This window comes from Chlorocebus sabaeus, chromosome 16, assembly GCF_047675955.1.
Source record: "Chlorocebus sabaeus isolate Y175 chromosome 16, mChlSab1.0.hap1, whole genome shotgun sequence".
In the NCBI taxonomy this organism is placed as follows: Eukaryota; Metazoa; Chordata; class Mammalia; order Primates; family Cercopithecidae; genus Chlorocebus; species Chlorocebus sabaeus.
Window position 1 is genome coordinate 49,608,616 of NC_132919.1, and position 144,179 is coordinate 49,752,794.

The 144,179-nt window shown below is 47.0% G+C and overlaps 1 protein-coding gene, 1 non-coding gene and 2 pseudogenes across 2 annotated transcripts; 2 read left to right on the top strand and 2 right to left on the bottom strand.

Annotated features, from left to right (window-relative positions):
- Positions 1-4,134: 4,134 nt before the first annotated feature.
- Positions 4,135-80,706, bottom strand: SEC14L1 (SEC14 like lipid binding 1). Its single transcript, XM_008011607.3, has 17 exons — positions 80,568-80,706; positions 78,973-79,077; positions 78,112-78,204; positions 30,142-30,291; positions 29,882-30,013; positions 27,244-27,372; positions 25,886-26,120; positions 24,482-24,591; positions 20,199-20,388; positions 16,838-16,926; positions 15,186-15,256; positions 14,108-14,279; positions 13,652-13,786; positions 11,037-11,171; positions 8,291-8,542; positions 6,991-7,169; positions 4,135-6,585 (listed from the first exon to the last, which is right to left on the bottom strand). The coding sequence occupies exons 3-17, from the start codon at positions 78,172-78,174 to the stop codon at positions 6,480-6,482; spliced, it is 2,148 nt and encodes a 715-aa protein (XP_008009798.1). The 5' UTR covers positions 78,175-78,204; positions 78,973-79,077; positions 80,568-80,706; the 3' UTR covers positions 4,135-6,479.
- LOC119622251 (U4 spliceosomal RNA) lies at positions 68,877-69,009 on the top strand (annotated as a pseudogene).
- LOC103242980 (protein S100-A11 pseudogene) lies at positions 101,059-101,636 on the top strand (annotated as a pseudogene).
- LOC119622223 (small Cajal body-specific RNA 16) lies at positions 132,829-133,015 on the bottom strand. Its single transcript, XR_005238894.1, has one exon.
- Between the last annotated feature and the right edge of the window lie 11,164 nt (positions 133,016-144,179).

A 144,179-nucleotide genomic window follows, 5' to 3' on the forward strand; every position in this document is an offset into this window, starting at 1 on the left:
GCATTGTGGCTCACCTGTAATCCTAACACTTTGGGAGGCCAAGGCAGGTGGATTGCTTGACCCAGGAGTTCGAGATCAACTTGGGCAACATGGTGAAATCCCCTCTCTACCAAAAATACAATAATCAGCTGGGTGCAGTGGTGCATGCCTGTAGTCCCAGTTACTCAGGAGGCTAAGGCTGGAGGATTGCTGGAGCTTAGGATGTTGAGATCACAGTGAGCCATGATTGGTCTACGGCACTCCAGCCTGAGCGAGAGCAAGACCCTGTCTCAAAACAAACAAAAACTTTTGTGTGATCAATACATTGTTGGAGCCACTACACACTGTCCCCTTGCCCTCATTAGTCTTGGCTGCACAGATGAGCAGGACCCTGAGCCCGCCGCCAGATCTCATCATGGCTCTCCCTGACACTACCTGAAGTCCAGTTGCTGGACAGCTCAGGAAGGAAAGGTGGCAGGCCCAAGCTGCTGCACACTGATAGCTTTATCAGCGCCTTTTTTTTTTTTTTTTTTTTTTTGAGATGGAGTTTCGTTCTTGCCGCCCAGGTTGGAGTGCAATGGCGCAACCTCAGCTCATCACAACCTCAGCCTCCCGGCTTCAAGCAATTCTCCTGCCTCAGCCTCCCGAATAGCTGGGATTACAGGCCAGCTGCCCACTACCACTCTGGGATAATTTTTGTAGTTTTAGTAGAGATGGGGGTTTCACCACATTGGCCAGGCTGGTCTCAAACTCCTGATCTCAGGTGATGCGCCCGCCTCGGCCTCCTAAAGTGCTGGGATTACAGGCGGGAGTCAACGTGCCTGGCCTCTATCAGTGCCCTTTATACTTGGAAGTCAGTTTTGCTGGATATAAAATTTTTGGCTTACTCTTTCCTTGAAAAGTCTTAATTAATCCATTTTCTTCTGGCAGAAAGCTCAGTCCTCAAAAAACTTGATTCCCAGGATGCCCCAAAGATTTTTTTTTTTTTTAAGTCCAGCACTTTTCCTAAAATATTCTTGGTGTTGGTCCTTCTCAGGCCCTCGCTCTTTCAATGGCACCCATGTTTGCTTATTTTCAACAGCATCCCTTTTGAAGGCTTTCCATCCTTTTATTTTGATTTATAAAATCATCCTCATTTTTCACTTGGCATCGTTTTTTCACTTTGCGTTCCCTCTAATTTGTCTCAATTTCTGAAAGGATTCCTGCATTTCTAATCTTTCTTGAGTCCTGTCACTTCATTTCTGAGTTTTTCTGACTCTGATTATGCTTTTCACATTTCATCTCATTTTATGCTTTTTAGTTCATTTTAAAAATTATTTTTGGGCTGGGTGTGTTGGATCACGCCTTTAATCTCAGCACACTGGGAGGCCATGGCAAGAGGATTGCTTGAGCCCAGGAGTTTGAGACCAGTCTGGGCAACATAGCAAGCCTTGTGTTTAAAACAAAATAAAAAATGGGCCAGCACGGTGGCTCACGCCTGTAATCCCAGCACTTTGGGAGGCTGAGGTGGGTGATTATGTGAGGCCAGGAGTTCGAGACAAGCCTGGCCAACATGGTGAAACCCCAACTGTACTAAAAATACAAAAATTAGCCAGGAGTGGTGGTGCAAGCCTGTAGTCCCAGCTACTAGGGTGGCTGAGGCAGGAGAACTGCTTGAACCCAGGAGGCAGTGGCTGTAGTGAGTGGAGATCACGCCACTGCATCCAGCCTGGGCGACACAGCAAGACTCCGTCTCAAAAAATAAAATAAAATACAAAATAAAAATGAAACAAAAATAGTTTTTAAATGTGTTTTCTTTGGTCTGTTTTGCAGGCACACCTTTCTGGCTTGCTTTCATTGTTGGTGGGAGTATTACTCCACTCCCCAGTCTGAGCCTTCTATAGGTTTGACTCTGCTACTTTCCTGATGCTCAGTTTTATGGAAAAGTATTTCATAAACATTCAGAATGAAGTATGCTTCAAGAAAGCTGCTCTAATTTTGCAGTGCTCCCTCTCTGTTGTTTTGTGAAACGTTTAAAACACCACGTCCCGTCTGCTTTCATGGCTGCCCTCATGACCCTCCCAGGTACTTGCACAGACTTGGTCCCCATCCTGCTTGACTTGATTCACTCCAAGTGGTGGAATATGCTTTATTTCCTCACTGTGAGGTTCCTTCCAGAAGTGAGACTTGGCACGTCAGTCCAGGGAGTCCAGAGGCAGGGCCTGGTCTGCTCCCCTCAACCCTATCTTCTCCCCAACGGCCTCCATGTCCCCAGGCTCCAGGTACAGCCCAGTTGGTCCGTGTCACCTGCTGAGCACACACTGGCCTTCCCCTGGGGTTCATGTGCCTCCCACTGGGGTTCATGGGGCCTCGCAGCTTTTCCTGCTCTCCCATCCATCAGACATTGTGCGTGTATCCTGTGTTCTCCTCCAGACACAGATAACCTATGGGTCTGGTAGGTTTGGCAACTATTGGTGGTTTACTCCAACACATCTCTAGTTTGGGGTTTATGGGGATACTTTATCACCTAGTTTTGCTGTAAATGATGTCCACAGGTTTCTCTATTATTGGCTACAAAACATGTAACAAACGCTGCCATTTCAACCATTTTAAAGTGACAATTCACTTGTCTGCAGGTTTTGGGTTTGGCAGTCTAGTTGTGCTACCATCTTCCCAGAATCCCTGGCTTTCCAAGGCCTTCGCTTTTCAAGCAAAACTTGATTCCAACTGGTTTGTTTCATGATGACATTAATAAGAACGCCTCCACCACAACTTAAGAACTGGAAGACAACCTACGGTTTGGGCTCTGCCAAAGTTCTGCAGAGATGGAGTATTAAAGGAAACATGATATATTTTAAGAATCATCACATTGGCCAGGTGCAGTGGCTCACGCCTGAAATCCCAGCACTTTAGGAGGCCGAGGCGGGTGGATCATTTGAGGTCAGGAGTTCGAGACCAGCCTGGCCAACATAGCAAAAACCCATCTCTACTAAAAATACAAAAATTAGCCAGGCATGGTGGTGGATGCCTGTAGCCCCAGCTACTCAGGAGGCTGAGGCAGGAGAATCACTTGAACTTGAGAGATGGAGGTTACAGTGAGCCGAGACTGTACCACTGCACTCCATCCTGGGTGACAGCAAGACTCTGTTTCAAACAAACAAACAAAAAACCACACCACCACAAAAGAACAAACGCATTACTAATGGTCTGGTGGCCCAGTATAAACACACTGCCGTCCGAGATGCTCCATTTCAGCGTGGCCCTTTCTGAAGGTGGTCAGGAGACGGGCTGCAGGTTATCATCCTACGACCCTCGCTGACTTTCCAAGCTGCCTCTGGCTTCCACCCTGAGAACTGGATCGCCAAGCCAAAAGCTTGGTAACAGCAGGTCCAACTTGACAACAGACACAGAAATAGGAGGACATAAAGGGAATCCAGGTAAAAAGCCTCTTCCTTCCTTTCATCGCAGGTTGGCTAAGTCATCAAACTTCAGCACAGCTAAGGTCCTGACTGCCTGTGGATACATTCACAGCCCAGGCCCAGTATGGACGTGCAGGGCACCCTTGGTCTCCCCTGCTTCCCACCCAGGTGCCAGCTAGACCCCTTGGCTGTGTCCTACCAAGGACTGACTACTAGGAAAGTCAACGATCCTGCAGTTCCCAGTTGCGGAGGAACTGGCTTCTACACGCTGGCATGCTGCCCTGAGCTGCCTTCTGGTCTGCCCTGAGCTTCACCAAGCCAGCAGCCTGCTCTGCCCGCTGAGTTATGACCGGAAGACCCACTGACTGGCAGGGGAGTAGAGATAAGGTAACCCAGGCTTCTAAAGGTCCACACCTGCCTATTTTATTTTCTTGGAGGTGCCTGATGAAAGCAATCCTTTTTATCACGACAGAAACATCACAGCAGGGATCGCCCCATCACAGTGATGTCTGATCTGGCTGCGTTTAAGAAAAACCATGTCATGTCTTCTTACAGAAGCGAGGATTTCAAACACTGGGTTCGCTTCTGCATCAGCAAACATACGGCTGTGACCTGAGGACGGCCCACTCACCTGTGAAACAATCCCACACAAGCTCTGGCTTCAGAAGCTCTCTTCTTTCTTCAATCTCTAAAATTCTCCTAAGAATTTCAAACTATTCAAGGGAAACTGGTGTTTCACAATAAGAAAAAGACATTCTTTTCTTTAAACAGTTCACATTTATTATTGATAACAATAAAAAAATCTTTTAAAGACTATCAGTATTGTATTACCAAGTGAGGTAATATGTTTACAAAACATTTACAGAATTTGATATGCAAATAACAAATTTAGGAAGGAAAGTGAATTAAGACATAAGTAATAGAGGGAAAATCAAAGAATCATTGGTACTAAGAAACGGGAAATGACAGCAGCGTTTTAAAAGAGTAGCAAGGTACTAAAAGTAGAGACATGATGCCAACTGCATCCTCAAACCATAGCTGCCCCAGAATTCCCTTACAAGGGGAGTGAGCCTGGATTACTCGGGAGGAAACCCTGTAAGCATTTGTGCCGTCATGTGCTTTGAGCTCTTCACGATGCACTAAACTCTTTGGGGAGAAAAGAATGCCACTCCCGAATCAACTTAAAAAGAACAGATCTTCAGCCTGGGAGGGGGCAGGGGATGGCTGCAATTCAAACAGTTCTATAAACATCTCTGGGCACATGAGGACTGTTCAGTGAAGCATTTTCTTGGCAGCTGTCAGCAAAATCGCCATCTGAGACACAGAGAAAGAGAGAAAGAGAGAGAAAGCAGGGACCATCTTCAGGTCCTTGTGATTTGGGAATAGGAAGCACCGGGTGGAAGGAGCACAGATGCACTACTAACCCTACCTACTAACCCTACCTACTAACCCTACTGCGCTTTCCGGAAGCAAGGCTTCGGGTACCACTGAGGAGCTCAATCTCTAAGAGCAAACACACAAATGTGGTCCAAACGCAGGCGATCACAGCAGAGACCCCAGGACATCTACAGCATGCAGGCAGCCACTAGGGCAGACCTGGCCGGGCCAGAGGGCTGCTTGGTCCCTCCCCCGCCCTCCTGATCCCTGCACGGGGCGCACACAGCCTCCACACAGCTCTCCAGTCACGCAGCACCCACCCAGTGCCTTCAGAGCGGAGCGGAGACGGCACAACCAGGATTTCCATGCCTACCACGCACACAGGTGGCAGCCGCGTGGGGTTTGGCATGACAAACACGTCCTCTGCTGCACACAGAAACACACGTTCCATGTCCTCATTGTGAAGGCCATCCCCTATGCAACTTCCGGACAGATTCTCAAATAACCTGCTTTTCCCATAAAAAGCTGAAAAAATAAGGGCCTGTACCAGCTAGAGCAGGCTTTAAAATCAGGAATTAAACAGAAAATGTAAAAGGCAAACAAATCCCATATTCTGATTTGCTTCTAGGAAGACTCCTTCATTACTCAAACTAAGTTTCTACTCACCCCGTCCCCCCAGCACCCCCACCGTCATGCACACATGCACACACACAGTACATGCACGCACACACACGCATGAGTCCGCAATTCCCATGTACACAGAAGCAAGGCTCCTACACACCACAAGCCACCCTGAAGTGGATGCGGGAGATGCTGCTTAGCTATTAATAAAACCCCGTGGACAGTGTCAAGCGGCAAATACGACTTGCTGGTTCCAAGACGGCCTCCTAGCGGCTGGAACTGTCTGGGCTCTGAGGACAACGAGCCACCAGAGGGCACAGAGGAGATGGGCTACACCGGGCTGGGAACTGACTGCAGGTGAGAAGGGCGGAGCGGAAGGAAACAGGGAAAGAACCCCCCACCCAAGTTCACATACAGAAAAATCCTGCTCTAAAAAGTATCAAAGAGATTTGAAAAGGACGAAAGAGAAAGTCACGTTTAACGATGGCAGCATTTTCCTAGTCACCAGGAGTCCCCGAGAGCCCACTTCAGGACAGTGGGTGGTGTGGGTGGGTCTGGCCCTGGGGCAGGGTGCTCCGCAGGTGGCCTCTGAATCCTCAGAGGAAAAGGGCCTCAAGGGCTGGCCCTAAGTCCACAGACCATCTCGACTGTGGCGGGAGGCGTGGGGGCCGCAAGGCAGCTTAGGGGCAGCGAGCTGGCAGCTTCCGTCCCAGGTGAGGAGGGGCCACCTCTGGACGGTGTCACAGGAATTCATTCACTAATGGACAATGTGGAGTTCTTTGGAAAACTTTTTTGCATCAACATCTGAGACCACGTCAATCCTTTAATTGGTATAGAAACTACTTTTCTTTCAAGAGAGCCCTTGTGCTCTGGTTTGATTTTGTGCACAACGTATACAAAATCTATGGCTATTGAGTTAAGTTAGGATCAGAGTTAAAACTACCTGCCAAGGTAGTTTTGGGATCAAATGACTACATTTACCATCTGAGAGCTATCTGCTATCTAGAGGTTGGAGGAGTCTGTACAACGTCGCCCTGGGCGGGCGGGCGCAGCTGGCTGTCCGAGGAGGGGCGGCCGTCACACACTAGGTGCAGGCAGCGTGCACTACCTGGAGATCATGGAGCTGGAGTGGGACTGGCTGGAGGAGGTGGTGGCGGCACTCAGCTGGGAAAAGCCGCTGTGGCTGGACTCCAGGCTCGTCATGGAACCTCTGTAATGGCACAGGGAGGGGCGAGGCGTGAGGACCACCCTGCCAACCACCCGTCTGCCCACACTGCCTGCTGGACTTCGTGGCCCACCCTGCTCTCTGCTCACTTCTCAACCCCATCAGTGCTTGCAAACGCGGGATGGACCTGAGTAACCCACCCAGGGGGCCCGGCTTCCCACAGCCTGCACACAGACGGCAGCGTGAGCGGAAGCAAAGGCAAAGTCGGCTCTGTCTCTGACACTCTCCCTCTGCAGACATGCAGGGAGTCACAGTGCCACTCCCTCCTGGTCCCCCGAGCATCCCCAAAACCCAACGCCACTGCTGATCCTGCACACGGCGTGGGACTGCAGCCTCCCTCCAACCATGCCCAGCTGTCCGCAGCACCTGCTGTGGGGAGAGCGGCCGCACCTGAAATCCTCCGAGCCGATCACCTCGGTGTAGTACATCACTTTACACTTGTGTGAAGAGACCTGCAGGGATGCGAGCACGTCGTCCACCCGGGGCAGGCTGCTGGCAGCGCACGCGGGCATGCTGTGGAATTTCCACTGCAGGATGTAGAAGCCCGGCCACCTGGTCACATGGGAACCCTAGAACAAGCAGAGCAGTGGCAGCTGAGGGCAACTCGCTTCCGACCCCTGGCCCGCCACAGGCTGTGACAAGCACCAAGGGGGACTGTCTTTAGGATTTCATGTAGCTACAGGAACTATCTCAACGGGATTCAGAACCTATTTTGCTTCACTAGTAGGTTTGACAATGTCCTTCCCTCTACTGAGTGTAGTCACTCCCGGGTGCTGGGAAGCCCAGAGGGACAAGCTCCGCGTCCGTGGCCCTCACGAGGCCACCCAGCCCACCCCACCTATGGAGGCAGGAGCATGGTGGGCTGGTGGCGCTCATGCTGGAGGGAGGGCTCAGCACAGCCTCCCTGGACCCGGCCTCACTTTCTCTGACATGCTGCCAATCATCCAGCATGTTCGGGGCTGAAGGTGCGGCACCCTAGAGAGACGGCAATCCGCGGAACGCTCCTCCTCCATTCTCTCTGAAATTCGTGACTGTGGTAACACAGCTTAGCTGTTGATTGTTTTCAAAATGGACAAAGGATTCTTTTACTCTGCCTCTAAGACCACTGAAACACTGACAAGGGTTACCCCTGAAAACTGTAAAGGCAGCAAAATGATGCATCTATTATGAAGGCCAGAAGCAACCCCCGCCCCCGCCCCAAGGCTACTGTGAGCACAGGCACCCAAAATAACCAGCCACAATGTGAAAAGGGAACTGAAAGCATTTGAAACAAATTAGGAGGTTTGGTAATGAGAGTTAATAGTTCTCTAAATACTTGTCCCTCTTACTTCTATTTAGGGTGATTTTCCTTTGAAAAAGACAAATGCAACCCAGTGATATGAGGCTGGGGGGAAAATCCTCTGAAGCCCAGCTGGGGCTGTGCGTGCGATGCCTTCCCTTCCTGTCACATGCTGCTTTCGGGAAAAGTCACAGATTCTGTCCAAAACCACTGCGAGGCCTGAACTCTTTCCTGTGAGGCCCACTTGGCTTCCCGAGTCCCTCTGCTCCCCCAGGCGAGCTGCTCCTCCACAGGCAGTGCCTCAAAAGCTACACAGGGCTGCTCAGGGAGCGAAGCAAAGACTCCTACTCAAGACAGAATCACCAGCCACACGGAGTCACAGATGTGCGATCTGCTCGTGTGAGGTTTTACCTGCACGCTTTCTCCTTCTTTGCAGATCAGCGGCGACTCCACCATGCTGTAGTCGCGGCCCAGCTGCCAGACTTTGTCTATGAGCTGCACGTTGTTCCCACCTGGAGAGGTGATGCTGTGGGCTCCCAGGGAGTCCTTTTTGGCTGGCTGTGGCGACCTCTTGGAGTGATAGATGTTAAAGACAATGTCCCCTTTGCACACGTCGAAATCCCAAGTGATAACTGACGACGCATCCACGATCTGAATGAGAATCTGAAAAAGAGGCAGCGTCAGGCGGCCACGATCCACGAGCACCAGGCCCACGCGCTGCCAGCGCACCGTCCCCTCCAGGGGCTCCGGGGTGCAGGTCCTGAAGCTGGGGAGGAAAAGGCTGAATGTGTACGGGCAGATCTCTTTCCCCAGAGTCACACGCCACCATCCATTCAACCGCTGGATCCCGCTACGTGTCATGCATCAAACTCTGTGCTCTTTCTGACCTGCACCTACAGGCCCAAGATCTCCCGTACACCATCTTCAGACACACTCTCAGAGGCCAGGTCTTAGTAACACCAAACACTATGAGCTCACACATCAGTGGTTCGGAGGATTGCCCTGGGCTGGAGAGAACAGAAGGCCCTGGAGAAGGTGAAAGCTAAAGAAACAGCAGGCGGGGGAGCCTGAGGGCAGCGTTCCCAGCGAGCGGGAAGCAGGGGCACGGAACCGGGCGTCCCGTGTGAGGCTCGCACGGGAGAACAGTGGCGAGGCTGGGTGCGTGGGATGAGCCCCTGGCATGGCAGGGGTGGGGTTAGGGCGGTCAACCCCCTGGGTGCTGAGAACCAATCAAAAACTGAACTTAAACACAGCGCCGACAGAGCTTCCCCACAGGGAATGATCAAAGTTAGTTTCAAAGATTAGTGAGGGAGGGAAGTGAGAATTAAAATCAGCTGTGCAGAGTTCCGCCCTCACTGAAAACTCCACCTAAGGAAGCAGCAGAGCCAGGCCCGCAGCCCCGCTCGTCAGCCCACTGCACACCGCCTGCTGTGCCCTTCGGCAAGTGGCTGCTCTACAAGCCGGGCTCCCTTTCAATCCCGCCACTGCCACCTCACCACTGAAATGCCACTTCGGAATGTCCTTCCACAGCAGATTCAGTGAGGTCCAAGAGTCCTGTCTAAGAACAGCAGGCAGCACTATGTGGCACGGCCTGCTCTTCTGCAAAGCGGCTCCCCAGGCAGCTCCATCCTGAGGCCTTGACCCCCTGTGCTGACGGCACCTCTTTCCTGCATTCACAGTGCGGCCTCTGCTTCAGCCTGCCTTTAGATTTGTTGCCATCTCGGATCTGTGCTTTATTTAATAGCCAAAGCAGAAGTGAGGTTTTTACCATGTGGATGTTTACGATGCCCCCGATTCACATGAAACACACTGCAGCCCAAGTTCTTGAAACATGGACAAGAGCGATCGTGCCTAACAAACAAAGAACAAGGACTCGGCCCCTGGAGCCTGCCCTCCTGGTAAGAAACGAATACAGATAATCCTCAAGACGTTATGAAATCTGAGATTCCCCTGCGTGTGTATCTACAAGTAAGGCACACCAAATCTGTCTCTGCTCATTCAAACCATGGCAACAGCATTCCCTTATCCACCTGCCCTGCAAGCACCAGGTGAGCTGCTCAGGAAGACACCCCAGCAGAAGCCACTGGCAGATGGTTGACCCAGGCGCCACCACGGCAGGCAGCAGGCCGCAGTCAGCTCCTGGCCAGCACCATTGCCCAAGCCAGCACCACATCCTCACCGAACACCTGCTCTGCACAGAGCGTCACCGTCCGCTCCAACAACTCTGGGCCACGAACCTTGCCCTAGCTGAGAAGGGAGATTCCCGTGCAGGCCCCTCCTGCTTCAGGTCACTCGTGATGCCACAGGACAGACACATGGTGTGCACAGGAACGCGGAATGCCCCTGCTTCTCTACCAAAAGTGACAGCAAGAAAGGAACACAGGAACATGCTCCTTGCCCCATTAGACTTACAGAAACAGGAAAATTCCCAAAATATCTATAAACAACCAAAACCCAGTCAAGAAAAAGTAGCAAATGGGCCAGGCACAGTGGCTCACACCTGTAATCCCAGCACTTTGGGAGACGGAAGTGGGTGGATTACCTGAGGTCAGGCGTTCGAGACCAGCCTGGCCAACATGGTGAAACCTCTCCTCTACTAAAAATACAAAAATTAGCTGGGCGTGGTGGTGGGTGTCTGTAATCCCACCTACTTGGGAGGCTGAGGCAGGAGAATTGCTTGAACCCGGGAAGCGGGGGTTGCAGTGAGCCAAGATCGAGCCACTGCACTTCAGCCTGGACAACAGAGCAAAACTCTGTCTTAAGAAAAAAAAAAAAAAGAAAGAAAAGAAAAAGTAGCAAATGAAGCCTCTTCAATATAACCATGAAATAAACTAAATTCAGGAGTTAAGTGCTCCAACAAGGAAAGATTAGCTATTCCTATCTCTGTGTTTGGTGGCTTTAGTAAAATGGAGGTCAAGAGATCCAATTTCCTTTCCAGGCACTCTGCTCAAGCACTGCTAGTTTCTATTCTGAGACAGACGGCTCTTCGATGTTGACATTTACTGAAACTAAGTATCGAGTGTCAACAAAAGCCTAAAGACAAAGAGCAGGAAAACAAGTGGACTTTTCTGAAAGAAAGGCTGCCAGGAAGCCCTGCCAGCGCCAGGCTCTCTGCTGAGGAAGGGCCCGCCCAGGTGCAGGAAGGCGGAGGACCTACCTCATGTGGGGCTCCTTTGAAGACACTTGCAGACTGGTAGATGGTCTCAGTCCAGAGCTTGAGGTCTTCGTTCTCCAGCTCCTCCGCAGTCCGGTACAGAGATTTGGGGACCAGTCCGCCCTCTGGCACTTCGCACTGGAAGCAGAAACACAGTGGTGAAACCTGTGCAAACACAAACCAACCCCACGAAACCCCGACACGCCAGCCAGCACCATCCTCCTGCGCTTAACTCCTGGAAGTTGCTGAGAAAATGGAGAACACTGGCAGGGTCGTAAAATACTCTGCACTGCTGAGCAATATGTTTTTAAAAACCACTTAAATACATGTGTTTTACTTTGTCTAAACAGGAACAAGTTGAAGCTGAAGTAGCATAGAATTCCCACTAACACGCGTGAGGCACTGCCCCCAGTTACTGAAGCTGGCTCACAGAAGCACTAGCGTCTTTATAATGTGCTACAAAGGAAGCGTATTACTTTAAGAAAAGAGTTTTGCTCTCAATAGCCACAGGCATCATTTTTATGGTAGGAAATTATAGTCAAGATATAGAATCAATGAATAATGTTTTGTGTCTCAAGTCAAATGGTCTATAACACCAGCCAAAAACTAATGAAGAACTTCTTTTGAATTTGCCTGAAACAAGTTGAATTAGAATTTGTACATATCATAAATCTCCTAATTGACCTTTATACAATGACTCCACAGTAAAGTTCATAAAATCGAAGTCCTCCTTTCTATTAGCCTTGGGAAGCAACTACATAGAAAAGAAACACTTCAGTCTTCAGCCTGCAAAGTGTCAAAGCAGCGATGTCGTGTTGGAAAAATACCAGACTGACCCCTGGTTAGTAACCTCTAGCCACCAGAGAGCAGAAGTGAACAACCTCCTTTCAACTACCAGCCTAAACAGCAGCTCAGGAGGGTGGTGAAGAAGTCTTAGAAGGCCCGAGTTTTTGGACAGCTCAATGAACCACAGAGACGCTCAGCATTACAAACACACTACGGAGGTCGGCATGTGACAAACAGGTGCGACTGGCGGTGAGGCAGGTCTCCTTGCGCTCCGGCTCAATTCTTTGCGTCATAATTGGAAACAGCAACAACATGGGACGGCTAGCTCATATGAAAGGAGTTCAGAGGTTTCTACAAACCTGAGCCTGCAGTTTAACCTCACAGGCACTTGCTAAATTCTGGTCCTGTAACTTTTACTGTAACTTACTTGCTCTTTGCATTGCACTGTGATGATGCCCGTAATTTCCTTAAAGTGGAACTGATGAAGTGAAGCTAAATTCGTTTTCTAAATTTCTCTAACCATTCAGAAAGTCCAAAGTCCCTTGAATGTCCAATTCATTAGCTAAATACCTGAGTCAAACCCAGCAGGTACACATCTCTAATGGGTAACTTTATATGAAGGATGACTAGAGAGCCCTTCTGATAAGAAGCTTCACCCCCTGTGCGTTCAGCCGCCACAGTGTGCCATGGAACAAGTCACTGGGACTTCTACAGGCTTTGGCTTCCGCAATGCTCCCATGGCACAACTGTGCGCCATGGGCTAGAAGCCTACAAGGACCCCAAGGTTCTGAGCTTCTCTGAATACAGGGTAAAGAAGAGGAGGCCTCTGCTTCGTTACCCAGCAACTCAGTGTATTAAAAACCCCAAACATATGTTGAGAACCACTTCCCTTCGTTTTTTTACTTTAAAGATGTTATCCTGGCCAGGCGCGGTGGCTCATGCCTGTAATCCCAGCACTTTGGGAGGTCGAGGTGGGTGGATTACTTGAGGTCAGCAGTTTGAGACCAGCCTGGCTGACATGGTGAAACCCGGTCTCTACTAAAAATAAAAAAATTAGCTGTGGGTAGTGGCACATGTCTGTAATCCCAGCTACTCCAGAGGCTGAGGCTGAAGAATCGCTTGAATCTGGGAGGTAGAGGCTGCAGTGAGCTGAGATCGCGCCACTGCACTCCAGCCTGTGCAACAGAGCGAGACCCCCATCTCAAAAAAAAAAAAACAAAAAAAAAAAACAACAAAACCAAAAAATGTCATCCAGCCTGGGGCAATATAGTGAGACTCTGTCTCTACAAAAAATTAGCTAGGTATGGTGGTGCACGCCTATAGTCCCAGCTACTTGGGTGACTGAGCTGGGAGGATCACCTGAGCCCACGAAGTCAGGCTGCAGTGAGCTGTGATCGTGCCACTGCACTCCAGCCTGGGTGACAGAGCCGGACCCCGTCTCCATAAAAAAACAAGGAGGGGGAGGGGCAGGTGGGACATTTTGAGAACATTCAATTTTTTAATAGCATTTTTAAAAATACGACAGCTCCTCTAAAATGGTTTAAAGATCTGATTCACACAAAGCCGTGTGAATGAAGCAAGCTACAATTGTATTATATTCTACAACAAATTCTCATTTTTATTTAACAATGAAGAAATGTACAGTATCAACAATTACTTAAATGGTTCTCTTTAACTTAACCCTGGATCAGAGAAATGGCGGCCAAAAGAAACAAAACAAAAACAAAACATCCAAATGACTGGAAGTTCTGAAAATCATTTGTGCAAATCAACACCGACGTCTCCCACCTGCAAAAGGGGCCAAATGTGCAGTTCCTCGCCTCAAGACATACCATGCACTCTCCACTCAGGAAATCTGGAATAATCTCTTTGTCGATGTAGTCCAGCAGGCCTCCAGGACCCTGGTAGTCATTTCCGGCATAAATGAGGAATTTCCTTCTGGTGTTGTCATCAATGAACGGACTAACCTGTGAGGAGGAGAAGACCACGCAGTCACATTTCTCTGCTGCCTGAGTGTCCAAGATTAAAATGACTATGTGGTATTCTGAGTGGGAGGGTGGGGGGAGGAAATTCAAGTTTATATACTTCTTCTGTAAAGTCTAGTTGCATGGCATTAGGACACTCAAATTTTGTTTCTCCCCTCTCTTAAACAATTTGAGAAATCTTACAGCTTTGCATGCTTTTTTCCTAAGTAGTTAGGACTTTAGGTCACAGACACACATATATGAATGCATGCGTGTCTGCTTTCCAAATGGCTCACAGTTACTGCAAAAAACATCTCAACGCACCAGCGTCCAGAGCACAGGAAACACCCTGGGCGCCCGCAGGATGAGCAGGCGGCCCAGTGTCTCCGGGTAGTTGGCCTCCACCACCTCGATGATCCGCAGCAGAGCTTTCACACCAGGTCTCCACAGGTGGCGCATGTTCAGCCCTTCCAAGTCCACCAGGCAGGTCCACGAGCTGCGGTTGTGCAGAGATGTGTTTCATTCGACAGACAGCACACTGAGCAAACTACGTCTTCTTACTTTTTTTCTTTTTTGGCCATTTATAGCTATTTCCAAATACATCATACTCAGTTTTTTAAAATTATAGTGCTACGAACTCTGTTTATATCTACTTGTACAAAACACACAGGATCAGTGTGGTAGGACCAAGGCCTGAAACTGCAATTAAGGCTGATTGATAATGCATGAAAAGCTCTCTCAGATACGCTCAGTGAGCCGGCAAGCAAAGCCACACTGTGCTGTCCTTGACGTGCTAAACCGCCCCACTAACCTGCCATCAACAGGACACACAGCTGGTATTTTAACACATATTGTGTCTGAACTGCAGTGGGCTATGCTTCAACAGAGAGAGAGAGAGAGAGACAGAGAGAGAGAGAGAGAGAGAGAGAAGCGCTGTCTCAGGAGCTGAAAATACAGCAGTCAGCAAAAGGCCCTCAAAATCCCTGTTCTCATGGAACTTATATCCCAGTGAACCATCTACACCCTTATCAATGTCAACCTTTGAATCACTAAACAGTTTCAGAACTCTTTACTATAACTTAAAGCTTGGTTTAAGAACACAGAGTCATCTGAGTGGGGAGGGGAGGCAAAAACAAGCAAACGACCTGCAGCCCTGGGCTCCCACAGCCCGCGCAGACTAAGCAGACAGGCCAACCCACTCAGGCTGACGTGACAGCAACGCCTGGGGTCAAAAAACCCTAACTGTTCTGTCCCTTGTCACTAGCATATTACATGTTCACCTCTTTTCTACCTTTTAGAGCACCCTGGAAAATAATAAGCAGATTTTAATTCCAAAAATCAACTAGAAATATTTAATGCGTTTTCTCAGTAAGTTGAAAGGAAAACAAAATCCCACATCTACCTGATAGGCCGCCCGAAGACTTTTGTATTCTCTTCGCATCGCCTTAGCCCTTCTTCATTTATGGAGAGAACCTACATATAAAAGGGCATGAAAATTGTCCATGATTAGTCTAAGGCTAAAACTACCCCATCCAGCTATGGAAGAGGGACACTAACAGCGTATTACAGATAAGTGTGTAAACCAAAAAAGTGACCTGTGCAGGTTTTCTTACACATTCACATGCGCTAACTAAACACATCACCACCAACAAAAATATTTTACTCTTGACAGAGAACAAACACTGTCGTCAAATCAAAGGTAACGACTATCCAAAGTGAGGCGCAGAGGAATCCCCAGATGAGCAGGGGCCTGGCTCTGGGGCTCTGTCTTCAGAACAAGCGCAGGGGAACAGCAGATGAGCGTCTGTGAGCGTGGGAACACTGATACCACATGTGCCAGCCAAGAGAAAAGGCAGCCTTAGAACAGACGTAAGGCATGGCTCAAGCGATCCTTTGCTTTAGGTTAACAAACCCTTCCTCTGTAGATAAAGACCATCCCCATTTTTATGTGTGATCGTGTGCACGTGGGGATATATAAACACACATGGCGGTGGGGGCAGACTAACACAATACACAAGGGAATATCAACAGTGAGCCAGGCTCAGTGATAGTGTTTGTAGTCCCAGCTACTAAGGAGGCCGAGGTAGGAGGACCGCTTGAGGACAGGAGTTTGAAGCTGCAGTGAGTCGTGATTACACCCAGGAATAGACACTGCAACTCAGCCTTGGCAACAGAGTCAGACCACGTCTCTTTAAAAAAAAAAAAAAAAACAGCCGGCCAGGCAGGGGGAGCTCATGCCTGTAATCCTAGCACTTTGGGAGGCCGAGGCGGGAGGATCACCTAAGGTCAGGAGTTCAAGACCAGCCTGGCCAACATGGTGAAACCCTGTCTCCACTAAAAATACAAAAAAAATTAGCTGGGCATGGTGGCGGGCACCTGAAATCCCAGCTACTTAGGAGGCTGAGACAGGAGAATCACTTGAACCCGGGAGGCGGAGGTTGCAGTGAGCCAAGATCACACCATTGCACTCCAGCCTGGGTAACAAGAGTGAAACTCCATCTCAACATAATAAAAAATAAAGTCAAAAGTGCATATTTCAGGATAATGGGGTTATAAATGTGCCTTTTTAGTTTCTGTTTGTTTTCAAGTTGAAGGACCATCTTCTTCTCTGCGAGGGGGACGCACCGCTGCCAATGGCGGCGGCAGCGGAGCGGGGCCTGGCTGGAGTCAGCAGGCATTCAGGACGGTCTAGAGAAAGATGCCAAGAGCTCGCGTTAAGGGCCAGTGGAAAGATAGCTATCAAGAGGTCTGCTGTGAGTGGCGTCCCAGGAGAGGGCAATTCCATGTGGCAGTGAATGGAAAGACTCAGAACCGCTGCTACACAGGCATCTCGGGGGAGACCTGACTGCCGCGCTGATGCTTCCACTGTGAGAGACACTGTTATAACTTCTGCGTCTTCTTTGGAAATTTTAAGATGATATTAATGTATTTTCAGTTCTAACTACAAAAGCAATTCATGTTTGTTTTAACAGGTTGGTTAACACCCCAATCCTACTGGCAGAGAAAGAAAGTGACGCCACAGTGAGGCCTGGAGTCTCGCAGCCACGCACTTACGTATCTCAACAGGGCTTCCTCCCCGAGCGCTCTCACCAAGCCTTTGGTGTCCATCTGCCCCAGCCTGAGCACGTAGAGGGGCCGCCCATCTGCAGAGGAGGGGAGGAATGAGTTATCGGCACCATCCCAGTTGAAACTGAGGATACAACTCTAAGACCCTTAACAGGGAAATGTGTTCGCCTGTGTTCTAGGAGTACTTGAAGATCTTTCTGATTCTTAGAAGCAGCAACTGATTTATGTGTGTGATGGGGGGTGTGTGTCCAATATTTACCCCAAAAAGTTGTAAATGAGAAAAACAAAAACCAACTGACAGAGTAGTTGTGCAGGGTCCTGGAAATAGAAGGCTGTGCTGGGATGAGGGGAATCCAGCTGGAGCTCAGCTCGGGCTGCCTATATGCTGGGCTCAGTCTGAACCACTGCCCATAAGCTGGGTTCACCTTGAACAACTGGGGCTGCCCAAGAGCTCTGATTTTCAACAGCAAGGGAACATCAAACTATCCAGACACTTCTATGACTACAGAGTACTTTTAAATTTTTCTTTTTTAGAAAATCATTTTTTTTCATATCACAGATTACTAAAAACTGAATGCAAGATTTTTAAAAGCCAGCTTCCTTCAATTCCCACTCTAAGGACCAAGATAAATGAGAACATTCTAAAAATCCTTAAAACCCCACCAGGCAGCCTGTGTTGGCTTGACTGTTTTTTTTTTTTTTTTTTTTTTTGGAGACGGAGTCTCTCTCTGTTGCCCAAGCTGGAGGGCAGTGGCGTGATCTTGGCTCACTGCAACCTCTGCCTCCGGGTTCAAGCGATTCTCCTGCCTCAGCCTCCCAAGTAGCTAGAACTACAGGTGCACACTGCCACGCCCAGCTAATTTTTGGTATTTTACTAGAGATGGGGTTTCACCGTGTTGCCCAGGCTGGTCTCAAACTCCTGAGCTTGGGCAATCCACCTGCCCCGGCCTCCCAAAGTGCTAGGATTACAGCCATGAGCCACCGTGCTGGGCCTCCTTTTTTTTTTTTTTTGAGACGAAGTCTTGCTCTGTTGCCAGACTGGAGTGCATTGGCACGATCTCGGCTCACTGCAACCTCCACCTCCCAGGTTCAAGCAATTATCCTGCCTCAGCCTCCGGAGTAGCTGGGACTACAGGCGTGTGCCACCACGCCCAGCTAATTTTTGTATCTTTAGTACAGACGGGGTTTCACCATGCTGGCCAGGATGGTCTTAAACTCCTGACCTCAGGTGATCTACCCGCTTCGGCCTCCCAAAGTGCTGGGATTACAGATGTGAGCCACCACACCCAGCCTCCTTTTTTTTTAAGTAGAGACAATATCTCACTGTTGCCCAGACTGGTCTGGAGGTCCTGGGCCCAAGTCATCCTCCTGCCTTGGCCTCCCAAAATGCTGGGATTACAGGAGTGAGCTATCGCACCGGGCCTGACTCTACTTCTTTATAGCCTGGAGGTCTAATGGGTGCCGCCTGAGAGGAGCCTAACTCATCCCATACTGCCCTATCATCATGGGCCATCCACACAAAGGGAAACAGATCTTGGTGGCCACAGTGTATCCCTGGAGTCAGCACTACCCAGCCTCCTGCCGCACCGTCCCAAAAGGGGCAGCAGAAGGAATGCAGACGGATCGTGCTCCTGAAAAGGAACCAAGACTTGTCTTCTGTGGTTAACAGAGGACCAGCAGTGCCATGCTGACATGGGACGGAGGATTGGAGGATAACATTTATCTTGTATTTGTCAACTAGTGAACTTCATCTCCCAGGAGAATCTAGCTCTAGACCTGGTCTACTTAAAGCAAAACATTTTTTTTTTTTTTTTTTTTGAGACGGAGTCTCGCTCTGTCGCCCAGGCTGGAGTGCAGTGGCCGGATCTCAGCTCACTGCAAGCTCCGCCTCCTGGGTTCACGCCATTCTCCTGCCTCAGCCTCCCGAGTAGCTGGGACTACAGGCGCCCGCCACCTCGCCCAGCTAGTTTTTTGTATTTTTTTAGTAGAGACGGGGTTTCACCGGGTTAGCCACGATGGTCTCGATCTCCTGACCTCGTGATCTGCCCGTCTCGGCCTCCCAAAGTGTTGGGATTACAGGCTTGAGCCACTGCGCCCGGCCAGCAAAACATTTTATGTGCTCCAAAATCTTATGGAAAGGTCTATTTACAGAAAGTTTCTCCCAACGTTTAATAAGACACATTTGTTGAGGCCAGGCGCAGTGGCTCACGCCTGTAATCCCTGCACTTTGGGAGGTCGAGGCGGGCAGATCATGAGGTCAGGAGTTCAAGACCAGCCTGGCCAATACGGTGAAACCCCATCTCTACTAAAAATACAAAAAGTAGCCGGGCATGGTGGCACATGCCTGTAGTCCCAGTTACTCAGGAGGCTGAGGCGGGAGAACTGCTTGAACCTGGAAGGTGGAGCTTGCAGTGAGCTGAGACCTTGCCAATGGATTCCAGCCTGGGCAACAGAGCGAGACTCTGTTTCAAAAAAAAAAAAAAAAAGGCACATTTGTCAATGACTACAAACTTTTTAACCTTTTACGGGCAGGCCTATAACAAAGTGGAATAATATAAATATATATATTACGTTTCCAGTAAAAATTAATAAAGTTACAATTAACCTGGAGAAATACAAAACATGAATTGGTAATTCCAGACAAAGCAGAGCTTTGAGCAAGTCCCCTGAAAGGACTTGCTTAGCGGGAAAAAGCCAGTTCTACGGTGCTTCCCTCCCGCCGATGCTTCCAATTCCACCCTGCCCAGCTCTCAAACTTTGGCTCAGGAAAGAGCGTAGTTTTGACAGTGAGGTCCTCCTGCAAGGCAGGGCATGGAAGGCATTTGGGGAACTGTGGTTCACGGTTCTCATTTAAACCACTCTTCATTTTAGGTGCATCACCACCCTTCATCCAGGCCTTACTCCCAAAGCAGAACTGAAGTGCTCACGGCTGTGATGTAGAAAACCTGGCTGAACCTTTTTAAGCTCTCATAGGGTTTAGGTCATTGAAAAGTCCTTTTGTTAACACTGCGCTACTGAAAACACTCTGCCATAGGCACTGCTGCCTTTTTAATAGGTCAAAACAAATTGTACTGCACCGAGGAAATCAAGTCATTTGCCCAAGGATGACAAGTGTCCATGAGGAAAGAGCAGTCCCAGGCCCTTCCTGCCTGCCCAGGGCGGGATGGGAGTGTGCCCGCAGGGAAGCGTATCAGTCTGTTCAACTTGGGGAAGGTGCCAAATTCTCAGAGTGAGGAGAAACAATGCACTCAAGGGGCCCCACTCAACTCCAGGGAAGGAGGCCTTGGAAGATATCTTCAACCACACATCAAGACAATGACAGAAACACAGTTCCAACTCCATCCGGTACCTTTGTCGTGATGATGCCAGCCTCCCGCGTAGTAATCCTGAAGGACCTGAGGAGGGGTCCAGGTTTCAAGAATGTAGTCTACCTGGTGCTGCTTTCTCCACGTCAAAGACTGACACATGATCTCTCTGGCTTTGTCAATATTAAAATCCCGCGCACGGAGGAACCGAAGAATATGCTCATCTTTTGGAATCTATTGAGAGAAAAAGACGTTTCTAAGCAACGTTAACAGATGTGAAGGGAACTTTGGGAGGCCGAGGTGGGTGGATCACTTGAGCTCAGGAGTTCGAGACCAGCCTGGCCAATATGGTAAAACCCCATCTCTACCAAAACTACAAAAATCAACCAGGCATGGTGGTGCATGCCTGTAATCCCAGCTACTCGGAGGCTGAGGCAGGAGGATCACTTGAATCTGGGAGGTGGAGGCTGTAGTGAGCTGAGATCACATTAACTGCACTAAAAAAAGTTGCTAAGAGAATAAGACCCTAAAATTTCCACTTTTCTTTTGCAGACAGGGTCTCTCATTCTGTCACCCAGACTGGAGTGTTGTGGCACGATCTCAGCTCACTGCAGCCACCAACTCCTGGGCTTAGGCAATCCTCCCACCTCAGCCTCCTGAGTAGCTGGGACCACAGGCACACGCCACCACACCCAGCTAAGTTTTGTATTTGTAGAGATGTGGTTTCCCCACGTTGCCCAGGCTGGTCTCAAACTTCTGAGCTCAAGCGCTCCTCCTGCCTTGGCCTCCCAAAGTGTTGGGATTACAGGCGTGAGCCACCAGGTCTGGCCTAAAACTCCCACTTTTAATCAACAGTGCGCTGCATTATTATACTATTTAAAATGAGCTGGTACCAGAAAAATCTCCCTTACTGCTCTAGAGAAAATCAGCATTATCAGTTTGAATAATCATTATGGTATTTCATTTTAGTTTCTGCAAAGTAGAGCGAAGGCATAAATAATTCCCTAAACATCAAATGCTTCAATTCTATGAACGGATCTATGAATGACTATGATCTGTGCACTTTTCTATATACATACTGCATTTAAATAAAAAGTCAGAATAAAGAGAGAGCAGGACACCTGGCTTCTGAATGGAAACCTTCATAGTGCCAGCAACAAAAGAGAATTAAACATGGATGATGTTGAGAAACGCAAGATTTTTGTTCCGAAGGGTGCCCAGTGCCACACCACGGAAAAGGGAAGCAAGCACAAGACTGGGCCACATCTCCACAGTCTCTCTGGGCAGAAGACAGGCCAGACTGCTGGATTCTCTTATATATAGATGCCAATAAGAACAAAGGCATCACCTGGAGTGAGGACACACTGATGGGGTATTTGGAGAATCCCTGGAACAAAAATGGTCTTCACTGGCCGGGTGTGGTGGCTCATGCCTGTAATCCCAGCACTTTGGGAGGCCAAGGCAGGCGGATCACTTGAGGTCAGGAGTTCAAGACCAGCCTGACCAACATGGAGAAACCCTGTCTCTACTAAAAGAACAAAATTAGCCGGGTGTGGTGGTGCACACCTGTAGTCCCAGCTACTTGGGAGGTTGAAGCAGGAGAATCGTTTGAACCCGGGAGGCAGAGGATGCAGTGAGATGAGATCGCACCATTGCACTTCAGCCTGGGGAACAAGAGCGAAAGGATCACGAGGTCAGGAGATCGAGACCATCCTGGCTAACACGGTGAAACCCCATCTCTACTAAAAAAATACAAAAAGCTAGCCGGGCGAGGTGGCGGGCGCCTGTAGTCCCAGCTACTCGGGAGGCTGAGACAGGAGAATGGCGTAAACCCAGGAGGCGGAGCTTGCAGTGAGCTGAGATCCGGCCACTGCACTCCAGCCTGGGCAACAGAGCGAGACTCCGTCTCAAAAAAAAAAAAAAAAAAAAAAAGAAAGAAGACAGAAAGGGCAGACTTGAAAGTTTATCTCAAAAAAGCTACTAATGAGTAGTAATTGGTCACTGCCTTATTAGGAAACAGAAATGTCATGACTTTTTAATGTGTATCATAATTTAATAGATCTCATACACCAGAATTCAGATCATGAACGATCATCAGAATATTTCTGTTGGGCAATCCTGATTTAACTAAGGCTGGCTTGTGGTTAAAGGACTATGTTCGGTTTTTTGAATTTTAATAATTCTGATTCAGTAATGCTACACTGCTTTCCCCTTCTAAAGACATGATTAGACTTCACTAGTAATGTTCAACTTTTACAAAGATCGTAAATGCCATCTTAAAACCTATTGGAGATTGGTTTTATATCTGGGTTTACATAACTGGCTATATGACTCTATTTAAATACCGAGGAAATCCCTTCACTGTCTCAGAATCAAGCAAGACTCACCTGTATTTTCTATTTATTTGCCTCTTAAAGGCAAAGGCTGAAGATAAAGCAGCAATATTCACTTTATATTTCTGGCCTTAACTATGCCAATCTAATTAGAATTTCCTGTATCTAAAATGGTTCTCTTTACTTATTAAAAGGCATTTTAGTGTAGTTTATGTGTAATATCAAATAAGGAATATTTAACACTTCTCACACTTTATAGATAATCTATAAGGTCAGATGCTTTTAAAAGTCAGTATGACAAGAAATAGTAGCAAGTTAAACTTCACTTTTGAATTCTTTACTACTTAAGTCAGACTAAGTCATAATTTAGCATTGTCTTTAAAAAGTCATTCGAGGCTGGGCCCAGTGGCTCACACCTGTAATCCCAGCACTTTGGAAGGTTAAGGCAGGTGGATCACTTGAGGTCAGGAGTTCGAGACCAGCCTGGCCAATATGGTGAAACCCTGTTCTCTACTAAAAATACAAAACTTAGCCAGGAATGGTGGCAGAGCTAATCCCAGCTCTCAAGAGGCTGAGCCTCAGCAGGAGAATAGCCTGAACCTGGGAGGCAGAGGTTGTAGTGACCCAAGACTGCACCAGCCTGGGTGATGGAGCAAGACTCTGTATAAAAAAAAAAAAAATTCAAAAACATAAAACTGTAGAACTACCATGTGTCTATGTGATTGGCAATGGTGCTTTTGCCAACTTATTAGAAAGATTAAAGTAGAGGAGATATACACAAAGTTAAAAATTATGACTGATCATAAGACTTAAGACTTTTAAGATAATTAAAAACAAAAACCACAGAAAAAGTCAGAATACAAAAAAGCATGTTGGGTTTTCATGGTGTGGCGGTATTGCTGACTAACATATAGGAATCTTCTCCAGATTCCATTACTGTCAATCAACAGGTTGGCCTCCCTGAATGAAGAACAAGACCAAGGCCGTGTTCTGAGTGTCACGTGGACTAAGTGTCTTCCTCCGTGGCCATGTGCTTACCAACTCAGAGGCTGGTCCATCAGGAGAACAAGAAGGGGGTGGGAACATGAGCTACTCATGACCCCAACTCCTGGGAAATAACTCAAAAGCATGTGGCCTACTGATGTGGCATCATCTTCATTCAGAAAGGACCACACTTACGTGGAAGTGGTTAAGAATGTAGGTTCTGGAACAAAATGGCCTGGGCTTAAAATCTGACCCCACCACTCGCTGGCTGTGAGACTTCAGGCAGGTTACTTCACTTCTCTCTGCCCCCGTTTCCTCACGTGTAAAACCAGTAAAAAAAACACCACCAGAGAGAGCTGCTGGAAGGACGGAATAAAGGCCTGAAAACAGTGTCTAATACACAGTAAGTAGACAACAAATGGTGGCCATCATTACTGCAGTGGTTTTCTTGATGACTGGTATTCAACGGTACTCAGTTATTTGTTCTGTAGTAACCAGGCTGATAGAATTAGAGATCAGGCCGACTACAAGTCACGCCTAGTTTTCCTTTACTAAATAATGCCAATAACTTGCTAGATACATACCAGGCTCTGCTCACTACAAAAGGCTTACCATAAAAATCTACACTCTTATGAGGCTAAAATTGCACCAAAAACCTGAAAATTAAAGCTCAAACATTTCTAATCTCTGATAAATCTCTGAACTCTTTTTACACCTTCTGAAAATTTGAACGTATGAATACTTGGAACACATGCTGCTTTGTGATGTGACACTGTCTGTAGCCAGACCTTGCTCTGTAAAGTCTAGAAAAATGTAGTTAGTCATGAATCATCACTTGCTATGAAGGACTCAGATTCCACAGAGACACAGATTCAATGACTCCTAAACTGGAAGAAACCTTCCCAGCTGTGGAAGTTGGGAATATTACTCTTGGTGACCATGAGTAGGAAGAGATTCCATGATTTCACGTAGCTCTGGCCCTGCACACTGGGCATGGTACCGACACTCACTTTGCCCTTGTGGGTCTCCTGGAGCCACTGGCGAAGTCTAATGAGGCAGCTCTCCTGCAGCGGAGTCAAATCGCCCAGGTATCTCTTGATGTAGTCGGCATCTAGTTTGTCTGGAATGAAAGTGACATTTATTTACAACAAAAACACTGGAGCTTTAGGCTCCCAAAGTCTTCCTGCTCAGTGGAGTTAACGTGTGGTCCTAGAGTCTTAGAGGTAAATGAAACCACAGAGATGGCAGATGTAAACCAGATACCCTAGAGGACTCTAGGGACAGGCTTTGAGATCAATCACTGACTAAACCACAGGTCAACTTTCTGACTCAATTATCTTTCCCTGATCACCACTGAGTTACCTCTATTGCCAAATCACAATACTATTTGTGACTATAGGAGATATTAATGACTGTTTTAATTTCAAGAGGAACATAACACAAAAAGGACTCACAAGATATAAAATTTATGAAAAAAAAATCCAGGAAATCTAAATCTATTTTGAATAGAGCTACTGTGTTCAAGAATGTAAGAAATCTGGTGGCTCACGCCTGTAATCCCAGCTACTCAGGAGGCTGAGGTGGGCAGATCACCTGAGATCAGGAGTTCAAGACCAGCCTGGCCAACATGGTGAAACCCCATCTCTACTAGGAATATAAAAATTAGCCAGGCATGGTGGTGCATGCCTAAAATGCCAGCTACTCAAGAGGCTGAGGCAGGCGAATCACTTGGACCCGGGAGGCGAAAGTTGCACTGAGCTCAGATCGCACCACTGCAGTACAGCCTGGGTGACAGAGCAAGACTCCACCTCAAAAAAAAAACAAAACACAAAAATTAGTCGGGCATGGTGGCACACGCCTGTGGTCCCAGCTACTCGGGAGGCTGAGGCAGGAGAATCACTTGAACCTGGGAGGTGGAGGTTGCAGTGAGCCAAGATCACACCACTGCACTCCAACCTGAGCAACAGAGTAAGACTCCGTCTCAAAAATAAATAAATAATAAACAAACAAACAAACAAATTCCTTCCTTAGGCCAGGCATGGTGGCTCACACCTATAATCCCAGCACTTTGGGAGGCCGAGGCAGAAGGACTGATTGAGCCCAGGAGTTCAAGCCCATCCTGGGCAACACAGTGAGACCCCATTTCTTAAACAAACAAACACCTTCCAGTATCTATAAAAGAATAAAAATAACTTGATATAACTCTTCCAACCTATTAACAAAACATCTAATGGAAAGTAAAATGAATGTGTTACATACGTTAGAGGACAAGGGCCAGAAATGAGAGATGGGTCTTTTCTTTATGAGTTATCTGATGTTCCAAGGAAGCGGGAACAGGCAGAGCAAACAGAGAGAAAACGGCCATGCTGACTTCCCTAGCCTTGCTCTCGGGATGAAGTCCCTGCCAGACCCACCGTCAGGGGTGCCCACCACGGGCTCAGGTGCACTGGGGCTGCTGAGGGCATCACCACTCAGCCCCTCCTTGAGGGCAGCATCTGGGATGACGACGGCCATGGACGCTGCTTGTTTCTTGCAGGATGACAAAGATGTCTCTGAACAGGGCGTGATGGAAGGCGGAGTCCAACGGGGCACAAAGGTTATGCCTTCTTCTTCTAACTGGCGAAGGTAGTATTCAATGATTTCCTTTCCCTTTAAAACAAAGGCAATTTAAAGGTGAATATATATTCAATATTCAAATCATTCATCCCTCCCAAGATTTTTCTTTTTTTCTAGCCAACAGAAGATGGTGAGCCTCAAAAGCTTTTTCTTGAGACAGGGTCTCGCTTTGTGGCCCAGGCTGGAGCGCAGTGGCATGATCACAGCTCACTGTACTCTTGACCTCCTAGACTCAAGCCATCCTCCTACCTCAGCCTCCCCAGTAGCTGGGATTACAGGTATGTGCCACCACATCTGGCTAATTTTTGTATTCTTTGTAAATATGGGGTTTCGAAAAGTTGTCCAGGCTGGTCTCGAACTCCTGGGCTCAAGCAATCTGCCCACCTCAGCCTCCCAAAGTGCTGGGACTACAGGCACGAGCCAGTGCGCCCAGTCCCTCACAAGCTTTTTAAACACCAATAAAACTGAATTGCTACAAAACAAATAGAAAAAAAAAAAAAGGTCAAATGGTTTTGTGTGTTTATTTTACTTGTTCTTTTCCAAGGTTTAGGAACTAATATCTAAAGAGATGGAATTTTTATGTGACTATTTTAAAATGCTGATTTATGGTACTTGTACTCAATATATGATTTTTGCCTCAATTTCAATTCTTTCCAACGCAGTACCCTGAAAATGAGCCTTCAAAAACCACTCCATAATCCCACATGGATAGATTTCCAAAACCACAATTCCATAACAACTGATGAGCAACAACACAAAAACGAGAAAGGAAGGTCTTCCGTGGAAGAACTGACAATCCAAGGGCGGCAGCCTGCCTGGCAAGCACCTCCCCAGGCCCCCAGGCCTCCTCCCGATCCTGCTGCAAGGCCTGGGTGCTGTGTGCCAGCTGCTGCTGCCTCTCCCCAACTTCCACCTCTCTCAGCAACTCCAGGCAGACAGTGTCATAGCGGGAGCGACAGGCACCTCCTTCCCCCATCAGCAACCGGCACCACCTCAACCCCTATACCTAAAGATGAGGCGGGGGTAGGGATCACAGCGTCTTCCACCCAAGAAATGCTGCAAATCCTTCGCTAACCCATCCCCAGCCTTCCAAAAACACGGGTCACTTCAGAGACTCCTGCCCACCCTCTGCCACAGAATCCCAAGATACACTCACCTTTTTAATGTTGCTGGTATATTGTTTCATTGCAATTTTTTCCACAGTACTTTCAAAACCAAAGAAAGATTTAATATCTAAACTTGCAGACTGTTCAAAACAGGTCCAATCTTCATTTTCAGGGTGAACCTGCAGATAAAGAGAAAGCACTCTCACTGACTGAACTGACAACAGAACATCATTTGTCTGCTCCTCAGTTTAACCAGGAACCAGACGAAACACTTACTTTACTAATAATGCTACTATCACAAAGACAGCAGATGGATAAAATGCCAAAATCATGTTCAAAATCAGGACCAAAATCACATTCTAAATCATGAAGAGATCCAAATAATTGTTCAAAAACATTTCAAAGATGACTATAAAAGGAGAGCTTCAGCCGGGTGCGGTGGCTCACACCTATAATCCCAGCACTTTGGGAGGCCGAGGTGGGCGGATCACGAGGTCAGGAGATCGAGACCATCCTGGCTAACACAGTGAAATCCTACCTCTACTAAAAATACAAAAAATTAGCCAGGCGCGGTGGTGGGTGCCTGTAGTCCAGCTACTCGGGAGGCTGAGGCAGGAGAATGGTGTGAACCCAGGAGGCGGAGCTTGCAGTGAACCGAGATCGCGTCACTGCACTCCAGCCTGGGCGACAGAGCGAGACTCTGTCTCAAAAAAAAAAAAAAAAAAAAAAAAAAAAAAAAGGAGAGCTTCATTTTCATTCTTGCTTCATTCATTCAACATACTCACTCAACAGTCTTCTCCATCATGAACAAAAAGGTACTGGCCTTGGAAGCTTTCAACAGAGTCTAACAGAGGACACAATCAGCCAGAAACACAGTATGTAAGAAAATTAAAGATAAGTAAGTGCTATGGAAAAAAGAAACCTTGAAGCAGGCTGAAAGAACCAGGGATAGGGGTCAGGCATGATGGCTCACACCTGTAATCCCAACACTTTGGGAGGCCAAGGTGGGAGGATGGCTTCAGTCCAGGAGTTTGAGCCCAGCCTGGGCAACAGGGCAAGACCTCATCTCTACAAAGAAATTTAAAAATCAGCCAGGTGTGGTGGCATGTGCCTATAGTCCCAGCTACTTGGAAGGCTGAGGTAGGAAGGATCACTTGAGTCTGGAAGGTGGAGGCTGCAGTGAACTGTGATTGTGCCACTGTACTTCAGCCTGAGTGACAGGGCAAGATCCCATCTCTGAAGAAAAAAAATAAAGACTGGGGGTTGGGGTGTCAGGCTGCAGAATTAAATGGGTGGCTGGGGCTGGCCAAGAAGGGGTAACCTGAGCCGAGATGGGAGGAGGTGAGACTAGAGACGTAGGGAGGAATAGCACAGCATGGCGGCGAGCACCTTGGAGCCAAAGCCCCTGAGGGATGCCCACTGCATGGCAAGGAAGACAGGAAAGGTGTGACCAGGAGAGAACTCAGGCCCTTGTAAGCCACCATAAGGACTCTGGGCTCTTCCCCTGGGTGAACTGCGGAGACACTCCAGGGTTTTGAGCCCAGAGAAGTGACTTGATCTGACACACTTTAAATAGATCACTTTGAATTTAGTGTTAAGGATACACTGCAGGGGAGAAGGGCAGAAATACAGCAGTCTGGCAGGAGAGTATTCTAAAATTCTGATAAAAGAAGTTCTTGACACAGGGTGGTAAGCAGTGAAGATACTAAGACAGATAAACACTCGCAGCACTAATTTTAAAGGCACACATCTTAGTACTTCATTAGATATTTCTAACATATTACAGTGAGACTAGAAAAGAAGTGGCATATGAAAATAATATTTAAGGCTGGGCATGGTGGCTCATGCCTGTAATCCTAGCACTTTGGGAGGCTGAGGCAGACGGATCACAAGGTCAGGAGATGGAGACACACCTGGCCAACACGGTGAAACCCTGTCTCTACTAAAAATACAAAAATTAGCCAGGCGTGGTGGCAAGCACCTGTAATTCCAGCTACTTGGGAGGCTGACGAATGAGAATCACTTGAACCTGTGGAGGTTAAAGTGACCTGAGACTGTGCCACTGCATTTCAGCCTGGCTGACAAGAGTGAAACTCCATCTAAAAAAGAAAAAAAGAAAGGAAAGAAAGAGAAGAAAGAGAAGAAAGAAAAGAAAGAAAAGAAAGAAAGAAAGTAGGCCAAGGGGTGGATCATGTGAGGTCAGAAGTTCCAGACCAGCCTGGCCAACACGGTGAAACCCCTTCTCTGCTAAAAATACAAAAATCAGCCTGGCGTGATGGCGCGTGCCTGTAATCCCAGCTACTAGGGAGGCTGAGACAGGAGAATCCCTTGAACTTGGGAGGCGGAGGTTGCAGTGAGCCAAGATCATGCCACTGCACTCCAGCCTGGGCGACAGAGGGAGACTGTGTCTCAAAAAACAAACCAAACCAAAACAAAACAAAACAAAAAAAACAAAAGCAAAACCAAATCAAGGCATCACTTAGCTATCTTAACTGCCAAAACAACATAATCCACTCTGCAGGAGACCATACCTGGTACCCTTCCTCCTACACACGAGAAATAAGTGACAACATCTAATGAAGAACCACCCTCTAAGACAAAAAGATGCACTGTTTAAAATGGTGATCAAACAATCCTCAGAAGCCACATGTCAGCAGAACGTCTTCCACGGAGTGACAGATTACTCACGGTGTAGCAGCAATGCTCGTTAATGATGACCCGATTTGAAAATGTTTCATTATGAGCCTCAATGTGCAAAGTACGTTCCCGAGAATTCAGTGAGTTTTTCTGGACAAAATAAACATAATCAACTCCTGCAATCTTAAAAAAAAAAAAAAGAAATAAAGAGAAAAAGTGTTAACTAGTAACATCCAATTGCACAGAAGCTGTAGTGTAACTTCATGTTGTCTTCGGGGGGTGCCCTCCAAGACGCCCTTTCCGCCCGTTACCTTCTTCAGCAGTCTGGGTGCATCGACATCCAGCTTGCAGCGCCTTTCAATGACATGAATAGCCCCATCTTCACTCTTGAATTCATTCACAGTGTCACTGCCCACGAACATCGGAATCAAAGGACACGTAGGGAACCTCCTTTCATAGGCCTATAAATTTAAAAACAAAAAAAGCGGAAGTGAGCAAAAGACACATCCTGATGTCCTGCCGCTGAACGTGTTCTCCCTGGAACAGCACCTCTCGGTGCACGGCAACGGGCAGCGCCACAACTGTCTGTCTTCACATCTGAAGCTTTCATTAAAGAAGAAAAAGACACTCGATGTCCATGGATTGGAAGATTCAACCTAGTAAAGATCTCAATTCTCCCCATAACTAACATCATTCCTAACAAAACCCCAGCAAGATGTTTTGGTAACTATAGACGAGATTGTTTTAAAATTTATATAGAAAGACAAAGGAACTAGAATAACTAAAACAACTTTGAAAAAGATGAATAAATTGGGAGGAATCAGTCACCCCAGTATTAAGGCTTACTATACAACTACAGTAATCAAGACCGTCTAGTATTAGGAGAGGGGTAACTGACATACAGATCAATGGGACAAAATACAGAACCCAGAAACAGACTCAAACAAATACACCCAACTGATTTATTTTTTAATATCTGCACCTTTGTCAGGAAACATAATTGATTTTCAACAGAGATGTAAAAGCAATGGGGGAAAGAAAGGAGGCCAGTCTTTTCAACACGTTACTGGAGCAATTACACATCCATAGGCAAAAACAATAACAACAATGAATCTTGACCTAAACCTCACACCTTGTATAAAAAGTAACTCAAAGATCAGGGACTTAAATGTAAAACACAAAACTAAAACTTTTAGGAAAAAAGATAGAAAATCTTTGGGATCCTGGGCTAGGCAAAGAATTCTTGGATGTGACACCAAAATCACAATCCATAGGAGAAAAAATAGATAAAATGAACTTCATCAAAGTTAAAAACATTTGATCAGCTAAAAGACCCTGTTAAGGCCAGGGGCAGTAGCTCACGCTTGTAATCCCGGCACTTTGGGAAGCTGAGGCGGGCAGATCACAAGGTCAGGAGATCGAGACCATCCTGGCTATAGACACGGTGAAACCCTGTCTCTACTAAAAATACAAAAACATAAACTGGGAGTGGTGGTGGGCACCTGTAGTCCCAGCTACTCGGGAGGCCGAGGCAGGAGAATGGCGTGAACCCGGGAGGTGGAGCTTGTAGTTAGCCAAGATGGTGCCACTGCACTCCAGCCTGGGCGACAAAGCGAGACTCCTTCTCAAAACAAAACAAAACAAAACAAAACAAAACCCGTTAAGAGGATGAGAAAACAAACTACAAAATGGGAGGAGGTATTTACAAACCACGTATCTGACAAAGGACTAGTGCCTAGAATACATAAAAAATTCTCAAAACTCAACATAAGTACAGTGAACCAGGAGAACACTGGTTTGGACTGAGCTCCTGCACCGGGCCCAGCAGACCAAACCAAAATGGAGTCCCTCTTGGTAACCTCCACACTACCAAGCCAAAAGTAAGCTGTTGATCTGACTTTCCAAGAAATCAGGAGAGAGAGAACAGCGAATCCCCCAAACGGGCCAGTTTGGGCCAGCGTGATAAGGAAGTCTCCTCTGCGTTAACCTTTGCAAGGAAAGTCACTCTGAAACCACCCATCTGCTCGCTGTTCTCTGTGCCTGTTTCCCTCACCCCTTCTCTGTCTACAAAGCCACCTTCCTCTGCTGGGCTCATGAGAACACTCATTCTATTTTACAGAATTCTATTTTATAGAAGGAGGTGTTGCCTGATTCTGGAACCAAAAAAGCCAATTAAGATCCATACACTAACATACACTAAATTTGTTGTAATTTTGTCTTTTGACACACAATTGAAACTTAAAAATGGTTAAGATGGTAAATTTCATGTGCTTTTACCATGATCAAAAAAAAACAAAAAACAAAAAAACTCAAGAGTTTACAAAAGTCCAATTAGAAAACGGGCAAGAGACAGAAAGTGATATCTCACCTGAGAGGATACACAGATGGCAAATAAGCACACGAGAGATGTTCATTAGAGAAAAGGGCCATTAGGGAAATGCAAATTAAAATCACAAAGGAGTATCACTATACGACTATCAGAATGGCTAAAATAAAACACAGTGACACCACCAAATGTTGGTTAGGATGTGGAAGAACTGAATCCCTTACACATCACTGGCAGGAATGTAAAATGGTGCAACCACTCCAGAAAACAGGTATCTTCTTAAAACCTAAACATGCAACGGTACACAACCCAACAACTGCGCTCCTGGGCATTTATCCCAGAGAAATGAGAGCTTATGTTCACACAAAACCCTACACAGAAACATTCACAGCAGCGTTCCTCATAATAGAAACTGGGAACAACTCAGAGACATCCTTCCTGAGCGAGGCTAAACGAACTGCACCGTGGCCACACCACAGAACACTGCTCTGCAAAAAAGAGAATGAACTATTGACACATGCGAGGAACTGGATGGATCGTGGGAGAATTACGCTAAACTAAAAAAAAAAAAAAGCCTCGGCAGTTACGTACTGTATGATTCCACGTCCAAAACATTCTTCAAAAGACAAAACTTTAGAAACTGAAAACAGATGAGTGGTTGCCAGGGGCTAAGGAAGGGGTGGGGGCAGGAGGGAAGCAGGCGTGGTTGTAAAAGGGCCACAAGAGAGACGCCTGGGAAACACGCTGCGCCTTAACTGTACGCACGGCAGCATCCTGTGACAGTGCACGCAGTTCTGCGAGATGTTATCACCGGGGGAAGATGAGTAAAGAACACATGAGATCTTTCAAGATTATTCCTTGTGAATAATTAAATTATTCAATATTATTCCTTGCGAATAATTTACTCTGTAGCAATCCACAAAGATTACCAAACTAAAGATGTTGCAGAATTCATATTAAAACCTAATCGATCCAGAGGCCCAGGTGTGCAGATCACTTGAGCCCAGGAGTTTGAGACCAGCCTAGACAACATAGCATAACCCTGTCTCTACAAAAAACATAAAAATTAGCCAGGTGTGGTGGTACATGCCTGTAGTTCCAGCTACTCAGGAGGCTGACATGGGAGGACCACCTGAGCCCAGGAGGTGCAGGCTGCAGTGACCTGTGACTACACCACTGCACTCTCCAGCCTGGGCAACAGAGTAAGAATAAGACCCTGTCTCAAAAAAAAAAAAAAAAAAAAAAAAAGGAATCCAGTAGCTCACGGTGCATGTGAACAGGAAACCATAGGATATAGGGTAATAAGGCCGGGTGCGGTGGCTCACGCCTGTAATCCCAACACTTAGGGAGGCCAAGGCAGGCAGATCATTTGATGCCAGGAGTTTGAGACCAGCCTGACCAATGTATCAAAACCCCATTTCTACCAAAAATAAAAAAATTAGCAGGGCATGGTGGCACACACCTGTAATCCCAGCTACCAGGGACGCTGAGGTGGGAAAATCACTAAAACCTGGGAGGCAGAGGCTGCAGTGAGCCAAAATGGTGCCACTGCACTCCAGCCTAGGCGGCAGAGCAAGACTCCGTCTCAAAAAAAAGGGGTGAGGGGGGCATAGGGTAGTAAAAATCTAGGCTGTAAGAAGGAACCTGAAAAAGGAAACCCAGTGCCTGGCGCTACGGTCAGCCTCATTATAAAGGAAGGTACTGGAGGATGACTCTTGCTTGACTGATAGATGCCACCCCTCTGTAAGATTGTATGGGTTGAGCATCCCGTCTCCAAGATGCCTGGGACCAGAAAGGGCTTCTGATTTCAGATTTTTTTCGGATCTTGGGAATAGCTCTATTATACTTACTGGTCGAGCATCTCAAATCCACAGATCCGAAATCCAAAATGCTCCAATGAGAATTTCCTTTGAGCATCGCGTCAGTGCTCAAAAAGTTTCTCATCTGGAGCATTTCGGACTTCGGACTTTTATATTTGAGATGCTCAACATGTACTAAAAAATGAGGTGGGGTAAAAACTGTGAATTCCCATCTTAAATTAATCACAACCAAAAACAGAGTTAAGGAAGAAACCTCTGGTGTTAAAAAATATTAACGAAAATGGCACAAACGGCTTTGATTTTACTTCTGACAAGTTTCAAGTAGCTTCAGAGCATTATCATACTAAAAACACTCCCTTTCTGGCAGCAATTCCCTGATGTTTACCTTCAACAGGACTGCCCTTCTGAGGAGAAGTAATACACAGATCACAAACATTGCCGCCAAGATCCCAGAAGGACTAGAGAATCACAGGAATTCCTCCGCCTGGGTTTTGACTACAATTCCTTCAAAGTCACCCTCAGTTTTCTTGCGTGTATCTCACTTTCTCTCCACAACGTTACAAGGTTAAATCAATGTGAAAAGCACACGCTACACTCCAGCTGCCTACGTACAAGGGACCAAGTTAGTCAGTAGAGGAGAGAGGGAAGGGAGTCAACAGCATCCATGAGGGTGAGAAGGATAAGCAGCTGCCAGGAGGCAGAAGAGGGAGAACATGCTCTGCATGGAGGGGTGGGGTGGGGAAAGCCTTGAAAGAGAGGAGGCACACGTGCTGGGCCTCGAAGCGTGCCAGGGTCTGTTCACAGTCAGCGAGGTGGAGAGCGTTTCCAGGAAAGAACTCAGGAGTGCGACTGCAAGGCGACCTCCAGTGGGGGCAGGGGCCCAAAGCCCCCAGGGGAGGGAAGTGGTGGGAGGTGAGGCCGGGGGTCTCTGTGGTGCATGACGATGAGGCACAGACCATGCCTTGCCGGGCGCAGATAGAAGGCCCTGGCCTTCCTCTCCAGGAGCTGGGATGGAGGGAGCGTGAACAGGTGGCCAGAGTCACATTTTCAGAAAATAAATATCAGAGTCAGGCGCAGGATGGTCTGGAAAGGATGCAAAACCCATATGTGTTTCTTAAGTGTTCTTACTTTGGAAGTTAAAAATATATTCTTTTTTTATACATATACTACTCCCCTCTTCTACTCAATATATCTACTCCCCTCTTCTACTCAAACGTATTCTGAATCCTGCCAGAATCTTGAAAAATCACTCAGTATCTGTCTCTTCATGCACTTTATGTAAACAACACTTAAGAAGTTTAATCACCTGCTCAGATCCCACCACAGATAAGTCCCAATCAAAGGCCTAAGAATTTATTAAGTACCAAACACATGAACAATCCAGGAAAACAGGTTGGCTACCATTTGTTCTACACGGACACTGAAAACCATCTAAACTGACTTCCACTGCACTCTACTTAAAAAAAAAAAAAAAAAAAAAAAAAATTGGCTTCGTACATTCCAGTACTATGACGTACCAAGAAACAGACTTACAAAGGTTTCAAACAAAATGAATCTTTGTAAGTGACATAAAGGGCAGAGTAAAAGCACTTACTAAGATGTAGCCTTAGCTAGGGTCTCTCCCATTTAAGCACGTGAACTAGGCCATTTTCAAAATACACACACCATCCTTCCAATTCTTGAAACAGAGTGGTCAGCAGAAGGTGTCACCCACGCAGCCTCACCTTGAATTTCAACCACACTAAAAAGTTCCCTTCCCTGTAAAATTATCCATCCATGTAGACTCATATTTGCATAGACATTCACTCTACCTTGGCATGACCAACCAGATGGCATTTGAGGTATCCGGGCTAAGGAGCAGCTAACTCAGAAGCTGCGCTGACCTCTCCAGAGCTCTGTCAGTGTCAGGGGTAGTTAGCAAGCACCTCCCTCACTCCCTCCACATTCTCTTCCCAGCCTGTCACTCTGCCACCAAATGCACTGCCAGGCTGCAGGGCAGACACTTTTTATCCTCAGCAGAACGAGGACTCCAATGCCTAAAACAAAGTCATTGCTCAATAAACATGTTTTGAAGCATAGAATACAAGCTTACTCAATAAAAAGATAAGTCCCGCCTTTTGTTTCTACACTCTTTTACCCTGACGTCTTTCAGAGATATGTTAAGGTCAGTGAATTCTGCATACTGTCAGCATATACAATTCTAACTGTGGAGGGTTCTGGAAATGAAAAGACTGCAAAAAGTAGATGTAACTTTCATCTCTGGGGTGGCTTAGGTACCAGAACCAGAGTTTTTCAGCATGAGCTACAAGCCACGCAAGTTTCTACTAAGTGTGTAAGCAGGTCCTGAAAAACAGAAGCATTCTAATTTGATTAAAAACATCAATCTACGTCCTAGCTCCTAGCTCCTTCCACTGGAAGGGGCGAAAAGCAATGACATCTGAGTTCCTGATGAGCACACTTGGCAACCAGATCTGGATTTCCAAATAACATTCCCTATGACAAAGGAATCCGTGCTGCTTGGAGAAATGGTTGATACGCGTCTGGAGCACGGGAAGGTCAAGGTGAGGTAGAAACGTTTCCCACCAGGAGGCAAGGGAGTGCCCAGTGACAGACGGGGATACGCCTAAGGGACAGAGGAACCAGCCTGAAGGGGCTCCACTCACCAAGGGTGGGATAATTTGAATACCAGAAAGAAAAAACATGGCAAAGCATTATAAACCACACAGTGACACTCAACAGGGGAGAAAACTTTACAGGTAAAAAGACATCTAACAAACACAGAGGGCGTGTTTAGGAAATCACCATTTTCCAGCCACCAACGTATAATAACTGATTCAGACAAGGATCATCAATGAATGCTAATGAAAGGGGTTCAGAAGAGATAGACTCAAATTATCATCTTGCAGATTACAGATGAATTTAACACAGGAACAAAGGTGGGTGCCTTTACAATGGAAAGATCTCATGGGCACCACCTTCACCAAATGACTGAACTGAGCCCCAGCGACAGGACAGCCGGACAGCCTAGCGTGATGCAGACACAACTACCTTTAAAGCAGACACAAACACCACAGGCTTCTGCAGCCCTCAGGACAAAGATGGTTGACCCTTAGCTAATAACCATGAGGACATCAGGCCGGGTGCAGTGGCTCATGCCAGCACTTTGGGAGGCTGAGGCGGGCGGATCACCTGAGGTCAGGAGTTTGAGACCAGCCTGGCCAACATGGTGAAGCCCTGTCTCTATTAAAAATACAAAAATTAGCCAGGCATGGTGGCACATGCCTATAATCCCAGCTACTTGGGAGAAAATCATCAGACAAACCCAAATTATGGCACATTCTACACAACCACCCTAGACGCTTAAACAAATAAACAAACAAAAATGTCAGTGTCTTAAAAGATAAACAGAAAAAAGCAAGGAGAATAAAGGCATCTAAAGAGAGAACAACCAAATGCAATGCTGCATTAGCTCCTGGATTAAAGTAAAAATAGCTGTTGAAACATCTGGGGAACAACCGAGGAAATGCAACCATGCGTTTCATATAATAACATTTTTTATTTTGTATTTGTATTCTTCTGAGACAGGGTCTCACTCTGGTCACCCAGGCACAATCTTGGCTCACTGCATCTTCCGCCTCCTGGCTCAAGCGATCCTCCCACCTCAGCCTCCCAAGTAGCTGGGACCACAGGTGCACAATTCTTTGCCTGTGATAAAAATCACAGCTAGACAGAAGAATATCTATTCTTAGGCGATACATGTTTTAGTATTTAGGGGTAAAGTGTCATGATATAAAGCAACTTACTTTCAAATGTTTCTACAAAATGTATGTGCACATGTGTTTGTGAAAGAGAGAGAGAGAAAGCAAACGTGCTAATCTACCTAGGGGACATGCATACAGGTGTTCACAGTACTTCTCTATCAACTTTTAAAAAGATGAGCATTACTCATAATAAAAAGTCTGGAAAGACATTACTAGTATGAAAAAGGTAGCTTTAGGGGAGAAAGTCCACATATAAAATAAAACCTGCTTTTATTACACAAAGTCAGAGCCTACACAGATTGGTACAAACCAAGAAACCAACCTACAGTTTTTACTGTCTTCTGCAATAACTGATTAAATACACCACCACAACGTTTTAGATGTGAAAACGTGTACAAATTTTAGGTCTGCCCGAAGCTCTGGCCGAGGTGGTGGCAGGCCTGGTGAGCAGCACAGTGGGACAGGGCCTTCTCCCGGGGCCTCAGCACTGGCTCCAGCTCCTTGGGGTTCGGAGGAGCAGCAGCCTGGGGAGCTCATGCTTTTCAAGCACAGTCGGCAACCTGGACTTTTCTGGAAAGCTTCTCTATTTTTAAAACCCCGTTTGAGCTACAGAGCCCACATCAGCAGGCCTTCACGTTTTATCTCCGCACTAAAAGAATGTGGGAAGAACCCCTTTTTCAACTCTCACCAGGTTCAAATCACTGTGCCGGAAGAGCAGCAGCAATTTCCAGGTATCCAGAGTGTCATCCAGCCATTTCCTAATCCCGCCCAACATTTACCAAACACACAATCAAGAAGGGCTGAACAAAATGAACTCTCCCAGAAGTAAGTTCTTCAGAGAGCGAGAAAGGCTCTTTGAGGTATCCTTTTTAAAGGAAAAATTACTTCTGTAAGACAAATAGCTACTGTAGGCATTTGCTCACTCATTTTTACACAGCAATTGTTTCAACAATAAAAACAAAACTAGGGCCTCATCAACCTGATCCTGAGAGGATGCTCCTCCCGGGTAACTGCTTCCTCCCACCTTCCTACACCCACTCTCTTCCTCTTTCAAAAGGATTTCTGAGCCTGCAATTCGGAAGGCTGGCAACAGCACTTTCAGCTTTTAACCAACCTTTGAATGCAATTTTGACATATTAAAAGCTAGTACTGTGCTAAAGAAAGTCATATTTTTGTGAAGACATTTCAACTTGAAAATTAATGAGCTGGATGCTGCACTCCACCGGAAAAACCCTTTTAAAAGAAATTCAACCTAAAGAGCCTACCTTGAATGTGGACTATATTCATACCCAATTTAGCCAACACACCAAGCCAGCTGTCTTCCACGCAACAACTGGGATATTCTATAGCATCAGACCTGACCCTCAAACTCATTTATACACAGATCTGGTTTTACCCTGGAAACAATCAGTAAGTAAAACAACTAACTATGGCCTAAGTCTCTATTACAAGCTGCCGGTGCTCAAAGAAACAAATATTCAACCTATCAAGAAAATATGTCCAACTTTGTAGGCTGCATTTAAAAAAAAAAAAAAAAAAAAAGGAAGAAAGAAAAGAAAGAAAGAAAACGTGGCAAACTGACCAAAGCCCCTCAGAGTTCTAATTCTGTAATTCTCACACTATCAAAGTAACAGCTGTTTACAGAGGGCCTACCACATGCAGGCCCTAAACTAAAAATTCTAAGGAATATAAAAGTGGAAGGCACAGGATCATGGCTTATTTAAAGAGGCAAGACATAAAAACTCATAACTAGCTGCGTGGGGTGGCTCACGCCTGCAATCCCAGCACTTTGGGAGGCTGGGGTGGGTAGATTACCTCACCTGAGGTCAGGAGTTTCAGACCAGCCTGGCCAACATGGTGAGACCCCATCTCTACTAAAAATACAAAAGTAGCTGGGCGTGGTGGTGCACGACTATAATCCCAGCTACTCAGGAGGCTGAGGCTGGAGAACCACTTGAATCCAGGAGGTAGAGGATGCAGTGGGCTGAGACTGTGCCATTGCACTCCAGCCTGGGCAACAAGAGCGAAACTCTGTCTCAAAAACAAAAACAAATGTATAACTATATACAACAATAGGGAAAAAAAGACTGAGAAAGGAGGTGACTGACACCAAATGGACTGTATTAACAAAAAACCTGCTTAAGCTACTCAGGGGGACCCACTTCAGGCTGGGGGTTACAGAGGGCCTTGCTGGGGAGGGGACGTCTGCAGAGGGCTCTAAAGAGAAACCCAGAGACAGACAGCAACATTCCTGGCAGGGAGAGCAGCAGCAAGAGGGAGCAAGGCAGGGGCCGACCGCAGAGAAGCCTCTCAGACCCACTCACAGAACATCAGTTTCCTCAGACGCTGGCTCAGACACAAGCGGTCACTCCATGAACAGCTTCAAGCACCACGGTCTGCCGCTGCAACTCCACGCAAATAAACATCGAAGCTACTTCTAGACTGTAAGAGTGACAAGGACCCAGGAAGACTACATGTAATCACCATTCAGCCCTCTGTAGGCTCCTGTATCCCACCTCGTTTCCTCATCGGAAGGCTACCAAGAGAAACGACTTGTTTAGTCCACTGGTAAATCGAGGTTTCAAATTGCATGCTATTTGTGAGTATGTGTTCATACCTAAAAAGGTATTTATAAAAACTAAAATTCATAAAAACTTGAGCCCTTTCAAAGAAAAGTCAGGATCCCAGTAGTTTCAGCATACCCATCCACTTCTCCAAATACTGACGGCCCAGAGCATCCACAGCTAGATCAAAGGCTGCTTTGGCAAACGCACAACGGTACATGGCATGCACATTACACTACGGAAAGAAGTGCCACATCTCAACCAAAGTCATCTGCCTCAGGTACCAGTCTTCAGTGAGACAAACGCATCAAGTCACAACAGCAGACTGGTAATCTGCACTGAGATCAAACCAGAAAATAAGGCTGAGGCGGGAGGATCACAGGAGCCTAGGAGATGGAGGCTACAGTGAGCCATGATCACACCACTGCACTCCCAGCTAGGTGACAGAGCCAGACCTTATCTCAAACAAAAACAAGAAAATACAATGACTATACTAAAATTAAAAACAGGCTGGGCACGGTGGCTCACTCCTATAATCCCAGCACTTTGGGAGGCCAACGCGGGCAGATCACCTGAGGTCAGGAGTTAAGAGCCCAGCCTGGCCAACATCTCTACCAAAAATACAAAAATTAGCTAGGAATGGTGGCAGGCGCCTGTAGTTCCAGCTACTTGAGAGGCTGAGGCAGGAGAACCGCTTGAAACTAGGAGGCAGGGGTTGCAGTGAACCAAGATTACGCCACTGCACTCTGACCTGGGTGACCAAGTGAGAATCCGTCTCAATATAACAATAAAAAAATAAAATAAATAAAAAAATAAAATAAAATAAAATAAAATAAATAAAATAAAATAAAATGAAACAAAACAAAAACCTAAAAACAAATATATAGGCCAGGCGTGGTGGCTCATACCTATAATCCCAGTACTTTGGGAACCCGAGGCAGGTGGATCACAAGGTCAGGAGATCAAGACCATGCTGGCTAACAAAGTGAAACCCCGTCTCTACTAAAAATACAAAAAAAATTAGCCAGGTGTGGTGGCGGGCACCTGTAGTCCCAGCTACTCAGGAGGCTGAGGCAGGAGAATGGCGTGAACCCGGGAGGCAGAGCGTGCAGTGAGCCGAGATCGCACCACTACACTCCAGCCTGGGCAACAGAGCGAGACTCCATCTCAAAAAAAAAAAAAAAAAAGTAAAAATTTGACATAATCCAAGACATTTCTGAGATCAAACACATACGAAGCTTAAATTATGAACTTCATCTTAGAAAACCTCAAACTCCATGGTTCTGATGATACCTTTCTCCAAAGCTAACATTTAGTATGGAAAAGTAAGTTCACTGTAAAGTGCTATAAATCCAAGGAAAAAGCATCATGATAGATGTGAAGTAACCCAATAAAACAGGCTGGGTTTCTTTTCTAGGGCCTTCTCATCAAGGTATGATGATGATGAGTATCATGGAAGGCATTAATTATCGCTGAAAGAACAGACGGTAAACATGCTGCTGACATACTACGCACCAAAACATTTGCACTTCCAAGTATTTCAGCATTTTTGACCAGGAATAGGTTCTTTTTACCATCTTTCTCTCAATGCCTGCCCTCACAGTTTACCACGCAATGGTATAAAGCAGCTATGCTTACTTTTGATCAAGGAGCCATTTCAACACACATCATACTACACAACTGACAGGAATGGGCCAACACCAGGAGGGCTGTGAGATATTCTGTATCAACCCATCAGAGCTTCTTCCATTCGTACACCCACTCCTTTGCTCCAAGAGTTCCAGACATGATATATATTTTTGCTAGAGGACAGGAGAAAGAAACTTCAAAATCTCTTCCAAATTCCACGTTTTCTCTTAGGAAACAGCGTGGCTCTTTGAGGTATCCGTGCCACCTGGGGTGTTAAGCCTGTGTTAAGGAAAGGTCACTACATCCAGTGACTATTTGTGTGTTCCACCCTCCAGCCTACGCTGAACTTCACCTGGACTACCTTCATTTAACAGACAGAGGTCCCCAACTCCTGCTGGTCCGTGGACTGCTGAGAGCCTGGCCACACTGCCGGCGCACCGGCATCACTGCCTGAGCTCCACCTCCTGTGGCATCAGTGGCAGCATCAGACTCTCAAAGGAGTGAGAGCCCTGTTGTGAACTGCACATGCGAGGGATCGAGGCTGCACACTCTGTAAGCTGCACGCTCCGTAAGAGAATCTAATGCCTGATGATCTGAGGTGGAAGAGTTTCATCCCGAAACCATCCCCTCCACCCCACAATCCATGGAACAACTGTCTTCCACAAAACCAGTCACTGGGGCCAAAAAGGTTGGGGACCACTGCTTTAACAGAGACCTTCAGATGACTTTATTAGCAGGCAACAGTGACACAATTCTAAAGGACCTGGGAAAAACTACCCACAAAATTAAAAACTTCACACATAAAAAGTTTTAATTCCACAGACAGGTCGCTCATCTGATTTATCCACATTATGATATTTTAAAACAGTGTCCAAAAAAAACACAGTAGTAGGGTTTTTCTTCTGACCTCTTAAAATAATTCAAGTTAGTGACACCCACGCTGTGTTTCACTCTATTCTGGAAGGCCGTGTTCTTGCAGATCTGAGTGGCAGGTGGGATGCAAGTGCTATGAACCAAAATTACTGACGACAGACTCCTCCTCAAGAGCAAGAGAAGCTGCTACTAAATACAGCTCCATCCGCTTTAAGATTTTCTGCCATAAATTTCCGTAAACCTCTGGGTCCTAGAAACAAGTGCTAGTGCATGAACACTGCACTCAAAAAAAAAAAAAAAAAGGAGGCGGGGAACAAAGGGGAAAAGCCACAGGTACAAAGGAGCAGGCAAGCAAACCTTAGCAAAGAACTAGGGCATTACCTACCAAACCTAATCTGACAGTTCTGTGACACCCCCAACTCTGTCCCCCAATGATAGTGGCTGTGATCTTATACTGTTCATATGACAGCCATGTGTCCTGTCAAAATTGTTCCTGGTCCACACAAAAGAACTAGGTGTATGTCAATATTTCACAGTATCCAGCAGAGGATTACAGCTCCTAAGTTTTGAACCACTGCTATAAACACAGAACAAGCACAAAAACAAAAAATTACGCTCAAAAGAAAAATAATCATCTGCTAAAACACTAGCATGTCTACATTTGGCTAAAGCAAGACTACTATTCAGATCTAGCTTTAGATATAATGTTTTAGGAGGAGGACAGTTTCAGATTGTTCTAGTTAAAGACAAACACTATTCCTTCTCTCCTTGCTGAAACTAAAATATATGCAACTAACCATAGCTAAAACTGGTTTAACAAGGTCTTCTGGAATACTTTCTCTTAAAGTACTTTTAATGTATTCTTCTTCAAGAATTTCCAGCCAAGACTACCTGGAAACTTTTGTTAACACTATTTAATAGGCTGACATAGAGTTACTGAGCTTTCAAATGAAATTCAAAGTATAATCTAGTATGCCTGATTAACTGTATCTTTTGCATTTTAATTTAAATTAGAAAAATAAGGCCCATTATTGTTCTACTGTCTGTTACATTTCTGGAAGATCTCAAGATGGACATCTCAGACGTTAGCCTGGGGGCTCTATGTTTTAAATGTGCTCACTGTCCTGAACATAATCATCTCAGACATTTCTGACCAGCTCGTCTGGGTACATTTGTCCTTCAGCACGGTCACATGTGTTCCTTGATGTCTCAGTAACTTCCATGGTGCCTCAAGGCCAAAAAAATTTGCCATTTATTATTAGGTCCAAACAATTTAAAAAGCATTTATGTCCTAATAACTTAGTAACCATTTGAAAACCTAATAAACTTAAGTTGAAGAAAAAATGTCTTTGCTTCATTCTTAAATAACCAGAAGTATTTCTAAGGACGTGTAATGGTGTATATTGTCAAAATCCAAAGACATGTACAACACAGAGTGAACCTAGATATAAACTACAGATTCTAGTTTAAAATAACATAATTGGCCAGGCACGGGGGCTCACGCCTGGAATCCCAGCACTCTGGGAGGCCGAGGTGGGCGGATCACCTGAGGTCAGGAGTTTGAGACCACCCTGACCAACATGGAGAAACTCCGTCTCTACTAAAAATACAAAAATTAGCCGGGCATGGTGGCAGGCGCCTGTAATCTCAGCTACTCAGAAGGCTGAGGCAGGAGAATCGCTTGAACCTGGGAGGCAGAGCGATGCAGTGAGCCAAGACTGCACCACTGCACTCCAGCCTGGACAACAGAGCAAGACTCTGTCTCAAAAACAAATGAACAAACAAACAAACAAAAAACCACAATTACTGTGTAAGAGACATCCAGTGGGGAAAAAATAATGTTATCAATATTAGTTCATCAACTTTAACAAACACACTGATAGAGGCACGAGGCAGACAAATGCCTAGGCAGACAGAAGCAGGTCCCCAGTGAAATCCAACCTTCAGTCTGGAGACAGTCTTGGGTAAATCCTCAGATGCGACTGAGAACCCACCTTCTCGTTTGGCACAGTTTCCTCTGATTGATCCCAATCCTTCACCTATTTTACATATACCTACCCTTTCCCTAATTGGTTTTCTTTCTTTCTTTCCTTTCTTTTCTTTCTTTTTTCTTTTTTTTCTCTCTCTCTCTCTCTCTCTCTCTCTCTCTCTCTCTCTCTCTCTCTCTTTTCAAGACTGAGTTTTGCTCTTGTTGCCCAGGCTGGAGTGCAATGGCACAATCTTGGCTCACTGCAACCTCTGCCTCCTGGTTTCGAGTGATTCTCCCGCCTCAGCCTCCTGAGTAGCTGGGATGACAGGTGTGCACCACCACGCCCAGCTAATTTTTGCCTTTTTAGTAGAGACAGGGTTTCACCATGTTGATCAGGCTGGTCTCAAACTCCTGATCTCAAGTGATCCACCTACCTTGGCCTCCCAAAGTGCTGGGATTACAGGCGTGAGCCACCACGCCCAGCCTCCTAATTGGTTTTCTACACTATCATGCCCACCTTTGAGTGATGTCTTCTCTTTAACCTTTTATGCATACTCACAAACCAATCAGCACACACTCCTTATTCTGAGCCCATAAAAAGCTCTGGGCTCACCTATACTGAGGTGGGAAATTAAAGAAAAATAAAATCTAAAAGAAAGAGAAATAACTTTTCCTGTATTAGGCTGACTTGTCCCAGAAGCAGCAACAGGCACAGCCCAGACCCAGGAAAAGTCTTGATAATATTATCTTTATGTGCTCTGGAGACTTTTCCAGCACTCCCCCAACACAGGGAGAAGAAGAAAAAACTTTTTCTTTGTTTTATAGAATGAGTTTATGGATTCCTGTTCTCTGTAACTAGTGACTTCAAGTATTCTGTTTTATCTAAGAAATACAATGAAGGTCATGAGAAGCCTGAGTAGGCCTGAATTACAGCTGCCCGGGCACCACAATGAAGGTTATATGATAAGCCCATGCCCAGGCAAATGCAGGTAACAGACATCTGGGTTGCATAGCAACAGGGATGTGCAATCCTGAGTTATGAACCTGTTACAATTGAATTAATTGTCTTTATCCTGCCCTCGGTATCCCTGCTTTCACACCACTATGCACTTGCTTCGACCTAGCCCACCCCCTTTTGTGAAGTGTGTATAAAAGTCAAGTGCTGTCTTTGTTCCAAGCCCAATCTTTGGATGTGAATCCGCTGGGCCTGAGTGCACTCAATAAAAGATCCTCCCATTTTAACCCGAGGTCTCTCTCTCATCCTCCTGAATCCGGCAACAATACTAATGCCAGAGATGATTAATTCCTCTTCAAAGGGTTTAACTGTGTAATGTCCTTGTTCTTTGTTCAGAAGCCCAACCTCCTTATACTCCCTTGTTTCTGGCCTGTAAACAACCCTCCTGCTCCTGTTGTGCCTTGACATGCTCAGACACACTCAGACAAGTCTGGACATGCCTTGTACTGTAACAGACAAGACTACTCCTACCCCCTCCTTCTCTTACAAATCACGTGTTTATCCTATTCAAAAAAGTTTAAGTCTCAGCCAACTGGGATCAGTTTAGATTGTACGGTCCAACCCTAGCCAACAGGGGAAGGATACAAGGACAGGAACTGCGTTAGGGATAAAAACCCCTTCCCTACTTTGTTCGGTGTGCTCTTGCGGTCGTAAAAGACGCAGGCAGCATCCTTCTGCAGAAGTAAATTGCCTTGCTGAGAAATCCTTTGTCTCAGTGCTAGTTTTTCTCTTCAGCACCGCTTACTTGTTCCCAACAATCTGGGGGCCTGTCCACGATTCCCATTCTCCTCTGGGGAAGGGTCTTCTGTCCCCACTCATGAGGAGACGTGTCCCACTGCCTTGCTGTGGTGGCCTCAAGGGTTAGGGATTGAGACGCACCTGGTGTGACAAATAAACCCAGACTCTCGGCAACGCGGGAGAAAAAGGCCTACAAATACCACGGCGACCAGGTAACTCTGCGCGTAAACAAAGGTAAGAAGAACCACAAGGGCAGTAAGTATTTCCTTGGTGGTTGGGACATCCTGAAGGTTGAAAAAGTGTGTGAATGAGACACACAACTGAGTGCAAAGCGAGTGTGGAGTCTGGATCTGCGGTTCCATGGTCACCTCATATGGCTCAGGGCGGCTTGCCTGTCTTGCCTGTCAGGGGATTATACTGACCTGCCAATGCTAAGAGGGACCTGAAAATTCCCTCAAAGGAAGCAACCAGAGAAGGAATAAGTGGAAGCAAAAGAGTGCAAGAAATCTCAAGTAAAGGGGGTTGAGCCCCTAAAGAAAGAGTGCAAGAGGCCGGGCGCAGTGGCTCACACCTGTAATCTTAGCACTTTGGGAGGCTGAGATGGGCAGATCACAAGGTCAGGAGCTCAAGACCAGCCTGGCCAACATGGTGAAACCCCGACTCCACTACCAAAAAAAAAAAAAATTTGCTGGGTGAGCAGAGATTGTGCCATTGCACTCCAGCCTGGGCAACAAAGCAAGACTCCATCTTTAAAAAAAAAAAAAAGAAAGAAAGAAAGAAAGAAAGAAAGAAAGAAAGAAAGGGTGCAAGAAATCTCTAGTAAGAGAGGTTGAGCCCTGCAAATTCAAGAAAACACCTTCTCCAGTATGGGAAATACCCCAGGCAAGACAACAGAATTCCCCGATAGTCCCTTAGGTCTCGTGCTAAAATACTGTAAAGATAATGAAAGGACTAAAGATAAGAAGCAACAAATGATAAAATATTGTTTTATTTGAACTAAGGAAACTATCCTCAAACCATCAGTTTTCCGGCCACAGTTTGGGTCAAACGAGGACTGGATTTGTCAGCTTTTAATAGAGTATGTAAATAACAAGAGTCTGTCTCTCAGGAGGAGACACACTACGCCCTGTGCTGACAGCAGGGGCCTGTCCTCCTCTACCCCTTCAAAGCCAGTAAGAATAAGCCAGAAACTACTTCCCCTATAGAAACTAAGGCCCCTACCCCTAAGCAACCCGCATGGGATCCTTCAGACCATCTACCTCAGCCAGATACCTCTCACCTCCCTCTCCCTCAGGCAGCCGCCCTGGACCCTTCTCCCGACTCACATTGTGCCCCTTCTTTATAATCCTAACTCTTGGAATCATTCCCAGCCTGAGGGCCCTCCCCCAGGAAGGCTTCCACGTGAGATAGAACAATGTAGAAAGGATATTCAAAACTTCCCTTTCCCCACCACTTCTAAAGAGTCAGCTCCAACTCTCTTCCCCTTAAGGGAAGTGCCCCTCAGAGGAGGCTGCGCTGGCTTTGTAAATGCTCCGTTAACTAGCTCAGACTTCCGAAACCTAAAAAGGGAACTCAAACCACTCTAAGTGACCCTTATAGAGTGGCTGACCAGATTAATCAATTTCTTGGACTCCCAGATATATACTTAGGCTGAGCTAATGTCTATCCTATGTATTCTCTTTTCAGGAGAAGACAGGAGCATGATTCACAGGGCTGCTATGACAATTTGGGAATGTCAGCATCCCTCAGGTCAGAATGTCCCAGCAGCTGAACAAAAATTTGCAGCCACAGATCCTCAATGGGATAATAACAATGCAGCCCACTGAAGAAATACGTAAGACCTTAGAGAACTGATAATTAAAGGAATTCAAAAATCTGTACTCCATACCCAAAGCATTACCAAAGCTTTTTATATACAACAAGGGAAGGATGAAGGACCTACAGAGTTGTTAGAAAGGCTCAAGGAGCAAATGAGGAAATATTCAAGTCTAGACTTAGAAAACCCTCTTGGGCAGGGGATGTTAAAGCTCCATTTTTGTTACCAATAGTTGGCCAGACATCACCAAAAAAAGTTATAGAAAACAGAGAACTAGAAAGATAAAGCTATAGACCAGCTTTTGAGATAAGCTCAAAAGGTGTACGTACGAAGAGACAAGGAAAAGGAAGAGCAAAAGGCAAGGATCATGCTATCCACCCCACAACAGAACACTCAGGGGCCAAAACCTATAAAGAAATTAAGCCCCCACTTTCCAGGCCATATAAAGGCTACGAAACAGCACAGCCAAAAGTAGAACCCAAAAGTAGAAGGGAAAAAAGGGCAAAACGAATGTTTCAAGTGTGGAAAAATAGGCCACTTTAAAAAGGAACGTCCCAAATGGGAAAAAAGAGAAAGAAATTCCACTCATGACCTTCAGGGAAGAACGGGAGGTCAGGGGCTCTACTCTTTTGACCTCAAGTCCCACCAAGAGCCCTTGATAAATTTAGAGGTGGGACCCAAACCTGAGCTTATCACCTTTTTCCTTGATTCAGGAGCTGCTCACTCTTCAGTTTGTTATCTTCCCTGATGTAACTTGTTCATGGGAAAAACTTTTTATTTCGGGAGTAAAAGAAGAGGGGTTTAAAGTAAAAATCTTAGAAGAAACAGAAATTAAATATAAGGACCACACAGTAAATATTACACTTCTGTTAATCCTGGAGGCAGGAACAAACCTATTAGGGAAGAGATTTAAAGCTAAAATTAAATCTAGGCCTCTATGTTAATCAAGAAAAATTCCTCCCCTCCCTAAATTTGCTCACTACCCTCCATAAAGGGTACAACCATCCAGATGTATGGTCAAAAGAAGGAAATCGAGGCAAGTAATAAAAGAAAAAAGGCGTAACGGGTACTCAGTAGTAAATGAAGATACCCCCACAGAAATAAAATTAGGAAGATTACCTAATAACTGGTCTGCACAAAAATGTGAGTTGTGTGCATTAAATCAAGTCTTGAAATTTCTGCAAAACCAGGAAGGAACTATTTATACAGACTCCAAGTATGCTTTTGGAGTGGTCCACACCTTTGCAAAAATTTTAACAGAGCAAGGCCTCATTAACAGTAAAGGCCAAAACTTAGTCCATAGGGACATAAGAATTCAAGTATTAGAAAATCTACAGTTGCCAGAAGAAATAGCTGTTGTTCATGTCCCAGGGCATCAAAGAAATCTTTCCTTTGGAAGCCGAGGGAATAATCTTGCTGACCAAATAGCCGAGCAAGCTGCCTCTTCCCCAACGGGAACCCATTTTCCATTTAACTCCTTGTCTCCCTCCCCCAGCCGCGGTCCCCATCCTTTCCCATAATGAACAAGAAAAGTTAAAGGAAATAGGAGCCAAAGAAAGCTCAGAAGAAAAATAAATATTACCAGATGGGAGGGAAATGTTGTCTAAACCTCTCACAAGAGAGATGTTGTCTCAACTCCATCAAGGAACTCACTGGGGTCCCCAGGCTGTGTGATGCCACTCTCAGAGTTTATGGGTATATAGAAATCTATACCCTTGCTAGGCAAATGGTGGATAGCTGTATAATATACAAAAAAAAAAAAAAAAGTAATAAATCAACAAATAAGAGGCATCCCCTTGGGGGAAAAAACCCAGAGTTAAGGCCATTCCAAAAAATTCAAATTCATTATACTGAAATGCCCCCAGTAGGCCATCTTAACTATTTATTAGTAATAGCAGATCATCTCACCCACTGGGTAGAGGCCATCCCTTTCCCAAACATAACAGCTAAAAATGTAGTTAAAACTTATTAAAACAAATTATACCAAGGTTTGGAATTACAGAAAACACTGATTCAGACAATAGAACCCATTTTACTGCCCTCATTACTAAAGGACTCACTCAAACACTAGGAATAAAACGGGAATATCATACACCAAGGCATCCAACCTCATCAGGAAAAGTAGAAAGAATGAACCAAACTTTAAAAAATCATTTAACCCAACTAATTTTAAAAACTCAGCTACCTTGGACAAAATGTCTTCCTATTGCCCTGTTCAGAGTCCAAACAGCCCCCCAAAAGGGCACTGGCCTCTCCCCTTATGAAATGCATTATGGACTGCCTTACTTAAACTCTAATATTGACATTCCCACTTTTGAAACAAAGGATCAGTTTCTCAAAAACTATGTATCAGGTTTGTCTTCCACCTTTTCCTCTTAGGACTTAAGGCCTTTTAGCACAACTCCACCCCTTGAATTTCCAGTCCATCATCACCAGCCCAGGGATTACGTCCTCGTCAGAAGTTGGAAAGGAGAAAAACTGGAACCTACTCAGGAAGGACCTTATTTAGTACTTCTAACATCTGAAACGGCAGTCAGGACCACCAAAAAAGGTTGGACTCATCACACCCAAGTCAAAAGAGCACCATCCTCTCCAGAGTCATGGACTACCGTTCCAGGACCCACCCCAAACAGAGTAACATTAAAAAAGAAAGTTTAATCTGTCTCTTCCTCCTTATCTTCCTTTCCCCAGCTACCTCACATCTTATTATTAATATAACCAGATCTAGCTCCCCTCAAACCATTACTTTTAACACTTGTCTTGTTATGCCTTGCGGGGATCTCCAAAGCCAAACACAGCTGGCCTCTTCAGAAAAGTACCTTTGCCCTTCCAGGATAAATAAAACTGCCTGTAGAACTGACTTTTGCACAGACTGAGCCTGATCCTATAACTGGTGGTTCTGTGATACTTGGGGAGATGTAATGTGGACCACCAAGTATCGAGGCTGGACCTCTTCAATAGGTTGTACCTCTCTAAAACCTTATATTCACTTTACCAAAGGTACAACCCCCTCCACTTGTCAACTCCAACAGTGTAATCCTGTGCAAATCTCTATTAATGTCCCCACTTCTACTGACGCCAACCCCACTCTAGGTCACTTCTATGGCCTAGGAGCTAATATTCCTGGAAAGGACCCCACAGGATTCTTTGAAATGTGCTTCATTACTCCTCCACCCCCTTCACCTTCTTCTCCTTCTAAACCCTTTTCCAATCAAACAGCTGTTCTTTCTGTACCCCATGATGAAACTGGGGCAATGAGGCATACAAGACTCTCTCACTGCCAAGTTAAAGGCCCTGCAGGTCAGCCCCCAAGAGCCATCCGGCCTCCAGCTTCTGATGTTAATTTTACCTCATGTCTCTCACGGCAGGGGAAAGATTAACGTCCCTCAGAGACCTAAAAGGGTGCAGTGAAACCAAGCCTTCCCAAGAGCTTACCAGTCAAGCTGCCTCTTGTCCATTCTCGAGCAAATGTATAGTGGTACTGTGGTAAACTACTGTTAGGCACTCTGCCTAGAAACTGGAGCAGCACTTGAGCCCTAGTCCAATCGGCCATCCCTTTCACTCTGGCATTCTAGAAACATAACAGGACAGAGGATCAAAAAAAAAAAAAAAAAAAAAAAAAAAAATAGACAAAAAAGTGGGGGTTGCCCCTCATGGGTCTTTTAACCCTCACATTTATATAGATGCTATTGGGATCCCAGGAGGGGTACCAGATAAATTTAAAGCCCGAAACCAAATAGCTGCAGGATTCAGATTCAAATCTTCACTGTTCTGGTGGTCAACTATAAACAAAAATGTAGACTGGATAAATTACATTTACTATAATCAACAGCGGTTTGTCAATTACACAAAAGATGCCATTAAAGGGACAGCTGAACAATTAGGCCCCACCAGCCAAATGGCCTGGGAAAACAGAATAGCCCTTAACACAATGTTAGCAAAAAAAAGGCGAAGCCTGTGTCATGATTGGAGTCCAACGCTGTACTTTCATCCTTAACAACACAGCTCCCGATGGAACAATTACGAAGGCTTTACAAGACCTTACCTCTCTATCAGATAAGTTAGCCAAAAATTCCAGAATAAATGACCCCTTCACAAGTCTCATGGAAAAGTGGTTTGGTAAACAAAAAGGGCTTATGACTTCAGTATTAACCTCTCTTGCAATTGTTACAGGTGTACTAGTTCTTGCAGGATGCTGCATCATGCCCTGTATCCGTGGGTTAATGCAAAGACTTATAGGAACAGCTCTCACAGGCCGGGCGCAGTGGCTCATGTCTGTAATCGCAGCACTTTGGGAGGCCGAGGCGGGCAGATCACGAGGTCAGGAGATCGAGACCATCCTGGTTAACACAGTGAAACCCCGTTTCTACTAAAAATACAAAAAATTAGCTGAGAGCAGTGGCAGGCGCCTGTAGTCCCAGCTACTCGGGAGGCTGAGGCAGAAGAATGGTGTGAACCCAGGAGGTGGAGCTAGGAGTGAGCCGATATCGCACCACTGCACTCCAGCCTGGGCAAAAGAGTGAGACTCTGTCTCAAAAAAAAAAAAAAGACAAGACAAGACACAGCTCTCACAAAACCTCCCCACCTCTCCTCCTCTATACTCAGATAGGCTCTTGTTCCTAGGTGATCCAGAAGAACAGCAGAGCCAAATCATGTTAGAAAAAATTTGAAGAGAAAGAATTATCAAAAGACAAAGGGGGAAACTGCCAGAGATGATGAATTCCTCTTCAAAGGGTTTAATTGTGTAATGTCCTTGTTCTTTGTTCAGAAGCCCAACCTCCTTATACTCCCTTGTTTCTGGTCTCCAAACAATCCTCCTGCTCTTGTTGTGCCATGACACACTCAGACATATCCAGACATGCCTTGTACTGTAACGGACAGACCACTCCTACCCCCGCTTCTCTTACAAATCATGCATTTACCTATTAGAAAAAGTTTAAGTCTTAGCCAACTGGGATCAGTTTAGACTGTACAGTCCAACCCTAGCCAATAGGGGAAGGACATAAGGACAGGAACTGCGTTAGGGATAAAAACCCTTTCCCTCCTTTGTTTGGTGTGCTCTTGCGGTCGTTAACAGGTGGCACCTTTCTGCAGAAGTAAATTGCCCTGCTGAGAAATCCTTTGTCTCAATGCTGGTTTTTCTCTCCAGCATGCTTACTTGTTCCCAACACAAGGAACACTCTTGCCTTTGGGTAAGGGGACTACCCCGTGTCCCCTCCCCACTAAAAACTGTTTCATCACTCAATAAAACTTCCCGCCTTGTTCACTCGAGTGTCCACGTGCCTACTTCTCCCTGGTCATGAGACAAGAACCCAGACCTAGCTAAGGAGGAAAAAATCCTGCATCAATACCACACAAGATGTTAATAATAGGGAAATGTGTAAGGCAGAAGGAGAAAGTATATGGAAATTCTCTGTACTAGTTGCTCAATTTTCTGTATACCTGTAATTGCTCTAAAAAATAAACTCTATTAAATATGATAAAAAGAAACAAAAGCAATCAAGTAACACATTGGCGAAAGGTAAAAACCTATTGTGCTCATGGTGTAAGAAAACTGGCCAGGCACAGTGGCTCACGCCTGTAATTCTAGCATTTCGAGAGGCCAAGGTGAGTGGATCACTTGAGGCCAGGAGTTTGAGACCCGCCTGGCCAACATGGCGAATCCCCTTCTCTGCGAAAAATACAAAAATTAGCTGGGTGTGGTACTGCGTGCTCGTAATCCCAGCTACTCAAGTGGCTGAGGCAGGAGAATCGCCTCAACCTGGGAGGTGGAGATTGCAGCAGTCGCACCACTGTCCTCTGGCCTGGGTAACAGAGGGAAACTCTGTCTCAAAAAAGAAAAGGAAAAAGAAAAGAAAGCAGAAAGACAAGCTTCTTTTAAGAACCTAGAAAAGTTTCTAACATTACTGATTCAATATTCACTCCCTTCTCCAACAGGCACAGTGCTGAGGACACACGAACACAAGACAAAGGCCCTATCCGGGAAGAGCTTTCATCTGGGGAGACACATCAGAGAGATGATCAAACCAACGTGTGTACATGGAGAGCCTAGTCACGCATGCACCCTAATCAGCTTCACAAAGATTACTGCATTTAATAGGTATAATCTTCATTTTTTTGTTTTTTGTTTTAGAGACCAAGTCTTGTTCTGTCATCCAGGCTGCGATGCAATGGCACTATCTTCGCTCACTGCAACCTCCACCTCCCGGGTTCAAGCCATGCTCCTGCCTCAGTCTCTCAAGTAGCTGGGACTACAGGTGCTTGCCACCCAGCCTGGCTAATTTTTGTATTTTTAGTAGAGATGGGTATTCACCATGTTGGCGAGACTGACCTCAAGTGATCCACCTGCCTCAGCCTCCCAAAGTGCTGGGATTACAGGCATGAGCCACCGCACCCAACCCTTAATAGGTATCATCTTTCCATGAAATAAGTATTTCTCCCATTTTAAAATGAGAAATCAGAGGCTGAGAGGATTTGAACCCAGGTCTACCCCACTCCAGTTACCATTCTATTTCAGAGCACAGGCTTTAGAAGAGGCAGATCTGGCTTCAAATTCCAGTTCCACCATTAAAAGTGGTCCTTGGGGAGGCTATTTAATTTCATTAAGCTTTAATTTCTTCATCTTCTTCAACTTACAGCATTGTTGAAAGATTAAATAAGAAAACATAAAGTGTTTGGCAGGCCCTGACACAGAGTAAGTATGGGGACGGGCACGATGGCTCAGGCCTGTAATCCCAGCAATTTGGGAGGCCAAGGTGGGAGGATCACTTGAGCCCAGGAGTTCAAGACCAGCCTGGGCAACATAGCAAGATCTCATCTCAAAAACAAACAAACAAAAGAGTAAGTACAATACTCAGTAAGTATGGCTACTGTTCCATGCGGCACACGGACCTCTCAAGGAGGAAGACACTACTGGCAACGAAGCAAAGCCGCTGTTAGGCCCACAGTCCAGGAACCAGCTGAGCTCTGCACAAGATGAGGAGGGGGACCTTCTGAATGCAAACAGCTTAAAACACTAAATATTTCCACTGGACATTTATCTTTTCTACTAAACTTTGAAATGCACCAAATAAAACCCATGTGTTCACCACACTAAAATAATTATCTCACTCGAGACCCTAAAAATACAAGATGTAAATCTCACAAGACTTTGTTAGAAACCAGTTATTTTAAGTACATAATTAGCTGACTAAAAGAAGGAACTAGGTATAAATAACAGCATATTAGGTCTCCTGCCTTCTACAGAGAAAAGAAAAGGCCAAAGGAAGATAATGGCAAAAAAATGATCATACTTCAGTTCAGGCACTGAGAATAACACGCTCCCTTTATAATATAAATTGTGAAAGGAAAATAAATCTTGGGGCCCCCAAATCACTATCCGCTTCCACTCCACTCAAAGCCACCCCTCTACTCACTGAGAAAAATGCTAAATGCTTCTGGCTGCCTCTCTTACCTACCTGCCACCTGGAGACCCCTCCCTGCTTCGAGTTGTCCCGCCTTTCTGGACAGAACCAATGTACATCTTACATATATTGATTGAGGTCTCACGTCTCCCTACGATATATAAAACCAAGCTGTGCCCTGACCACCTTTGGACACATGTTGTCAGGACCTCCTGAGGCTGCAGCGTAAAAGGTGCACGTCCTCAACCTTGGCAAAATAAACTTTCTAAATTAATGAAGACCTGTCTCAGATATTCGGGGTTCACAGAATAGAGAAAATATAGAGGAAATATATGGATTTAGTTATCTAATTCACTGATTAGCACGTATACTATATTCGGTTGACAGGAGAAAACATGGCCCTGAAGATAAATATCAGTCAAGTGGAAAGGGAACTTTCATAAAACAAATGAAGGAGAAGGGGTACTGAGTAACAGCATGTTCTCTGCAGAGGTTTCCGGTTACAGGTAGCCCTGAATCTGGCTTCTAATGGCATTTACGTTTTCCACAGAATAAGGAAACCCGATCTACTTGGAAAAGAAAGATTGCATGTCAGGAAGCGAATTGCTCAGCTCCATTGTGGCCTGAATAAATGTAAACATGAGACTGTTATTCCCACAGTTCTGGGAGGTCATCTACTATCCTCAGGACAAAAGCTTTCTCTGCCACACAATTATCTGCCAGACTCCACACTGCACCAGTATCTGTGGCCTTCAGCTATTTTAAGCTCAGCTTTCCTAGCAACTTCCTCCCACTCCCCACCACCACCCTCACCCACACCCACCCAATTATCATGTCTGCAACTCGGCTATCCAAGTGTCCTTTCCCTCCACTCCTCCAGCACTGTCGTTCTAGGACTAAGACACAAACCAGGGAGGCATATGGCAGAGCAAATTAGAGCCTGGGCTCTCGTGTCAATGGACCTTGATTTGGATCCCAGCTGAACACCCAGGAAACAAAGGCCTCCCGTCCAAGCAAACAGAATGAAAGCCACCAACAAAGATGGAGCGCTGGGAAAAAGGGTTACTGCCCAGCAGGGAGACGGATCAGACCAGACAGAGCAAAAGGGAAAAGAGGTGGTGGGAAATAGGGAGGTTTTTCAAAAATTGAGTTTAATTGACCAAATTGGGCAGTTCCCCCTCAAACCAGAATTGGTTCAGAGTGACTCCCAGAGAGGTCTTTTAAAGCAAAGACTGCAAACTGGCCCCATTGGGAATTACGAAAGCCAAGTTCCTGAGCGCTGTGGGCCGATGGCCTCCAGATAGGCACAGGCGCCCTGCCTGCTCAGGGGCACGGCACCCGGTCAGCCCATACCGTTGTCAGAAGGTGAGGCAGCCAGGTCAGGGCAATCACTTGGTAACCAATTTCAACCTGTTTCTTCACTTGTAAAGTGGGATAAAAGAGCCTACCCACAAAGTAAGTGTGGGCAATAAATGAGATACTGCCACACAAGCACTCTCTAAATGTTGTTCCTAGACCTCTTACATGTTAAGTATTTTCCAAATTGCGGTTCAGTGGCAAGATCCCTGGCTGCCACCCAGGAGCCCAGGCTCCTCTGCAGGCCAAGCAGTATCATCTTCACCCTGGGCTTGTCAAGGTCAAATAAAAATAAAGAGCTGAATCTCTAAAACAGTTTCATTTGGGAAAAGAGAATTGCGGCCGGGCGCGGTGGCTCAAGCCTGTAATCCCAGCACTTTGGGAGGCCGAGATGGGTGGATCACGAGGTCAGGAGATCGAGACCATCCTGGCTAACACGGTGAAACCCCATCTCTACTAAAAATACAAAAAAATTAGCCGGGCGAGGTGGCGGGCGCCTGTAGTCCCTGCTACTCGGGAGGCTGAGGCAGGAGAATGGCGTGAACCCAGGAGGCGGAGCTTGCAGTGAGCCGAGATAGTGCCACTGCACTCCAGCCAGGGCGACAGAGCAAGACTCCGCCTCAAAAAAAAAAAAAAAAAAAAAAAAAGAGAATTGCAACTTGGCGCATAGAGAGAGACCAGGGTGCTCTTCGGTATGTTTGAAGAAAAAACAGAAGGTTGGGGGTTTAATGAGAAAGAGAAATGTCACTCATCTACGAGGCCCTGCTGCGAGCCGCTCCTTTGATCTTAAAGAAACTGGACAGCATATGAAGACTGAATATCCATGTGAATGCGTGACATGAAGAACCTGGTGACAGCGTCTACTCTCTGCATGTGAACAGGCTCAGAAGGGTCTGAGGGACTCTCTGAATGAACTTAAAACTTCTGCCTGTTAAGAACAAGTTTGACTCTGGTAAATGGCCTTCATAGCTAAACTATAAAACCAAAGAGGAGGGAAGGAGAGGAAAACAAGGATGAAAAAGAAAAGAAAGAAAAGCAAGAAAGGTGACATACTGTTTTGAAAACTCATTGGTACTAGTGAAGTTTCTGGGAGCTGGCAAGCTCTGACTGATGAGTGAGTGACGGCGCTGAGAACAACCAGTCTTAGAGTCACAGCAGTTATTTCAGCAGCAAGGAGGTAACACTGGTTTTAAAGTTACAGCAGGTCACTCTGGCAGCCGGCCTTCAAGATAATGCCGGGGCAGACGCTCTGTGTCCCAGCTTTTCTTCTTCCCTGGTCTCTCGACTCTAGTTTAGTTGGGTGTGACAGGGTAAGTCCAATTCATATCATCGATCTTCACAGACTGTATACTTGCTGAGAGCAGAACTCAAGGGGCTCAGTTGTCACTGCAAGCTCCAGACCAAGCACAGTGGCAGGAGCTATGTCAATCCCCTCCAGAAAATAACAAAGAGCCCAGGAGGCAGAGGCTGCTGGAGAATTGTCCCATTGGCCAATGGCATACCGAACTCCCATCTCCCTGGTACATGGCCAATATTCTCAAACTAAATAGCTTTGAGTGCTTTAAACTTTTAAAGTTAAAAACATGATATAGTTTTATGTGAGGATAGTAACAACACCTACAAAGCACTCCAAAATATCCTTCATGAAAAAGAAAACATGACTATGAGAATCCACAACACTTTTTTTTTTTTGAGACGGAGTTTTGCTCTTGTTGCCCTGGCTGGAGTGCAATGGCACCACCTCGGCTTACCGACACCTCCACCTCCCCGATTCAAGTGATTCTCCTGCCTCAACCTCCCAAGTAGCTGAGATTACAGGCATGCACCACCACACCCAGCTCATTTTGTATTTTTAGCAGAGATGGGGTTTCTTCATGTTGGTCAGGCTGGTCTCAAACCCCCGACCTCAGGTGATCCACCTGCCCTGGCCTCCCAAAGTGCTGGGATTACAGGCATGAGCCACCGTGCCCGGTCCGCAATGTATTTTTTAACCTTTCCACCATATGGTAATAATGCAGTCAAAATACACGTCATGTTCATTTCCACAGATGTAAATACCACCCAGAAGAAACTGAAGACACTGTCATTCCTATTTTCCATTCTCATCTCAGCCTTACCAGTCAATATCAACTTCAGTTAAAATGACTATCAAATCAGTACTAATTTGATTCCTTGCATTGAAGGGTTGCCCATATTTTAAAATACTTGAGCCACAATAAGGAGCCAATGGGGCGAAGCGACCATCTGTGGGATTATGACTGAACGCCTTCAAGTCAGAATTCCACTCAGGCAGACGGGTACAGCAGTGCCTGCGGGGCCTCGATTGGCCTCCAACGGCCTCGGACAGCCGGTCCCCCCCCCGACCGCGTGCCAGGACCAGGGTCCGGTGCAGACAGCCCCTCGTCCTGGGAAATGCAGCCGCCCCCTCGCCCGTTGGGCTACCCCTGTTCGTGGGGAACCTGGCTCCAAACCATTCGTAGATGACCTGCAGAATTCAGGGTCGGGGATTCGTACATAGCAGAGCAGCTCCCTCACTGCGATCTATTGAAAGTCAGCCCTCGACACAAGGGTTTTTTAAAAAAAAGAAGAAGAAAGAAGAAAAAAGAGAGAGAGAGAGAGAGAGAGAGAGAGGGAGGGAGGGAGGGAGGGAGCAAGCAAAACAAAACAAATAAAAATTAAAATACAGTACTTGAGTCAACCAGGCACTCACATTAAACACAAATAGGATAACACAAGGATGTTTATTCCCCTCCCCTCCTTAACTTCTGTTTAAAAAAAAAAAAAAATTTAAGGACCTAGCTGATTTGGATTCATGAAAGTAAAGCAAAATCTCTATGGCAAAGATATCCTTTATGAAGCTTGAGTAGTGCACAAACCCTCCTTTTAAACAAGAAATGTTTCCTTGAACCTTTAATGTTGACCAGTTATTTTTTTCCCTTTGCAGAACTCAGTCTATTGACCAGTTATTTTTATTTTTAAAATTATTATTATTTTTTTTTTGAGACAGAGTCTTGATTTACTGCCCAGGCTGGAGTGCAGTGGCACAATCACAGCTCACTGCAACCTCCACCACTCCCCACCCTCGCGGCTCAAGTGATTCCCTCGCCTTAGCCGCCCCAGTAGCTGGGATTACAGGCAGTTGCCACGACACCCAGCTAATTTTTGTATTTTTAGTACAGACAGGGTTTCAGCATGTTGGCCAGACTGGTCTCAAACTCCTGACCCCCAGTGATCTGCCTGCCTCAGCCTCCCAAAGGATTGGGATTCTAGGTGTAAGCCACCTTGACTGGCCAGTTATTTTTATTATAACGTTACTTAAATAGGCGCAAACAGTTTCAAAAACAAAAAAACTCATGCAATTATAAAATGTGAACGATGTACATTTAATGGGGAAAATGACAATTTGGTGAAGACCAATTTCCCCTTCAAAATGAATATGGAACTGAACAGGAGGGGCACAGCTTCTTTCAAACTGGGCAGAAGCTGTTTGATGACTCACTACTCTCATTATTTTACTCTATTTAAATCTATATTTGTACAGCTCCCCATCTGCAAAGTAAGTACCCCAGTCTCTAGTTGGCTCAAATTCATCATTTACATAGTAATTTCATCCCTATTCTTTTTGTATTTACTTTCACCCATTAAAATAGTATTATCTGTTGTACACAAAAAATAAAAGCCATGCATGTGCTGATGGTACTCAGCTGTAAGCATGCTACACAGATGATCTCAACGTGCCTATGTAGTTTTTCCATTATCAAAATAAAAGTACAAAGACAACCAATCCCCGTTACAGAATTAAAGACACCAGTTAGAAAAAAATGGAGGCATACATATCTTTAGATAAAAATCTTTATACTTAAGATGCCTGATCTCCGTCAATAAATCTTGAATGTCAAATGCTTTGCACGCCACAATTGCTTAAGCCCTAGGCAAACAAGAATGTCTACAGGGCCATGAAAGGTTTTATTTCTCTTTGCTTTTCATGCGTTTAAAGCAATCACATGATACTGAAAGCATCCAACGGAAACCAAAATATGCATGATATTCAAAAACCATTCCTAATCTGAAAATTTTTTGGTCTAATGAAGAGCAAACCGAGTATAAATCTCTCTCTAACAACAAAATAGCAGTGTGCATATTCCCCTTCAGATTCGCTTGGACTTGGCAGAATACGGTTTTACTTTCCAGAGTGTAAAAGAGAAATTTATGGACTTCAGAAAAGCATTTGGTGTTCTAGGGAACTGCAGCTGTCAGCTTTTAAAGATGCCATGTGTTTGCCCACATAGAAGAATGCAATGAGCTATGGAAATATTATCTGGTTTCATGAACCAGAATAATAACTCCGCAGAGTCGTAGGCTGCCAACAGGAGTGGTTTAATCCACCAGGAAAATATTGATCATTCACTATTTATTAAATATCTACTGTGCGGGTTGTACCTCATAGACCTTGAAGCACTTAAAATTTAAATCACACTCTGAAGAACAAAGAAAAGAAAATCAGGAGTAACACTATGACTTGAACACTTAACAGGGTAGGGTCATCTGTAGAATTCTCTATCTTCTCTACCACCTCCATTCCCTCAACACAGGAGTTCACTCTTTTATTTAAGAGGGTCACCACTCAGCTCATCATTCCACACCGGCTTTTACACGCTATTCTTTCTTTGTTAAAATATTAACAACAACGGCCATCATGAGATGTAAATTAAAGCTGTATTTTCAACAGATGGAATAAAATAGTGGTTGAATTCCTCAAGGAACTTGTCTTTTGGATCTGGAATCTATCAAACATAAAAGACAAGGGCCAGGAACAGTGGCTCATGCCTGTAATCCCAGCACTTTGGGAGGCCAAGGCAGGCATATCACAAGATCAGGAGTTCAAGACCACTGTGGCCAATATGGTGAAACCCTGTCTCTACTAAAAATACAAAAATTAGCCAAGCTTGGTGGCAGGCGCCTGTAGTCCCAACTACTTGGGAGGCTGAGGAAGAAGAATCGCTTGAACCTGGGAGGCTGAGGTTGCAGTGAGCCGAGATCGTGCCACTGCACTCCAGCCTGGGCAACAGAGCAACACTCTGTCTCAAAAAAGAGAAAAGAAAAGAAAAGAAAAGAGGCCAGGCGTGGTGGCTTATGCCTGTAATCCCAGCACTTTGGGAAGCCCAGGCGGGCCGATCGCCTGAGGTCAGAAGTTTGAGACCAGCCCGGCCAACAGGGCGAACCCCCATCTATACTAAAAATGCAAAAATTAGCCAGGTGTGGTGGCTCACACCTGTAATCTCAGCTACTTGGGAAGCTGAGGCAGGAGAACTGCTTGAACCCGGGAGGTGGAGGCTGCAGTGAGCCGAAATTGTGCCACTGCACTCCAGCCTGGGTGACAGAGTGAGAGTCTACCTCAGAAAACAAAAAACAAAAAACAAAAAAACACTACAGCTGGGCAGATCACATGAAGCCAGGCATTCTAGACCAGCCTGGCCGACAGGGTGAAACCGCATCTCCACTAAAATTACAAAAATTAGCTGGGCACGGTGGTGCACGTTTGTAATCCCAACTACTCGAGAGGCACGAGAATTGCTTGAGTCCAGGAGGCGGAGGTTGCAGTGAGCCGAGATCATGCCACTGCACTCCAGCCTAGGCAACAGAGTGAGACTGTCTCAAAAAAAAAAAAGAAAGAAAAAAAGAAAGAAAGCTATAAAATTTAAATTTTAAAAATGTACAATACAGACAACAGCCCAAAGGTGGAAACAACCCAGTGTCCATCGAGAAGTGAATGGATGAGCAGAATGTGGCAGACACAATTGAGTACAATTCAATTCAGAATGTGGCAGACACAATTGAGTACAATTCAATTCAGAATGTGGCACACACAATTGAGTACAATTCAATTCAGAATGTGGCACACACAATTGAGTACAATTCAATTCAGAATGTGGCAGACACAATTGAGTACGATTCACCCCTGAAGAGGAAGGGAATTCTGCACATGCTAAAACACAAGATGAACCTTGAAGACGTTAGGCTAAGTGAAAAAACCCAGTCACACAAAAAGTCAAGTACCGTGTCATTCTACCCATAAGAGGTGCCGAGTAGTCAAATTTATAGGGACAGACAGAATGGTGGCCGCCAGGGGCTGGGGAAAGGAAGAATGGGGAATGAGTGTTTCATGGGGACAGAGCTTCAGTTTGGGGAGATGAGAAAGTTCTGGAGCTGGATGGTGGTGGTGGCTGCCCAACGATGTGAATTTAATTAGTGCCACTGAACTCTGCACTTAAAAGTGGTTACAGGCTGGGCGCGATGGCTCATGCCTGTAATCCCAGCACTTTGGAAGGCCAAGGAGGGTGGATTATGAGGTCAGGAGTTCGAGACCAGTCTGGCCAATATGGTGAAACCCCATCTCTACTAAAAACACAAAAATAAAAGTTATGGCCAGGCACAGTGGCTCATGCCCAGCCCACAGGCTTGTAAATATAACGTGGACATTGCTAAATAAACTCAAGAACAGGAATTTGGAGAAGTACATAAAGCAGTCTCCTTCTAGCGTATGTTAAATCCGTCACATGAAAACATGATGTAATAAGAGCCTATTTATACAGCCTGTTGAAAAAATCATTCCTCTGAAAAACTTTTAAATAAAAGTTATAGCCAGGCGCAGTGGCTCATGCCTGTAATCCCAGCACTTTGGGAGGCCAAGGCAGGCGATCACGAGGTCAGGAGTTCGGGACCAGCCTGATCAACATGGTGAAACCCCATCTCTACTAAAAACACAAAAATCAGCCAGGCATGGTGGTGCATGCCTGTAATCCCAGCTACTCAGGAGGCTGAGGCAGGAGAATCGCTTGAACCTGGGAGATGGAGGCTGCAGTGAGCCGAGATAATGCCACTGCACTCCAGCCTGGGCAACAGAGCAAAACTCCATCTCAAAAAAAAAAAAAAAGTTATAATGGAAACCACCCTACTTTCTTCCTGTCCCATGTACTACAAATTCAAATGATGCAAATCCACACCAGGGGTTCTCCGGGCTAAGGAGGCATAAGAATCACCTGGAAGGCTTGCAAAGCCACAGACTGCGGGACCCACCTCCAGGAATTCTGACTCAGTGAAGAATTAGGATTCGGAACTCTTCGAATGTACATTCTAAACCAACTTTGTGTGAAGAAAATTCAAATGAAGGTAATAGGTGTTTGGAGAAGAGCTTTCTAAACATTAATGCCATAAATCCTGCAACACACCACTGACCACTTAAATCAATTTACTTCTTAAAATATGTACTTGTAGCTTTTAGTTCTGGCCTTGTTTTTTAACACACACACAAGCATTAAACTAGGAAAAAGAAAAGAAACACACATTTTGTGATTAGGCCTACCTCACGTTATAGAATAACTTATTAATTAAGAAAACAAGAATTATGTAATAACTCTTGGGTTTTAAATTTGGAGAAATCTTAAAATCAGATTACCATTCTACCAGAATCAAGAGTTTTACTTAAAATAAATTTATGTTCCATAGGAGAACCAAAGAAATAGGATTTTGTATATACTTTGTATTCATCACAAAAGCCACTCAAAATGCTAAGTGACACATAAACCAGGACACGCTTTTCAGGCAACTAGAGGGATTATAAGCTTCAGTTCACTGAACTATTTTACTCACAAAACATGATTTGCATCAGATTCTTTTGAACCATAAACAGTAAACACGCCTGACCAAAAGACTATGTTCCAATGTAGCCTTTTTTCAAAATTTTCATTATGTCATTGGGTTAGAGTAAAAAAAAAACCAAAATTTCACTGACAGAGTACAAGTGATGCAAGAAACAAAAACATACGCTGCAAGACCCATGTACTCTTCAGAGAAATTTTTTTTTTTTTTTAAGACTGAGTCTCGCTCTGTTGCCCAGTCTGGAGTGCAGTGGTGTGATCCCGGCTCACTGCAACCTCAGCCTCCTGGGTTCAAGCAATTCTCATGCCTCAGTCTCCCCAGTAGCTAGGATTACAGATGTGTGCCACCACGCCCAGCTAATTTTTCTATTTTTAGTAGAGACGGGGTTTCACCATGTTGGCCAGGTTGGTCTCGAACTCCTGACCTCAAGTGATCCACCCGCCTCGGCTTCCCAAAGTGCTGGGATTACAGGTGTGAGCCACTGCACTTGGCCAAGAAATCTGTTTTTGAGGGCACGATGATTTGATTCTCACCCTGGGAACACTGGCAGTTGCAGGGAAGGTGACAGAGAGAGGCAGAGAGACCAGTGGAGTGTCAGGACCCTACAGCGGCTGCCAGTGCACAGAAAGGACCCTCTACCAGGAGCAACTGCACGCGGCCAGCTAGACTCAGCCCGGTGAGAAAGGAGGAAAGGTATTCCAGGCAAGTATGTGGTCAAGGCACCAAGACCTGACAAAAAATGGTATACCTAGGAAACGGCAAGAAATTCGACACAATTAGACTGTGCAGTGGGTGTGGAGGCCTGGCCGTAGAGAGGAGGCTGCAGGGACAGGCACAAGGCCAATGACAAAGGATTCTGGGAGCCAAGCTTAAGCTGGGAACCTAGATGAGGTGCATGGACTGGGCAAAGTGGCTCACGCCTGAAATTCCAGCTACTTGGGAGGCTGAGGCAGGAGGGAGGCGGAGGCTGCAGTGAGCTTAGATGGTGCCACTGCATTCCAGCTGGGCGACAGAGCGAGATTCTGTCTCAAAAAATTTAAAAAATAAATAAATAAAGACGAGGTGTAGCCACTTCATTATTTGAGACTTGCAGGCAGCAGAGTCAGGTTTACAATGCACTGACCTCTCTGACAGCAGCCCCGAGGAAGAGCAGAAGAGTGAGGGGTAGACTCGGGGTCCAGAGGCTGCTGTCAGGAGGAGTGGTCTGGGGCTAAGCCACCAAGGCTACAGAACAGCAAAGAGGGCGCCCATCCAGGAGACATCTCTGCCAGCTCCCATCTGGGCACCACCAAGACTGAGGGGTGAGGAGGGAAGGCTGCCAGGGATGCCTGGGTTTCTGCTCTGTGGGTAAGGTACCTGTGAGGCCAAGCATCTAAAGCAGCAGCTCAGGGGAAAGGGAGAGCTTCCGAGTGGTGTTTTATTGGTTCGGTTTTTACTGGGGGGGGGGGGTGGGTGTGGTGGGTGTTTGTTTCTGGTGGGGTGTGTTTGCTGCGCAGGCAGGAGGAGATGAACTCTGTTTCAGAGGCATGAAATCTGCCTGGGACAGTGAAATGGAGATGTCTAGCAGGCAGATGGTTTGGAGTTTGGAAGCTCCTGGGGGGTATCTCGGGTGAAGATAAAGCTTTGAGATCTTTGGTTTACAAAGTGACAGGTGAAGCCACAGGTTTAAATGGGGCTGCCCAGTTAAGAGTCAGACAGCTATGCCTCAAAGAGCGTTAACTGCTCGTTGAAACACCTATTATTGCCAGAAAATGCAAAATATACAACTGGGGGCTCCAAACAGCAAAAGCAGAGGAAAAGGAACAAACCGCCCTTCTGCACCTTAATAAGGCAAGAAAGTGGAATAAAGAAAGTCCAACTCAGAAGGGGAAGGCCAGACACCTAAAAGGAAAAGAAGTAAGGATGCAGCCATCTACCGAAATACACAAGACATTTACAAACTGGATGCTTATCAGCACCTCGGATACTCTACTGATACACCTGGCAGTACAGATCACTGAAAAACAGGTCAGATTTCTGAATGGAAAATGGATCCAGCACATATAAAGATCCACACAGCAATTATTTTATATATTGATCCATAATTAGAGAGAGAGACTTTTCTTAAAAAAAAAAAAAAGCAGGGGGGTGGAGGGCAGGGAAGGGGCCAGCAGAGTCCTCTCTCGGTATCTGTAGGGGACTGGTTCCAGGATGACCCTCCAATCCCAAAACCCGTGGATGCCCAAGTCCCTGATATAAAAATGGAGAGGCATTTACATTTTATATTTAACCTACACACATCCTTTCATATACACAGACACACATCTTTTAGATACAGGGCCTCGCTCTGTTCACACAGGCCAGAGTGGCACAGTCATAGCTCACTGCAGCCTCAAACTCCTAGGCTCAAGCAGTCCTCCTGTCTCAAGTCTCCTGAGCAGCTGAGACTACGGGCATGCGCCACCACATCCAGCTCATTTTTCAAAAAATTTATCATAGAGACAGGGTCTTGCTATGTTGCCCAGGCTGGTCTCAAACTACTGGCCTCAAGTGATTCTCCCACCTTGGCCTCCCAAAGCACTGGGTATTACAGACGTGAGCCACCACAACCAGCCCTCCCATATATTTTAAATTCTCTCTACATTACTTATAATACCAAATACAATGTAAATGCTACGTAAGTAGTTGTAACATGTGTTTTATTCGTATTATGTTTTATTGTTATGTTGTTTTTATTGTTTCTCCTGAACATTTCTGATCCGTGGTTGGTTGTATCTGTGGGTACAGAACACGAGGATACAGAGGGCTGCTGTCCTCTTAACATCAAACTGTATCTTTCAAGAAAATTACAACGCAGTATATGCTTCTTGTTACAACATGCCAAATAATTCCACTAGAACTAAACAAAAGTGTCTGCTTAACAAGCATACAGGTCAAAAATCAAGAGAGATGGATCAATTATAACATCTGCCAACCAAAATCCTCTCTATGGTGAACTTCTCTGGGGAAGCTTCCCCAGGCGGCCCAATAGCCCTATCCAGAGATCTAATAAAACAGACAACAGAAAAGGGCAAGGACTGACTGCCCAGCACAACTGGGCACCTCGGACCACAAACACCACCCACCTCCTCAACCCCAGGCCAGACTCCTGCCAAGCGCCTGCTGCATGCACTACACAGAAACGCTGCCAATAAATTAATCCCTCTCACCTGCTTTCAGTACAAAATATGAGGACCCATTCAGTGGGTTAAAAAGTAACTATAAAAATAAATAAATAAGGAGTAACCATAAATAGAATGGCCCAGTTTAATTTGGGAAAAAAAAAAATCTTGCATCTTATTTGCAACTCAAAATTACATAGAATAATCCTAGAAAGAAGAGAGGAGCAGCTGGTTTTAACTATTAGTTTCCATCTCTGCCAGCAAATGTTTAAACGGAACTGCTAGCCAGGCTCAGTGGCTCATGCCTGTAACCCCAGCACTTTGGGAGGCCGAGGGGGGGTGGATCACTTGAGGTCAGGAGTTTGAGACCAGCCTGGCCAACATGGTGAAACCCCGTCTGTACTAAAAATACAAAAATTAGCCGGGTGTGGTGGCACATGCCTATAGTCCCGGATACTCGGAGGCAGAGGCAGGAGAATCGCTGGAACCCGGGAGGCGGAGGTTGCAATGAGCCAAGATTGTGCCACTGCACTCCAGTCTGGGTGACAAGAGTGAAACTCTGCCTCATAACATAATAATAATAAATACATAAAGAGAACTGCTAAAGGGTGGCTGCACTGATTGAATTTAGGTCCGCACCTTCTCCTTACAGCCTATTTGCTATAAGGAACAATTAAATCAGCAAAAGGTTAAGGTAACTGAACAGGACAAATGACCCAGTTTCTCTAACAAATCAATGGCATGAAAGGAAACAAAAGGAAAGGGAGAATGTTAGAGAATAAAGGAGACCCAGGAAACATAATAACCAAATACAAATGGTTTTATTTGAAGCAGGATCCAAGCAACTTACGAAAGACATTTTTTAGACAAGTGAGAAAATACGAACACAGACAGTGCATTAGATGAAATCAGGCATTATTATTACTTTTGTTAGATGTGATACCAACATGGTGGGTTTTTTTAAAAAGGAAAAAAGGCTCTTTGCACAGTGGCACTATCATAGTCAATGACGTTTACCCGAGGCACGATTATTGCTAATTGAAAACTTCCCAATACCACAAGACAACTTGCAATAGAGCTGGCACTGGCCATTTCCTTTTTCTTTTGAGATGAAGTCTCACTCTGTCGCCCAGGGTGGAGTGCAATGGCATGACCTCAGCTCACTACAACCTCTGCCTTCCGGGTTCAAGCGATTCTCCTGCCTCAGCCTCCCAAGTAGCTGGGATTACAGGTGCCTGCCACCACACCCGGCTAATTTTTGTACTTTTAGTAGAGACAGGGTTTCACCATGTTGGCTAGGTTGGTCTCAAACTCCTGACCTCAAATGATCCACCCACCTCAGCCTCCCAAAGGGCTGGAATTACAGGCATGAGCCACTGTGCCCAGCCTGCACTGGCCATTTCTGACAGTCTCTATGGAGACTGAATATAAAAGGTTTTTTAAAAAAAGTCCGCCTAAGTAATCTTAAGCAACAGGAATATAATTTCAAATTTAAAAAAAGAAAAAGAAAAATTAGCTGGCACGGTGTGAGCCTGCAGTCCCAGCTACTCAGCAGGCTGAGGCAGGGTTCCTTGAGCCCAGAAGTTCGAGGCTGCAGTGAGCTATAATCATGCCACTGCACTCCAGCCTAGGTGACAAAGCAAGACCCTATCTCAAAAAAAATAAAAATAATAAAAGCAAAAGGTTAGAGATGCACGCTGAAGTATTTGTCAACCAATTAACAAGACACTTGAAATCTGCTTTAATACACCAGGAAAGAAAAAAGTGGGGAGAACTGATAAAAAATATTGGTAAGATTTTGTTTTGTTTTTTAGAGACAGGGTCTTACCATGTTGCCCAGGCTAGTCTCAAACTCCTGGCCTCAAGCCATCCTTCCACCTTGGCCTCCCAAAGCGCTGGGATTACGGGCATGAGCCACTGCGCCAGGCCCGGCAAGATGCTGATAACAGTGAAACTGTGTGGTGGGTAAATGGCATTTATTATATGATTCTCTCTACCTATGTATGCTTGAAATTTTCCATAAAACAAGGTTTTGGGGTTTTTTGTTTGTTTTTATAAAACCAGGTAAATAAGAGAGGCAAGAAGCTGAATCTGATCCATTTTATTTCTCCTTGAAATATTTTCCTACTGCACCACAACTGCCTTCACTCCAGCACATTAAAAACACCTGGATACAGCTCAGGAAGAGCATGGGGAAAACCAGCCGGAACGCACAATGTTCAGACGGAATACAAGGGAAAAGGTCTGGCTCTGTACAAAGTAGCACGTAATGAAAGCTCACTCTAATTGTCCATTTTCAAAACCAAGTAAATCTGACTAATTACACCCCAGCTTTAATTAAATGCAACAGGACTTACACGATGGCATTCACAACTTTACAAATGAGGACAGCACAATCTCCCACTAATTGGCCAGGTCCTTTTATATATCATCAGAGAAAACGGACATTTCCCTCCACTTCTAGACTTGAACAAAGTTGGGTTTTAAGACAGCTACCCCAAAAAGTAGACTGCTTATTAGTTTGGGTAAAAACAAATTCTACTGCACATTAGGCTGCTGGAAGATCTAAGGATACCTTGATGAATGAAAAAGATGTATTTCAATATCACACCTAACCATCAGAAACTAAAAAAACCCGAATCAGAAATACAAAAAGACCCAAGGATGAAATATAGGATGAGAGAAAGAAGATGTGCTCTGAGAAGATGAACGACGGACTGAAAATATTTCCTAATAACTAAAACAATGCTGAAAATCTGATGTGCACAGGACCTCAGAGTTAGAAAACAATGTTAGAGAAAAGGGGACAGGCAGCTCAGAGAATATTCAGGCAAGGAGCGGGTGGGCAGATGGATGGTTTCTGAACGCAGCTAGCTGCCACGAAGATGGAGAAAGGGCAAAGCAGGACCTGTGCCCCCTGCCCTACCAACCAGAGGAACAACATGAGCACAGCTCCACGTCAGCAAGTGTTCTCCCTCGGGAATACCACACTCCAGTAAGGCCCCAATTAAGGAAAAGCAGGATCTCCTCGCCCTGAAGTAGGATATATGAGTCGCGAGTCCATCCCGGGATCCCTCACGTCTCCCTGTTTTGTATACGAAATTGGAACGGATGGAATAGCTTCAATGTAAATGTCTATTTGATGTAACAGAGATACACATTCATAGTCATTTACTCACTTATAAACTAATTCAGTTACCCCGGCACTTGGAGGTGGGATGGGGCAGGGTATCTGGAAGGCAGAGGGGGAGGCTGTGGCACCACCAGGTCACTGTCGCCTACCCTCACCCCTGCTGTCTGTCTCACTCCAGCACCTCCTCACAGCAGTCTTACACTAGTCACAGGCCTAGTAGGTTTCAGAGCTGGTCTGTGGCAGGCACAGATTTGTATCTGGCCTCAAAGCAAATCTCTTTTTCTTCCTTCCTCTGGTCTTAGTGGGAAGACATGAGACACCTGAGAGGAAAGGGGAAAAAACCCCAAATGCCAGAGTACAAAACAAAATAAAGCAAAAGGATCGGGAGAGCGAAACAAATTCTGCTGTACTTAGGCCGTTTAATCAACAGCTGTGGTTACTCCGAGAGCACTGCCCGTGGGCCAGCCCCGCTCCGCAACGAGTAGTACTTAAAACCAAAACAAAACCTATACACTGCTAAGCAGGTTTTTTGGTTATTCAACCTGGAAAAGCACACCACTTAAACTGCCATGAGAGTGTTTACCAATAAGGTTTTGCAACATTTATGAAAATTAAAAAAAACAACAACAACAAATTAGCCAACTTTATCACAAAAGGGCTTTGCTCCCAGGCGACGTACTGGTTAACTGAGAGACCATAGCGTGTTACTTCTGTTCCATGTAGAAAACATAAATCCCTTGTCTGAAAACAGAAGCAGAGATGCACTTTATTTCCTTATTTATTTGTGAAACAGGGTCTCGCTCTGTAACCCAGGCTGGAGTACAGTGGTGTGACCATAGCTCACTGCAGCCTTGACCTCCTGGGCTCAAAGGATCCTCTCTCTTCAGCCTCCTGAGCAGCTGGGACTACAGGCCCACCACCATGACCAGTTATTTATTTTTATTTTATTTTTTTGTAGAGATAGGATCTTGCTTTGTTGCCCAAGTTGGTCTCAAACTCCCTACCTCAAGAAATCTTTCTACCTCACCCTCCCAAGTTCTCAAATAACTGCACTACAGACAGGTGGCATCATGCCCTGGAGATACAGTTTAGATCTGAATGTCCACCATTCACCAAGTCCTCATCCTCACAGTTCGTGTGAACAAGTCACACACATCTGCATGCCTACAGACTATGTCCTTAGCACCCGTGCTTGGGAGAACAAGACAAATAACCAGCAAGGTCACTGCCCTGGAAGGACACACAAAATAGTTGGAGAGCAACACTCAAGAGGCTTTTTTTTTGTTTGCTTTTGTTTTTTTTTTTTTTGAGACGGAGTCTGGCTCTGTTGCCCAGGCTGGAGTGCAGTGGCCGGATCTCAGCTCACTGCAAGCCCCGCCTCCCGAGTTCACGCCATTCTCCTGCCTCAGCCTCCCGAGTAGCTGGGAGTACAGGTGCCCGCCACCTCACCCGGCTAATTTTTTTTGTATTTTAGTAGAGACGGGGTTTCACCGTGTTAGCCAGGACGGTCTCGATCTCCTGACCTCGTGATCCGCCCGTCTCGGCCTCCCAAAGTGCTGGGATTACAGGCTTGAGCCACCGCGCCCGGCCTCAAGAGGCTTTGTGAATAAAGAAACTCTCACTGCAAGTGAAAGTACCTAATACCGACTCCAACGTTAAAAATGTATCCTGGGGAAGGGAGAGAAACATGAATGGAGTCTTCAGAGGCAGCGGGGAGGCGGGGAAGGACAAGATGGGGAAGATCTGGAGAGACAGATGGGGAATGGCAAACATCTGAGGCAAAGAAGTCTGAAAAGAAAAAAGAAAAGAGGGGGCAGGAAACGGCACTGTGTGTCCTGGCCAACGGGAACAAGACAGAAACAAACGTTCAAGTTCAAGTTGGGAAGTGTGCATAATTATGAAATAAGGTTAAACGGACCGGGCAGAACACAGCCACAAACGGCCTTGCCGAAAAAAGCACAGGAGCTGAGATGTGCGAGGGCAGATAACAGGAAAGCCTTCAACACAGGACAGACACAATGGAAAGTGTGCGGCAGGGGAGCGCAAAGTGACCTATGGGATGGAAGATGTAAAAGCGCAAAGGAACAAGGGACCCCTGGTCTTTCCCTGCAAAGAGAGGGGCTTACTATGCAGCAACGATGGCAGTGCTGGGATAGAGAGGGACAGAACCAGGTGCCTTGGTTCCTGAAGGCACAGTCTAAAGGGTGTGTCTGCTGAAAGGACGGAGACACTGAAGGGGTTCCTGGAGAATGCCAGCATTCCTAGAGCACAGTGAAACTGGGATGAGGGAGAGGAAAGGAGAAAGCAAAGAATGAGGCGACTGCATCTGCTGTGTCATGGAAAGCCCAGGCAGAAACGGCACTGGACAGGGCGGCAGCTTCTGGGATGCACAGGAACTAGTGGAGCCTATTCGTGTGTTCCCACCCGTCACAATGAGGACAGCTGTCCTCAGCAGAAGACAGACCGGAGTCCAAGCCATCGTCTCACCTGCGGCTGTCACCACAGAAATCGGGTCCAGAAGGTGGCCTCTCATGTTCTTCCCTCTCTCCCACAACTCTCCTTAAGGGCTCCTGACCTTGACCTCTCCCACCCTGCCCTCCTACACTAGGTGGCCTCTCACCTCCTTCATTTTCCCTTTGAAGCCTTTATTAAGGAGCCATTAACATGGGGGGAGGGGGGAGTTGCATTTGACAATGTTTAACTTTTAAAGTTTGTGCTTTATCTTAGAAATTTCCAAAAGAAACACTTCAACTCAAGCACCCTAGAATTATACCTCCCACTCTAAGTTCCTAATCTGTGGGATCATATCACTATGCCCCCATGAGATCGTAAAGCCTTTAAGGCACAATCAATCAGCGTGTCCTTCACTGATTCATTTCTCCTCCCCACAAGCCAGGAAGCGTAGCCCTTTTGTTAAAACTGATCAAACTGTACACCTGACATGTGACCATTTCACTGTATGTAAATTATAACTCAATTTTAAAAATGAGTCCCTCACACCTTTGTCAAAACACAGGCCAGGTGCAACCATCTCACCAGAAGGCTCCCGGTGCGCCCTCCCTGTCAGGTGTGAGGCTTTCGTTGTGTGTGGCCAAGAAGTTTTGATTTCTCTTTCCTAAAATGTTTCAGGTACACATCCGTGGGTAGGAGGAAGAAGCACAGTATGAGAAAACAACACCAAACCCCAGAATCAGATCTCGGCACTACCTGTGTAAGTTTCACCACCTCAGAGTCTCAGATTCCCCGCCCTCCCTCCGAGGGAGGGTTGAGCTAGGTGATTTCTCCAACTTGCTGAAAGCTCTGACATTCTGTTTCTGGGCTGGTATCTAACGAAAGAACACCACGCAAATGCCTACTGAAAAACCTCCACTTCAATTTTGCCTATGTAAATATCACTGAAGCGAGTTAATGAGAACTTTAACATGTTTTTTTAATGGTACTGACCTCAAAACAAATGGTAAATTTTCATTAAATCAAGTGAGATGCAATTAACATATTTGACCCGACTGCGTATCTATTTATACTCGACACTTTTTACCTAAACAGTTTTCTGGCAATACTAAATTACAAGTAAACTCTTGGTTAAAACAAACAAACAAGGGCATTAAGTTGAGTGGGTGGCATTTTTCCCCACTCTCTCACCTCACAGGACTCACATAAACCAGGACTTGGACCCACCTCCCGTGACTGCGTGCTGGGCACCTGCCGGCCACTCCCGACGCCATCGTGCATTCTAGTGAGGCACATTCGCTTTCTGACGTGCTCACAAATACGTAGGCGGAATACAGTTCCGTTCTCACCTTAACTGTATCTATACCTCTTTCCTCACTCTGAATGCTGAACTGGAAAGGACATTTTCAGGTTAACTCATTTTACTGTTTTCCTCAATGAGAAAAAAATAAAGCAAATATTGAGGATTTTATACCATACAACTACAGTAAGAAATGTGAGCAAAACACACCACACAAACATCACCCACAGTCTACTTCTGGAAGGAAAAAGGTAACATACTTCATTTTCGGATTTCAAAATGTTTTCTTTATACTACAGGGTGGAAGAATATACATGCGTGTGCATGCGTCTGTGGGTTTATTTATTTATTTATTTTTGTCTAACAATTCAAAAGAAAATTTCCTGAAGCTGGTAAGGCAAAAAGAAGAGTTTCTAACCAGTAAGTTTTAAATCATAGAAAAAAGGAGAAGAAAGAAAAAGAAGGGAAATTAACCACTCCCTCAGAACAAAAATTTTAAAATGGTTTAATTGTAAGAACTTGGTGGCAGCTCAGAATTTGAATTTCGAGCTCTGTGAAGTCCTGCATAACCCGGCAAGGCAAACGCCACAATTTTGAAAACAGTGAAGTGAGGGAAAGAAGGAAGTCCAAACATCAAACAATCCAAACACCTCCTCTTTATTAAATCTAACGTTTGGCAAAGAAACCAGCCTTTGCCTCAAACTACGAGGGTTGCATGAAGCTTTTTAAGTCACACTCAAGTGTTTTGGAAAACATCCGCCACCCCGCCCAACTCTCTGTCCTGTGTCCACCCTGGGCCGTGGGCAGCCACTCTGCCTTACCCGGCGCTGCCCACTGCCCACAACCCCAACGCCTCCTCCCCAGCTCCACCAGCCCAGCTCACTGAACACGGGTCAGGCCTCCCACCCAGGGCAGACAATCCGCAGGCTAGCCAATATCCTCAAACCCAGGGCCAGGGCAGGGGTGGGGTGGGGAATGAACTAGATCAAGTTTCTCTCAAGGATGTGAACTATGAAATGTGACAGGAATTGGTCACTTAGAAACTGAAAGAATGCAACAAGAAATGCCACAGAGTTGAACTGGGGCCAGAGGGCTTTTGGACAGCTAAGCAAGTCCTCCAGCTAAAGCCACAAGGAAGGGAAACTAGGAGTGAGCGGGGGAGAAGGCTCCAGCACATGGAGCCAGGCACAGTCCCATGGGGCAAAATCCTAGACAAAAACTGTGGCTGAGGGCCCCAGAGCAGCGAGGAACCTCCCTCCACCACCAGGCTCTGGAGCTCAGCCCATCCCAGCTCGAATTCCCAGATTCCTGTGCGATTCCTATCACACTATACATGTTCCCACTCACAAAACTCCTTCCCAAGCTGGCTGGAGAGGGTCTTTGTCTCATACAACCAAAAGCCAAAACAGCGCAGATAACATGCAAATGGCAAACATGGTAAGTCAACAACATAAAATACTCAACAGCCCTAGTTACACATATTTAAGAGTAACACAGAACTTCTTACCCACACACACAAACCAAAACCTCATACCTGAAAGGGAAGGCGCACCAAGGAACCTTCACGGGGGATGGACGCAAATGTTCTGTCTTTTGACAAAAGTGTTAGGGATTCTTTTGTTAAAATTGATCAAACTGTACACCTGACATGTGACCATTTCACTGGATGTAAATTATACCTCAATTTAAAAAATGGGCCAGGTATGGTGGTTCACACCCATAATCCTAGCACTTTGGGAGGCCGAGGCAGGAGGATCACCTAAGGGCAGAAGTTCGAGACCAGCCTGGCCAACATGGAGAAACTCCATCTCTACTAAAAAAAAAAAAATAATAAGCCAGGTGTGGGGGCAGGCACCTGTAACCCCAGCTATTCGGGAGGCTGATGCAGGAGAATTGCTTGAACTCAGGAGGCGGAGCTTGCAGTGAGTCAAGATCATGTCATTACACTCCAACCTGGGCGACAAGAGCAAACTCCGTCTCAACAATAAAAATAAAAATAGGCCAGGAGAGGTGGCTCACGCTGGTAATCCCAGCACTCTGGGAGACTAAGGTGGGTGGATCACCTGAGGTCAGGAGTTCGAGACCAGCCTCACCAACAGGGAGAAACCCCGTCTCCACTAAAAACACAAAAATTAGGTGGGCATGGTAGTGCAGGCCTGTAATCCCAGCTACTTGAGTGGCTGAGGCAGGAGAATGGCTTGAACCCAGGAGGCAGAGGTTGCAGTGAGCTGAGATCACGCCACTGCACTTCAGTCTGGGTGACAGAGCCAGACGCTGTCTCAAAAGAATAAATAAATAAAAATAAATTTTAAAACAAACCCTCTCATGTAAATTGTTCCTATAAGAGGACTTCTTGTTTTTCAAAACTATTGATCTAGATAAATCCCACAAACATACACTGAGCAGAAGCAGCCAGCTGCTAAAACACCTGCGTTTCTATTTATAGAAGGAACAGAAACAGGTAACAGTCCCCAGTGTGTTAGGAGTCAAAACAGTGGCTCACTTGAACCAGGGCAGACTTCTTCCTGGGTCGCCTACGTTCTGGTTCCTGACTTCCTGACCTTGGTGCCAGTATCCCAGGTGTGCTGAGTGTGACACACATGTTTTCATCAGGTGTGTGCTCATGAAAGACACATTCTCCTGCCTGTATCATATTTTCCGGTATGTATATTTTAATAATAACACAAAAGAGAAAGGAAAAGAAGGAATACCCTACAGTAATCTAAAAATGACTAGAAAAGCTTTGCTTTGCATCTAGTAATATGCTTATTTTCAGTCAAATTCTTCAGGTAAGTAACAAAGAAAATTAAGACTTTACCCCATGTGTGGAATTCTAACTGAACTCATGGATTTGATACTGGGGGAAAAACTCATTCAGCAGAGTCATTTGAATCAGGCGAGTAAAACTCCATCACACAGTGCTCAGTTCTAACACTACCTAAAGTGAATTCACCCACAGGCAGAGCACTCTTCCACGTGAGCAGCAGAGACCACACTCCACATCCCTTTGCTGCTCTAACAAAGAAAAAAAAGAGCACAATCCCGAAGAAGAAGTGCTTAGAATCCCACTTCCGTGTGTTCAAAGGGAGAATTAACTTCAATTCATACATTACCTTGAGGTGCATTTTTTTAATGCGCAGATTTTTATTTTCAGAGGCTTACATTTTAAAAACATTTTACACACTCTCGATACGGTTCATAAGCATAAAAACAGAATAAGTACAAGTGACGCCATGGAAACAAACAATAAATCTATAGATCATCAAATTCTAACACCGTATTTTATAAATAAGAAGCCAAAGAGTAAATTGAAATGTGAAGTACTTACAGCCATAATTAATTCAAAGGGGTATTTGTACACCCTCACTGGCGACTGGTATTTCTGCACCATGATTGAAATACAACAGCAATCCTCTCACACCTGCAAAACAAAAATATATGTGATAAATAACCACAAAGCAGAAACAAATTATTAGTAAGTTTGCACTGACACATCAAACCACATTCTAACGACAGAGAGAGACCACAATAGGTCATAATTCTATGCACATGAAAATGAGAAGATGATATTTAAATACACAAGGGCAGGGGGAGGTAATTAAACGATAAGGAAAAGCGAACAAAGTGCAATGAGGCAAACAGTACTGGTGTGAGAGGGGCTCCAAACCCCTCATCGACTTACTGGGATTCGGCATTCATTACATGACCTGACCTGAGTCCTTTCCAGCAATGAACTGTTATGATTCTATTATTCTAATAACCAACATAATTAGTGCTTGGATCATTTTCTCTTAAACAACTTCTACTAGAAGCCAAATAAAAATGATTTCGTGTTAAGATATTACCTCTGGGAAAACAGAAATAAAACTGGAAAAAAATACTACTGTATCTCAAATTATGGAATACTCAAAAGCTAGCTTCAAAGGAAAAGTGTCAATTCCTATTTTCTAACTGTGTACACTACAGCTTTGGCGACCTGTCTTCAAGTGGCAGAGATGCCAAGTACTCCGGCTAAAGAGGCTCCACTGAAATCTCTAGCCTCAAATAGCTACTAACTGTAAGGAATTGGTTAAATGTTCACACCTAATTCACAGTAGGGGAGCCATCCTTACGGGCACAATCATTCTCTGGCGTCAGCCTACATGGTTTGCTCTATTTAAAGTGAGAAAGAAAAATCGAATGAGCCTACCTGTCTTGTTGAGGATAATCATTAAGAATGGTATTTTCCGCTGAACATGGTGAGAGGATATTCAAACGTATAAAACTGAATATCCTTAAGGTGCCCAAAGTCTAGCTGTTTAAAAAAAAAAAAGAAAAAAGACAAATTACAAAGATATATTTTATTTCAGAAACTTCCAAGATTCTTTTTTTTTTTTTTTTTTTGAGACAGGGTCTCTCTCTGCTGCCCAAGAGTGGCACAATCTCCGCTCATTGCAGCCTCCACCTCCTGCGCTCAAGTGATCCTCCAGCCTCAGCCTCCCAAGTAGCTGGGACCACAGGCACGCACCACCATATATTTTTTTTTGTAGTGGGTTTCCCCATGTTGCCCAGGCTGGTCTCACACTCCTGGGCTCAAGGGATCTGCCCACTTCAGCGTCCCAAAGTGCTACGATTAGTCATGAGCCACCACGCCCGGTATTAAATTCCTATGTATAGCACTACGTTTAAACAGTTTTGGAACTTTCTCTGGTATGTCTGGCATACCTCTCAGAGGAGGTGGTCATGGTGGAAAACACACCATCTGACAGTGTGAAAACGGCTAAGGAATAACTCTGGGTGACCACGAGTAAGCCATTTGCCTTCCCTAGGACTCAGTTTCATCTCTGTAAAATGAGGTTTTCGGGGAGATGATCTTGAAAGACTTCCACCTCTAAAATCATGAGAATCAGAGCCAAACTCCCAAGTTCTCCAAACTCAACTTGAAGCTTTTCTAATATTGATCTTGACTACGGGACTGACACATCCTGACGTGCTGGGACCACGTTCTTTTTACTTTTGCAAACCTTACAGTGTTGGTGCACAGTGGGAATCCAACCATCTTTTAAAAATTTTATTGATAAAATTAATTTTAGGGTTCTCTCCCAGATAAGAGGACGATCACCGGGTACAAACAAGAGTGGGGGGAGGAAGCAAAAAAGCGTAATGCTCGTTTAAGAAACTAACATCCATTCAGGATTCCACCGCCTGGTAGAACTGGCTACACTCACTTAAGAACCTGCTAATTCACGAGCTTGTGAACCACAGCCAGGTCCCAGCTGCCGATGCTCTGGTCCAGATAAACGCCCTACGCGGGCATCCGGAGTGACAACGACCAAGTGGCATCCAGGACCCGGGCGGTTTCTATTGCATGACAATCGCTGTTTAAACAGGAGCCAATGGCCAGACCCACTGAACGCATCCCGAGCAGACTCGAGGGGCGGCCAGCGCCCGGGGCCGCTTAGCAGGGGTCCCGCGCGGCTGCGCCCCACGGGGCCAAAGCCCCGGCCGAGGGGAGAGCGGGGCGGGCACTGGCTCCGGACCCGAAACTCAGCTCTCAGCAAAAAGCGGCTCCCGGGAGCTGGAAGCCTCGTGGGGTGGGGGCGGGGGCGAGGGGCGGCGAGGGGCGAGCAGGGGGGCGGGGGCACAGCCCGTCTCGGGCGCCGAGGGCAGCCGGGGCCGGGGAGGGACGGGCGCAGCGGGCGGGCGGCCGGGAGTTCAGCTGGGCCAGTCCGAGAGGCGCCGGACTCCACGGAGACCGGGACCGGGGCGGGGGCGCACTCGGACCCGCCGCGACGACGCGCCTACCTCTTGTCAGAAAGGCCGGGCCTGGGACGCGGGGTGGTGAGGGACGCTCATACCGGCGGCTCCGCTGGGCAGTCGCGGTTCCACTGCTCGGCGGCCGCAGCTCGACCGCCGGTTCCGGGGAGGGGGCCGGGGAGGCGGGAGGGGGAAGGGGCGCGGCTAGGGCACTTGTGGTTGTTACGGGTGACGGGGTGGGCGGGGCCGGGCGCCGGTAGGGGCGCGCGTGCGCGGCCGCGACCGAGGGAGCGGGGGCGGGAGCGGGTGACGGTTGCTAAGGAAGGGGAGCGGGGGGTGGTGACACCCTGGGTCCAAATTGCGCAGGCGCGAGCTCCAGACCCGCGGGCGTGGGAGGAGCTCGGAGAAGGCGCCGGCCCTGACGCACGGCCTGTTATGCCCGAGGTCCTAGTGGACCGCCCAGTTTTGCGTCACGTGTTGGGGGGTGGGGCAGGGGTGGGACTTTGCGAGTAGCGGGCGGAGGCTGAGTGAGGCCCCTGGGGACTGCCAGCATGCCTGGGAGGGGTTCCGCCGAGCGGGAAAAGGGAAGTCTGCAGGAGGTTAGAGCCACCGAGGCCCTCCCGCCTGGCTGCTGCTCTGAGGCCTGCCTCTGGTCGCCCTGGCGGCTGCCCCCGTTCTTCCTCATTTCTTGTTGACTGTTCACGAGCACCAGCCTCCTCGCGCGCAGTGCCCCGACCGCATTCTCGGCGACTAATGGGGAGGAGGCGGACGCCGGTGCTGCGCGCCCGGGTGGAGCCCAGCGGCATTCTTGTCAACACATCCAGAAGGCTCTAGTGTCGGGCCGGGGGCTTGAAAATGAGACACGCGCCCAGGGTCTGCCCCTCGGAATCGAGGGGTCCTGCGTGGGGTTGCTAAGGAGCTCGCGAATTTCAGCAGGAGAGCACAGTCCAGCTCCAATTTTCAATCGGGTACCACTGAGACATTTGGGGGTCCTTAAGAGGAGCTCATGACCAGAAAGGGGCACCTGGTATGTCCACCCACACAGCAAAGCTGGTTTTATAACCAACATGCAATTTCACCGTCAATGTCACTGTTGTTCCGTTCACATTAGTCACCCTGGGTGGCTGTACATTTCATGCTGCCATTGGACAGAACGTTTTTGGGCCTGTTTAGGAATTTCCATCAAAGCCAATTTACCAGACACACAAGCAAATCATTCATGGCCTCATCACCCCTTGTGTTCCACGTCAAACCATCATCTTCCAGCTTGGTCACCCACATTATTCACTACACTCAGTCTGACTGGCTTTTGCCTGTTTGTGGAAATCACATCCACCTTCAAAAGATGCTTTAAGGCTGGGCGCGGTGGCTCATGCCTGTAATCCCAGCACTTTAGGAGGCCGAGGCGGGTGGATCACCTGAGGTCAGGAGTTTGAGACCATCCTGGTCAACATGGTGAGGCCTCGTCTCCAATAAAAATACAAAAAGTAGCCGGGAGTGTGCCAGATGCCTGTAATCCCAGCTACTCAGGAAGCTGAGGCAGGAGAATTACTTGAACCTGGGAGGTGGAGGTTGCAGTGAGCCGAGATCACGCCACTGCACTCCAGCCTGGGCAACAGAGCAAGACTCTGTGTCAAAAAAAAAAAAAAAAAAAAATTTGACCTGACCTGATGAACTTCTAGATGTAACCACCAATTTACAGGAAGTACAGAATAGAGGAACATGCTAAATGACACCATGAAAAACAACTGGCAAAGTACAGACCGTGGGAAACAGTACAAGACAAATATATTCTTTATCAAATTCCAAAGGAAAAAAAGAGGGGAAGGGTCAATCTACAGATTAAAAGAGACTGGCAAATTTGTTGAGCCATACATTCATTTACGATTTGCAAGCTTTTATATGTGTATTATACTTCAATTCAACATTTTGAAGAAAAAGCAGACTTGAGACATCAACCAATCACAAAAAACTTTATTTCCTTTTTTTTTTTTGAAACGGTCTCACTCTGTCCACCAGGCTTGAGGGCAGTGGTGTGATCTTGGCTCACTGAAACCTCCGCCTCCTGGGTTCAAGTTATTTTCCTGCCTCAGCCTCCCGAGTAGCTGGGATTACAGGCGAGTGCCCAGCTAATTTTTGTATTTTGAATAGAGATGGGCTTCACCATGTTGGTCAAGCCGGTCTCGAACTCCTGACCTCGTGATCTGCCCACCTCGGCCTCCCAAAGTGCTGGTATTACAGGTGTGAGCCACAGCGCCCAGCCTGCCAACCTCCTTCTTGTCTGGGGACTAAATTGCCTTTGTAGAACTAACTTTAGCCACAAGATTAGAAATTATGGTTTAGGAGTCATGCAGCTGGAGGCTACAAGATTCGGAACCTCCTTAAACTGCTCCTAAGATCAGTGCTTGAGACATTTTGCAGATCCTGCACTTGATGGCTCAGCTGGCACCACCCAGATCAACAAACTGGCTCATCTGATCTTGTGACCCCCCCACCCAGGAACTGACTCAGCACAAGAAGACAGCTTTGACTCCCTATGATTTCATCACTGACCAATCAGCACTCCTGGCTCACTGGCTTCCCCCTACCCACCAAGTTGTCCTTAAAAACTCTGCTCCCTGAATGTTCGGGGAGACTGATTTGAGTAATAATAAAACTCCAGTCTCCTGCACAGCCAGCTCTGTGTGAATGACTCTTTCTCTATTGCAATTCCCCTGTCCTGATAAATCAGCTCTCTCTAGGCAGCAGGCAAGGTGAACCCCTTGGGCGGTTATACTATCATCCGGAGAAGGGGGTTAATTGCCAAGATCAGCAATCTTTGTTATAATAAATGCTTTTTCATGAATTTATTGAGGCAAACAGTGAAGGCACATACTGGTTTACAGTCTAATATTCCTGAACAAGAATCTCCTGGATCAAATAGTAAGCCATGCTGACCCAGAGGTCTTAGGTCTCAGTCCTGCTGGCTACGCCGTGTGGATACAGGTGGTCTTATTCCTCATCATCAGGACAGTAGGCCCTGAGATAGTCTGAACTCAAATCTCATGTTGAATTGTAATCCACAGTGTTGGAGGTCCAGCCTGGTGGGAGGCATTTGGATCATCAGGGCAGATCCCTCATGCATGGCTTGGGCCATCCCCTTGGCCATAAGTGAGCTCTCTCTGAGTTCACATGAGATCTGCTCACTTAAAAATGGGTGGCACCTCACCCTACTCTCTGGAGCTTCCTCCCGCTTTTGCCATGTGACCTGCCTATTCCCCCTTCTCTCCTTCCACCAAGAGTAAAAGCTCCCTAAGGCTTCACCAGAAGCTAAGCAGATGCCAGCACCATGCTTCCTGAACAGCCTGTGGAACCTCTTAAGCACTATTCGAACATATAATGATACCAAGAAATTATTGCTTTCTTGTTGCTGAGCACGGTGGCTCATGCCTGTAACCCCAGCACTTTGGGAGGACAAGGCAGGCGGATCCCCTGAGGTTGGGAGTTTGAGACCAATCTGATCAATATTGAGAAACCCCGTCTCTACTAAAAATACAAAATTAACCAGGCATGGTGGCATATGCCTGTAATCTCAGCTACTCGGGAGGCTGAGGCAGGAGAATTGCCTGAACCTGGGAGGCAGAGGTTGCAGTAAGCCAAGATCGTGCCATTGCACTCCAGCCTGGGCAACAAGAGTGAAACTCTGTCTCAAAAAAAAAAGAAAGAAAGAAAGAAAGAAAAGAAAAGAAAAAGAAAAAAAGAAAGAAAAAGAAATTATTGCTTTCTCTTAAGAATGCCAATTAAACCTTTTTTCTTTATAAATTACCCAGTCTCAAGTATTTATTTGTAGCAGTTCAAGAATGGCCTAACGCGGGCCCCTTCTGTATTGCTACTTTGCCATCCACACAATGTGTCTTCCCTCTCCAGCCAGCAAGTTGGAGGAAAAGGTGAAGAAGAGCAAACCTGCTTCCCTGATGAACACTTCCTTGGAAATGATGTGCATGTACGAACATGCACGCACACATGCGTGCACACACATAAGCACACGTACATACTTCCCATTGGCCAGAACTTAATCACATGGGTACACCGAAGCAAGGAAGGCTGGGAAATGTAGCCTGTGCCAAGTGACCACACACCCAGCTACAAACTGTGAGTTCTGTTGCTAAGAAAGAAGCAAAGGATGTATGATATTGGTGGCAACTAACAGTCTCTCTCATCAAGGATATAATCAAACTATTAAAATGTAGTGGTAATGTATGTTTGAAAAATTTCAAAAGAAAGAAGGAAGGAAGGACAAAGAAAAAAGAAAGGAAGGAAGGGGAGGGGAGGGAAAGGGAGGGCAAGGCAGGGCAAGAACGAGAGAAAGAAAGGAAAAGAGAGAGAAAGAAAGAGAAAGGAAAGGGGAAGGAAAGAGAAGAAAGAGAGAAAGAAAGAGAAAGGAAAGGGGAAGGAAAGAGAAGAAAGAGAGAAAGAAAAAGAAAGAAAGAGAAAGAAAGAAAGAAAGAAAGAAAGAAAGAAAGAAAGAAAGAAAGAAAGAAAGAAAGAAAGAAGGAAAGAAAGAAAGAAAAGAGAAAGAAAGAAAGAAAAGAGAAAGAAAGAAAGAAAAGGAAGGAAGGAGACAGAGAGAGAGAGAGAGAGAGAGAGAGAGAGGCGCCAGGTATATGGCTTATGTCTGCAATCTTTGGGAAGCCAAGTTGGAAAGATTGCTTGAGCCCAGGAGTTCCAGATCAGCCTGGGCAACATAGCAAGACCCCTATCTCTACAAACAATAATTTTAAAAAAATTAGCCAGGCATGGTGGTACATGCCTGTAGTCCTTGTTACTCAGGAGGCTGAGGCAGGAGGATTACCGGAACCCAGGAGATCGAGTCTGCAGTGAGCCCTGATTGTGCCACTGCACTCCAGTCTGAGAGATAGCCTGAGAGACACAGCAACACAAGAAAGAAAGAAAGAAAGAAAGAAAGAAAGAAAGAAAGAAGGAAGGAAGGAAGGAAGGAAGGAAGGAAGGAAGGAAGGAAGGAAGGAAGGAAGGAAGGAAGGAAGGAAGGAAGGAAGGGAGGGAAAGAAAGAAAGAAAGAAAAAAAGAAGTCTATATACAGTGTGATAAGTGCTAGAAATGAAAAATAGGGACAGTGCTATGGAGCCAGTTTCTGGGGAGTTGAGGAAAGCCTCACAGAGCAGAAACAGTTGAATAGGGAGGGACATACCCAAGGTTGAATGACGTTATTGGTGGGAGTATGGTATCACTCAGATGCAAAGAAAACCAAGAGCAGAATTCTAAAGAACTCCAGCTGTTAAGAGTCAGGATGTGAACAAGAACCAGGGAAGGATGCTGATAAGCAGAGAGGTGGAAGGAGAACCAGGAGAGAGAAGTGATGTCCTGCTCCCCAACAGCGTCAAGTGATATGGAGTCAACAGAGTCAAAAGATGGGTAACAGAAGGAGAAATAAGACAGCTCCTGGGCTTCGGTAATAAGAGGACCTCTGGTGTCCTTGCTAGACATGAATTCCCCAGGCTTCAGGGACAGAAGATAGATAGCAGTGGGTTGAGGAGAGAATGGAAGCCGGGACAATGAGTGTAAACACTCAAGCCAATGTGACAGGACACAATCTTTTTACAAAAAAAACAAAAACAGAACATAAGAATTCTTTGCAGCTGGACACGGTGGCTACCGCCTGTCATCCCAGCACTTTAGGAGGCTGATGTGGAAGGATTGTTTGAGCTCAGGAGTTCAAGACCAACCTGGGAAACACAGTGAGACCCTGTCTCGACAACAAAAAAAAATATTTTATTTTATTCATTTATTTAATTTATTTTTGAGACAGAGTTTTGCTCTGTCACCCAGGCTAGAGTGCAGTGGCAGGATCTTGGCTTACTGCAACCTCCGCCTCCCGGATTCAAGTGATTCTTCTACCCAGCTTCTCAGGTAGCTGGCATTACAGGCATGCGCCACCATACTCAGCTAATTTTTTTATTTTTTGTTTGTTTGTTTAAGTAGATTTGCGGTTTCACCATGTTGGCCAGGGTGGTCTAGAACTCCTGACCTTAAGTGATCACCCGCCTCTGCCTCCCAAAGGGCTGGGAATACAGGCATGAGACGCTGCGCCCGGCCTCAACAAAAAATTTAAAATTTAGCTGGGCATGATGGCTCACATCTATAGTTCCAGCTACTTGGGAGGCTGAGCCGGTGGGATCACTGGAACCCAAGAGGTTGAGGCTGCAGTGAGCTATGATCGCAGCACTGCACCCCAGCCTCGGTGCCAGAGAGAGACCATGTCCCCCAAAACAAAAAAGTGTTTGTGTGTTGCATGTTGTGTTCAAGTGGCACTGCTCCTTTCTCTGTTCTCTGAGCTAATAGTGTCATCCACAGGCTGAACAGGGTGGAGTCAATGCCGGGCAAGGTAAGTGATATCAGGTAACAAACAGTGAAGGCAGGTTGGTGGGACCACAGCGCTGCAGCGAAGAAGAGAAGGCTGCTGCCCTTGTCTTGCAGCACACCACCTGTTTTCCTCAGACAGGATCCCTTTAAAGTCGAATTACGAGAGTGGGCACTCTGAAACACCGGACTGTGCCCCTCACTTCCAGAGCACGGTTTTTTTTTTTTTTTTTTTAAGACGGGGTCTCACTCTGTTGCCCAGGCTGGAGTGCAGTGACGTGATCTTGGTTCACTGCAGCCTCCACCTCCTGGGTTCCAGTGATTCTCCTGCCTCAGTCTCCCGAGTAGCTGGGACCACAGGTGCTTGCCACCATACCCGGCTAATTTTTGTATTTTCAGTAGAGATGGGATTTCTCCATCTTGGCCATGCTGGTCTCGAACTCCTGACCTCATGTGAGCCACCCGCCTCAGCCTCCCAAAGTGCTGGGATTATAGGTGTGAGCCACCACGCCTGGTGCAGAGCATCTTTATTAGTGAGCACTCCTCACCTGTCTGTTGTCACCTCTCTCGGTGAATGGAAGCCTTGATGGGTGCCGGGTAAAGGCAACACTTACCAGGTGCTCTTGGGACCGAAGCACAGGATTCCCAAGAGTTCATAGCAAGACACTGAGTTGCTCAGAGAAGCCGCCATTAGGAGCCTGCGTCTGAAGCTGCCGTTCCACCTGGCCACCTCGAGCTGACCTCAGGATGCGGTATCAGCAGGCTAGTCACATCTGCACAGGCACCAGCAGGTGGGCAGAAGCATCATGGCAGGACAGCTCCCCCCGCAGGATTAACCTGAGGTAGGGGCACTGTTGCTGGGTCCTTGGGCCATATCGCCTCCATTGCTCTTAGCACGATACTAGGAGTCACTGAAATTTCAGCCTCCAGAGCTCAACCTCTTCTCCACCGTAACAAAAGCAGCCTGGGAATTTGTGGCATAAGAGGACTGCAGCCAGGTGCAGTGGCTCATGCCTGTAATCCCAACACTTTGGGAGGGTGAGGCAGGAGGATCATTTGAGCCCAGGAGTTCCAGAACAGCCTGGAGAACACAGTGAGACCTGTCTCTACAAAAAAAATAAATAAATAAAAATTAGCCGGGGGTAGTAGCATTCGCCTGTGCTCCCAGCTATTCGGGAGGCTGATCCTCAAGTGGGAGGATCACTTGGGCTCAGGAGTTTGAGGCTACAGTGAGTCATGATCATGCCACTGCACTCCAGCCTGGGCGAAAGAGTGAGACTCTGTCTCGGGAAAAAAAAAAAAAAAGGAGGATTGGGGGTGTAGTTTAGGGGAGTGTCACTCCAAGAAAGACAGTGGAAGGCAAGTAACAATCTTGCACTCAAATTTCACCCTCCAGAGCCCAACCCCTTCACTACCACAGCAAAAGAAACAAGAGATAATGCTCAATAATCCCTTTAAACAATGCTGAGAGTCAGGGCCAGCTAATAATCTAGGCTGTGCCAAGAGACCCAGGGGCACTTACTCCTTATTTTCTGGTGGCCTTATACACCCTGGCATGTGTGCTTCACTTCAGTCAGTTACAGGGACATGTCAGAGCCCATGCTGGGGAGATGTGTTTAATGCATGCAGACTTGCCCAGGCGTAGTGGCTCATGCCTGTAATTCTAGCACTTTGGGAGGCAGAGGTGGGTGGATCACTTGAGGTCAAGAGTTTGAGACCAGCCTGGCCAACATGGTGAAACCCCATTTCCACTAAAAATGCAAAAATTAGCTGGGTGTGGTGGTGCGTGCCTGTAATCCCAGCTACTTGGGAGGCTGAGGCAGGAGAATCGCTTGAACCCAGGAGGTGGAGGGCGCAGTGAGATTGCGCCGCTGCACTCTAGCTTGGGTGACAGAGCCAGACTCCAGCTCAGAAAAAGAAAAAAAAAAATCCACACAGAATAAAGGCCTAATAAAGGAAGAGACCACTTTGGCATTTGGTAGTAAAAGAGTTAAAGACAGCCTCGCAAGGCATGACTGATTCTCCTGACATGGACCATCTGGCAAAGTTTGAGCCTGAAAAAGTATAGAAAATGTAGGTCACCCTACAGGCACAATTTCCTAATTGAGCCCTGGCAATAATCCAGTGGCCTTGAGCTAACACAGTGCACCATTCCTGACCTGGGAAAACTTCAGGCCAAGAAGTTGGATCTGCAAAAGTTATCATCCAACCTTCCATATTTCCAAAATATTTCATTTCAATCTGGAGAAGCAAAGTCCCTATAACGAGTTGGTTTATCTACCTAAGAGTCTTCCTTCTTTCAGGACACCCTTCGTACTACTAGCAGAATTCTCTCTCAAAAATACAAACTCATTCCCTTGTGCAAAAAGTACATTGACTACAGAATTAAAATTAAACTTCAAAGCCTACTATTCAAGATCCTCTGTAAATCTTGTCCCCAACTTCCGTTTGTCCAGAATGATTTTATATTCATCTCCACTCTATTCGTTTATTTATTCATTCCTTTGTGGATTCAACAAACATTTATTCAGCACCTTAATTTACTCCGAACACAGTGAGCACTGGGGTATAGAAAGATCCACTACAGGCCGGGCACAGTGGCTCAAGCCTGTAATCCCAGCACTTTGGGAGGCCGAGACGGGCGGATCACGAGGTCAGGAGATCGAGACCATCCTGGCGAACACGGTGAAACCCCGTCTCTACTAAAAAAATACAAAAAACTAGCCAGGCGTGGTGGTGGGCGCCTGTAGTCCCAGCTACTTGGGAGGCTGAGGCAGGAGAATGGAGTGAACCCAGGAGGCAGAGCTTGCAGTGAGCTGAGATCCAGCCACTGCGCTCCAGCCTGGGCAACAGAGTGAGACTCCATCTCAAAAAAAAAAAAAAAAAAAAAAAGAAAGATCCACTACAGCTGGGTGTGGTGGCTCACGCCTGTAATCCCAGCACTTTGGGAGGCCAAGGCGGGCAGATCACCTGAGGTCAGGAATTTGAGACCAGCCTGGCCAACATGGTGAAACCACGTCTCTACTAAAAATACAAAAATTAGTTGGGCATGGTGGTGGGTGCCTGTAATCCCAGCTACTTGGGAGGGTGAGGCTGGGGAATCACTTGAACCTGGGAGGCAGACGTTGCAATGAGGCAAGACTGCGCCATTGCACTCCAGCCTGGGCAACAAAACGAAACTCCATGTCAAAAAAAGAAAGATCCACTACAGAAAAGCGGATTTTCCTACAAGGTGCCAGCCTGCTCTACAGGACAGACACCTAGCAGTTGAAACACAGCCTGTTCAGTTCCACAACAGTCCAATGTAGCTCCTCCCTGAAGGCTTTTCTGATGCCTCTTTCCATTGGCCCATGCACTTTGCAATTCCATCATAAGGAAGGTTGGCTAAAACTAGACTGTCTGTAGAAGAATGGGATCTGTGTCTTCTGTTGAATGTAAGTTGCTTGGGTACTATAGTCACTAATTTTCTCCTATTTTAATAGCACCTGGCATTTTCTAGAACCCTATTAAATATCTGTTGGGTTGGACTAAATGAGCCTTTGATGAGGCGTTTATTCTGAGTGCATTTAACCAATGTCAGCCTAGGCAGTCTGTAAACCAAGCACTTTGGGAAGTCGAGGTGGGCGGATCCCTTGAGTCCAGGAGTTCAAGACCAGCTTGGACAACATGACAAGACCCTGTCTTTACAAAAATACAAAAATTAGCTGAGCATGGTGGCATGTGCCTGCAGTCCCAGCTGCTTGGGAGCCTCACTTGACCCGGGGAGAGAGAGGTTGCAGTGAGCCGTGATCATGCTACTGTACTTCAGCCTGGGTGACAGAACGAGTCCCTGTCTCAAAAATAAATAAATAGGCTGGACGCAGTGGCTCACGCCTGTCTTCCCAGCACTTTGGGAGGCCGAGGCTGGTGAATCACTTGAGGCCAGGAGTTCGAGACCGGCTTGGCCAATACAGTGAAGTGAAACCCCGTCTCTACTGAAAAATACAAAAAAATTAGCTGGGCATGGTAGCGCACTTGTAATCCCAGCTACTTGGGAGGCTGAGGCATAAGAATCGCTTGAACCCAGGAGGTGGAGGTTGCAGTGAGCTGAGATAGCGCCACCGCACTCCAGCCTGGGTGACAGAGCGAAACTCTGTCTCAAATAAATAAATAAATATTAATTAAATAAAGAAAAACCACACCCCCTGCCATGGACTGAGCTGAAGCATCCTTGGGGACGATGCTTTCACTACCCCTCCACCCCACACTGGCACCTTTAGACACACTGTACCTTGTGTCACCCAGGGAGGACATCAAGTCCAGGGAAGAAGCCTGGCTTAGGTGGTGAGTTTCTGCAGCAGGAAGCACAGCCTGCATCTAATGAGATTTAGGGTGACAAAGGAGCGCCCCAAGCCTTTCAGCTTCCCACTCAGAGAAATAAAAATAGCCTACCCAATCATACTTCTTTTTGGCTTGTTTGTTTCACAAAATATAGTCCTCACTTCACCGACTGATGCAGCTGCTTGGCACTCCCTTTCCTTTGCGGGACCAGGACTTAGGTTGGCAAGTCCAGCAGTGAGGCCCCGGGCTGTGCAGCTGCAGGTCATACTGGAGGGAAGCTCGACTTGCTGCTTTTAATTAACCCCCAGGAAGGAATGTAGCGCTAACAGGGTATAGACCAGAGGCCGCATCGCAAGGCGCGACTGGATGAAGAATAAACAATCGAGCAGCCTCAGTCCATTTAGTTAAAGCAATTGTCTCAAGGCTAACCGTGGAAAAGAAAACCCTCCCCCACCTTCAGTTCTGCGGGCAGAACTGAAGACACAAGGGGCTCGTCAGAGGCCAGAGCTCTCCCGCGTCCTCCTTGATGTGACTGAAAGAGAGGATCTTTCAGACCCCCAAATCTCCTGTTTCACCAGGAGATTCGAACTCACAGGGTTTCAGTTCAATACCTTATTTGGGATGCATCCCATAACGAGGCACCCTGTAGCTCTGCCCCAGAAGGTTCTACATACACAGTGTGACCTCCAGCTGAGAATCACACATGCGCTCACCTCACACTGCAGTGAAAATTCCATCTCCCACGCTGGCAGGACCTGTGGGTCTGACTGAGCCACCTCAGTAGCCCAAAGCAGCTTTTAGGGTTTTCCTCCTCCTATGGAAAAAAAAAAAAACTAATTGGATGTTGATGGAATTTGGTGTCAGAAAATTTCACTGGGTTGTTAAGCATGGATAAGAAAATGTTGATGAAAACACTCTGTAAATGGTTAGGCTCTATGTAAATGCTTCCCACCGCCAGGCATCCTACGGCTCTGCCTCCGGAATGTTCTGTACACACAGATTATTATTATCGTCCCGCCTACCCCTCTAGTTGGTTGCCAGCAACATCGTCTATATTTAGATAAATCTTTCCCCATCTTAAATTTCCCCCAACAGAAAAACAATATGAAAATTGTTCAAAAGACCGATATGAAAATATGATTAAAAGACCAATGCTCATTTGTATGGCTCTTGGCACAGACAGACTGAAAAAAATACAAAGCAATTTCTTGGCAAACCATTGTCTATAATTATGAGCTACATAAGCTAAATGGACTCCAAGGGTTAGGGGAGCATGGCGAGATGGTCATCTGGCTTGGCTTAGCTGGGCACAACAGTCTCTATCACCCCTTCACGTTCAGAAAACTCACTCAACTTTAAAATGCCCAAGTATGGCCAGACGTGGTGGCTTATATCTGTAATCCCAGCACTTTGCAAGGCCAAGGCAGGTGAATCACCTGAGGTCAGGAGTTCAAGACCAGCCTGGCCAACGAAACCCCACCTCTACTAAAAATACAAAAATTAGTCAGGCCTGGTGGCGTGTGCCTGTAATCCCAGCTACTCGGGAGGCTGAGGCAGGAGAATCTCTTGAACCTGCGGACGTTGCAGTGAGCCTAGATCGAGCCACTGCCCTCCAGCCTGGGCAACAAGAGCAAAACTCCGTCTCAAATAATAATAATAAACAAAATAAAAAATAAAAATACAAAATTAGCTGGGCCTCGTGGTGCACCCCTGTGTTTTCAGCTACTCGGGAGGCTGAGGCAGGAGAATCACTTGAACCCGAGAAGCGGAGGTTGCAGTAAGCCAAGATCGTGCCACCGCACTCCAGCCTGGGCAACAGAACGAGACTCTGTCTCAGAAAAAAAAAAAAACATAATAAAATAAAATAAAATGCTCAAGTGTGAATGCATAACTTGTCCTAAAAGGCACTGTACCTGTCAGCTCTCACCCCCACCCACCCCTGTGGTCTCTGGTCAGCCACTGTGCTTGTGCTAAGAGGTGACCCCCAGCTGCCTACTGGACATTAGCAGGGAGATCTGGCATGCCCCAGGAAGGAAAAACCACACTGACGCAAAACCAAGAGCCTGCGTGACCTTCCTGCATACCCCTGGGGATACAAGGTACAGCTCTGAACTTTTCACCACACAAGGCTCAGGAAGCACCCACAGTTGACACACTGTTCCAAGAAATTACCACGAATTGGGTGGCTGAGGGCAACAGAAACTCATTCTCTCACTGTTCTGGAGGCCGTAAGCTCTGGAGGTGAAACCAAAGTGTCGGCAGAGCTGTGCTCCCTCCTGCAGCTCTGGGAAGGTCCGTTCTGGCTTCTTCCGGCTGCTGGTTGCCCTTGGCTTGTGGCCACCTCCTGCTAGTCTCCACTTCTACCTTCTCCCCTGTGTGTCTCAAATCTCTCTTCTTTCTCTTATAAAGCCACCAGAATGAGATCATCACGGACCCTAAATCCATGATGATCTCATCTCAAGTTCCTTAACTTAATGACATCTGCAAAAACACTATTTTACAAATGAAATCGCGTTCACAGGTACCAAAGGTTAGGACTTGGACACATCTTTTGGGGAGCCACATTCAACCCTCTACAGCTGGTTAGAAAACAAACCCCTTGGCCAAGCTTAGTGACTCACGCCAGTAATCCCAGCACTCTGGGAGGCTGAGGTGGGTGGATTACCTGAGGTTGGTAGTTTGAGACCAGCCTGGTCAACATAGTAAAACCCCGTTCCTACTAAAAATACAAAAATTAGCCTGGTGTGGTGGCGGGTGCCTATAATCCTGGCTACTTGGGAGGCTGAGGCAGGAGAATTGCTTGAACCCAAGGTGCCGAGGTTGCAGTGAGCTGAGATTGCACCGCTGCACTCCAGCCTGGGTGACAGGGCGAGACTCCATCTCAAAAAAAAAAAAAAAAGAAAAGAAAAGAAAAGAAAAGAAAACAAACCAACAAACCCCTTGAAACCATAAAAAGGAATGAGTTCATGCCCTTTGCAGGGACATGAATGAAGCTGGAAGCCATCATCCTCAGGAAACTAACACAGGAACAGAAAATCATACACTGCATGTTCTCACTCATAAGTGGGAGTTGAACGATGAGAACACATGGACACAGAGAGGGGAACAGCACACACTGGGGCCTGTTGGTTGGGGGTGAGGGGTAAGGGGAGGGAACTTAAGAGGACGTGTCAGTAGGTGCAGCAAACCACTATGGCACACGTACACCTATGCAACAAACCTGCACATTCTGCACATGTATCCTGTTTGTTGTTGTTGTTGTTGTTTTAAGAAGAAATAAAGAGAAAAAGAAAAAAAGAAAAGGAAAGAAACCCCTGTTGGAGGGAAGGGAAGCGCCCCTGCTCACTCTCCCGCCAGTCGTATCCGCCTCGTCAACCCCAGAGCAGTGAAAAAGGTGCCTGCACCCCACAGGGTCAGCCTCCTGGACCCCGAGGGTGCCCACTCCTGCCTGACCCACCCACCACCATTGCCCACAAAGCAAACGACGCCAAGGGAAGGGTAAGGCTGGCTTGCTCATCACGTTGTAGGCTCCGGGCTTTGAGAAAGCCAGAGAACAAAGGATGTTGCTGTCCTTGGCAGGGCTGGCCTTGTTCCAAGGTTCCCGTGCACCTGGAGAAGAGTTTGACCTGGCTCACATGGCACACTCGGGCACACAGAGGGCTTCTCTGGGAACCAGCCTCTTAGCAATTCCAGGAGCATGCAAGGAACCGCTATGATGCTGGCAACCTGAGCTTATTCCACATCCAGGGAGACCGAGGCACAAAGAGTTCTACGTATTTAACCCCTACAGATCATTCAGAACTTAGGAGCCAGTTCATGGTTCCTGTCTCCCCATATGATGCCAAAATTCAGTATCCTATTTAAATCAATTACAGTTTCCTTGAAGAATAAACACAGTTCCCTCTATTTTCTACCAATTGTATCAGGCCCAGGCCCTGTGCTAGGCACTTAACAAGCATCACCATGATCTTCGTCACAGCCCATTTTGCAGATGGGGACACCAAGATACAGAGAGGATAAGTGACTTTCAGAGCAGAGAATCCGAAACCAACAGTCTGACTCCAGTGTTCACAGAGCTCTTCCTATCGCACTCATTCCTTCTTCCTTCTCGCTCTGTCACCCAGGCTGGAGTGTAGTGGCATGATCTCGGCTCACTGCAACCTCTACCTCCCGGGTTCCAGTGATTCTCCTGCCTCAGCCTCCCAAGTAGCTGGGATTATAGGCATGTGCCACCATGCCCAGCTAATTTTTGTATTTTTGTAGAGATGGGGTTTTGCCATGTTGGCCAGGCTGGTCTCGAACTCCTGACCTCTGGTGAGTTGCCTGCCTGGGCCTCCCAAAGTGTTGGTATTACAGGCATGAGCCACCCCGCCTGGCCCCATTCCTTCCGTTGAACTCACAGTTCTTCACAGTTCTTCGGCTTTTTGTTCTTCCTTCCAGGTCACCAGTTTCAAGATTTGTACATCCTGGTGTCATGGTGAAAAACTTATCGGTGGCAAGCACATAAGGCGTGTGGGGTGGCCAGGGACCTCCAGCACAGGAAGCCCCTGAGTGAATGCCTAGCAGAGGTAGATGCCTGTGTGTGCTGGGATATCCTACTGACCAGGCAAGCCACGGACATATTCAGCTCTAAACTATTTCCATATGGTCCGTGTGTAGCAGTTGAATTGGTTTGACTCATGCATTCTTTAAATAGCAAGTAGCAATAACCTGGATGATTCCTAATGTTCCATTTATTCTTCTATCCGTTTATTGTTCTGAGATTTATAGCATAGCTCCTGAGTGCCATGTGCATGACATAATAGGGGAAAGAAAAGAAAAAAAAAAAAAACACCAAAACCCTGCAACTTCGGAATCTAAGGATTAAGCTACAATTTTAGAATGCTGAGTTAATCGAAAGGTGTCCTTCACTGGTGAAAATAAGAAGAAGAGTTTTTTTCTTTTTCTTTTCTTTCTTTAAATCCACTTATTCTGGCCGGGCAAGGTGGCTCACACCTGTAATCCCAGCCATTGGGAGGCTGAGGCGGGCGGATCATTTGAGGTCAGGAGTTTGAGACGAGCCTGACCAACATGGCAAAACCCAGTCTCGACTAATACAAAAATTAGCCGGGCGTGGTGGCAGGCGCCTGTAGTCCCAGCTGCTCGGGAGGCTGAGGCAGGTGAATCGCTTGAACCCACAAGGCAGAGGTTGCAGTGAGCCGAGATCGTGCCACCGCACTCCAGCCTAGGCAACAAAGCGAGACTCTGTCTCAAAAAATATAATAATAATAATAATAATAATAATAAATCTACTTATTCTTACGTTCTAGCAGCCAAGGCTGCTAGGGCAATTTGGATCTCAATATAAAGTAAAGCTTATTCTCTGCTGGAAGACATCAGATCCCCCACCTTAATTTCTGCGTCACTTGCTTTAAACAGTTAAGCGACTGTACAACATATGCTGAAAGGGATCAGTGATTTTTCCTGCAGCCAGTTCCAACCTGCTGAAAGGAACACTGAGAACACATATGGACTCAGTAAACCAGAGCTGCCTCCAGTGGCCTCACTCACGCCAACCCTCAACTTTGCAATGCTGGAATGTGAGTCACCTTTAAGATCATTTCATTTATCTTGGCCAAGCCTTTAAATATTTAGGTCCACATCAAATCATGTCTGATAAAAGCTTAGCGCTTTTCACAGCAAAGGACAAAACTTAATTTTGAGCTACTACAGCTGAAGAAAGGGACGTTAGTAGCCAAGACAGGGACCCCAGTTCAGTAGCCTGCCTCCCGTGACCCAGTGATACACAGCTAAGGAAGTATGGGGCTCGTGGGGCCTGTTTGGTTCCTGACGTTCCCAGAGAACAATATCCTGAAGCAGAAACAAGACGTGGTTTCCGGGTTTTGTTTTTGTTTTTTTTTTGAGACGGGGTCTCGCTTTGTCACCCAGGCTGGAATGCAGTGGCAGGATCACAGCTCACTGCAGACTCGACCTCCTAGGCGCAAATGATGCTCCCCACTCAGCCCCCCGAAGTAGCTGAGACTACAGGCACATGCCACCACGCCTGGCCACTTTTCGTACTTTTTGTAGGGACTGCGTCTTGCCATGTTGCCAAGGCTGGTCTCAAACTCCTGGGCTCAAGTGATCCACCTGCCTTGGCCTCCCAAATTGTTAGGATAATAGGTGTGAGCCACCACCCCTGGCCAAGACATGGTTTTTGTTTGTGTGCAGGCTGTGATTATTGTCCACAAGGAGCAGAAGCTTTCACAGAGGAACCCATCCACGTGGCTCCTGCCAAAGTTCTCTGCGGGGCTTCGAAACACAGCAAGGATAATTTTTTAAATGTTTTCATGTCAATGAAAATTTTAAAATTATAAAATAATCTGCCATAGAGGACACACAGACTGTCTACATGGCATCCATTTCACCACATCTTCCTTCCTAAGGCCCCAACTTTCTCCAGGTATCCACCCCACTCCACATGCCGGGGAAGCCCGCCCTTGCCCGGCCAGGAGGTGGACCTGATTCTAACCCCCCTGCCAGGGACTGACTTAAGAGTGGGCCTGGGTGACCAGGTGTGGTGGCTCACGCCTGTAATCCCAACACTTTGGGAGGCCGAGGCGGGCAGATCACTTGAGCCCAGCAGTTCGAGACCTGGGCAACATGGTGAGACCTCTGTCTCTATAAAAAAATAGAAAGAAAATAGCCAGATGTGGTGGTATGTGCCTGTGGTCCCAGCTACGCAGGAGGCTGAGGTGGTAGAATCGCTTGAACCCAGAAGGCGGAGGTTGCAGTGAGCCAAGATTTCGCCACCGCACTCCAGCCTGGGCAACACAGTGACACTCTGTCTCCAAAAAAAAAAAAAAGAAAAAGAGTGGGCCTGGGAACCAGTTCAGGGGGTTCTGGAAGGTTCCCACACTCTTAAAAGGAGACACCAGCCAGGCACAGTGGTTCACGCCTGTAATCCCAGCATTTTGGGAGGCCGAGGCAGGTGGATCATGAGGTCAAGAGATCAAGACCATCCAGGCCAACATGGTGAATCCTCATCTCTACTAAAAACACAAAAAATTAGCTGGGCATGGTGGTGGGCACCTGTAGTCCCAGCTACTCGGGAGGCTGAGGCAGGAGGATCGCTTGAAGCAGGGAGGCGGAGGTTTCAGTGAGCCCAGATTGCACTGCTGCACTCCAGCCTGGCAATAGAGTGAGACTCCATCTCGAAAAGAAAAAAAAAAAAAAAAAAAGGAGACACCAAAAAAGAAAACCCCCGTTTCTGTGTCCAGATTCTGTGTGATTCTTGGGCTGCTGCAGACATGCTGTGCCCATGAGGTGATGCAACCTGTGATGAAGGAGACGCGGGGAACGCAGAAAGGAGAGGCAGAAAGAGCAAAGAGGGCCTTGGGTAGTGTTGCTGCTCTGGCCAAACCGGGCCCTCCTTCTGCCTTGCAGTCGTGTGTTCTTATCAGTGTCCTCATGGTGCAACCCAGGGTGAGTCGGGGTTATCTGTTCCTGGTAGCTACCAGCAACAAGAGCACATGTTCATCTTAGAAATACATTTAATGCAGAAATGCCTAAGGAAGAAAATAGGGTGGAGATGGTGGTTCATGCCTGTAATCCCAACACTTTGGGAGGCAAAGGCAGGAGGACTGCTCCTGTGTTACCCAAGAGTTCGAGACCAGCCTGGGCAACATAGTAAGATCCCGTTTTTACAAAAAATAAAAAATTAGCTGGCATGGTAGTTACACCTGTAGTCCCAGCTACTCAGGAGGCTGAGGCAGAAGGATCACTTGAGCTCGGGAGGTTGAAGCTGCAGTGAGCCAAGATTTTGCCACTGCACTGAGCCTGGGTGACAGAGTGAGACCCTGTCACTCTGAAAAAAAAAAAGAAGAAGAAAGAAAATAAAAATTACTGATAATCTCACTATTCAATAATCACAATTTATGTTTTCTTGCCTGCCCTTCTCTCTTCAACAACTGTTGGTGGCACGAATTGTAATATATGGTGTGGTAACAGAAGCAATCCACCTACTGTGTGTAAAAAATTCAAATAGCACAATTGTTGAAAGCAGAAAGCAAATAGTTCCCGGAATGCCATCCCCTGAGTGGTGGACTCGGCGGTTTGTCATCTATTCTGGGAATGTTTGCCCCAGTATATCAATGTTTTCCAGTGTGTGTGCTGCTGCTGACTATGCATGTTTACACAGCCTTTTAAGGCCAGATGAGCAAACTGTGGTGTTCCTCAGGCTTAGCTGAATGTCCGGGTCCTGAGAGTTGGAAGATAAGAGGAGCAGAAAGAATGGGGAAAGGAGGGTCCACTCTCTTCTGCAGGCAGTGTTGGCCTGGGCAAAGTAACAAAGCAGGGAGAGCCTAGGCTTTGAGCACAAAGGATTGGAGTTTGAGTTCCTGATTCACCGTTAAAGGCTGTGTGGCACTGGGCAGGCCCCTTAACCATTCTGAGCCCGTATCCTCATCTGTAAAATGGGAATAATGCCTAACAGAGTGGTGAGGATTAAAGATAGTGCACATGGGCTGGGCGCGGTGGCTCACGCCTGTAATCCCAGCACTTTGGGAGGCTGAGGTGGGTGGATCACCTGAGATCAGGAGTTTGAGACCAGCCTGACCAATATAGTGACCCTGTTGCTACTAAAAATATAAAAATTAGCCGGGCATGGTGGCACGCATCTGTAATCCCAGCTACTTGGGAGACTGAGGCAGGAGAATCACTTGAACTTGGGAGGCAGAGGTTGCAGTGAGCCGAGATCATGCCACTGCACTCCAGCCTGGGTGACAGAGAAAGACTCTGTCTCAAAAAAAAAAAAAAGATAGTGCAGATGGCAAGGCCTCAATAAATAGTAGCTATTGTTCAAAATATTTGCCAACTTCCTGAATCTCTTTCTGCCTCTCCTACCGCTTCTCCACATCTCTTTACCCTGCCCCCTGTTGTCTTTGCTTTGTCTGCAGTAGCCACGGGGTTCTTAGCTGCAGACGACAGGATCCAGCCTTGCCAATTCAAGCCAGAAGGGCTTTAAGAAGGGATAGAGAGAGCTCATGTAACTGGCAGGAGAGCCAGTGATACAGGCACTAGGCAGGCTTCCAGGGACAACCAACTCTCAGGATCACGCTGAAGAACCAGCTCACCAATGGAGTTGCCACCTCACCTGGATTAGGCAGCTGCCAAGTCAGGATGTTGCTGCCTTGGTTCCTGTCTCTAGAGCCAAGCTCCCTCTGCCACAACCCACAATAGCAAAACGATGCTCTGTTCCCTGCCTCTCTCACCTCAGTGAGTTCTGAGTCCAAGTCTCCTGTGGGGACACGCAATTAGCTGAATCTCAGCCACACATCGGAGCCCCAGCAGGGCTGACATTTCTGTGTTGGAAAGGTGATGCTTACAATCAGAGTATGGAGAGAAGCCTGGGCGACAGAGTGAGACTCCATCTCAAAAAAAAAAAAAAAAAAAAAGAACGTGGAGGGAAGGATAAAAACTCCGGGGCAGCCTGAGATTGTGGATGCATTCCCTACTTGGTCAGTAGAACACGCAGACACACAGTGACGTTCTAGACCTCTGTCCTCGTCCGTCTGTGATGGCATTATTGTTGTGATATGCTCCAGGAAATCCCTAGCTGAGATCCTATGTGAGCGGCAAAACAAGGTGGTTAGAATACTTCATTCCTAGATGTACATGTCTAATGGGCCCTTCATGATTCACTTTTTTTTAAATTTATTTTTTATTTCTAAAGATAGGATGTCTCACTGTGTTGCCCTGGCTGGTCTTGAACTCCCAAGTTCAAGGGATCTGCCTACCTCGGCCTCCCAAAGTGCTGGGATTATAGGCATGTACCACTGCACCTGGCCATGATTCACATTTTTAAGAAGATGCTTGTCAGTCTTTAAGAAGATCTCCAGGGAGAGCTCTCAGCGCCGCTCCCAGTGACAGCCTCCCGCGCCTCGCTCAGCTCCAACATGGCAAAAGTCTCCAGCCCTACAGAAACTGAGCGGTCCATCGAGTCCCTGATTGCTGTTTTCCAGAAGTATGCTGGAAAGGATGGTTATAACTACACTCTCTCCAAGACGGAGTTCCTAAGCTTCATGAATACAGAACTAGCTGCCTTCACAAAGAACCAGAAGGACCCCGGTGTCCTTGACCGCATGATGAAGAGACTGGATACCAACAGTGATGGACAGCTAGATTTCTCAGAATTTCTGAATCTGATTGGTGGTCTAGCTATGGCTTGCCCTGACTCCTTCCTCAAGGCTGTCCCTTCCCAGAAGCGGATCTGAGGACCCCTTGGGCCTGGCCTTCAAACGCATCCCCTTTCCTTCCAGCCTTTCTGTCATCATCTCCATAGCCCACACATCCCCTGAGCCCAGCATACCAACCACCTCATGCAGGCCCCACCTGCCAATAGTAATAAAACAATGTCACTTTTTTAAAACATGAAAAAAAAAAAAAAAAAAAAAAAAAGAAGATCTCCAGTCGATGGGATCTCAGGCAGTATAACAAATGAGGTGAAAATGTTTTCAGTGCAATACAGGAAAGTATTTTTAGTCAGGGCAAATCCAGACGAGGGTCAGGGCAGCCTGGGGAATGTCCTGAAGGTCAGATTCCCGAAGCTGTCCCTGACGTTCCAAGCTGCTGCCTTTTCTCTGGCATTGGATCAGAATGTATCTGCGAAGGCTCTAATTCTTCTCATAGTGACAGCTGTGGCAAGGGTGGGTGGAGCTGGTGGGTGTAAATGCAGGTGGGTTTATGTAATCCAGGGATTATGTACATAATAGATGTATGAGCTGCTGGAGCTTAAGGTCCGTTTGAGGCAAGCCAGCCTGGGGTCCTATCCTTATCAGTGAAGATATTAATTGCCTGCAGTTAGAGAAGATAATTTGCATTCGCTCGGCATAAATTATTTCATTAAATACATACTCTTTTATCCTGTAGGTGGATAAAATAAATATTGCTTCTCATTCTGCCAGAGAGCTTATTACCTCCTTGACAACAGCCACGTCTGCTCTTGCACAGGGATACCGGCTCCTTGACGGTGCTCCTCCACCTAACTTTGTTTAATTTAATGCCAGTGAGGACCAGGCGTGATTTGAAAGGCATCCTTCCAACTCCTGAAAGGTATTCCTTCCGGAGTAGGACAGAGTCTGGAATTTGCCCGTAATCCCTAAGGACAGGTAGCCTAGTGATCATCCGGGCTGTATTTTTTTTTTGTGGGGGGGCGGGACGGAGTCTCACTCTGTCGCCCAGGCTGGAGTGCAGTGGCACAATCTCAGCTCACTGCAACCTCTGCCCCCCCAAAATTCAAGCAGTTCTCGTGTCTCCGCCTCCTGAGTAGCTGGGATTACAGGCGCATGCCCACACCTGGCTATTTTTTTGTATTTTTAGTAGAGATGGGGTTTCACCATGTTGCCCATGCTGGTCTCGAACTCCTGAGCTCAGGCAATCCACCTGTCTCGGCCTCCCAAAGTGCTGGGATTACAGGCGTGAGCCACCGCGCCCAGCCTGTACAGGCTGTGTTTTTCTTCCTTCATCAGTGCATGCAGAGGTTTGTTTTCCGAGATGTTAAGCAAGCTCTTGGGACCCTTCTTGGGAAGTCAGCAAAGCCAGGGCTTCCTTCATCCTGTTGAAGATGGTGGGATGGTTTCTGGAAAGTACTAGCTGTTTCTTTCCCATGCTAAGCCTCTTGGGATCAATTTGCCAGTCAAAGCCTGTGCTCCCTGCATAATCAGAGAGGAATGCTGTAAAGAGGCGATGGTGATAGACAGCAGCTTCTAGGGGCACCGCCTGCATGCATGCCTGCCACAAACATCAGAACAATTACAGGAAGGAGGCTTTCGAAATGCATAATTATAACCTTGACTTAGAAAAGCATGATCTTCTCTGGCTGGGGCCAGTCTTTCCTTATGTTAAGGGCATTCCCAGACCAGCAACTGGAGTGCTGTGTACACTGGACGTGGCAGCATCTGGAATATTACATAACAGAAGCGTGTCCATTGTCCTTGGAATGTACGAGGCTCAAGGACAGTCCTCCATTGGGTGGAGACTACAAGGCCTCATTAATGAGTCACCTTTGTTCCCTTTTCCATCCTTTATAATCAGGGTGACATACATTCAGTTGGCCCGGGACAGTCTCCGCGTGTGCCTACTGACCGAAGGTGATAATTAACAAGGCCTCTTTCACTCTCAGAAGGGACCTGATTGGGAGATAAACTCAGAGATCACTGATTCATAATCCTCAAGGAGAAGGACGGAGACAATGTCCATACCCAGGTGGCTATGGACACCCTTGAAAGACCGCCTAGGTAAGGCTTCAGGATAAACGATAGGGAAAAGCTGTTTCAGACCCTTCCACAGCGCACCCTGCTGCACTCCCCCTTAATGGCTCTAAGCACATGCTCCCAGCTGCTGGGGCACTGGCATGACCAGCATGAGCCAGGTGGGCCTGACGGCCTAGTCAGTATGCCCAGATTGAAAGAATCAAAGGATTCCCGCTTTCCAGTTGACCCTGAAGCTGACCGAGATTAGATGCAGCTTTGCTGTTTGGCCTCCAAGCCTTGGGCTCCCAGTCCCAGGTTCTAGAGAATTTCAGTGCCAGCCTTGTGTAGGGGCAGGTGAGGGATCTACCAGGGCAGTCTTGTTTTTAGGGCCTTCTCATCATGCTGGGTCCCATGGGGGCCCATTGCAAAAGGCCAACTCATTCTGTCATTCTGCATGGTCTCCCTTAAAGTGGTGGGAACAAAGAAGGAGGCAAGGGAGATAATTTTCAGGGAGTCTCAAAGACTAAAGGGTCCCCAAATGAAGCCCCTTTTCCCAACTTCATTGCAATGAAAGACTTTCTTATCCCTCAACCCCACCAAATATTTCTCCCTGCAGGAGATGGCCAGGGTCAGTAGGGCTGGATTTTCTTGAGCATTTCATTGGTGACAGGCCAACTCCATGGGGAAAATTCTCATCTAAGGGTTGATCTGTGAAATTACGCTATAATTCATCAGCCCTGTCTAAAAGCTTTAGGGCACACTGACTGGCTGTCAAACATTCATTCAGCCTGTGAGAATAGCTTATTATTCTTTTTAAAATACCAATATCTTGGAAAGATGTTGATTGGGTTTCTATGTGCACCCCAAAGGTGCCTCTGTGTAGAGCTTATTACAGCTGCATTGTTTTGTTGTTGTTTTGCTTTGTTCTGTTTTTTTGAGACAGAGTCTCGCTCTGACACCCAGGCTGGAGTGCAGTGGCTCGATCTCAGCTCACTGCAACCTCTGCCTCCCGGGTTCAAGCGATTCTCCTGCCTCAGCCTCCCAAGTAGCTGGGATTACAGGCATGTGTCACCACGCCTGGCTAATTTTTGTATTTTTAGTAGAGACAGGGTTTTACCATGTTGGCAAGGCTGGTCTCGAACTCCTGACCTCACGTGATCCACCCGCCTCAGCCTCCCAAATTGCTGGGATCACAGGCGGAGCCGCCGTGCCCGGCCTTCCATTGCATTTACTGCAGGGAAAAGATAAAGATGGAAAACTGTTGGGTAAATGGAACTCAACAAACACCAGAGACAGCCAATTGTGGCAAATGAAGAGGAGGCTTACCATTTAATTTTGTAAAGATGGGGTGTCTGCCTCTAATCATGGTCCAAAAATCCTCCCGCCCATGGCCCCAGCCCCCTCTCACAGCTGCAGTGGTGGATGAGACGGGGACTTCTTCAGTCCCAGTTACCCCAGAGCATCCTGCCAGGTAGCTGCTTGCAGACATGGAAGAGGGTTGTGGAAAAGTCCGTGAAATTCCAAGTTTGTTCAAAAATCCTGTTGCTGGTTAAAATGTCCCTTCCAGGCCAGGCGCGGTGGCTCAAGCCTGTAATCCCAGCACTTTGGGAGGCCAAGACGGGCGGATCACGAGGTCAGGAGATCGAGACCATCCTGGCTAACCCGGTGAAACCCCATCTCTACTAAAAATACAAAAAACTAGCCGGACGAGGTGGCGGGCACCTGCAGTCCCAGCTACTCAGGAGGCTGAGGCAGGAGAATGGCGTCAACCCGGGAGGCGGAGCTTGCAGTGAGCTGAGATCCGGCCACTGCACTCCAGCCCGGGCTACAGAGCAAGACTCCATCTCAAAAAAACAAAACAAAACAAAAAAAAGTCCCTTCCAATTCCAAATTGGCTTTTTAGCAAATTTATGTCTGTACTACTTCTCAGACTTGGAAAACACAATATGCAAATCATGATGAAAAATACAAACCTTTCAGTTTTACTCTGCCCCAAGAGCCAGGGGCTGAAAACCAGGTCCATCACATGGCTGGCCGCTCAGACAGGACACGTGCCTCCTCCCGAGTTCCCACTCCACAACTTTACTTTGAGCCTCTCCCAACTGGAAGGTCTTTTCTCCCAACCTCTGCCCTCCACAATCCCACACCATCCTTCCTGGTTCATTTCCTCTGTGCAACACCGAGATTTAAGGGTCAGAATTAATTTCTCCTTCTTCTGGGTTCTGGCTCCGGGTTTTGCTCACATCATTATTATAGTTCTCATAACCATCTGCCTTATTTAGGGATTCCTCAGGCACACAAATTTATTGCAACAGCAAAAGTCCCCAAAATGTTTAAATCAATGTGAATTTATGTCAGCCGGGTGTGGTGGCTCATCCCTATACTCCCCACATTTTGGGGAGCTGAGGCAGGAGGAATGCTTGAGCCCAGGAGTTTGAGACCAGCCTGGGCAATGCAGTGAGACCCCATCTCTACAAATAAAAACAAAAATTCGCTGAACCTGGTGGTGTGCACCTGTAATCCCAGCTATTTAGGAGGCTGAGGCAGGAGGATCGCCTGAGCCCAGGAGTTGGAGGCTGCAATGAGCAGTAATGGTGTCAATGTACTCCAGCCTGGGTGAGAGTGAGATTCTGTCTCAAAAAAATAAAGGAGAGTCAAAACTTTTGTATTGTTTTCTTTACCAAACAATAAACTGACTTCAAACAGGCCTTGATAAAGAGGATTTTAAATATAGGTCTTCTTGTTTCATCCTGCCAAGTATTCTGAGATACTTGGAAAACAGCTCCCACGACCTCGCTCAGTGCTGATTTTGTTCCTTTTCACTTAGGAAACAGTGATTTGTTTCCTGTGTTTTGAAAGCAAGAGAACACGCTGCTTTGGTTGCAACAACTCACAATGTAGTCAGCGCCTAAAATATCCCTTCTCTTGGAGGGGGCAGTATCAGGGAAGAACAGTAGCCACCCAGAATGAAGGCCCCAGACCTCCACCCCTTCAGAGCCACAGCCAGGAGCAAGGGTCTGAGCCCCAAAAGGGGCCTGAAAGTGGAATTATTGTTGAAAACACCCTTACCCAAACCTCGCCACCAAAGGCAAAGCAGAAAGGCTTGGAGCTTTAAACAAAATACACAGCCACAGATGCAGGGGCCGCAGGTTATATAAAACACCCACGTTTGCATTTCCCAGTTTATTTGTAACTGGTGCACGGTCAGAGGCAGGCAGCAGCAGGACAGGGGCAGTTTTCTGGAGTGGTTCAAGCAAATGACTAAAGGCAAAATAAGAAAACAGCTTTGCCATCAGGAACTGAGAAGAGACCTGTGTTCCCGCTACAGCTGGGAGCCTCCAGAAAATGCTACTAGGACTTAATGGTTTGTTTCAAGTGTGTGCCTGACTCTTTTTTTTTTTTTTTTTTGGAGATAAGGTTTTGCTCTTGTCGACAAGTCCAGGCTGGAGTGCAATGGCGCAATCTCGGCTCACTGCAACCTCCATTTCCTGGGTTCAAGCAATTCTCCTGCCTCAGCCTCCCGAGTAGCTGGGACTACAGGCGCCCGCCACCATGCACGGCTAATTTTTTTGTAGTTTTTTTAGTAGAGACGGGGTTTCACAGTGGTCTCGATCTCCTGACCTCGTGATCCACCTGCCTCGCCCTCCCAAAGTGCTGGGATTGGCGTGAGCCACCACGCCCGGCCTCTTTTTGTATTTTTAGTAGAGATGGGTTTCACCGTGTTAGCTAGGATGGTCTCGATCTCCTGACCTCGTGATCTGCCCGCCTCGGCCTCCCAAAGTGCTGGGATTACAGGCGTGAGCCACGGCGCCCAGCCTCTTTTCTTTTTCTTTCTTTTCTTTTGAGAAAGGTCTTGCTCTAATGCCTGGGCTGGAGTGAAGTGGCACGATCTTGGCTCAGTGCAGCCTTGACCTCTTGGGCTCAAGCGATCCTCCCACCTCAGCCTCCCAAGCAGCTGGGACTACAGGCACATGTCACTATGTCTGGTTATTTTTTAAACTTTTTGTAGAGAAAGAGTCTTGCTTTGCTGCCTAGGCTGGTCTCAAACTCCTGGCCTTAAGAGATCCTTCCACCTCAGCCTTCCAAAGTGCTGGTAGTACAGGCATGACACATTATGCCTAAGTACGTTTTAATTCATCTTTTTAATTGTTAACTGCTGAGGAACACTAGGAGTTTCTCAGGGCTGTCCTGAGAGGTAGATTAACGCACATTACAAAGATGTCGTCAATAGAGACTATAACTGAGATTTCATTCTCATTTCAAAAGCAGTATGTGTATTCCTGGGAAAACTTCTGAAAACATAGATAAAAGGATTAAGGGAAATTCTACCACTTAGACATCATCATTCTTAACTTTTTATTATATACCTGTGATTGGCAACATAATAGCCCCCCTGTATTAGTCCGTTCTCACACTGCTATGAAGAAATACCCGAGAGTGGGTAATTTATAAGTAAAGACGTTTAATGGACTCTCAGTCCTGCATGGCTGGGAAAGCCTCAGGAAACTTACAATCATGGAGGAAGGCAAAGGGGAAGAAAGGCACCTTCTTCACAGGGCAGTAGGAGGGAGAAGTGCTGAGCAAAGGGGGGAAAAGCCCCTTATAAAACCATCAGACTTCCTGGTAACTCATTCACTAACACGAGAACAGCATGGTGGTAACTGCCCCCATGATTCAGCTACCTCCCACCAGGTTCCTCCCAGGATACTTGGGGATTATGGAAACTACGATTCAAGATGAGATTTGGGTGGGGACACAGACAAACCATATCATTCTGCCCCTGGCCCCTCCCAAATTTCATATCCTCACATTTCAAAACACAATCATGCCTTTCTAACTGTCTCCCAAAGCCTTAGCTTATTCCAGCATTAACCCAAAAGTCCAAGTCGAAGTCTCATCTGAGACAAGGCAAGTCCCTTCCACCTATGAGCCTGTAAAATTGAAAGCAACTTAGTTACTTCCTACATACATCGGGGCTTCAGGCACTGGGTAAATATACCCATTCTAAATGGGAGAAACTGGCTAAAACAAAGGGGCTACAAGCCCCATGCAAGTCCAAAATCCAATAGGGCGGTCATTAAACCTTAAAGTTCCAAATGATCCCCTTTGACTCCACGTCTCACATCCAGGCCTTGGGCAGCTCCACTCCGTGGCTTTTTAGGGTACAGCTCCCCTCCCGGCTGCCGGCTGCTGGCTGCTTTCACTGGCTGGCCTTGAGTGTCTGTGGCTTTTGCTCCACTGCACTCCAGCCTGGGAGACAGAGGGAGACTCTCTCTCTCAAAAAAAAAAAAAAAAAAAAAAAAAGGAAAAAAAAGACTTCAAAAGAACTTCGGTCTCCACAATCTTTGATCTTAACCTCAATATTCCCTTTCTATCAATCCCATGTCTTTAGACAGACTCAGCCAATGGTCAACCAAAAAATCTTTAAATTCACCTATAGCCTGGAATCCCACCCCCGGCTTTGAGTTGTCCCACCTTTCTGGAACAAGCAAATGTATTTTTTTTTTTTTTTGAGATGGAGTCTTGCTCTGTTTCCCAAGCTGGAGTACAGTGGTGTGATCTCTGCTCATTGCAACCTCTGCCTCCCGGGTTCATGTGATTCTTCCACCTCAGCCTCCCAAGTAGCTGGGATTACAAATGCCTGCCACCACACCTGGCTAATTTTTGTATTTTTAGTAGAGATGAGGTTTCACCATGTTGGCAAGACTGGTCTCAAACTCTTGACCTCAAGTGATCCTCTTGCCTCGGCCTCCCAAAGTGCTGGGATTACAGGAGTGAGCCACTGTGCCCAGTCTCAATGTATTTCTTAAATGTATTTGATTGATGTCTCATATTTCTCTAAAATGTATAAACCAGGCCAGGCGCGGTGGCTCACGCCTGTAATCCCAGCACTTTGGGAGGCTAAGACAGGTGGATCACAAGGTCAGGAGATCAAGACCATCCTGGTTAACATGGTGAAACCCCATCTCTACTAAAAATACAAAAAATTAGCCGGGCGTGGTGGCAGGTGCCTGTAGTCCCAGCTACTCGGGAGCCTGAAGCAGGAGAATGGCATGAACCCAGGAGGCGGAGCCTGCAGTGAGCCAAGATCGCGCCACTGCACTCCAGCCTGGGCGACAGTGCGAGATTCCATGTCAAAAAAAAAAAAAAAAAAGTATAAACCAAGCTGTGCTCTGACCACCTTGGGCAAATGTTCTCAGGACCTCCTGAGGGCTGTGTCTTGGGCCATGGTCACTCATATTTGGCTCAGAATAAATCTCTTCAAATATTTCACAGAGTTTGACTCTTTTCATCAGCAATCATCACCCAGGGCAAGTAGTTATTCCCAGAGCCACTTCCATAACCAATGGCTGCAAGATCCAGGCTCTCTAAAGGGAGGCTGAGGACAATGACCCTCGGAAACAATCATTTCTCTTGTCCAACAACGCAAGCCACTTCCTCTCCCTGCAACCAAGAACGCATTTCCTTTCCGGAGCTCAGTCAACCGGCGTAATTACTCTAGCAGAAAAGTCACCTTTCAGAGCTTGGCGTTCTGAGACAGGAACACGTCTTATGTATTCCTTGGAAGACGAAGAATGTTCCTCAATGAAAACTGGGTAAACAACTGCATGCCTCTATTCTGGGTAACATGACAAAAGTTAAAAGGAAGCAGTTGGCCTGAGGTCAGTTCCAACTATTGTGTTGTTTGCACAGAAAGCACAGAATTAAAACGCATGGGGGAGTCCAGTGGGTGCCAAGAAAATGATTGCGAGCCCACAAATTATGAATTATGATGCCATTTTCAAAAAAAGAGGCATATTAGGATATCAGCATTTTATACATTTAGTTAATATAACAGCTAACAGTCTGCTAAACTGTGATGAGGCTGGGGACTCTAGTGGCTGGGAATGAGTAGATGCTAAGTACTGGCAGACTGTTTTGTTCCTTTTAGAACATATGGAACAGTATATCTTTCCAAGGCTAAGCATTAAACAATAAAAGCTACAGAAAGCAAAGAGAAAATATACCTTTGAACAGTTAGTTTCAGTTCATTCTCTTTCAGAGTGTTAAACAAAAATTATAGGAGGCCCTTGTTTTGGACTAAACTCCTGCACTAGGCCCCAAAAGACCAGACTAAAACCAAAATGGAGTCACCCATGCTCAGCAAACCAACACTGAGTTGTTGTCTGACTTCCCAAGAAATCAGGCAAGAGAAATAGCAGCCTAATTTCCCAGGCAGGCCAGTTTTAGTCTCCAGTCAGCACGCTAATGAAGTTCCCTCTGTTTTAACTCTTACAACAAAGAGTAACATGGTGGGCTCCGTGGCCCACGCCTATAATCCCAGCACTTTGGGAGGCCCAGGTGAGAGGATCACATGAGGTTAGGAGTCTGAGACCAGCCTGGGCAACATAGCAAGATACCATTTCTGTAAGAAAAAAGAGATGTAACTATGATTGGTTATCTTTTTCTTGTTGTCTTTGTATTGTCCTGTCTCTCTTTTCCTGCCTTACAAAGAATTTAACTTTGAAATGATCAACATGCTTTTTGTTGTTTCTGCTTTCTTCAGCCCTTAGTCTATAAAGCCAAACTCCAGTCTGGGCGCGGTGGCTCGTGCCTATAATCCCAGCCGTTTGGGAGGCTGAGGCGGGATGATCACCCGAGGTCAGAAGTTTGAGACCAGCCTGACCAACATAGTGAAACCCCATCTCTACTAAAAATACAAAAATTGGCCGGGCGCGGTGGCTCACACCTGTGATCCCAGCACTTTGGGAGGCCGAGGCGGGCAGATCATGAGGTCAGGAGATCAAGACCAGCCAGACCAACATGGTGAAACCCCGTCTCTACTAAAAAATACAACAAAAATTAGCTGGGTGTGGTGTCAGGTGCCTGTAGTCCCAGCTACTCGGGAGGCTGAGGCAGGAGAATGGTGTGAACCCGGGAGGCGGGGCTTGTAGTGAGCCAAGATCGCGCCACTGCACTCCAGCCTGGGTGATAGAGCAAGACTCCATCTCAAAAATAAAAAAAATTTTTAAAAAATTAGCTGGGTGTGGTGGCCGGCGCCTATAATCCCAGCTACTTGGGAGATTGAGCCAGGAGACTCGCTTGAACCGGGGAGGTGGAGGTTGCAGTGAGCTGAGATCACACCACTGCACTCCAGCCTGGGTGACAGAGCAAGACTCTGTCTCAAAAAAAAAAAAAAACCAACAGATGACATATACATTCTTTTTTTTTTTTTTTGAGACAGAGATGAACATATATATACATGTCATCTGTTTCTTTTTCTTGAGACAAGAGTCTGGCTCTGTTGGCCACACTGGAGTGCAGTAGCATGATCCTGGCTCACTGCAACTTCCACCTCCCAGGTTCAAGAGATCTTCCTGCCTCAGCCTCCTGAGTGGTTGAGACTACAGGCATGCACCACCATGACTGGCTAATATTTTTGTATTTTTAGTAGATACGGGGTTTTGCCATGTTGCCCAAGCTGGTCTCAAACTCCTGACCTCAAGCCATCTGCCCGCCTCTGCTCCCAAAGTGCTGGGATTACAGGCGTGAGCCACCACACCCAGCCTATACATTCATCTTTTATGCTGGGGTCCCATCCCTCTGGCCCTCTGTTTTGGTTACCTGTGGGAAGGACCCACACTAAGCATGGGGCTTTCACCTCCCAACTGTCCGGAGGAGACGCGCTGGACCCAGGTCTGCAGCAAGGGCTTCTTGCCTGATGGACTTGGGTTATGACGACCATGTTTAACGCAGAAACTCGGGACTCTGGATGGGGACAGTGGAGGAGCTCACAGAGTGCTGAGCTGAGTCATCACCATGGGCTTTATTGAGCATATTTATATGGTACCAGTACACACTTACCCAAACAGTTGGAGGAAAGCCGCTCAAATGGGGAGAATGTAAGTCCGTGTGTGTGTGTGTGTGTGTGTGCACGTGCGAGCACGCATGTGTAGGGGCGGGGGCGTGGAACAGGGGGCTGAAAATTGACACAAACATTAATACCGGCTGGGAGCAGTGGCACACACCTGTAATTCTAACACTTTGGGAGGCGGGGGCGGGAGGATTGCTGGAGCCTAGGGGTTTGAGACCAGCCTGGGCAACATAGTGAGACCCCATCTCTGTTTTTAAATAAATAAATAAAAAGTCAGTACCAAATTGTGTTCAGAGACTGTGGGCTAAAACCAACCTGCATGGCTCCTTTCTCAAAGGCATTTTCAGGCGTCTGTGATAGCGTCTGTGATAGTCTGTGATAGGTTTTCAAGCTTTACTTGCAGCAAGCTCCAAGTAAAGCTTGAAAACCAACTCAGCCGTCAGCACGTGGGAAACCTTTAGAACGCCACTGTGGAGCAGGCTTCATTGTTGTTAGCAAGAAAGTCAAGGAGGGCACCTTTACATCACTGGGAATCCCCCAAGCCCCTCGGTGTGTGAGGAGGTTGTGGTTTATTCTGCTATCCTCCGTCGTGGGTGGGGATCTTCTGACCTGGTCTACGGACTCCCTGTGTCTCATTTCTCTTTCCTGTTTTCTTGGACTTTTTCAGTCTCTCTCTCCCTCTCTCCTTTTCATCTATGTCTTCATTAACTGGCATAACACAGAAGAGAAATACATAATAGATTTTTGTGTACCAAAAATACTTCTAAATATTTTTACATTTTTCATTAGTTTGAAACTACATGAATGAGACTTTCTTTTCGTTTCTACTCAGCGCTCACTGGCTGTGTGACCTTGGCAGGTGGTGGTCCCTGGGCCTCCATCCCTGTCTTTCCAGTGGAGATAAGGATGCCTGCCTCAGAAACCGTTCTAAGGATTAACTACCAGGAGCCTGGAGCCTGGCGTGGGCTAAGTGGTCCTGAAGCGGAAGTGAGTTTTTGTTTGTGGCTCTTTGTTCTTTCCCCTGTGGGTCCACAGTGGTTGGCTGAATAAATTAGATTCTCCCCTGCCCCAGACTCTGAAGTCATTAAAGCTGTTCGTTGATCAGCTGTTTCTCTCCAGTACTTAAGTGATCCCTGATGGTATGTTACACCTCATGGGGGATGTGTGAACTCTTTTAGGTGATGTGCAAATTACTGCTTTTCTGCAAAATGCCAGCCTGGTGGCTGGATACAAGTATTCATGGGGAGTCAGCAAGGTAAGCAGAGAAGAAAAGCCCGGGGCTGGAGAACGCAGCCTGTTTCTCTCCTGCGAACCAAATAATTTCTTTTTTTTTTTTGAGAAAGGGTCTCACTCTGTTGCTTAGGCTGGAGTGCAGTGGTGCCATCAGGGCTCACTGCAGCCTCAACTTCCTGGGCTTAAGTGATTTCCCCACTTCAGCTGCCTGAGCAGCTGGGACCACAGGTGCGTGCCACCACACCCAGCTCATTTTTTTTTGTTTTGAGATGGAGTCTCGCTCTGTTGCCCGGGTAGAGATGGGGTTTCACTATGTTAGCCAGGCTGGTCTTGAACTCCTGACCTCAGGTGATCCACCCGCCTCAGCCTCCTATAATTTTGTTTTGTTTTGTTTTTTGAGACGAAGTCTCACTCTGTTGCCCAGGCTAGAGTGCAGTGACACGATCTCGGCTCACTGCAACCTCTGCCTCCGAGGTTCAAGCGATTCTCCTGCCTCAGTCTCCCAAGTAGCTGGGACTACAGGTGCGTGCCACCATGCCCGGCTAATTTTTGTATTTTTAGTAGAGACGGGGTTTCACCATATTGGCCAGGCTGGTCTCAAACTCCTGACCTTGTGATCCGCCCACCTCAGCCTCCCAAAGGGCTGGGATTACAGGTGTGAGCCACTGCACCTGGCCTCCCATAATTTTGAAATTATTTGTAAAGACAGTCTCACTATGCTGCTCAGGCTGGTCTCCAACTCCTGGGCTCCAGCCATCCGCCCACCTCGGCTTCCCAAAGTGCTGGGATTACAGGCGAGAGCCACCGTGCCCCGCCAGAACCAAATAATTACAATGTCCCCTGACCAGGGAGAAGGAAAGTACAGGGTGATTTACTTGATTCATGGCAAAATTAGGTAGAGGAACCGATATCCAGACTGACTTTTCCTTTTTTCCCCCTCTGAACTCTACTTATCTGCTTAAAAAACAGAATCTCTCAAAAGAATTCAACTGCCACAAATCCCTGCCCTGGGGTTTTTTAGGGAGTTTTGCACGTCTCACCAGTCAGTCACTCACCAGGATAAGCAATCATCTAGGCAGCTGTTGTCACAAGACTGACATAAATCCCAGCTGTTCTCCTCCGGACCCCGTTCATCCTTCCTAAGAGTCCCCCACTCCATGAAGATGGTATACAAGCCCCAAATCCTAACCACTTAATCTTGAGTCACATTTTTCTGTGAACTCTGGTATACCTGAATGTTTAAAAGTCTTTTCTCCTGTGAATCTTTCTTTGGTCCGTTTAATTTGCAGGCCTCCAACCATGAACATGAGGGTAAAGTTTTTCCTCCCTGACACAGGAGTTCACATCTCTGCATCATTTAATTTTGTTGTTGTTGTTGAGACAGAGTCTCGCTCTGTCCCCCAGGCTGGAGTGCAGTGGTGCGATCTCGGCTCACTGCAAGCTCCGCCTCCCGGGTTCACGCCATTCTCCTGCCTCAGCCTCCCGCGTAGTAGCTGGGACTACTGGGACTATAGGCGCCCACCACCACGCCTGGCTGATTTTTTGTATTTTTTTTAGTAGAGATGGGGTTTCACCGTGTTAGCCAGGATGGTCTCAATCTCCCGACCTCGTGATCCACCTGCCTTGGCCTCTCAAAGTGCTGGGATTACAGCCGTGAGCCACCGTGCCTGGCCACCATCATTTAATCTTTGGGAGGTTAATCTGAATGTTTCTAAAACATGGGGGAATGGGACTGTATCATGGAAAGAGGGTGGTAAGCATAATTTATAATATTACAGACTTACTAGGTACCCAGTACTTTGCAAATGGGACCTCCTTGAACTCTTCTTTTTACGTGGGGCGGGGGGGGTGGTCAGCAAGGAGCATGTCACAGGCTAGAGGCACTTTCTCCCTCACGAACACTGACCGCACACTCGAGCACCGTCTGGGGTATAGGCGCAAACCACAAAGTCACCATGGCCCTGGAGTGGACTTTTTAGTTGAAGGTGTGAAAGGAAAATAACTTGGGCCCCCAAAATCACTAAGGAAAAGTCCAGCTGGAAACTGCTTAGGGCCAACTTGCCTCCCCTTCCATTCAAAGTCCCCGCTCTGCTCACTGAGATAGATGCATATCTGATCGCCTTCTTTGGAAAGGCTCATCAGAAACTCAAAAGAATGAAATCGCGTCTCACCTATCTGTGACCTGGAAGCTCCCTTCCTGAGTCTTCCTTCCTTCGCTTCGAGTTGTCCTGGCTTTCCAGAGACCGATCCAATGTACTTCTTAACATATACTGATGGATGTCTCATGTCTCCCTAAAATGTATAAAACCAAGCTGCGCCTGACCACCTTCGGCATATGTCCTCAGGACCTCTTGAGGCTGTGTCACAGGCATGTGTCCTCAACCTTGACAAAAAACAAAACAAAACAAAAAAACAACTTTCCTTTTTTTTTTTTGAGATGGAGTCTCACTCTGTCACCCAGGCTGGATTACAGTGGCGTGATCTCGGCTCACTGTAACCTCCACCCCGGGGTTCAAGTGATTCTCCTGCCTCAGCCTCCTGAGTAGCTGGGATTTCAGGTGCCTGCTACTAGGCCCAGCTAATTTTTATATTTTTAGTAGAGACAGGGGGGTTTCACCATCTTGGCCAGGATGGTCTTGATCTCCGGCCTCGTGTTCCACCCTCCTTGGCCTCCCAAAGTGCTGGGATTATAGGTGTGAACCACCGCACCCAGCCAAAAAAATACACTTTCTAAATTAACGCAGAACTGTCTTAGATTTTCTGGGTTCACAAAGGGAGACAAAAAAACAAAAAAAGTAAACACAAGGCCGGGTGCGGTGGCTCACACCTATAATCCTAGCATTTGGGAAGCCGAGGCAGGTGGATCACCAGGTCAGGAGATCGAGACCATCCTGAACAACAAGGTGAAACCCCGTCTCTACTAAAAATACAAAAATTAGCTGAGCGTGGTGGCAGGCACCTGTAATCCCAGCTACTTAGGAGGCTGACTGAGGCAGGAAAATTGCTTGAACCCAGAAGGCGGAGGTTGCAGTGAGCTGAGATCGCACCACTGCACTCCAGCCTGGGCAACAGAGGAGACTCTTCTCAAAAAAAAAAAAAAAAAAAAAAAAAAGTACATACAAAAAAGATTCCTTCGGATATGGTCTCTGCTCTGATGACCTTGGGACAAAGTGAAGATGGGGTTCTTACTTTAGGGTGGGAGGAGAGGGAGGACCTCCCTGGTGGTATTGAGCTGTGAGCTGACTCACAAGAGGGAGTGGGAAGGACAGGGGCAAGGGCATGCCAGGTGGCAGGGTGAGCAAGTGCACGGGCTCCCGAGCAGGTCATAAGCAGGTGGCAGTGGGATCCCAGCCAGGTGCCACCTGGATCCATGGTCTTCCCACCAGGCATTGAGATTCTATCCTCTTAACCCCATGGAGCTGGGCCTTCTGGCTGCCCAGTGTCAAATGAAAAACAAATCCAGGTGTTGGAAGAGAGCCTATTGGAAAGGATGACTGCAAGGGCTGGGGACAGTAACTACCGCCATGGAGAAGCTCTGGCTGGATGGCAATGGGTTAAACCAAAAAAGAGGCAGGGTGTGGTGGCTCATGCCTATAATTCCAGCATGTTAGAAGGCAGAGATCGGGAGATCAGGAGGTCAGGAATTTGAGACCAGCCTGGCCAACATGGTGAAACCCCATCTCTACTAAAAATACAAAAATTAGATGGGTGTGCTGGCACGTGCCTGTAATCGCAGCTACTCAGGAGGCTGAGGCAGGAGAATTGCTTGAACCCAGGAGGTGGAGGTTGCAGTGAGCTGAGATTGTGCCACTGCACTCCAGTCTGGGCAACAGAGTGAGACCCTGTCTCAAAAAGCAAAACAAAACAAAACAAAACAATAAAACCAAAAGAGAGAGAAGCAGCCTAGGAAGAACCACAGAAGTGGGTGGAAGGTGGGTAGGGAGAGACAGAGCCTGAGGTGACCCTATTCTTGTTGGAGCCTCTGACAGGTGCCCCGTGCTGGCTCCACTGAGGTGGGGCTTAAGTTCAGGGACCTGCAGGAAGGTGGGGAGTGGGGAGAGGTTAGGAAAGAACCAAAGTCTCATGAACGAGCATTTTTTTCCCCCATTGATAAGTGGGGATGAGCAGTTCAGCAAATCACGTGCCAGACAAAGAATGGGAATTTGGGGGTCTGGGGTGCCATAGATCAACAAGGGGGACACCTGTGAGCAGGGCCCAGGTAAAATTCAACATGGCTAGTCCCTGCTTCTGTTGAAGACATCACTGAGCAACTCAGAGGAACTGGGACTGAGCAGGGTCTTAGAAGCAGCCAAAACCCATTTCAGGCCAGGCAGTGGCTCACACCTGCAATCCCAGCACTTTGGGAGGCCGAGGCGGGGGGATCACAAGGTCAGGAGTTCAAGACAAGCCTGGCCAACATGGTGAAACCTTGTCTCTACTAAAAGTACACAAAATCAGTTTGGCATGGGGGCGCATGCCTGTAATCCCAGCTACTCGGGAGGCTGAGGCAGGAGAATCGCTTGAGCCTAGGAGGCGAAGGTTGCAGTGAGCTGAGATGACACCACTGCCCTCCAGCCTGGGGTGAGATTCTGTCTCAAAACCAAACAAAAACAAAAACAAAAACAAAAAAACAACGAAAAAAGAGAAATCTGGCTGGGCAAGGTTGCTCACGCCTGTAATCCTGGGACTTTGTCAGGCTGAGGCAGGTGAATCACCTGAGGTCAGGCGTTCAGACCAACCTGACCAACATGGTGAAACCCCATTTCTACTAAAAATACAAAAATTAGGCCGGGCGCGGTGGCTCAAGCCTGTAATCCCAGCACTTTGGGAGGCCGAGACGGGCGGATCACGAGGTCAGGAGATCGAGACCATCCTGGCGAACACGGTGAAACCCCGTCTCTACTAAAAATACAAAAAACTAGCCGGGCGAGGTGGCGGGCACCTGTAGTCCCAGCTACTCCGGAGGCTGAGGCAGGAGAATGGCGTCAACCCGGGAGGCGGAGCTTGCAGTGAGCTGAGATCCGGCCACTGCACTCCAGCCTGGGCGACAGAGCCAGACTCCGTCTCAAAAAAAAAAAAAAAAAAAAAAAAAAAATATTAGCCAGGCATGGTGGCATGTGCCTGTAATCCCAGCTACTCGGGAGGCTGAGGTGGGAGAACTGCTTGAACCAGGGAGGCAGAGGTTGTAGTGAGCTGAGATCGTGCCACTGCACTCCAGACTGGACTACAGAGCAAGACTCCCTCTCAAAAAAAGAAAGAAAGAAAGAAAGAAAAATCATTTCAGGCCAAGCAGTGCTCATGCCTGTATTCTCAGTACTTCAGGAGGCTGAGGTGGAGAATCACTTGAAGCCAAGAGTTTGAGTTCAGTTTGGGCAATATAGTGAGACCTCACTTCTACTAAAAAATAATAATAAAACAATTAGCCAGGCATGGTGGTATGCACCTGTATAGTCCCAGCTACTTGGGAGGCTGAGTAGGGAGGATCCCTTGAGCCCAGGAGTTCGAGGTCACAGTAAGCCACTGCACTCCAGCCTGAGCCACAAAGTAAGACTCAAGTAAACAAAAAAGGCCGGACACAGTGGCTCACGTTTGTAATCCCGGCACTTTGCGAGGCCAAGGTGGGAAGATCACCTGAGGTCAGGAGTTCAAGACCAGCCTGGCCAACATGGTGAAACCCCGTGTCTACTAAAAATACAAAAATTAGCTGGGCGTGGTGGCATGCACCTGTAATCCCAGCTACTCACGAGGCTGAGGTAGGACAATCGCTTGAATCTGGGAGGGGGAGGTTGCAGTGAGCCAAGATCACGCCACTGCACTCCAGGCTGGGCAAGAGGGCGAGACTCCCTCTCAAAAAAAAAAAAAGAAAAAGAAAAAAAAGAAAAAGGGAAGAGACCCTTCACCTCTACCTCCTTCTCTTTCAGAATTTCTTTCTCTGTACTTTTCAAAAGTGTACACATCTTTTATGTGGTTATATGAGTCTCCTGCCAGTTTCCCAACTCAAGTCGTGTTTCCCCAAGGACCTGAACCGCCCACCTGAACTGTAATCATCAAGGAAGATAACTGTTTTCCGGAGGGGTGATCCCAACTTCAGCTGTCACCTGATTCTAAATGGCAAAATCCACTTACACAGTGCATGGGCTGTATCCACTTAGCTGTATCAAAGGAGGAGATTTGTCTTTGTAATTCTTTCAGCGGGCTGCCTGTGATGCTCATCACGTTTTGGTTTAATGCTTATTCAATCGTAAAATTGTTTTCTTTTGCTTTTACTTGTGTGGCGGGGCTTTCTGGGTTGGGGGATTTTGTTTTTAAATTATATTTCCCCAACAGGTGATGGCAGTTTTATTAAGCAAACAGCAAAGAGGTCTTTGGATGTTAATCATTGCCTCTTGATGTACCTATGTAAATAAGAGACCTCAGAGAACCCAGCTTGCATGACATAGAGACCCAGGTGAATAAACTACAAGAAATGGTGACCGCAATGGGACTGTTGGGAACATTTTCCCTAATACAGGATACTGGCTTAAAGGAATTACATCAATGTGTAAATAAGCACCACCAATAGTCAGGATGATGTGTTCTACAAAGTAAGTCCATACCTAAGTCCCACCATCCCTGAGAAAGGACAAAGTGGTCCTCAGACCAGCAGTATCAGCACGGCCTGGGAGCTTGTGAGAATTGCTGAATCTCAAGCCCAGGCAAGACCCACAGAACCACAGAAGCTGCATTTTGATGGGATCCCCAGGGTAGTCCTTTGCAAATAGTTTGGGAAGCATTGAGCTAGACAACAAATTCACTTATGTTCTTAGACCAAAAATGCAACAAGGTGGGCCTTCTGAACCAAGACAGGGATTCAACCATGACAGTTATTATGTCTGGTCAAAAAAGAGGGGCCAAGAACAGTGGCTCGTGCCTGTAGTCCCAGCACTTTGGGAGGCTGAGGTGGGTGGATCACCTGAGGTCAGGAGTTCGAGACCAGCCTGGCCAACATGGCGAAATGCTATCTATACTAAAAATATAAAAATTAGCTGGGCGTGGTGTGCGCCTGTAATCCCAGCTACTCAGGAGGGACAGGATAATTGCTTGAACCTGGGAGAACGGGGTTGCAGTGAGCCAAGATTGTGCCATTGTACTCCAGCCTGGGCAACAGAGCAACAGAGTGAGGCCCTGCCTCAAAAAAAAAAAAAAAAAAAAAAAGAGGGACTATATGCTTAACACTAAACCAGGCTTGGGACAGAGCCCTTTCTACCTGGTGTAATTAATAAATTCATAACTTCCTTCTGGGTGGAGACTGGCAAGACTGGAAAGGAGTTTTCTGGAAAACCAGTTACTCACCCACCCTGTCAGAACCATCAGCCGGTGACTCTAGATTTGGCCTAACAACAGTAATCCAGCTCTTATATTTTCCTATAAAATATCCCTACCTAAATATGAACTTAGGAATTGGACTACTACAGACTGACCCCCACACACAATATTGTAACAAAATTTTAATGCAACTGTCTGAAAAGTCTTCTCTCACTCATCTAAGAAAAAAATCGGAATGGATAAATTAACCTGATTGACCTTACAGAAAGTTAGGCTGAGAGGCCACCAGGAAACGTGGCAAGAATTTAGCAGGAGGTTCAGACAAAGCCCAGTGAAAGAAAAAGCAAGCCAGGCTGGGTGCGGAGGCTCACACCTGTAATCCCAGCACTTTGGGAGGCCAAGGCGGGTGGATCGCTTGAGGTCAGGAGTTCAAGACCAGCCTGACTAACAAGGTGAAACCCTGCCTCTACTAAAAATACAAAAATTAGCCGGGCGTGGTGGCGGGCGCCTGTAGTCCCAGCTACTCCAGAGGCTGAGGCAGTAGATTTGCTTGAACCCAGGAAGCAGAGGTTTCAATGAGCCAAGATCGTGCCACTGCAATCCAGCCTGGGCAACAGAGTCAGACTCTGTCTCGAAAAAAAAAAAAGAAAAAAAAAAAAAAGAAAAAAAAAAAAAAGGTAAGAAAAAAAGGCCGGGCGCGGTGGCTCACGCCTGTAATCCTAGCACTTTGGGAGGCCGAGGCGGGAGGATCACGAGGTCAGGAGATCGAGACCATCCTGGCTAACACGGTGAAACCCCGTCTCTACTAAAAATACAAAAAATTAGCCGGGCGAGGTGGCGGGCGCCTGTAGTCCCAGCTACTCCAGAGGCTGAGGCAGGAGAATGGCGTAAACCCGGGAGGCGGAGCTTGCAGTGAGCTGAGATCGATCCACTGCACTCCAGCCTGGGTGACACAGCGAGACTCCGTCTCAAAAAAAAAATAAAAAATAAAAGAAAAAGTCAGCCAAGGAAGGGGAAATTAAGAGGGACAATACACAGTGCGCACAGCAGTGCGAGGCGGAGGGCAGCTTTTGCGCATGCGCACTAACCCGCATGTACAGAGGACGATAGTGCTCGGAGGGTGTGGAAGGGGAAGCAGAGGGAAGGTCAGGCAGAGCTCAGTTCACATCTACCAGGAAGTCAACAGGCGAGGACCCAGATGAGTCAAAGAGAAGCAGCGCAGCACGCCCGCTCCTCGGAAGCAAAACCCGGAAAGCTGAAGGAATGGAAAATGGCTCCCGCTGGGAGTGCCAGAGCAGGGAAGTTTAGCCTAGTGTTAGAAGCCTTTTAGTTCCATGAATTTTTTTCAACTAATGCACATATTATTTTGGGAAAAGAAAATTTTTTTAAACAAAAAGAAATGTTTTTGTTGTAATGTTGGGGCATGCTAAAAAAAAAAAAAAAGAAATGCGTGAAGCCTTTATTTCATTTTGATCTGTTAATACCTCCTTTTGATCTTCCCCGTTAACTTTCAAAGGGGTTAAGTATCTCCGAACAAAAGAACAAAGACAGTACATTAGTGAAGAAGACTCATGTGCCTTAGGATTTTTTTGTTATTGTTTGAGAGTCTCACTCTGTCACCCAGGCTGGAGTGCAGTGGGGTGATCTCGGCTCACCGCAACCTCCACCTCCTGGGTTCAAGTGATTCTCCTGCCTCAGCTTCCCGAGTAGCTGGGATTACAGGCATGCGCCACCATGCCTGGCTAATTTTTGTATTTTTAGTAGAGACGAGGTTTCACCATGTTGGCCAGGCTCGTCTTCAATTCCTGACCTCAAAGTGATCCACCTGCCTTGGCCTCCCAAAGTGCTGGGATTACGGGTGTGGGCTCGACCATGCCTTTGGATTTTAGGGGCTTCGAGATGTGCCTTAGGATTTATGGGGGTCTTTGCCCATAACTCATCCTGATAGAAGATGACAACTGAGCAAAGTTTTCAAACAGGCTCATGTCAGACATTTGACTTTCAGAAACCTACTCAATGGGGCCAGTCACGCACAGAGGGGGAGATGTGGCTTACAGAGCCTAGCGTGGGAGTTGACACTAAAACCCAAGTCTTGGTTTTGTTAAAAGGGATTTGTCATTCAAAGAAAGTGGAAGTCTTATTTTAATTCACTAAAATAATCTAAATGTTTTGCTGCTGGGGCTACAGTTCTAACGTGGCATTGCATAACCACTGTTACATAACCCTCCACAGCTGACAGTCTCTGAACATGTGACCTTCCAATGACTTACATGGAGCTCCTCTCATTGCAATAAAAAGAACTTGGTTTTGGCTGTAGCTGCATATTGATCTGAAAAAAAAAAATCACAACAAATAATTATTTCAAATACATTCATTACATGTAACCACATCAAACCCAAACAGGCTTCTATGAGAATGTAGTTTTTGTGGTCTTAATTGCTAGCAATTTAAATACTGATGTAAATGAAACACACATATCTATGTTGAGAAAGCAAGTAAGTCCAGGGTTCCCACCCTTAAGGAGCTAGTGTAGAGATAGCGTTCAGGGAAGCTAGGGCACAGGCAAGGAAACAATTCCAAAACCAGGGGGTGAGCTCTGTGAATGATGTGGGCACTAGGAGAGGACAGATCCAGAGCTAAGGTCCTTGTCACAGAGAAAGACAGTCTCCAGCTTCATCACTGCAGTGAAGGGCACGCGATCTTTACATGAACAAAGTCTATCCCAGAACACTTCCAAATATTGCAAGACATGTGGCTCAACATCAGCCAAAAAGACAGTGTCCCCATGCATAGAACTGGGATCCTCTCAATGGGCCAATGTGTAGGAACAGGAAATACTTTTTTTTTTTTTTTTGAGATAGTTTCACTTTGTCACCCAGGCTGAAGTCCAGTGGCACGACGTTGGCTCACTGCAACCTCTGCCTCCTGGGTTCACGCAATTCTCGTGCCTCAGCCTCCTGAGTAGCTGGGATTATGAGTATGCACTACCACGCCTGACTAATTTTTGTATTTTTTTTTTTTCCCTGAGACGGAGTCTTGCTCTGTCGCCCAGGCTGGAGTGCAGTGGCACGATCTCAGCTCACTGCAACCTCCGCCTCCCGGGTTCACGCCATTCTTCTGCCTCAGTCTCCCGAGTAGCTGGGACTACAGGCACCTGCCACCACACCCGGCTAATTTTTTCTACTTTTTTTTTTAGTAGAGACGGGTTTCACCATGTTAGCCAGGTTGGTCTCGATCTCCTGACCTCGTGATCTGCCTGCCTCGGCCTCCCAAAGTGCTGGGATTACAGGTGTGAGCCACCGCACCCAGCCTAATCTTTTTATTTTTAGTAGAGATGGGGTTTTGCCATGTTGGCCAGGCTGGTGTCGAACTCCTGACCTCAGATGATCCATCTGCTTTGGTCTCCCAAAGTGCTGGGATTACAGACATGAGCCACTGCACCCGGCAGTATTTTATGTTAGAAATACTTCTTTTTTTTTTTTTTTTTTTTTTGAGACAGAGTCTCGCTCTGTCGCCCAGGCTGGAGTGCAGTGGCGCAATCTCGGCTCACTGCAAGCTCCGCCTCCCGGGTTCACGCCATTCTCCTGCCTCAGCCTCCCGAGTAGCTGGGACTACAGGCGCCCGCCACTGCGCCCGGTTAATTTTTTTCTATTTTTTAGTAGAGACGGTGTTTCACCATGGTCTCGATCTCCTGACCTTGTGATCCGCCCGCCTCGGCCTCCCAAAGTGCTGGGATTACAGGCGTGAGCCACCGCGCCCGGCCTTATGCTAGAAATACTTCTAACAAACTACTATTGGGGGGAAAGTGGTTCCTAAAAAACAAGGGTAGAATATGGAAGCTACAGACACTATTCAGAGAAAAGGCTGAAGTCCCACATTTTCCTCCATGTGAGCCCCCCGCCCTCTCATCAACCCTTTTTGTTTGTGTGCCACTGCACTGGCTGCCTCCTCTGCTTAGGGTACTTTTCCTGGCCACCGTGTGACTTACTCTCACTGAAGGATTTGGTTAAAGGCCACCCATACCCATCTAAAGTTGCAAACCCCACCCCCTACTCCTCCGTAGCGGTGGGGTTGCTCTTTCTCTCCATAGCACTCATCTGTTATTCTGCATATTCTAATGACCTGTTTCCAGTCTCCACTATCCTGGGATGTAAGTTCTCTCAGAGGAGGGAGTATGTTTTGCTTCTGGCTGTATTTTAACACATCCAGCAGTACTTTTCAATTAAAACCATCAGAAAGCTGTTCACCAGGCTAATAAGCCACAGAACATACAGTACTCTATTGAAGATTACACTTTCAGAATGGTCATTCTCCCCACTCCCCGCCCCTGCCCAGCAAGTCCACTTTCCCGCCAGCTAACAATCAGCACTCTTAGCTGTGCTGGCTTATGTGCAGACTTTGTTTGGTCTTGATAGGTACCCATCAATTACAAGTATAAGCAATGTTCGTGCCAGAGACACTTCTAAACCCTTAATGCACACTGTCTGGGATTTCAAATACTGGTACATGTTACACTGGATTCATTACAAAGAAAATCTTTCCCGATGTTCCCACCAGCTGGCACTGGGAATACATTGGAATGGATAAATGTATTAGAACACACTCTTATCTCCACATGCGGTGGCTGTGCTTGGTTCATGACATGATAAACGCTTCCCAGGAAAATGCTTATCTTATCACGAACCAAGACACCCGGACTGATTCCACTGGGACACCTGGACAGATTCCTAAAAGCCCAGCCCTGCAAATGAATCTTCTGCATAAGATTTTCAGTGACAGAGAGTCTTGGCTAAATTATACAAATAAAAACAAAACAAAAAAACCTCAAAACCCAAACTCTGTTCCAAGTTACAAAGAGAACACAGTCTGGTGTAGGATTACATCCTCTAGTGGACGAAGAGAGAAATTAAAAATCTTGACTTGCTGTAACTATTCTTTAGTTCAATTTCTATACCTTTTCTGATACAGGGCTTGTGTCCCACAGTGACTTTTTTTTTTTTTTTTTTTTTTTTTGAGATAGAATCTCGCTCTATCACCTAGGCTGGAGCGTAGTGGCACTATCTTGGCTCACTGCAACCTCTGCCTCCCAGGTTCAAGCGATTCTCCTGCCTCAGCCTCTCGAGTAGCTGGGATTATAGGCAAACACCATCACGCCTGGCTAATTTTTGTATTTTCAGTAGAGACGGGGTTTCATCATGTTGGCCAGGCCGGTCTCAAATTCTTGACCTCAGGTGACCCGCCTGCCTTGGCCCAAAGTGCTGGGATTACAGGTGAGAGCCACCGCGCCCGGCCTCACAGTGATTTTTGACCTTAAATACAACTTCATAAACACATATGTAATTATCCATTACTAACACTGAAAGCACCATCTGTAGACAGGCACAGTGGCTCATGCCTGTAATCCCAACACTTTGGGAGGCTGAAGTAGGAGGATCACCTGAGCCCAGGAGTTCAAAACCAGTCTAGGTAACACAGTGAGACCTCATCTCTATTTGAAAAAAAAAAAAAACTCACTGCAAGCAGCTGGAACTGAATGACAACAGGAGGCAACCAGGGCCAGGGAATGTTCCCAACAGCCACGTAAAACCTTCCTAGGCCTCCACCCATGGAGTCTAGACCTCCCTGCCATCACCCAAAAAGATGTCCAGCATGCCAGTCACTCGCGTCCATTACTGTGAAGGCTATTTAATTAATTTTTTTTTTGAGACAGGGTATTGGTCTGTTTTCTATGCTGGAGTGCAGTGGTGCGACCTTGGCTCACCGAAACCTCCTTCTGGGTTCAACTGATTCTCATGCCTCAGCCTCCCAAGCAGCTGGGATTACAGGTGCCCGCAACGACACCCGGTTGATTTTTGTATTTTTAGTACAGATGGGGTTTCACCACGTTGGTCAGGCTGGTCTCGAACTCCTGACCACCCACCTCGGCCTCCTAAAGTGCTGGGATTACAGGTGCGAGCCACCGTGCCCAGCCAATGAAGGCTATTTATTGTCTTGGGGTCTAGTGATAGAGAAAAGGCGAGCAGGTTCATTGTTAAGGAGCCACTTTTAGGCAGTGTTTTTGCAGACACTTCAAGCAGAGACAAGGCGGCACCCTGAAGGTGGAGGATTCCTGGGAAGGTGCAGCCTCAGCTCCTGTCACTGCCTCGGGATACTCACTCATCCTGTCCTGATTTCCGCGTTACTGGCAGACTTCTGCCTCAAGAGGTCGCAGACCAACAGTGTCCTCCTGGGGACTCAGGCACCCTCCTTGGGGTGATAATGAGGAAAGCTCTCCTAAGTACCAACAGCTCTGTCCATTTTCCACACTATAAATAAGATGTTACTGCTCAGGGGGGCCTAGGATCTAATTCTTCCAATCAAACTCCCAAACCAAGATTGAACCGACTCCTCGAGGAACTGTGCACACGGGCAGCAGCTGCTTGCAGAGACTCATATTCCAAAGACAGACAAGGCAACCCCAATCCCTGTGGGGAAGCCGGCCTTCTGCATACAGGAAAGACACCACACAGAAGAACGAGTCAGTAACTGGGCATCAAAGTGGTTTATTCCAGAAATGTATATATCACATCTTAACACAATGTATTACTTTGGGCAATACATTTCCTTCCTCTAAAGACAAGTATGCAGGGGAGAATGTAGGTAACTGTTCATTGCGGGGTATACACTCTTGTGAGTGGCCCAAATCGTGCAAACAAGGAGGTAAAAAAACAACATCTGGCCGGGTCCGGTGGCTCACGCCTGTAATCCCAGCACTTTGGGAGGCCGAGGCAGGCGGATCACGAGGTCAGGAGATCGAGACTATCCTGGCTAACACCGTGAAACCCTGTCTCTACTAAAAGTACAAAAAATTAGCCAGGTGTGGTGGCAGGTACCTGTAGTCCCAGCTACTCCGGAGGCTGAGGCAGGAGAATGGTGTGAACCCGGGAGGTGGAGCTTGTAGTGAGCTGAGATCACGCCACTGCACTCCAGCCTGCGTGACAGAGCGAGACTTTGTCTCAAAACAACAACAACAACAACAACAACAGCCTGGCTGGGCACAGTGGCTTATGCCTGTAATCCCAGCACTTTGGGAGGCCAAGGTGGGCGGATCACCTGAGGTCAGGAGTTTGAGACCAGCATGGCCAACATGATGAAATCCTGTCTCTAGTAAAAATAAAAAATTAGCTGGGTGTGGTGGCATGCGCCTGTAATCCCAGCTACTTGGGAGGCTGAGGCAGGAGAATCGCTTGAACCTGGGAGGCAGAGGTTGCAGTGAGCCGAGATCGTGCCACTGCACTCCAGCCTGGGTGACAGAGAAAGACTCCGCCTGAAAAAACAAACAAACAAAAACAACAGCCTGCAGTGAAGTCTCACCTCGGCTCTCCTGCCCTGGGAGCAGGAAGGCATCTTCCTGTGGCAAATGGCACCCGTCAAGACCCCAAACCTTCCTCTACAGCAGCACCCCAGGGAATTTCACAGCTGAAAATGCTTTCAGTCAGGCACGGTGGCTCATACCTGTAATCCCAGCACTTTGGGAGGCCGAGGTGGGTGGATCACCTGAGGTCAGGAGTTCGAGACCAGCCTGGCCAACATGGTGAAACCCCGTCTCTACTAAAAATACAAACAATTAGCCGGGCGTCGTGGTGGGTGCCTGTAATTCCAGCTACTCCGGAGGCTGAGTGAGGCAGGGGAATCACTTGAACCCAGGAGGCGGAGGTTGCGGTGAGCCAAGGTCGCGCCACTGCACTCCAGCCTGGGCCACAAGAGCGAAACTCCGTCTCAAAAAAAAAAAAAATGTTTTGAAAGTCAGAGAAGTGACAACAACATAGCTACCATGTCTAAAGTGCTCCCAGGCCCCAGCCCAATGCCCCCAGCCCTCTCCTGAGTGCTTTACAGGATCTGCTCATTCAACCCTCACATGTGCTAATCTGGGCCAGTGCAGTGGCTCATGCCTGTCATACCAGCATTTTGGAAGGCTGAGGCAAGAAAACTGCTTGAGGCCAAGAACTTGAGACCAGCCTGGGCAACACAGGGAGACTCTGTTCCTTATTTAAAAAAAAAAAGAAAAAAGAAAAAAAAGCACCAATCTGGTGGGAGGTATGGCCATCTTCACTGTCCCCATCTTACTGAAGAAGTAATGGAGGAAGAAACAGGGAGGGACCTGCCCCAGGTCGGGCAGGCTGGCGGGGAGCTGGGAGCTGAACATGTCAACAACGTGGTGGCCGCCGCTTCTAAGTGCTGAGGAGGCACTTGCTGGGTTGTTTGAACCCACCTGCTGCTGTGCTCCCAAAACTTCCCATGGGACCAGGCCTCCCCTCTGCAGCCAAAGTTCCTTTAGATTATTAGAGGCTACACACTCAGACACATGGCCGGTGGGCACGGGAACCGCAGAGGACGTGAAAAGTCACCGTGGCGTCTGAGTCTATTTATAGCCATACACAACAGGGTCTTAAGCAGTCACCATTCAAAAAATATGTGGTCAAGAACTAAACCAAACAAACCTGGATGATCCTAGGCCAAAATGATTCCTTTCCAGGCACACAGGCCCAGCAGAGACAAAACCAGATATTCACTGACTACACACACAAGTCTTCCAGAAACTGACCTGCAAAGAAAAGTATATGCATCAGTTTTTATTCTACTTTACCAAGTCTGAATATTTAAAACTGTGAGCACCATGAAATACTCTCTAAAATCTAAAATCCACCCTCCACCTAGAAAAACATGGGAGGTACCCTGGGATTCTGCCCTGCGGGGACTGGGCCCCCATCCACCCCTCATTCTTCCAAGTCTATAGGTACCACTGAGCCAAGGGCTGGTCACCGCCCTACTCAAAGACATCACAGGGACTTCCTAACTCATCTTTCTCCAGGCTGTCATCTGTACACCACCACGTCGCCTTTAGAAACCTGCTTGTTAAAAAAACCACTTGAACTTTGACAGTCAAGGCCCCTGCAACCTGGCATCAACCTATATATTCCAATGTTACTTTTCTTCCCTTTCTTCCAGCCACGTTACCCAGTACAGCTCTCACTAGGAAGCTCCCCACATCCTTCTGTGCTTCCTGCCTTTTGTCACATTTCAGCAGCTGGAAACAGCCTTTACTTCCCTGAGAGGGTCCCATCCCCTGAAGCGCCCAACAGAAAATGCTCTTCCCTGTTGCTCCATAGTGCTTACTGACATCGCTACGTTCTAAGCCTCTAACACCTGGGACCATACTTTTCTTTATACTCCTTCCAAGGTGTATGACTCAATGTTCTGACCCCTTTAGGTACTTAGTTGCACTGATGATGTCACTTCTCAATCTGTGTGCTAACAAAAAACAGGCAAAGACAGTAGGAAGACGCTGTTTCATGAAGGAGCAGACTAAACTACAGCTGAGAAAATCAATATTACATTCCATAAACAGGCCAGGTGCAGTGGCTCAGGCCTGTAATCCCATCACTTTGGGAGGCCAAGGCAGGTGGATCACCTGAAGTCAGGAGTTCAAGACCAGCCTGGCCAACATGGTGAAACCCACTAAAAATACAAAAATTAGCCGGGCATGGTGGCACGTGCCTGCAGTCCCAGCTATTTGGGAGGCTGAGGCAGGAGAATCGCTTGAATGAGGCGGAAGTTGCAGTGAGCTGAGATGACACCACTGCACTCAGCCTGGGCAACAGAGTAAGACTCTTTCTCAAAAAAAAAAAAAAAAAAAAAAAAAGCATAAACAGTTATTGTCTCTGTTGGAGACCCCCAGGAGAAATCAACATGAAGGTTCTCCCAAAAGCGTAATCTCAACCTTCATCCAAGACGGGAGGAAGAGCAGGAAATGCAAAAGGGATCTGTGTGCCATGACTCCCAGAAAGGTGGCACTGCTCCCTCTAATGCACTGTAGACCAACACAGCAGCCACTAGCCACATGTGACTATTTCCAGTGAAGTTAAAATAAAAAACTGGACTCACAGTCACCAAATGCTCAACAGCTACATGTGGCTTGTGGCTGCTCTGGATAGCATAAAATGGTCAGACAGACCATTTCCATCACTGCAGAAAGTTCTGCTGGACAGCACATCATCTATGTTCTGCACATAGTGATCTTTTGCAATTACAGATTTGTCTATATCATCCTCTTACATAAAACCCATAATGGGGTCGGGTGCTGTGGTTCAACCCTGTAATCCCAGCACTTTGGGAGGCCGAGGTGGGCGGATCACCAGAGGTCAGGAGTCTGAGACCAGCCTGGCCAACGTGGTGAAACACCGTCTCTACTAAAAATACAAAAATTAGCCAGGCACGGTGGCATGCGCCTATAATCTCAGCTATTTGGGAGACTGAGGCAGGAGAATCGCTTGAACTCGGGAGGCGGAGGTTGCAGTGGGCCAAGATCATGCTACTGCACTCCAACCTGGGAGACACAGCAAGACTCCGTCTCGAACAAAAAAACCAAAAAACAAAAAACACAAAAATCCCAAAATGGCATCCCATTATTCTTAGGACAAAGACCAACATCCTCGCCTGAGCCGCAAGGCCCTATGTGGCCTGGCCTTCCCCATGTTTTTTTTTTTTTTGAGACAGGGTCTCACTCTGTCACCCAGGATGGAATGCAGTGGCACCATCATGGCTCACTGCAGCTTCGAGCCCCCACCTCAGCCTCCCAAGTAGCTGGGATCACAGGCATGTGTCACCACACCCAGCTTACTTTTTTGATTTTTCGGAAAGACAAGGTCTTGTTCTGTTACCCAGGCTGATCTTGATCTCCTTAGCTCAAGCAATCTTCCAGCCTCAGCCTCCCAAAGTGCTGTGATTACAGGTGTGAGCCACCGCGCCCAGCTCCCCATCTTTTTAGCTTCATTTCCCACCATTCTCCACTTTGCTTCCTGGGCTACACAGGCCTTTCAGTTCCTTCACCACCTGCACTTGCTGGGGCACTGGGTCCAACGAACTTCTACCCATCCTTCAGATTCCAGCTCAAGGGTTTCATCCTCAGAAAAGCCTTCTAGTCTTCATCGGGATCTTTTTTATTTTTTTAAAAATAATAATAATTAAAAAATAGAGACGAGGTCTTACTACATTGCCCAGGCTGGTCTCGAACTCCTGACCTCAAGTGATCCTCCCACCTTGGCCTCCCAAAGTACACCTTGGCCTTCCGAAGTTACAGGAGCGAGTCACCACACCCGCCAGATCCTTGGCGTATATGTTCTTATGCTGCCTTCCTTCAGAACACTCACTTTGACTTGAATTATGCTCTCTTTTTTTTTTTTTTTTTTGAGATGGAGTCTCACTCTGTCACCTAGGCTGCAGTACAGTGGTGCGACCTCAGCTCACTGGAACCTCCACCTCCCGGGTTCAAGCGATTCTCCTGCCTTACCCTCTTGGGATTACAGGCATATGCCACTATGCCTGGCTAATTTCATGTTGACCAGGCTGGTCTTGAAGTCCTGACCTCAGATGATCCGCCCGCCTCGGCCTCCCAAAGTGTTGGGATTACAGGTGTTAGCCATGGCGCCTGGCCTGGATTATGCCCTCTTTTTTTTTTCGGAGTTTTGCTCTTGTTGCCCAGGCTGGAGTGCAATGGCGTGATCTCAGCTCACTGCAACCTCTCCACCTCCTGGGTTCAAGTGATTCTCCTGCCTCAGCCTCTTAAGTAGCTGGGATTACAGGCACTCACCACCACGCCCAGCTAATTTTTTGTATTTTTAGTAGAGACAGGGTTTCATCATGTTGGCCAGGCTGGTCTCGAACTCCTGACCTCAGGTGATCTGCCCGCCTCGGCCTCCCGAAGTGCTGGGATTACTGAGCCACTGCGCCTGGCTGAATTATGCCCTCTTAAGTGTGATCATTTAACCTTGTCTCCCTAACTGGGCTGTGGCTTCCAGAGAACAAGGGCCATGACTGTTTTCTTCATCGCTGTATCCCTAACATTTAACATAGCGGGTCAATGTATCAATAAATGTTTATTGAAAGAAAGACATGACAGTAACATTGTTTATGAAATTTTGAAAAGCAAGTACTCTCTGATACTAACTACAACCATTTTCTTTAAACGTAGTCCTGTTTGCAGTATCATACATGATCACCAAACTGCTGCTAGAATGCTCACACCTGTTACTGCAAATTCAAAACCCAGGAAAGCCTTCTCCCGGGAATTTACTGTAGGTCAGGGTTGGGCTGCCTGGTACAATGCTGCACCCACCACTTGGCAGGTTCAACAACACAGGAGCCTTTCCCGAGACCATCTGCCCTGAACACTTTGTCTCCATGCTTGACATACCTGGATCCCCCGCTGAGGTCACTTCCAATGCTCTTATCAACGAGGAGCAGGAAAATAGTGGTTGCTGCATGTTTTCAGTCAATTGTCAGGGGTTATTTCTCATTTTCTGTTGAAACCTTGGGGAAAACTAACATAATGTGCTTTAAAAGGACAAAGGTCATTCGATGCTTACCACACTCCTAGAAACCTGGGCTAACCCAGCCAGGGACTCCAATGCTTTTCTGCTAGCTACGGGGCCTCCCTACAGCTCCTTATTCCAATTCCGGTGGCTGTGTGCGGACCAAGTTCTCCTTTGTCGCCTCCCGTCCAAGCCTTAGTTGCGATGGGAGGAGCCGTCCCTGAAGTCCCGGGCGCCGTGGAGGGGCTCTGGTCTCTGGGTCTCTGGTCACCCGGTCAGTGCCTCCAGTCCCCCAGCAGAGCTCCGTTATCGTCCCGGGGCGGGCCCAACTCCGCAGGCTAGGGCCGGTGGCGGCGGAACTGTGGCCAGGGCTGCCCTGAGTCATCCTGCGGGCCGCGAGTAGACGACCACCAGGAGGCGAGAGCGGGTTTCCCCTCCAACAGGACAAAGCACATGTCTCCAGTTCCTTCCTACTCCCCTGGGCGGAAGTAGCTCCGCCAGCAACTTCCGACCGGAAGTGAGACTTACCATAGAGACAGCAGCTAGAGGGTCGCCCTGACATTGGATCTGGGTCCTCCAAGGCGGACTTAAAGGGGTCGCACCCCATGGGATGTAATTAACGGGGGCTAGAGACTGGGCCAAAGGAGAGGGCCCTGGAGGGAAGGAATCAGAAGGAACATCCCATTTCTTGAAAGCCCGCTGGGTGTCTGGAGCCGTGAAAGCATTATCTGTCTATTCCTCATGCAACCCTCTGAATTAAGTGCAAAGACCACTCTTGTCTTGCGGATGAGAAAACGGGCGCTGCACGTTGCCTGGTTACTTTCCCAAGCACAGCCAGCCAGGAAGTGGCAGAGCTGGGTTCACACCTAAGTCATTTCTGCTCCAAACCCAATGCCCTTTCCACTACCCCAGGTGGCAGGAAGGAGAGAGCTTAAGAGCAGAGGGGCTGCGTGAAGATGCAGGCTGTCCTGGCCTATTGGGACAACTCCTGGAAAGCCTATTGCTCCAAAAGACCTGGTCGATTCCCGACAGTTCAGTGTCTGTGGGCAGAGGAGGCAAGGAACAGGAATCTTGCTCTGAGTCTAATCCCACAACCAAGGAAGAATTGCTGAACCTTGTGTCAGAGGTGTTTGAACCAGAGCAACTCCATCTTGAATAGGGGCTGGGTAAAATAAGGCTGAGACCTACTGGGCCGCATTCCTAGGTCATACAGGTCATAAAGACCTTGCTGATCAAACAGGCTGCAGTAAAGAAGAGGGCCAAAACCCACCAAAACCAAGATGGCTATGAGAGTGACCTCTGGTTGTCCTCACTGCTACATGCCCACCAGCGCCATAACAGTTTACAAATGCCATGGCAACGTCAGTAAGCTGCCCTACATGGTCCAAAAAGGGGAGGCATGAATAATCCATGCCTTGTTTAACATATCACCAGAAATAACCATTAAAAAAAAAAAAAGGCCGGGTACACTTTGGGAGACCGAGGCAGATGAATCACTTGAGGTTGGGGAGTTCAAAACCAGCATGACCAACAGGAGTTAGAAACTAACCTGACCAACCTGGTGAAACCCCATCTGTACTAAAAATACAAAATTAGCCAGGCATGGTGGTGCGCACCTCTAATCCCAGCTACTTGGGAGGCTGAGGCAGGAGGATTGCTTGAACCCAGGACGGGGAGGTTGCAGTGAGCCAATATCGCGTCACTGTGGCCGGGCACAGTGGCTCACGCCTGTAATCCCAGCACTTTGGGAGGTCAAGGTGGGCATATCACCTGAGGTAGGGAGTTCAAGACAAGCCTGACCAACATGGAGAAACCCTGTCTCTACTAAAAATACAAAAAATTAGGCGGGCATGGTGGTGCATGCCTGTAATTCCAGCTACTCAGGAGGCTGAGGTAGGAGAATTGCTTGAACCGGGGAGGCGGAGGTTGTGGTGAGCTGAGATCGCACCATTGCACTCCAGCCTGGGCAACAAGAGGGAAATTCCATCTCAAAAAAATAAAATAAAATAAGGATCATGCTGTGGGGAAAAGAAAGATCGGACTGTTACTGTGTCTATATAGAAAGAAGTAGACATAAGAGACTCCATTTTGTTCTGTATTTGAGATGCTGTTAATCTGTGACCCCCAACTTTGTCCTTGCAAGAGCCATGTGCTGTGGTGACTCAAGATTTAAAGGATTTGGGGCTGTGCAGGGTGTGCTTTGTTAAACAAGTGCCTGAAGGCAGTATGCTGGTTAAGTCATCACCATTCTCTTAATCTTAAGTACCCAGGGATACGTACACTGCCAAAGGTCGCAGGGACCTCTGCCTAGGAAAGCTAGGTATTGTCCAAGGTTTCTCCCCATGTAATAGTCTGAAATATGGCCTCGTGGGAAGGGAAAGACCTGATCGTCCCCCAGCCTGACACCCATGAAGGGTCTGTGCTGAGGAGGACTAGTGTAAGAGGAAAGAAGGCCTCTTGGCAGTTGAGATAGAGAAAAGCATCTGTCTCCTGCCCGTCCTTGGGCAATGGAACATCTCGGTGTAAAACCCGATTGTATGTTCTATTTACTGAGAAAGGAGAAAACTGCCTTAGGGCGAAAGGTGGGACTTGCTAGCGCAATGCTGTTCTTTATGCACTAAAAAGGTTTATGGAGATGTTTATATATACATATCAATGCACAGCACTTTTCCTTAAACTTAAGTCACAGAGATCTTTATTCATATGTCTTACTGCTGACCTTCTCCCTACGATGATCCTATTATCCTGCTACTTCCCTTTTTCTAAGATGGTAAAAATAATTGTCAATAAATACTAAGGGAACTCAGAGACCAGTGCCGGTGTGGGTCCTCTGTATGCTGAGCGCCGGTCCCCTGGGCCCACTTTTTCTTTCCCTATACTTTGTCTCTGTGTCTCATTTCTTTTCTCAAGTCTCTCGTTCCGCCTAACGAGAAACGCCCACAGGTGTGGAGGGGCAGGGCACCCCTTCATCGTGCCACTGCACTCCGGCTTGGGCGACAGAGCTACAGTCTGTCTCAAAAAAAAAAAAAAAAGGCCGGGCGCGGTGGCTCAAGCCTGTAATCCCAGCACTTTGGGAGGCCGAGACGGGTGGATCACGAGGTCAGGAGATCGAGACCATCCTGGCTAACACGGTGAAACCCCGTCTCTACTAAAAATACAAAAAACTAGCCGGGTGAGGTGGCGGGCGCCTGTAGTCCCAGCTACTCCGGAGGCTGAGGCAGGAGAATGGCGTAAACCCGGGAGGCGGAGCTTGCAGTGAGCTGAGATCCGGCCACTGCACTCCAGTCCAGGCTACAGAGCAAGACTCCGTCTCAAAAAAAAAAAAAAAAATAGAAGAAGAAGAAGTTACCGGGCCTGGGAAAAGTGGAAGTGGAGAATGAGGAATTATTGCTTAATGATTATAGAGTTTCTGTTTGGGATGATGAAGTTTTGGAAATAGTAGTGATGGTTGCACATTGTGAATATAATTAATGCCACAGACTATCCCTTTAAAAATAGTTAGAATGGTAAGTTTTATATTATGTATATTTTATCACAATAAATTTTTTTCCTGTTTTTTTGTTTTGTTTTGTTTTGTGTTGAGACAGGGGTCTCACTCTGTCACCCAGGCTGGAGTGCAATGGTAGGATCATAGCTTGCTGCAGCCTTGACCTCCTGGGCTCAAGGGATCCTGTCTCCTCAGCCTCCTGAGTAGCTGGGACTACAGGTGCGCACCACTATACCCAACTAGTTTTTATAATTATTACTTTTTGTAAATATGGGGTCTCACTCTGTTGCCCAGGCTGGTCTCGAACTCCTAGCTTCATATGAATTCCCCCACCTCAGCCTCCCAAAGTGCTGGGATTACAGGTGTAAGTCACTGCTCATGGCCTACATTCACCAACTTTTTGATATGAAGTGAAAGCCTTTTATTTTCAGCATGAATCTCTCTTTGTTGGGAGGTCTTAAAGTCACCTGTAAAATAACGCAAGAGTGAATTTGTCTGGATTTTTATGACCTCACCTTCTTCACAATCTCTTTGAGTTGTCTAACATTCAACAATACATACCGTTAGCTTTATTAACTCGAAAATATTCAACGTAAATTTTTGTTTTGATGCAGGAGCCACACTTCTGTTTTGTTTTACCCTATTTCATGAGTTTACGTAAGAATGAAATGATGTAATTGTATAATTAGCTTAACTGGACTAAACAGGTTTGTAAACAACCCAAGTGGCTTCGGGCAGGCATTGGGCTCACCTGGTTGGAGCAGAAACCAAGTGCCCCTGGAGAGGAGCCTCCAGTTTTTGTGTGTGTATGTGTGTGATCCCCGTCAGTACCACCTGGAGTGGGAAAGGGACTTTTCTCAAAGGAAGCAGGGGTGAAGGCGTCCAGGGCAGGTGAAAACTAGAGGCGTCTACTCCGTGATCCTACCTCTGCCCCCTGGTGGTGGCTCTTGGTGGCGCTGCTGACCACAGGTGATGTCAGAAACAAGCCAGCCGTGCAACTGGCAGGTCTTCTTCGGGGCTACCTGTCTGACCTGCAGAATAAAGTCCACACAATTGCTTTCCCCCCCCTTTTTTTTTTCCATTTCTGCTTCATTAGGAAAAAACAAAACTCAACAAGTCACCCTTAGCTGTCCTGGCCCTGTTGATCTGACCTCCTGTTTCATCACCTCGGTCCCCACACAGACCCCTGCTCTGGCCATTCTGCCCAGCTCAGCTCCCAGACACTCCACGCTTCTGCACTTCAGCCAAGCACACCTGCCCTTTGAAGTCAGCTCTGGTCTCAGGTGACAGTTTCTTCCCCGATGCTCTCCGGTGCCAATTCTTTGACATATCCTGTGTCCCCTGAGCTCTTTGTTACATATCTTTTGATGAACACATCTGGTCTCTGTTGAGTGAGGCTGTTTTCTCTAAAGGCAGGGTATTGTCAGCATCCTCAGCCTTATCGGGAAGATGAGGTCTGCAGCAGGAGCCTTTGCCCCCACCTCCCCAGACAAGAGAGGAGATATTACCCCGGAAGAATCCCCCAGAGCTGGGAGGGCTGCAGAAAGCAGAGATATACATCTCCTTCCTGGCCAGACGCTTGCTACGCCACAGACCCTGCCAGTAGGTCCTGGCACTGCTGCCAGAGAGGCCAGGTATGATGGCTTATGCCTATAATCTCAGCACTTTGGGAGGCTGAGGGAGGCAGATCACCTAAGGTCAGGAGTTCAAGACCAGCCTGGCCAACATGGTGAAACCCCGTCTCTACTAAAAATACAAAAATTGGCCAAGCATGGTAGCACATGCCTGTAATCTCAGCTACTGGGGAGGCTGAGGCAGGAGAATCACTTGAACCTGGGAGGCAGAGGTTGCAGTGAGCCGAGATCACACCACTGCACTCCAGCCAGGGCCGCAGAGTGAGACTCCATCTCAGAAAAAAAAAATAAAAGAGAGAGGGAATGTAGTGAGAGAGTTCTTGAGTTCTTGGGAGAGACTTGGCTCATGGCCCCTGAAGGTGACCAAACTTGGAGATAGAGTCTGTTGCTTGTTCTTCTCTGGGGGAGCTCCGAGACCAAAGTCTTCTTTAGTTACTGTGCTTTGCAAGGCCAAAAGGGACAGTGGTATAACAGGTCTGGGAAGGAAAGGATGGTTACTGAGATTGGCCGAATAATCACCCTCACCCCAAAGAAGTCCACACCCCAATCCACGGAACCTGTGAATATGTCACTTTACGTGGTGAAAGAGATTTTTGTGGATGTGAAGAACCTCGGGATGGGGGGATTATTTTAGATTATCCAGGTGGGCAAGGTGTAATCACAGTGATCTCTACCAAAGGGAGGCAGGCGACTCCTAGCCATCTTCTGCACCCCACTCCTTGTTTCCAATAAAGTTATGTGCTTAGACAGTAAAAAATAAAAAAGGGGGAGGCAGGAGGATCGGCAATAGAGAAGAGACGTGAGGATGGAAGGAGAGAGGGAGAGAGAGTTGGAGAAGTATGGCAGAGGGATTTGAAGGTGGAGGAAGGAACCATGAGCAAGTGTTTTGTGTGGACAGGTCTATGCAAATCTACCCTAAAGTCCAAGGAAGCTGAGAGGCTAAAGAAACAGGCTGACCCAACAAGTTTTTCTATTTTTTTGAGACGGAGTTTCACTCTTGTCACCCAGCCTGGAGTGCAATGATGTGATCTCGGCTTACCATAACCTCCGCCTCCCGCGTTCAAGCTATTCTCCTGCCTCAGCCTTCCAAGTAGCTGGGATTACAGGCATGCACCACCATGCCTGGCTAATTTTGTATTTTTAGTAGAGATGGAGTTTCTTTTTTTTTTTTTTTTTTTGAGACAGAGTCTCGCTTTGTAGCCCAGGCTGGAGTGCAGTGGCACGATCTTGACCTCAGCTCACTGCAAGCTCCACCTCCCGGGTTCATGCTATTCTCCTGCCTCAGCCTCCTGAGTCGCTGGGACTACAGGCGCCCGCCACCACACCCAGCTAATTTTTGTGTGTGTGTTTTTAGTAGAGATGGGGTTTCACCGTGGTCTCGATCTCCTGACCTCGTGATCTCCCCGCCTCGGCCTCCCAAAGTGCTGGGATTACAACCGTGAGTCACCGCGCCCGGCCGAGATGGAGTTTCTACACATTGGTCAGGCAGGTCTCGAACTCCCAACCTCAGGTGATCTGCCTGCCTAAGCCTCCCAAAGTGCTGGGATTACAGGCATGAGCCACCGTGCCCAGCCCTTTCTTTTCTTTCTTTCTTTCTTTTTTCTTCTTCAAGATGGAGTCTCTGTGGTCCAGGCTGGAGTGCAGTGGCATGATCTTGGCTCACTGCAACCTCCACCTCTCAGGTTCAAGCAGTTCTCCTGCCTCAGCCTCCCAAGTAGCTGGGATTACAGATGTGCACCACCACGCCCGGCTAATTTTTTGTGGTTTTTTTAGAGATAGTGTTTTACCATGTTGGCCAGGCTGTTCTCAAACTCCTGATCTTAGGTGATCCACTCGCCTCGGCCTCCCAAAGTGCTGGGATTACAGGTGTGAGCCATATGCCTGGCCTAGTTTCTTAGAAAGAAAAATTTAAGGCCGGGCGCGGTGGCTCACGCCTGTAATTCCAGCGCTTTGGGAGTCTGAGGCGTGTGGATCATGAGGTCAGGAGATCGAGACCATCCTGATTAACACGGTGAAGCCCTGTCTCTACTAAAAATACAAAAAATTAGCCGGGCGTGGTGGCGGGCGCCTGTAATCCCAGCTACTCTGGAGGCTGAGGCAGGAGAATGGCGTGAACCTGGGAGGCGGAGCTTGCAGTGAGCTGAGATCCAGCCACTGCACTCCAGCCTGGGTGACAGAGCGAGACTCCATCTCAAAAAAGAAAGAAAAAGAAAGAAAGAAAGAGAGAAAGAGAAAGAAAGACAGACAGAAATAAATAAATAAATAAATAAATAAATAAACAAAGAAACAAAGAAAGAAAGAAACGAAGAAAGAAAGAAGGAAAGAAACATTTAGTAGGGGCTTATGAACAGAAGCCATGTTTATGTCTCAGAAGATAGTGGGACAAGGTAATGGATCCCTGGGCCATTATCCCTAGGCCCAGGGCTTATGTACCATAGGGAAGGGGTGGTTCAGAAGGGATGTATAGGATAATTACAGCTGGATTTACAGTAAGTACCTGTCCTTAGTCAAGGAACAACAGATGAATTGGAAATCTTACAGGTGTTCCTAGAACAGGGGTTCATCAGAAGACATGGCAGATTCACATCCGAGATGGAGCTGCTTTGGCCTAAGGAGTGCAGGAGAGCTCTAGAAGCTGGAGAAGGCAAGAACACAGATTTTCACCTGAGCCTTCGGAAGGAAGCACGGTAGCCAAGACCTTCGTTTGTCACACCTAGAGCTACAAAGGAGTTTGGAAAGTGTAGCGTTTTAACTGGGTGTTCTGTCCAGTGGAACTGTGTCTGGAGTTGTCCCAAAGGTGGTGGCAGGGAAATTCCCAAAAGGGACTGCCCCAAACTCTCCCAGGATGGGGCCAGTTGGAATTCCAAAGAAACAAGCATTAAATAGCAGGGTGATGACTGCGGAGCATTTCTTAGGGGAACGTGCACGCAGAGGGCTGCAGCACACTTGAGACGGTCAGAGAGAAGAGAGGGTTTGCCCAGAATGACGGTTCGGGTTATGGAGTTTACATGGTTTTAAGGAATTCGGCTCGGGGCAGAGGCTAGTTTCTATGTGCGTAGTAACATGGTTCATCTTTCAGTGTTTCAGTCAACAACCTAAACAACTTTATGAGTGCCTGGGAAGGTACAAGGCCGCAGCTTGGGTTCAAGCCTGCAGTGAAAGCAGGCAGCTGGCAGGGTTACAGGCAGGCAGGACACTCTGTGTTTCTCATTCAGGACATAGAAAGCACGGGGCAGCTGGGCACAGAGGCTCATACCTGTAATTCCAGCACTTTAGGGGACCGAGGCTGGTGGATCACTTGAAGTCAGGAGTTCGAGACCAGCCTGGCCAAAATGGTGAACACCCTCTCTACTAAAAATACAAAAATTAGCTGAGTGTGGTAGTGGGCGCCTGTAGTCCCAGCTACTCAGGAGGCTGAGGCAGGAGAATTGCTTGAACCCAGGAGGGGGAGGTTGCAGTGAGCCAAGATTGCACCGTTACACTCCAGCCTGGGTGACAAGAGTAAAACTCCATCTCAAAAAAAAAAAAAAAAAAAAAAAAAAGAAAAGAAAAGAAAAGAAAGAAAAAAGAAAAGAAAAAGAAAAAAAAGAAAGCACAGGGCAGCTGGGCATGGTGGCTCACACCTGTAATCCCAACACTTTGGGAGGCCAAGGCTAGTGGATCACTTGAGGTCGAGACCAGCCTGGCCAACGTGGTGAAACTCCGTCTCTACTAAAAATACAAAAATCAGCTGAGTGTGGCAGCGGGCACCTGTAGTCCCAGCTACTCGGGAGGCTGAGGCAGGAGAATCACCTGAAACCAGGAACCAGGAGGCGGAGGTTGCAGCGAACCGAGATTGTGCAATTGCACTCCAGCCTGGGTGACACAGAAAGACTCTGTCTCAAAAAATAAATAAATAAATAGTTTTGTTATAATTTTGTATGCAAGGGGTCAGGGACATATTTATAATAAACACTTTCTTTCTTTCTGGTTTTTTTTTTTTTTGAGACAGAGTCTTGTTATGTCACCCAGAGTGGAGTGCAGTGGTGTGATCTTGACTCACTGCAACTTCCACCTCCTGGGTTCAAGCGATTCTCCTGCCTCAGCCTCTTGAGTAGCTAGGATTACAGGCACGCGCCAACACGCTCAGCTAATTTTTGTATTTTTAGTAGAGATGGGGGTTTCACCATGTTGGCCAAGTTGGTCTTGAACTCCTGACCTCAAGTGATCCACCAGCCTTGGCCTCCCAAAGTGCTGGGACTACAGGTGTGAGCCACCGCGCCCCTGCAGATTATGTGAAATTCAAATGTAACTGGTGTTCTATACTTTATCTGGCAGTCCTAATTGCAAGGCAAAAGCCACAGTATCCCCCTGCACAGGGCTGAGAGCAAGCAGGTGGGGGCAGGAGAGGTGCCGGCAGTTTGCAGATGTGCAGAGCTGGTGGAAGACATTCCTCAAAGTCCCCATGGTCTGGGAACCCACTTTATTTATGTTTTATTTACTTCAATTGTTTTTTTGTTTGTTTGTTTGTTTTTTTTTTGAGACAGGGTCTCACTCTGTTGCCCAGGCTGGAGTATAGTGGCACAATCAGGGATCACTGCAGTCTTGATCTCCTGGGCTGAAGTGATAGTCCTGCTTCAGCACCCAACCCCACCCCTGGTCCCAGCAGCTGGGAGTACAGGCACGTGCCAACATGCCCAGCTAATTTTTTTTTTTTTTTTTTGAGACAGTTTTGAGAATTTTGCTCTTGTTGCCCAGGCTGGAGTGCAGTGGCACAATCTCAGCTCACTGCAACCTTGCCTCCTGGATTCTCCTGCCTCAGCCTCCGTCTACCACCATACCCAGCTAATTTTTTGTATTTAGTAGAGACAGGGTTTCACCATGTTGGCCAGGCTGGTCTTGAACTCCTGACCTCAGGTGATCCACCCGCCTCAGCCTCCCAAAGTGCTGGGATTACAAGCGTGAGCCACTGCAACCGGCCTTTTTTTTTTTTAATTTTAGTGGAGACAAGAAGGTCTCACTACGTTGCTGGTCTTGAACTCCTGAGCTCAAGAGATCCTCCCACCTCAGCCTCCTAAAGTGCTGGGAATATAGGTGTGAGCCACTGCACCCGGCCTCAGGACTCCGTTTTAGAGAACAGGCATACCAGTCCCAGGGCCAGCCACAAGCCCTCCACAGCAAAGGCTCAGCAGCCTGTGGCTGGCAGCTCCTGATGTTTTGCTGACCTGTGCAGAGGTGGCCACGGCTGCTGCCTGGCATCTGGAATGCTTTTGAGAGGAGGCAGAGGAGAGCAGGTGGGTTGGATTACAGTGTATGGTGCTAACCATTCCACAGTCGTTTTGAGCTCTGCAGGGTGGCGGCTGGCAGGACCCACTGAGGAACCAGGGCCAGGAAGCAGGCCTTCCTCTGGCCCTGATAGCTCTGGGTAGTGCTGGGCCCAGGCTGCAGCTGTGCCTACAGCTGTCAGGCAGGTACCTGACTCTCAGAGACACCTGTGTGCAGAAGCCTCCTGCGGTTTGAAGAGCACCATGCACCACCCCCTGCCCTCTGATGATGAGTGACCTTATCGAGTCCTCATATAACCCAGGAGGTGGCTGCCACTAATAGTTTTCCATTTTACAGATGGGGAATCGATAAGGCCACATTGTTAGAGCCTCTAGCCGTGGTAACTACATACTGCAAGGGAGCACTGCAGGAGGGCAGCCAAGCCATGCCAGGGAGCACCATGCAGAGGGCCTCGTCCCGGTGTCTGAGTCTGTTTTGTGCTGCTATCACAGGATACCTGAGACTGGCTTATTTATAAAGAAAGGAAATTTAGGCCAGGCACAGTGGCTCACACCTGTAATCCCAGCACTTTGGGAGGCCCAGGCAGGTAGATCACCTGAGGTCAGGAGCTTGAGACCAGCCTGGC

Bases quoted from the DNA above. Each gene is read 5' to 3' on its own strand.
- SEC14L1 (XM_008011607.3), bottom strand. From the start codon at position 78,174: ATGGTGCAGAAATACCAGTCGCCAGTGAGGGTGTACAAATACCCCTTT. The intron at 27,373-29,881 runs GTGAGTAATCTG...CTTTATCTGCAG, and splicing joins ACGAGCATTGCTGCTACACC to GTTCACCCTGAAAATGAAGA. The intron at 6,586-6,990 runs GTGCGGCCGCTC...GTGCCATTACAG, and splicing joins ATCGGCTCGGAGGATTTCAG to AGGTTCCATGACGAGCCTGG.